Source organism: Erythrolamprus reginae, chromosome 1 (assembly GCF_031021105.1).
Source record: "Erythrolamprus reginae isolate rEryReg1 chromosome 1, rEryReg1.hap1, whole genome shotgun sequence".
Lineage (NCBI taxonomy): Eukaryota > Metazoa > Chordata > Lepidosauria > Squamata > Dipsadidae > Erythrolamprus > Erythrolamprus reginae.
The window spans coordinates 48,112,276-48,222,900 of NC_091950.1; the positions used below are offsets into that span (position 1 = coordinate 48,112,276).

At 40.8% G+C, this 110,625-nt stretch overlaps 1 protein-coding gene across 1 annotated transcript; it reads right to left on the bottom strand.

Annotated features, from left to right (window-relative positions):
* Positions 1 to 30,386: 30,386 nt before the first annotated feature.
* Positions 30,387 to 98,623, bottom strand: TRMT61A (tRNA methyltransferase 61A). The gene is made up of 4 exons (XM_070733360.1): positions 98,181 to 98,623; positions 92,357 to 92,722; positions 67,663 to 67,929; positions 30,387 to 31,083 (listed from the first exon to the last, which is right to left on the bottom strand). The coding sequence occupies exons 2-4, from the start codon at positions 92,685 to 92,687 to the stop codon at positions 30,755 to 30,757; spliced, it is 927 nt and encodes a 308-aa protein (XP_070589461.1). The 5' UTR covers positions 92,688 to 92,722; positions 98,181 to 98,623; the 3' UTR covers positions 30,387 to 30,754.
* Positions 98,624 to 110,625: the final 12,002 nt, after the last annotated feature.

The following is a 110,625-nucleotide window of genomic DNA, read 5'->3' on the forward strand; positions in this document are numbered from 1 at the left end:
ATGAAGGAGAAACACCAAACACATTTAAAAAAAAATAATATTCCAAAACCTCAGGCTGCCAGTACATTCTACTGTGCCACTTATACAAGGATTCTTTCATTAAAAGCCTTTTAAAAGCATGATAATAAATTTTGGTAAAAGAAAGAAAAATCAATCCCATCAATCACTTTCTTTTACTGGAGCTTTTTGTACTTTGCGGTTAATCAGTGCAGGATTTTTAAAAATCTAAATCTTTTCAAAAGGTTTGTGTTAGAAGTCCTTTAGCTCAGTGGTCCGCAACGTTTTTTCCACCAGGGACCAGTTTCAGCAAGACAATTTTTCTCTGGCCCGGTGGGGGCAGAAAGGGGTGTGGTTGGGGGCGGGATTAAGCATGGGGGTGCTGGTCCTCCCCGCCCCTCTTTCCCGCCATCGCCCTGTGGCCGGCAGAACCTGCCTCCCAAGCCCTCTTGCCCAGCGGGGGCTAAGCGCTGGAGACCGGGGGTCAGGCTGGCCCTCCTGCCTCCCCCCAGCCAAAAACGCAAAAGCGCCCCGCGGCAGAAGCCAAAAGAGGCTTGAGCCTCTCGGTCCTTCCCGCCCCTCTGTCCATCGTCCTGTGGCCGGCAGAACCTGCCTCCCGAGGCCTCTTGCCCGGTGGGAGGCGAAGCGCTGGAGGGAGGGGTGGCGGCATGAGGGCCGGCAGCTACTGACTCCACGGACCGGTGCAACATGCCCCGCGGCCCGGTACTGGTCCACGGCCCGGTGGTTGGGGACCCCTGCTTTAGCTGTTCAGTGGCCATAGCCATCGAGCATTCAAATATCTAGAAAGCCACCACTTTCAGGGATGAGCTCTATCAATTGGTAGCAATAGCAACAGCAATAGTAATAAATAGATAGAATTCTTTATTGGCCAAGAGTGATTGGACACACAAGAAATTTGTCATTGATGCATATACTCTTAGTATAGCAATAGTACTTATATACTGCTTCATAGTGCTTTTACAGTCCTCTCTAAGTGATTTACAAAGTGAGCATATTGATCCCAACAATCTAGGTGCACATTTTACCCACCTCGGAAGGATGGAAGGCTGAGTCAACCTTGAGCCTGGTGAGATTTGAACTGCCGAACTGCAATTAGCAGTCAGCTGAAAGTAGTCTGCAGTACTGCACTCTAACCTCTGCACCACCTCGGTACCTAGAGATTCTGTTGAAATTCTAGTCCCCATCATCTCTTCTCAGCAGCAGCTCAGCAAGAGAAGATGGGAACTGCAGGAACCTCTGGATTTATTTATTTATTTATTCATTCATTCATTCATTCATCCATCCATCCATTCATTCATTTATAATTATTAGAGTTAGAAGGGACCTTGCAGGTCATCAAGTCCATCCCATTGCTAAATTCTTTCTTATGAGGAGTATAGAAGTTTCCATTTTTAAAATAATTACTGATTCTTGTGAGATCCAGTTTTGGACAATTGTGATTTGCTTGCTGAAACACTGGTGTGGTCCAAGTTTGTACTCATTAATTAAAATGAAGAAAAGGGAAAAAAACTAGATTTCCCCCCTCCTACCAGGTAGATTGCCTTGGGAAATAGACTGAAGGACAGAGTTTATCTTCCATCTTTGGAGGGTGCAAGAGATGAAGTTCAGTGATAAACTCAAGGCTTACTATGAGTAATTCATGAAACAGGAAACACATAATTTCCCATTATTAAATTAGGCTGGAGTGGTATACTATTGCAATATATTGCATCAGTTCTCCTCCTCTTCTTATAGACATGGATAAAAGTATGAGAATCTAACCAACCATTGCTTGGTTATTCCCACACTCTCTTATCTTGCCTGCAACTCTCTTCTCTAGTCACTCTGTCCAGCTGGGGTTCCAGTTGCATATTTGCTGCGATGTAGACAAAAACAAGAGACCGCAAAGGAAAACACGGTCAGTTCTTCGTCCCTATAAATTAAGTTTATGTGATGTGTTCATATAAGCAAGATGATCTGTTTTGTTGTGATTTGTGCTCTGCAAATACCAACTTCCCAGAATATTCAGGAATTCAGAATTTGTGGTGCTGTGTGTGTGTGTGTGTGTGTGTGTATGAGAGAGAAAGAGAGAAAGAGAGAGAGAGAGAGAGAGAGAAAGAGAGAGAGAGAAAGAGAGAGAGAGAAAGAGAGAGAGAGAAAGAGAGAGAGAGAGATAGAGAGAGAGAGAGACACAAGCCATAAGTGGCAGTGGTAGGGAGGATGTATATCTGCTCTTGTATTCAAGAACCCATTATCATTGTATCCCTAGTAACGCAAATGTCCAACTGAAGGACTATGAGACAAGAATCTAGGACAGCTCCTAATCTGTATGCTAGATAGACCCTTGAGGCAAAGCAAGGCAGAGTTATATTGCCTACAGATTTCAGAACAATAACTCTTAACTGAGAGCTGCAGCACTTGCTAAATAGAACTAATCTCTGGGAATAATTTATGGAGAATGACACTAATAACATTTTCAATGTTGCCTTTGGTGATCTGTGTACCAAGAATTACTTGCAGATATGTTAGGGGAGGGATGTGATATTTTCTCCATGACAGGCCCTTGTGGACAGAAACAGGAACACATTTTGTGAAAGTAGGACAATCCCTATTGCTGACATTTCAGGAGAAAGCAATCCTTTTCTGAAGTTTAGGGCCTGTCCTCATGGCATAATTATTAGCAATAGCACTTATACTTGTTGTGGTTAGCTCTGCCCCAGCTCCTGCCCTAAGGACTGTGGATGTGGGGGAGACATCCACATGCCGCAGGCCTGTTTTGCCCCCGGTGGAATCTGCTGATGAAGGCTCCTCTGACCAAGAAGACATGAGTGACAGGGAGGAGGAGAGTGTGGCAGACAGCTCAGAAGGAGATCAATTATCTAGCTCCTCCTTGGATTTTGAACAAGAGTTAATGATACAGCCACGCATGCGAAGAGCGATGCATAGGCAACAACTGAGAGATTATTATCAAAGAAAATGAGGCCACCTGTGGTTGGGTGGGGCTGTGGTAATTAGTGAGGCTGCTATAAATAGCAGCCTGTGGGTTTGGCCATTGTGGAGGATTATCTGATCGTTCTGTTTCCTGACTGCTTTACTGACTTTGATCTTTTGTGTGCTGATTTTCCCCCGCTTTGAAACTAAAGCATAGCAAAGTGTGTTTCACACTTTGCCTCAAAGCTGCAAGCTAAGTATCACAGAACTGAAAAGGGACTTGTATAAATTACCAGTTTGTTTGGAGACAAGTGCTCTTTGCTATACCAAAGGAGGGCTTAGTTTAAGTGAATTTTCATTATAAAGAACATTGTTTTGAATTTTCAAACGTGTGTGTCTGAAATTTGTACCTGTGAATTTTTGGGAGAATTCTACCAGAGAGCCCGACAGAACAATACTTATATACTGCTTCACAGTGCTTTACAGCCCTCTCTAAGTGGTTTACAGAGTCAGCATATCACTCCCAACAATCTGGGTCCTCTTTTTAAACCACCTTGGAAGGACGGAAGGCTGAGTCAACCTTGAGCCTGGTGAGGTTTGAACTGGTGAACTACAGCCGGAAGTCAGCAGAAGCAGCTTGCAGTACTGCACTCTAACCACTGCACCATCAAGTCTCACTGGCAGCAATATTTTCTCCCCTTAGCCAGGACATTACTTTATTGAAGTTCCAGCCCCTGGATCAGACAGCTTTCAAATGTCATTAGCAGTATCAGTTTTAAAAAGTACCTTCTTTCTTAATTTGATGCCATTCAAACTAGCCTTCTAATAGCTATTATCTTTCGCCAGCCTTTTGCCTAGGATTGTGAAGTCAGGTAACCAATAACTGGTGTAATCACAGATGTACTTAGGGGGATTGGTAGACCCCCCCCCCACTGGTCACTAGGTCACTACTATAGCAATTTTCCAGGTTTCAGAACACAACAATGCAGATCTCAGCTCCCACTTCTAGAAGAACAGGAAATATGTTTTGCATTTATTCACTTTAACAGTTTTCTTAGTAACACCATCTATGCTGTTTCCCCATTTCTCATTACAGTGTCCTTCCCAAAATAATGAGGATGTTGAACTGAGATTTTATTACTCATATCCTATGTTTTCCCCTTATTTGTCAATTTTAATCACTTCTGCCTCCCTCACCATGAAGCAAATTAATATTTGTTGGTTGCTCATCATTTTCAGTTTTTTAACCAAGCTAATAGCTGTTCTGTCGGGCTCTCTGATAGAATCCTCCCGAAAATTCACAAGTACAAATTTCAGACACACACACGTTTGAAAATTCAAAACAATGTTCTTTATACTGAAAATCCAAATAAATTAAGCACTCTTTTTGTAATGCAAAGAGCACTCGTCTCCAAACAAACTGGTAATTTGTACAAGTCCCTTATCAGTTCTGAGATACTTAGCTTGCAGCTGTGAGGCAATTCACAGTCCTTCTTCTTTCACAAAGTGAAACATACTTTGCTCTGCTTTAGTTTCAAAGCAGAGCAAAGTACACAAAGATCAAAGTCAACAAGGCAGTCACGAAACACAACGATCAGATAATCCTCCACAATGGCCAAACCCACAGGCTGCTATTTATAGCAGCCTCACTAATTACCACAGCCCCACCCAACCACAGGTGGCCTCATTTTCTTTGATAATAATCTCTCAGTTGTTGCTGCCTATGCATCGCTCTCCACATGAGTGGCTGTATCATTAACTCTTGTTCCGAATCCAAGGAGGAGCTAGATAATTGATCTCCTTCTGAGCTGTCTGCCACACTCTCCTCCTCCCTGTCACTCATGTCTTCTTGGTCAGAGGAGCCTTCATCATCAGATTCCACTGGGAGTAAAACAGCCTGTGGCATGTGGATGTCTCCCCCACATCCACAGTCCTTAGGGCTGGAGCTGGGCCAGAGCTAACCACAACAATAGCTAGCTAATGGTCTGAATCCCTTTTCTCTGGGTCTTGTTTTGGGCTGGTTCCTTCCTATCCGTTTCTTTATTTCTTAGTATTTTAACTTGGAGGAGCAGGGACATATACATTATTGTGCAAGAAGCAGATAACCTTGGAATCAGAATCTCCCATTTCATTGCAGTACATGTTTTGGTGGATTTCTTTTCTGGCTGGGTGGTGACTTGAGAGAGATGGCAGCAGAGCCAGAGAAGAAGAATGAAATGTTTTAGGAAACATTAAAAAGGCAGAATATTATATTTCCCCTAAAAGAGAAAGAGAAATCTTAAGGGAGACAGAAATCCAGGGCCTCAGCTTCCTGACTCCAGCAGATATTAGGTACCCATTGAGAAGGACCAGGCCAGCCTATCTACCAAACAAAAGACCTTCAGATCCAGAGTGATGGGATTAAGACATGACCCTCTAGGACAGGGGTCCCCAAACTTTGCAACTTTAAGACTTGTGGACTTCAACTCCCAGGATTCTCCAGCCAGCATGACTGGCTGGAGAATTCTGGGAGTTGAAGTCCACAAGTCTTAAAGTTGCCATGTTTGAAGACCTCTGCTCTAGAACATGATAGGATTATTTAACAGCAGGGCTCACTGCTGTTGTGAGTGGTCCACGTCCAGCTCAACATATCATGGATTTCAAGGACCAGGAGACAGATGTGTATTGATATCCTAGGCTTGTTTTCTTGGCATGCGAGTTTGAGAGTGAGGAGGAATTAGAGACTGAGGACCCATCAGAGAGTGTAGCACCCCCAGTTATGGGATTGAGTGAGTCAGAGGACGATGGGGAATTAGAGGGAGAGGACCCCCTGTTAGATGCAAGGGTCAGGAGGACTAGGTATAGATATGAGTATGTGAAAAGAAGGGTTTCTTGGTGTTAGTAGATCCATATGACACTTGCCCACGCCTTGTCAGTATATAAGGGAGGTTCTGAGGGGAAGTGGGCATGGTGAACAATGTTTGGTTGGTGATTCGAAGCTGAGAGAACTTTCTTCTTCCGGAGACTTTTTATCCATGCCAGTTTCATTATTCTACAAAGCTTCACTGAAATTGCAAGTTTGGTCAAACTGCAAGAAACACTTCAAGGACTGAAATTTATGACTCTTTGGCTTGCAGCCCTGGTGTTCTTATCACCAGATCATTAGCAGGAACGCTGCCAGCATGGACTAAAATTTAACCTGTTTTAATAGCAATATAATATTATTCTGGAGTCTCTGAGTGTGTGTGCACTTTTTATTCCGATTGGACCCGGCCCAGACAGAACAACTGCATTACAAAATCACCTGAGGGACATTGTATCAGCCCAAGGTTCAACCAAACTTGATTCAGACAAACATGACTCCATGGGAGTCTGACTACAGCCAATAGAATACATGCTCTTGCTACAGGAACAGGAAGCTCAAGGGCAAGCCCCAAATGAGGGTATAAAAAACCCTAACTGTCAATTCCATGTGGACAGCTACTCAGAATTGCATGTGCTTGGTGCTTCTGCTTCACCATTAAAACCATCTTTCCAATCAGCCTCCATGTTTCCAGTGTCTTTCTTCCCCCTCGGAACTGTACCAGATGGATATTTCTTCCAACACAGCTAATAATGGTCACAAATCAGGACAATATGACTCAAAATGGTTGTTTTAATGTATTATTGATTGGATTCATATTATTGTTCTGTTTTTGTACATGCTGTGAGCTGCCCTGAGTCCTCAGAGAGGGGCAGCATACAAATCCAATTAAATAAATAAATGAACGAACGAACAAAAAAACAAATAAATATAAATAAATAAATAAGAGAGAGAGAGACAGCAGGGACTAATAATTTGCCATAGCAAATTTTGCACCAGCATGGTTTTGTGCTGAATGAAGGTCAGGCAAACAGTTAAAAATGGAGCTGAGAGAAATCTCCCATTCAAGACAATTGGGAAGTTATGCTGAGAGCCAGCAAAGCCGGTTATGTCAGCAACCAAAGTGTCTCCCAATCATAAGGCTGCGAAATGCAAAACAAAATGGAAAAGGCAGGGAAAAGAAATGCCAGATTTAATCTGCAAAGGTTTACAAGAAGGAAGTGCACTCTCATATTGATAGAAAGCCATCAAGTGTTTACAGAAGAGTGATACTGGTAAGCTGACCTGACATAAGCAATAAAAAAAAAAAATCTTATCTAACCTGTTATATGAGGTGTCTGAATTATTGCTGCTGGGCTCACATTGGGACCCCTAGAACTGGAGACATTAACTCTTTCTCTATCACAGTCCTGGCAGAACCATTGAGTCTTACCGTGAATCAGTGTCTGTCCCATGCTGCCATTCCCCACGATCAATTCCCCCCACCCATAAATCAATATTTAATCATTTATTTAAACTGTAAAATGATGGTGTCAGGTTGGCTTCGCCCAGAATTTAGAACTTCAAAGGTCATTTTTACTAAATCAGAAGTGAATGCATCAAAAGCAAAGCAAAGTCTGAGGGAAAAGGCACGATAGTTGCCTATTACAAAGAAACTCCAATGCCCCTCCCCCTTGGCAATTCACCCAATCCCCATTGTCCATCTTCGTCAGGTGGGCGCATCTTCATAGGCGTATACTGTCACGCTGTATATTGACAGCCCCTCAGAGACATTAGGTAATGAAAGAGTTAACTATGTGTGCCTTATTAGATCCTCTTATTATGATGTAATATCCTGCCAACTCACTTCCTTCTTCTTCACTCCTCACTCTCTTCTCTTCTAATCCTCCATCATATAAGACGTATATTTTATGCTGTCCCTTGAGACAATCTTTTATTTGTTTATTTCTGTTTTTAAAATAAATATATCTTGTTTGAACAAATGACTAAGGCTTTTATCCATCAATCTCCATGGGGTTAAGGTCCTAACAGACTTTAATCATCACACATACCGCGACATGGTAGCAGAGGATGGTTACTATCCATCGATCGCCGCGGGATTAAGGTCCTAACAGACTTTAATCACTACACAAACCGCGACACATCCTACTTTTGGAATGCACGCCACCAACCCACCCCCTCCCAGAAGAAATGAAACTTTCTTGGTCTTCTCCAGAAGAAACTAAACTTCCTTGGGCTCCTCCAGCACACTCCCCCCCTCCCAAATCCCATTACCTGCCCCCCACCCACTCCATTTCTCATGACAGCTGAAGCTCAGTTGAAGGATGAAACACAGCGAGGCTGACAGATGGAGTCTTTTAAGTCTACCTATATATTTCAGAAATAATTTTATATAAACCATTCAGTAAACAGGTTATTGCCTTATAATGATGCCATACAGTAGAATCAACTGGTGCTGTATACAAAACATAAATGATAAAACTTTTTACTGTCCTTATGAGAGTTGTTCATACGAATGTCACACTGATTTGCCTTTGCTGTACTACTTCAAGAAGAAATAAAACATTTTTTTTCTTAATGACGTCTCCTCTAAGGCAGTGTTTCCCAATCTTGGCAACTTGAAGATATTTGGACTTCAACTCCCAGAATTCCCCAGCCAGCAGGCTGGGGAATTCTGGGAGTTGAAGTCCAGATATCTTCAAGTTGCCAAGGTTGGGAAACACTGCTCTAAGGCAAGCAAGTCTTCAAATCTGAGCTGATTGGCCAGGAATTAGAATTACATCTCTGTTTTGTGGGTTTCTGTTTTGTGTTGATCTGAATAATTACGATAAATACATTTTCAAACCCGTACAGTATTTACTGAATTACTATGCTGATTTGGGGAAAGCTATTTTTTCAAGAAAAATTCTTCCAATTACTCAGTCATAAAATAATCTGAACAGCTCATTGAATCATCTGAATTCAATTTTAATAGAATATTTACAATATTGAGATTAGCAAATCTGAACTGTGAATCTGTTTAAGCTAATTACTCATGGTTTGTTTTCCACGGTGTGCTTAATGAAAGACAGATGTTTGAAAAGTGAAAGAAAGAAATATTTGCTTCTACTTTCAAAAGGCAAAGGGAATAAAAGGCCTAAAGCCAGATGGGATCTAAGGGGAAATAGGGAATGGATTTTTAAAAATCAGACGGAGCAACACACAGGAATGTTCTTATAGGAGCCCTGGTGTAGCTAATCTGTACACATATTCTTGATGATGCTTGTTATATGTACACACACAAAGATACACACATAATATATATTTATGTACATATACTGCTCAAAAAAATAAAGGGAACACTCAAAGAACACATCCTAGATCTGAATGAATGAAATATTCTCAATGAATACTTTGTTCTGTACAAAGTTGGATGTGCACAACAGCATGTGAAATTGATTGTCCATCAGTGTTGCTTCCTAAGTGGACAGTTTGATTTCACAGAAGTTTGTTTTTGCTGAATTTTTAAAATTAAGGGATCCCAGTAAGGGTATGGCTAGCTGATGGGGCCAGAACAAGGCTGAAATAGTGCTACCCTAGTCTCCCTTAATTTTAAAAATTCAGCAAAAACATGTGATACATGTGTGTGTGAGAGAGAGAGAGGGAGAGAGAGAGAGAGAGAGATCAGAACATGCCCGAAACATGTTTTGCAGTTCAGCCTATTTTCACAACTGGTTTTTGTTCTGTTGTGAAACAGCGCTTGTCCATTCATATTACAGCAGAGTTCATCCCTGTTTTGTCAGGAGGCAGCTTGAAATGTTGCTAGTTTTATTTAATCCTTTTTGGTGCGTGAGCTATCCTTCTCATTGGTGATACGTAACAGGCTGCACCCGAGGGAAGAGAGAACACAAGTTCCTACAGGTAACTGGGTAGACAGCTGTGATAATATGACATTCTGTGCAATATTCAAAACCTCTCAACTTCCTGGTTTATTTGCATGATGTGAGGAAGTATACATCTGACATTATAGAAGACCCAAAGTTGTTTTTTTAAGAGGCAACTCTTGAAAAAGCACCTTGAGTCAACCATGACCTGGTTGACTGAGAATACCCATAGACATTGATAGAAGACTTCTACTGGTCTTTGCTCCTATGTTTATAGGCTGAAAGGGAGAGTGGATTATGCACCAGGAGTGGGTTCCACTTACCTTCGCCACTGGTTCGCATCGTGATGTTTCACGTGTGTGACCCCCTCATGCAATTCTGCTTTTGCGCATGCCCAGTAGCTATAATCTGACGTGGCGCAGTGGGTAGAGTGCAATACTACAGGCCACTAAAGCTGACTGCTAGATCTGCAGGTCAGCTGTTCAAATCTCATCACCGGCTCAAGGTTGACTCAGCCTTCCATCCTTCCGAGGTGGGTAAAATGAGAACCCGGATTGTGGGGGCAATAGGCTGGCTCTGTTAAAAAGTGCTATTGCTAACATGCTGTAAGCTGCTCTGAGTCTAAGGAGAAGGGCGGCATTAAAAAAATTGAATAAATAAACAAACAATCAGCCTGAAACACAGCTGAGCAGTTGTGCCTCAGGCAAAGGAATAAAGGTAAGTATAAACCTAGGGGCCGGCGAGATGGGCCTTTTTCAAGCAGCAGCAGAGGAAAAGATTTCCAAACAGTAAAAAATTATGAAAAAAAAAATGGTGGCACACATAGACTGGCACTGACCAAACTGGATCCGTGATGCTATTGTGACATCATCAGTGGGTCACTACCGATTCAGGTGATCTGTCTGAACGTGCAGGAACCCACCCCTGGTATGCACACCAGCCCTGTCTACAAAATCCATCCTTGCATGGTGCTAAATTTGATGCAAACATTTAAAACAAGGCCTGTAATACATGATGTGTCCAGATGAACCTGTGATTGGTAGTTGATTTTATTTATTTATTTATTTGAATTTTTTAATTTGAATTTTTTTAGAACAGGTTTATTAAATTTGAAATATTAAAAAGGGATGGGAAAGGAGGGGACAATGGAGTCAAAAGGGCAATAAAACATAAGCATTACATGATAGTAAAACAAAGTTTATCCAATACAAGGATAGGATTTTTATGCTGCCCTTCTCGTTAGATTCCGGGGGGCTTACAACATGTTAGCAATAGCACTTTTTACCAGAGCCAGCATATTGCCCCCACAATCCGGGTCCTCATTTTACCCACCTCGGAAGGATGGAAGGCTGAGTCAACCTTGATCCGGTGATGAGATTTGAACTTGTGACCTACAGATCTACAGTCAGCTTCAGTGGACTGCAGTTCAGCACTCTACCTGCTGCGCCACCCCACAAAGCTGTTCAAAGGGAAGCAGCAGAATGTAGAAAGGCAAAACCAGAATCATCTTCGTCGGAAGCCCAAGACAAAGCAAGTTCCTTACCCTAGTGATTACCCAATTAATTTAATCTGCTCCTGATCATCTATAGTAAATATATTTCATTACTTCCTTTCACTGATGATGTTATCTAGTTTGGGTAATGAACCAAGCTCCCAGAGCATTAAGGACCTTTCACTAGGGGGTACAATAGTCTCCTCTATTGGTATATTTCAATTGTATAGCACCATTCTGATTTTCTATTGTCTGACTATTATGAAATGTGAGCAATATGCTGATCACAGACTAATAGTAATTTGGAACATGTTACATCATTGATCCATAATGTTTCATAATATGAGCATTAAAGCAGAAACATATATTAATGTGCATGTGATTCATAGGCCATTCCAGCCTAAGGCTCTATGGTTGACCTTATATTTAGGGCAACAAAATGGAAAAGGAAACAGCCACACCAATGCAGTAAAATTTCCTTAAATATGCCATTTAAAAACTCCACATTGTTACTGTCCAATTGCAGAAAATCCATATTTAACTTCTTGGCCATGTGTTAAGATAATAATAATAATTATTATTATTATTATTATTTATTGGATTTGTATGCCGCCCCTCTCCGTGGACTCAGGGCAGCTAACAACAGTGACAAAAAAGAGAATGTAAAAATCCAATACTAAAACAGCTAAAAACCCTTGTTATAAAACCAATCATACATACAAACATACCATGCATAAATTGTAGAAGCCTAGGGGGAAAGATTATCTTACTTCCCCCATGCCTGACGGCAGAGGTGGGTTTTGAGGAGCTTACGAAAGGCAAGAAGGGTGGGGGCTATTCTAATCTCTGGGGGGAGATGGTTCCAGAGGGCCGGAGCCGCTACAGAGAAGGCTCTTCCCCTGGGCCCCGCCAACCGACATTGTTTAGTTGACGGGACCCAGAGAAGGCCCACTCTGTGGGACCTAATTGGTCGCTGGGATTCGTGCGGCAGAAGGCGGTCCTTGAGATAATCTGGCCCAGTGCCATGAAGGGCTTTATAGGTTATAACCAACACTTTGAATTGTGACCGGAAACTGATCGGCAACCAATGCAGACTACGGAGTGTTGGTCTGACATGGGCATATTTAGGGAAGCCCATGATTGCTCTCGCAGCTGCATTCTGCACGATCTGAAGTTTCCGAACACTTGACCCCTGGCTGGAATATTATGAACTTTCTTTCTCTTCTACAATCATGGTGCTACTTCTATTGTTCTTCTAGAGAAGAGCCAGGAAGAAGAAATTGCTTGCAGCAATTTTCAGTTCTCTGGCCAGTGGCCAAATTAATCTCTATGTTCTTTCTGGAAGGAGAATGCAATCTCTACAATTCTTTTTTTAACTGATGACATAACAGAACTCTGTAGAATGCCACCTTGTCCTTTCTTTCACCTTTACAACTGCAATGTAACAATGACTAAGGTGAAAGGCCATATGAGTAGAACTGTCACCTACTGCTCTTGGAGCTATTTGGCCAGTATGACTGTAACTAGCTGCTAATGGAGTTGGATAACAGCTTGGCCAAGAAATACTTATAGCAAAGTTTTCTAGATTTGTCATCTAGAAATTATAATTAAATTGCCATTTTATTTTCTTCCAAAAGAAGGAAATATATTGCTCAAAAAAATAAAGGGAACTCTCAAATAACTCATCCTAGATCTGAATGAATGAAATATTCTCATTGAATACTTTGTTCTGTACAAAGTTGAAGTGCACAATAGCATGTGAAATTAATTGTCAATCAGTGTTGCTTCCTAAACGGACAGTTTGATTTCACAGAAGTTTGGTTTTCTTAGAGTTATATTGTGTTGTTTAAGTGTTCCCTTTATTTATTTATTTTGAGCAGTGTATAACAACTAATCTCACCTGTACTTCACAGGTTAATGTGACTCAATGTTAGCTAATGTATGGTTGCAGTTGTAGAGAATTACAAACCATATATTTGATTTTCTATTGTTGATGTCTTTACTGGTTTCAATGCAAACATTTTAAGCCAAGAATCACAATATATTTATTTATAATAAGATACAGGACTGAACAGAACTGGGGCAGACTTATTTAGATGACCAACCAAAGTGTTTGGTATGAATGTTCTGTTTGGCTTTTTAAATAATGATAGGGTTTTATATGTTTTTAATATTAGATATTGTTTTTATTACTGTTGTGAGCTGTCCCGAGTCTTCGGAGAGGGGCAGCATACAAATATAATAAATAAAAATAAAAAAAATAAAAAAAACCAATTAGTTATCTCAGAAATTCTGCTAATTTCCCCCCCCCCCCAAAAAAAATTATTTATCCTATTTTAAAATAGATGAAATGTGATTATTGGTCCTTAATTGTAAGCTATACAAAAAAACATCAGACTGGAATGTTGGCTATTCCTGCCAGCTTGCTGTCACCTGAAAATCTGATGAGCTTCCCTCTATCCCCTCATCCAAGTCATTGATAAAGATGTTGAAGAGTACTGGGCCTAAAACAGAGCCTTTTGGATACATTATTTGAAAACCCAGGTCTCTGGAGAGGTCCACGATGCAGAGAAAGAGAAAAAGAGGACTGTCAGCACCAAAATGTGAACTATTGGAAGGTCAGAAGAACCAAGTTGGGGACAGGTTGTCCTGGAGAAAATCCATCTATGTGGTCACTTAGAATTAACACTAATTTGATTATACATAATCATTCAAGCTAATCAAACTTTCTTGTAATGAAATATTTCTGTCTCCCCTTTGTACCCAGCTTACAAACACTATGCAAAGATCAAACAAAGCCATTATATTTTATGCAGATAAGGTATTTGCCAATCTGTCACCTGAATTAAAGTGAACTTTGCTTCTGAGCTACCCAGGTACATTTTATTATTTGTATATAACCCTTTGCACATCACAAAGCAAATGACCAACCTTCAGAGTTCTTTTAGCTTAGCCAAGCCAAAGCTAAGCAAATGTCTTGCTCTTATTGTTCTTGCCTTAGTCTACAGCTACTTTGATGCTATAACCTTCAAATATTATTGCTAAAGATTTTTTTCCTTGGTTACCTACCTCTTATGCTTTTATTAATAACCATTTCAAAAATACTGATTAATCAACTAGTAGGTCTTTCTCATGACACTATGCCTAGAATAATTTCAGTTTAAATCACCATAGTTTAAAGTTCTCAGCTAATTCTGGGTATTTTTGCACAAGACCTGCTGTCATAAAAATAATTTGTGGTGCCTTTAGAAAATTTGGAAATATTTAGAAAGCATTTACAAAAAAAGAATCCATTCATTCTTAATTCCTACCAAGCATCCCTTCCCTAAGTACCGTATCTTTATTAGTAGTACATAGAAGCTTTCCCTTTTGTCCTATATTTTTAAGATAGTTTCATACCATTTAGAATAAAAGAATAAGCATGTTTCAATATACTGTAGTTCATTACATGAGTTTGTCTGTTTTACTTGTTTGATACATGTTGTAATTCTGCCCAGCTCGCTCTTCTAAGTTATGTATTAAATTATTACATAAAATAAAACTAGTAGTAGTTTACCATCCAGGCCAAAGCAAGTTTCACTTCAGACAAACTGCAAAACATAGAAACATAGAAACATAGAAGACTGACGGCAGAAAAAGACCTCATGGTCCATCTAGTCTGCCCTTATACTATTTCCTGTATTTTATCTTAGGATGGATACATGTTTATCCCAGGCATGTTTAAATTCGGTTACTGTGGATTTACCAACCACGTCTGCTGGAAGTTTGTTCCAAGGATCTACTACTCTTTCAGTAAAATAATATTTTCTCATGTTGCCTTTGATCTTTCCCCCAACTAACTTCAGATTGTGACCCCTTGTTTTTGTGTTCACTTTCCTGTTAAAAACACTTCCCTCCTGAACCCTATTTAACCCTTTAACATATTTAAATGTTTCGATCATGTCCCCCCTTTTCCTTCTGTCTTCTGGTTGAACCGTTGAACCAGAGCAATAATTTTAATATTGTGAAACCCTGAATATGAATCTTTGTAATATAAAAACTGTCATTACTGTGTGATTTCATATACTTTCTAAAAAGCAGTTTTGAATGTGCAGAGTCCTGGCTGGAAAAGCTAGCAAGACATTGGAGAGCAATCTTATCTATTTAGCTACCAAGCCTCCAAATGTATGAATCAACGCAGTACAACTGGAGAACTAAGAGTGACCTTTACCATCACTATTTGTTCTGAGAGCTGATTCTGAGGTTACCAGCACTGCAAGGGGTGTCAAGAGTTAGTTTAGTTTAGTTTAGTTTATTTAGATTTGTATGCCGCCCCTCTCCGAAGACTCGGGGCGGCTAACAACAATAAAAAACAATGTAACAAATCTAATATTAAAAAGTAATCTAAAAAACCCCAATTTAAGAGACCAATCATACCAACAAACATACCATGTATAAATTCTATAAGCCTAGGGGGATGGGAGAAAAAATTTTCAATTCCCCCATGCCTGACAACAGAGGTGGGTTTTAAGCAGCTTGCGAAAGGCAAGGAGGGTGGGGGCAACTCTGATTTTTGGGGGGAGCTGGTTCCAGAGGGTTGGGGCCGCCACAGAGAAGGCTCTTCTCCTGGGTCCCGCCAAATGACATTGTTTAGTTGACGGGACCCGGAGAAGGCCAACTCTGTGGGACCTAACCGGTCGCTGGGATTCGTGCGGAAGGAGGCGGTCCCGGAGATATTCTGGTCCGGTGCCATGAAGGGCCTTATAGGTCATAACCAACACTTTGAATTGTGACCGGAAACTGATCGGCAACCAATGCAGACTGCGGAGTGTTGGAGTAACATGGGCATGCCTTGGGAAGCCCATGATTGCTCTCGCAGCTGCATTCTGCACGATCTGAAGTTTCCGAACATCTGAAGTTTCCGAACAAGAGAATCAGCATTTCTCATAACTGTCCTCGACTACCACTTTTCTTGTATCACTTTCCAAATCTAGAAATCTGGAGAGCAGCTGCTAAGTGGGAGTGGGAGCAATGGCTGGAGAAGGGGGGAAGAGATTACTCTTTGATCACTAGTTAAGCTAACTCACCCGTATGTTCTACACTACAGGATCAAGGATTCTCTAGCTCGATTTCAAAGAACTGGACTCTTTCATCGCCAAGAACAATACGAAGTTCTCAGAAACAATGTCCACTTACGGTAATAAGATTACCGTAGGACAGCTGACATATGCAAATATATCCATCCTCAAGTGGGCAATTATTGTATTGTCCTCCCAAGCATTCTGGCAAGGCACAGTTTAGCTACTGCTGTAGCTTAGTGTTAAATCATCTGCTTTTCATTAAAATGGCTATAGGTTCTATCAATGTCAAGCTTTAGTATTATAGGAAAGATATGTCTCTGATAGCCTGGGGAAATATTGTCCATTAAGAAAGAACAGTCTTGTGCCCTCCCTACAACAATCCCAGAATTGTCTGTGTTAGTACATGATACATACTGATATTTGGGATTGCCATGTCTGTTAAACTGCCTATTGTAGTTTATTACATTTACAGTTGTAATATCACTTTAAGTTTTTTGGCTGGTTAGCCATAAGAGGGCGCCAGTACTCCTTCCTGTTGATGATGCTGGATTGCTCATTCACCTTTTGCCTTTACCTTGGGGGGGAGGAGTGTATTTTGCTTAGTGCTTGCTATGTGCGGTTTGTTAATTATTTCTGCTTTATGTATACAGTATATGAAAATAATACTTATTCAGTCTGTGTCGTTACTGGCTGAATCACACATCCACACTCTTCCTTAATGTCTGCTCAGCGTATGTCGAAGGTTTTGTAGCCTAGCTGCACCGAGACATAGCCTCCTTTCTGGATGTGGAATTCTGGCTGGGGAATTCTGGGAGTTGAAGTCCAGATATCGTCAAGTTGCCAAGGTTGGGAAACACTGTTCTAGTCCAACTCCCTGCTTAGGCAGGCAATTCTACACTACTTCAGACAGATGGTTATCCAATATCTTCTTAAAAACTTCCAGTGTTGGAGCATTCACAACTTCTGGAGGCAAGCTATTCCACTGATTAATTGTTATAACTGTCAGGACTGTTTCTCCTTGTTTAGTTTCCACCCATTGCTTCTTTGTTCTATCCTCAGGCGCTTTGGAGAATAGTTTGACTCCTTCTTTGTGGCAATCCCTGAGATATTGTAACACTGCTATCATGCATAGTTCCCTCTAAGCTGAGCAGTGAGCAATCGCTCACTTAAAAATCATAATCAACTCAGAGTTTTCCAAACCTGTTCAGAAGCTGAGAGGGAAAGAGTGAGAGGGAAGGAGAGAGAGAGGAAGAGAGGAAGAGAGAGAAACAGATAGAAAAAAGAGAGGAAGGAAAAGAAAAAGAAAAAGAATGGGAGTAAGGAAGAGAGAAAGAAAATCAAAATCTAGTTTGAAACTAGCTCAACTATTTAAGTGGCATTTTGATATTGATAGAGTTGCCCTATTATGAGCTCACTGTTATAGACACACAGTACAGTATTTTATTTTGAAATTCTGTGAGGCAAAACAGGGTGGGTTTTTTATTTGTTTGTTTGTTTGTTTATTTATTTATTTATTATTTCTGTGCCGCCCAGTCCCAAAGGGACTGCCGCTCAGACACTATACTTTTCCGCCCACCCCCAAAAAAAATTAGAGGGAACACTGCTATCATGTATCCCCTGGTCCTTCTTTTCATTAAACTAGCCATGCCCAGTTCCTGCAACCATTTTGTAGAGTAACCTATCCAATTGTGCAAATAGAAGACATGATTTTCATTACAAACATGGAGATCTTCTATTCTTGGTGCCCCAGAAATGGTATTGAGTTTTAGGAGAATGGGAAGTTGATAATGCTGGAGCTGATTAAATATTTCCCTTTCACTATTTTCACCAACCATTCATCCTCTGCAATAGTCCTAAAAGAGCATTTATTTTAACATTGTTGTGGCCATAAATTCATTCCCCACTTTTGCTTTGCTCATTTTTAGGAAAGGGAATGCTGTATTTTGTATTCTTGACTTTGTTCTAGGCAGCAAGCAGAAAATTGAAATTATTCTCCCTAAATCCCAGTACTCATTGTCATTTAACTACTTAACTTGACTGCCAAGAAGCTCTGGAAAGATTAAAGAAAGTTATATAGCTAGGACAAGCAAGCAATAAATATTCTGAAAAACCAATTCACAAAATAACATAACTCACAGAGTTCTTTATCTCTAATATATTATTTCTGCATAGGCAGTCTTGTTTGGGAACGATTGCATAAGCCTAAACAGTATAATAACTTCTTATAGATCTCTTAAAAATTAGACTCTGTGGCGCTTCCAGCAAGTCTTTCCCCCTCGATTTATATCTGATTCTTTTAACTAGAGATCTTAAGGATTGAACACAAAGCATTTTGCATACAAACTATGTGCTTCATCACCAAGTTATGCTTTCTTTGACAAAAGAGTTTTTCATCTGCAAAACAGGAATGCTGGGTTTTGTTTTGGGATACACACTGGCAGTGTATGGGTAAATACATACTTAGTTTGCAGAGGACTCCATTTCCTTTCTCTTTCTTCTTTTCTCCTGATTAAAATATTAACAATTTTAAAAATGTTTCTGAAGGCACAAGTCTTCAAAAACCGCTTTAAAATCAATTTAAACTACATAGCATAATAATAATAATAGTAACAAACCCCCATCACCACCACCACCTTTCTAAAATTGAGACAGACAAGTTATATTTCTAAGGGAAAGAGTTTCAAAGGCCCTTTTTCAAATTTGACAACTTCAGCCTGTGCGGATTTTCACTTCTAGAATTTTCCAGCCAGCATAATCTAAAATGATGCCCAGTCTGCATCTCGGGCTGCATTTAGCATTCTAGGAGGAAATCGAGGGGAAATAAAAATAAGTTTAGCTGGACTTCACATATTCAGTTCTGAGCTAAAAGGCCATTTCTGATTATTAGCTACAGTTCTTCCGAAAGCTTTTCTCCTAGTAATTCTCAAGTTCAGGCAAGTCTAGTTTCAGCAGCCCTGTCATGTGCCTTTCGAACCAAGAAAAGGTTTGAAAGGCACATGACGTGGCAGACAGAGGTCATTGCCACCTTGGTTACATGCCAGGCACCTGCTTGGAGGCCGGAGAAATTCCTCGCAGCCAGGAAGGACAAAGGAAACAACTTTGCTCTAAAGGAGACTTGTTAAGACTTGTGTGAGGAATGGCGTTTTGCCATCCCCCTACCTCAGACCATATTAAAGAAAGAAGGCCACCCAGCCAAACAACGTGAACCCCAAATTGCTTTCCTGTGGAATTTAGTAATTGGGCTCTTACTTTTAATTCTTTCAAGGTCAAACATTTGGTACCCTCAATGTAGTAGAAAGAAAAGAATCAATGAAAGAATGGTCCTAGAAACAGTGTTTTTCAAACCTAGCAACTTTAAGATGTCTGCGGAATTCTGGGAACTGTCAGTGATGGGCTACGAGCCAGAACGCTAAATTGCGTTCACCGTCGCGGCTTGTAAATTCTTGCGGACCAGCGCGATTTTGCTGCTGCACCTGTGGAGGTAGCAAAATTGCATCCGTGTTTCGGCGAGGTTTTACCTGCAGCTCTATGCGCAATTTTTCTACCTCCACAGGTGCAGCAGCAAACCCGCGCTGGTCCCGCAAGAATTTATGAGCCGCGGCGGCGAGCGCAATTTAGCGTTCCGGCTGGTAGCCCACTGCTGATTGAAGTCCACACATCTTACAACTGATAAAGTTGATTTGAAAAACCGCTGCTCCTATCCACTGCTCCTTCCTCAGTCAATATATATTGCATCTGGGTAAGGACATTAGGAAGTTTAGACAAGCAATCCAATCGCAGATCACCTATAAATTATACACATGAGTTGACCTGCCCAGCTGAAACTTACCTGGGATTTTAAAGCTGATGTCATAACATAGCTGTTCTGTTGGGCTCTCTGGTAGACTCCTCCCGAAAATTCACAAGTACAAATTTCAGACACACACACGTTTGAAAATTCAAAACAATGTTCTTTATAATGAAAATTCACTTAAACTAAGACCTCTTTTTGTATAGCAAAGAGCACTTGTCTCCAAACAAACTGGTAATTTGTACAAGTCCCTTATCAGTTCTGTGATACTTAGCTTGCAGCTGTGAGGCAATTCGCAGTCCTTCTTCTTTCACAAAGTGAAACACACTTTGCTCTGGTTTAGTTTCAAAGCGGGGAAAAATCAGCACACAAAAGGTCAAAGTCAGTAAAGCAGTCACGAAATACAACGATCAGATAATCCTCCACAATGGCCAAACCCACAGGCTGCTATTTATAGCAGCCTCACTAATCACCACAGCCCCACCCAACCACAGGTGGTCTCATTTTCTTTGATAATAATCTCTCAGTTGTTGCTGCCTATGCATCGCTCTCCACATGCGTGGCTGTATCATTAACTCTTGTTCTGAGTCCAAGGAGGAGCTAGATAATTGATCTCCTTCTGAGCTGTCTGCCACACTCTCCTCCTCCCTGTCACTCATGTCTTCTTGGTCAGAGGAGCCTTCATCAGCAAAACAGTCCTGCAGCATGTGGATGTCTCCCCCACATCCACAGTCCTTGGGGCAGGAGCTGGGCCCGAGCTAACCACAACAATAGCCAACCACAATTTATAATCATCATCAGCTACTATTGAGTAGAGGATGCTGTTTTGTTGTTCTTCAGATTGAACTGGGACACTAGTTTGTCAGAGCAAAAAATGGAAACTTTTAGCAATTTCATTTTGCAAAAGCTTCCATTTTCAGGAAGATCGAATGTTCAGCAGAGCTGTGCAGCCTTTGGAAATGATTCAGAAGAGGCTACTTGGAGCATATAAAAGTGCAAATGACTCCTTTTTAAAAATGTTATTTCTTGTCAGGTTTTTATATGGTCTAAAAAATGATGTGGCTCAGTGGTGGTTTGCTCCCAGTTCGACTCAGTTCTGCAAACTGGTGGTGATAGGAGGCTCTGCCCACCCACGCAGAACACTTCTGCGCATGCACCAAAGTTTCTGCACATGAACAGAAGCATTGCATGTGAGAGCGCATGCAAACCTGTAGCAGCAGGTTTAGAACCCACTATTGATGTGGCTGCATTTAAAGAGACAGCTTCTTAAAGCAGCAATGTCCAGTGCTTCTAATTTTTTAAAGTGACTATTATTTACAGCCTGAAATAGTCTGAAAATTTGGGTGGCCTTTGAAAAAACAAGTTGCACTTCTGCTTCTATTTTGCTCTATCCAGATTCCAAATAAAGAGAGGATAAATGTCCCCATGTAAGAACAGAAGTTGTCAGCTTAACCACCCACACCAGGCAGAATCCTTTTGGCTTGGGAAACTGCTAGTCTAACATTTTGTTCTTTCAGAGTGACAAATTAGAAATTCAACAGCAGGGCAGTTGCTGGGCAGTTGCAACCTTGTGCTTAGTTTTCCAGAGTGACCCTTATTACTGCCATAGCTTGCATTAGCCTCAGGCATGTATTTCAGGGACATCTGCAACAGACAGCAAAGGAGGAGGAAAATTCTTCTTTCTTTCCTGAAGCAAGAGTGGCAGATTACCTTTTAGGCTTGGCTGACTGCTCTGGGCAGATTCCAGGAAGAAATTTGCTCCAGAAAGGTCTTATTATTTTGCAAACATGTGCTAGGTTCAAATGACCCTTTAGGGCATTTTCTCAAGAAATGAGAAGTTATTTGTTTTTTAAAAAAAATTGGAGTCTTTGACCGAAAATATTGGAGGAAGTTAATACCTGTAGTAAAACTATAAAATTGCTATAGGCATTATTGGTAATGCTGTAAAGCTAGAAAACCATACTTTTAGAATTGTTAAGCAGTATTGTAAATGATAGGTATTAGAATTAGACCAATGTGATTATGTGATATCCCAACTTGGAAGATATAAGCTTCTCCTGAGGAGATGCAAAGATTTGAAGAATTGGCTGACTAAAGACAATTCTTTTGGCTGTTGTTGTGACAATGACACAACCTTTTGCGCTAATCTATTAGAATTACTTCCACTTCTTTTTTGTTTTTATCCTGAGTGCCACACCATTTCTTACAATAATTATATTTCCTTCAAGATGTCATACTTCTTTAGTGTTGTGAAGTTCTTACTATTTACCTAGTGTTCTGTCTGGGTGCCCCCAGACTTCAACACCAACTGGAAAAAGCAGCCAGACACGCTGGTAAAAGCAAAGGCACTTTATAGTTTGAAAAATAAACACAGAGAAAAACCTGTTCTTCCCAACAGGCAGGCTATGAGACTTCACAGCAGAGTCCTGATGGCCAGACAATACAGCAGACTTCTTGCTGGCACACCCACCACTGTAAAGAATAAGACCCACACCTTTTCCCCCCAAGGTTTCAGTATTCAAAGTCACAAACCAGAATTCCAAGATGCCAAAGATCACAGCCAGGTCCCAGGACTCCCAAAGATAATACTCCACAAGCCAGGAAGGGTGGGTCTGCCTTTTCAGCCTTTCCAGAGAGCACCACACCCAAACCCAGCTGTTGCCTCTTTAGTGCTGAAAGTACCTGGCTAATTGTCCCCTTCGTTGTGTTGCTCTTCTCTGCCGGAGATCGATGATTGCTTGTGCATTTTCATCTAAGGAATCCAGGCTGCTTGCTGGGGAGAGCTCCCCCTCGGGGGACTCTGGCTGTCCTCCCTCTCCCTCAGCCTGAGTTTCCTCCTCCCCGTCTGCCTGAACCTCCTGTTCCTCATCCTCCCCCTCTGAGCAGGAAGCCGGCAGAGGATCAGCCGTTCCCTGAGGGGCCTCAGACGGAATCACAACACCTAGATGGGTATATCTCAAGTGCTAAACTTTATAAACAAATTCACTTAGATAAAATTCCTGTGTGTTACCATAACTAGTGCTGGAATTAGGTACCAATAACAATAGGAATTCTACAGCTGGTATTTATTTTTCTTATTTATTTGTTTTGTCAAGTACGTATTGGTGGTATATAAAGATATAACAATATCTTTGTTATATTATCTTTGTTATATTATATTAAGAGACCCATTACCTTATCTGATTTGTATCCAACAAGATTTTTAGTCTCTGTGGCTGGGTCTAATCTCTTTTTCTGATCAAGGAATTCCCTCCCATCCTCTCCTGTTCTCAGCTCATTTGGATACTGAAAGAGAATTTAACTGGTTAGTGTTACTTTATGTTTTTCCCCTTTTCTTACAAACTTCTTTTAGTATGTATGATACCTGTTATTACCCCATTTCCCCCAAAATAAGACATTCCCTGATAATTAGGCCAATTGGGCTTTGGAGTGCATGGCAATAAGGCCAAGCGCTTATTTCAGGGTTCCAAAAAATATAAGAGGTCTTATTTTAAGGGTCTTATTTTCAGGGAAACATGGTATTGCCTTGAGTGCTATTTGACTTACCATCACAACTGAGCCCAAAATTTCTGTTAAGTGAGACTGTTTGTTGTTAAGATAATTTTGCCCCATTTCTTGCCACAGTTGGAAAGACCCTTATGCGAATCTATTGTCTAGACCAGTGTTTCCCAACCTTGGCAACTTGAAGATATTTGGACTTCAACTCCCAGCATTCGCTGGCTGGGGAATTCTGGGAGTTGAAGTCCAGATATCTTTAATTTGCCAAGGTTGGGAAACACTGGTCTAGGGGTCCTTTCCAGAAACTTTAGCTTGAGAGACATTTTGAAAGATATTTCTTTGAAGGTAACTTAATTACAAATCCATGGCAAATAGATTCTTAAATACTGGAATCGACTGAATCAAAGGCACACTTTAGAAAACAGCTATGCCTTTTCCTTTCACAGGCAGGAAGTCCATAAGCAACCAACAATCTGACTGAAAAATCAGGATGTAGCCAAACTCCCCCACTCCCCTGAAGAATGTATAGAACATATCTTTTAGATGTTTCTTTAAAAAAGTGAATAGGTCTTCTTAAAATAACGTTTTAAAACTTATATTTGTGGTTGAAAAAAAGAAAAGAAAATGAATACTGGCTCCAATTGGCATATATATGTGTCAATTAACTGTAGTGCCCTGAATATGAGAGGTAAATAGGGTCACATGTTCAGTATAAGTCAGAATTTAGCTTATGCTTCTTGGCACTAAGTTCTTTTAATAGCCACATCTGTGTTACAATAAATTGACCCTGACTCCATTGCTCCTTCTTGCAACTTTTTAAGTTTCCTTTTACTAATTCGGTGATTGGGACTTCAATTCCTTGCATCTGACTCAAAACCATAAACTTGCTAAGGGGCCATTTAGGCCAATGAGCCCTGTCGTTGTTCAGTGCAAGAATTCAGCTTCAAACTTGCCTGTGACAGATGGCTTTTTAACCTCTATAAGAAAACATATACTAAAGGGAGCCTGTTCCTTCTCTGAATAATTGATTCCACAGTCCAATTGTTTTGCTAGGAAATTCCCTCCTGCCCTCCACGTTCAATGGAGCCTGCCTTCCTGTAAATTAAATCCACTGTAACATGTCCTACACTCTGAAATGTTAGAGATTAGGTCCTGACCTTGTTCTATGCGGACATCTTTTAGCTATCTGTCAGGGCTATCAGTTCCCCCCCTCAGTCTTTTCCTCTCAAGTTTAAACATGCCCAGTTTTTAAAAGCTCCCTTCATAGAATGTACTTTCCAGTCCCCTGATTGTCCCCATTGCCTTGTTCTGAATATATTCCACATTGTCGGAATTGTTATTAAAATGCGGTAGCTAGAACCGGATACAGTACTCAAGGGTATGATCATGCAAAGTAAAATTGAACAATTGCTTACTGTGATTTGGAAAATATATGTTCAATAGAAGACAACATATATGGAAATCTTTGTTTCTTAAGGCATTTATGTTATTCTTATATGCAAAGCAGTGTATGGGGTGCTTAGGGAGGGGTAGCACCTCTGGTGAAGGAGCATTTAGGGCAGCTTTTAGGGCAGCTCGTTCAGCTTTGGTTCCCACCTGTCACTTATCTCTCACCTGTGGCTCCTAGTAGCTGTAGCATGCGCAGCGGCCAACAGCTTTGACAGGCTGGTCAAACCAGGCTGAGAGTAGCCGATGGGCCATTGACCTTCGGCGATATAGGGACTTGTCTATCCTGAGCATGTGAAGACAGATTCTGGTGAACTGAGCAGATGAAACCTACTAGAATAGGTCAATGGTCATGAAGGCGGTCTCTGCAAGCGATGTGGTATGCTAAGAGCACGGCAAGACATGAAAGACGCCCTGGTCAACCACTAGGAAAAGGGAAACTTTGACTGTAAACCTCCACTGCCTTGTGGCTATATCCATCATTGGAAAAGGCTTGAGGCAAAATCCAGGGCCAGAGTCCCAGAAGCAGTTTGTGACTGTGTACCTTTGGATAACTCCTGTGATGCAGCTGGAAACAAACGTATTGGTCTTTGCCATTCCATTGGATTATTTCAGAGATGTGGAGAGAGGGGATCTGCTGCTTGGATAACAGTCTATCCTCCATACTAACCTACCCAGGCTTCATGCTCTGCAGAGTCCAGAGCATGATATCATGGTCTTTCGAGACTGAAAGATGCCAATATGAAAAGCAGGATATGTGTGACTCAGAGGTGGATTCCTGCTGGTTCGGACTGGTTCTCCGTTAGCGGGAATTTCCCCCCGCTTGCCGAAACTGGCAGTGATGGCCGGCTGGTCATGCCTCCAAACTGGCTCTGAACGGCGCCATAGGTGCCACCATCTTGTTTTTCATTTCTGCGCATGCAGAAGATTGGTTTTTAGCACTGTGCATGAATATGTGCCTGTGTGGGCCTGAGGAAGAAAACTGGCAACAACCCACTCTTGGTGTGACTAGATAATGCTGCACATTGGACAACTGTGTCATGTTGCCTAATTTATTGTGTTGAATTACCTCCTCCCCAATTTTTGTGTATGTGTTTAGAAATGGATGTTGCCTGTTTTGTTGTTTTGTTTTTGAGGCATACCTCTTTCTTCCTTGAAAAAAATTATTTTGCAGTTATTTATTTATTATTTATTTATTAGATTTGTATGCCGCCCCTCTCCGTAGACTCGTGCAACTTGGCAGAATTTAAGTTAACCTTGCCTGATTTTGGAAGCTATGAAGAGTTCCGTTGGTTAATACTTGGATATGGAACAACCTGAAATCCAAGTTTTTGCTAGACCAGGAAGTGAAAGAATCTCAGAACATAGCAAACAGAAAAAAAGTGTCTCGCTGCCAAAATGTAGTTCCTTGGAACTAAGATCAATTCAATGGAGACTTTTCTTAGTCATGTCAGTCAAGTTATCATGCTGCTCAGGAGACTGTCTCAAATTCTGAAATGGGCTTGAGAACTCAAATATGTGGCAAAATTTCCATGAATAGAAAGGTACTTTGACTTTAGAAAGTTAGCTGAAGAGTTCTAAACAAAAACAAAGCAGCCACGGCCACGGGAGCAAATCATGACTGTAACTTGTTGCTTGTATCCTTAAGATTTTTATTAATATTGTTTCCTCATTGCTTATTTGACCCCTATGACAACCATTAAGTGTTGTACCTCATTGTTCTTGACAAATGTATATTTTTCTTTTATCTACACTGAGAGCATATGCATCAAAGACAAATCCCTTGTGTGTACAATCACACTTGGCCAATAAAGAATTATACAGTATTCTTTTTCTATTCTATTCTATTCTTTCTGAAGTATGTTCCATTCAAACTTCCATTGTTCTATATGCCCTTAATGATCTCCCCCTCCAAATAAAATATTTAAAGTAAAAATAATATTGAGTGCTAAAAGATAATACATTCAGCATCCTTATACTTTACTAATACAATGGATGCCACCTCCGTGATCAGATTCCCCCCTCAGAAACAAGGCACTCCATGAAAAAACATGTAGCATTAGTCCAGGTTGAACAGTCTTCCTTCCACTTCTAATTCAGCTGGCTTAGCCATTAAACAAATGTGAGCCTTCCCTTCCTTTGCAGGGAAACCCTTGTGCTACCCCATTAATGATGCAACAGCTTTTGTTCTACTTTCCCATAAAAGTATTTAGTGTTAGAGCATGCCATAAAGAGGGGGAAAGCAGTTACATAAGGCCAATTATGTAACAGCCTCTTCTTAGACAATTTGCTTTCCTGATTTTTAATCTGCTCAGCCGTCCTTTAAGTCTTATCTTTGCTACCCACAGTGATTAAACTGTTACAGAGTAGCACCAGATCTGTCACTTTCCTGTTCCACGATTCATTACGTTTTTTTCTTCTCAAAAAAAAGGACAAAATCAATTTAATATTTCAGGCAGATATATTAAACAGCCTGTACCTGTAGCGGATATATCTCGTACAGTTCATTGTATTAACTATCTGTAGAGATAAAACTTCTCAATGCAAGAAGGCACCAAGAATAATTTAACCTTAAAACATTTGTGGTGATAAAGTTTAATCTTATGTGTAAGAATGATCAAACAAAGACAGCATTTGATGATGGAGAGTAAGAGATAAGACTATTGTAAACGTAGCCTTTTATTTATGACTGCACACAACTGTATTTGTGCTTACAATTTATTCATACAATGAGTAGAGGAAGAAGAGGTGCAATTGTTCCTGAATAATTGTTGCAGGAATTAAGTTGCAACCAAGTCCCACCGTGAAACCTTACACCTGTGCTTTCTAATGACAGAGAACCCTCTGACCACCTTGTCTGCAGCAAATGTGTGTAATTCCACTGATTCGATAAAACGTTATCTTATGGAAAGTATGTCTGAAGATAAGCCTTAGGTGACTTATTCCAAGACGTAGCCTCAATTATTTATATTGACTTGTTCCAGATTATAAACTGTGAGCATGACAACAGCACTCCAAAATTACCATGGGCATAAGCATGACTTTGGCGTGATCGTATTCCATACATACTCTGCATTCACAGAGCTATGATAAGCCCAGAACATAGCTTCTTGAATAAGTCACAATGGCTTGGATAGGCTCATGTATTGGGTTAAATCAAAAATAGACAAACCATGGATGGATTGAGCCACACTGTTGCCTCATTCTAAAAGGCTTCTCCATTCATTTCAGTGAAAAGACACAGATCTACAAATAATAAAGTGTGCCCAGTGATATCCACCCATTGAAGTAAACGAGGAAACAGTTTGTATTTAGCTGTGTATGCAAATGTAGGTGTTAACTCGGCATCTAGGAAATGTCCTCATTCATTGGAATTACATGTAATATCCGTTGTCTTATAAATTGTAACTTTAGCATATTTCTATTCAAAAAGGTTCTATTGCAGGTGTCCCCAAACTTGGCAGCTTTAAGACTTGTGGACTTCCCTCAACACTGTCAAACTTTTTACTAAGTCTGCACTTCTATTTCTACTAGTTTTTTCTCATCATTCCTCTCACCCTTTTCCTCCCACTTAGGACTGTATGACTGTATGTTTCTTCATTGCTTATTTGACCCCTATGACAATCATTAAGTGTTGTACCACATGATTCTTCACAAATCTGTCTTTTATGTACACTGAGAGCATATGCACCAAGACAATCCCTTGTTTGTCCAATCTCGCTTGGCCAATAAAGAATTCTATTCTATTCTATTCTACTCTACTCTTCAACTCCCAGAAATCTCCAGCCAGCTATTGAACCCACACTTTATTCAAAGCTCCTTTTTCTTTACTAGTGAGAGGCAAAACCAACACCCCCCCCCGAAGATCAGGATTGCCCCCACCCTCCTTGCCTTGCGCAAACTCCTTAAAACCCACCTCTGCCATCAGGCATGGGGGAACTGAGACATCTCCCCCAGGCTTATATAGTTTTATGTATGGTATACTTGTGTTGTATGTTTTTTAAAATAATGGGTTTTTAGGTATTTTTTAAATAGTAGATTTGTTCATTGTACACTGTTTTATTGTTGTTGTGAGCCGCCCAGAGTCTGCGGAGAGTGGCGGCATACAAATCTAATAAATAATAATAAGAATAATCAGGGCTGCACCACACTGTATTCAAAGATCAACAGGTACTTTGGAGTGCCAGGGGTGTGCCATGTTGTAGTCCCTTCAATTAACAGTTAACTGAAAGCAGTTTTGTCATATCACACAGTTGCACTCCAAATCAGAAGGCCGCTGTACGTTCCAAGAGAAAGATGCAATTTGGTTTAAGGAACTGCTGACAAGAGCTTGGTATACACGTCTCTTCACTTTGAAGCTCTTTTTGGTTATGAATAAAAAACATATTTACTCCTTATGATGTGGTATTTAATGGCCTTTAATTGAAAGCCACATTAGACATGTTTTGTATTTATTTTTTTAAAAAACAATGCAATATACACTGCTCAACACTTAAACAACACAATATAACTCCAAGTAAATCAAACTTCTGTGAAATCAAACTGTCCACTTAGGAAACAACACTGATTGACAATCAATTTCACATGCTGTTGTGCACATTCAACTTTGTACAGAACAAAGTACAGTGATACCTTGTCTTACCAACTTAATTGGTTCCGGGAGGAGGTTCGTAAGGTGAAAAGTTCATAAGATGAAACAATGTTTCCCATAGGAAACAATGGAAAACCGATTAATGTGTGCAAGCCCCCCCCAATCGCAAAAATGGGCGCTCCCCTGGGCGCCGCCGCCCAACTGTCACCTTCTGGCGCACCTTCGGGCGCTTCTCGGCGTTCTCCCGAACCCTAACCCGAAAAGTTTGGCAAAATTTCGGGTTTGGGTTTGGGAGAACGCCGAGAAGCGCCGCTGCCCGGCTGTCACCTTCTGAAACAGCCGGGGCGCTTCTCAGCGTTCTCCCAAATGCCAAACCTGGAAATTTGGCAAAAGTTCAGGTTCGGGAGAACGACGAGAAGCGCCGCCGCCCAGCTGTCACCTTCCCAGAAGAGCCATGGAGCTTTCGGCCAGTTGGGAGGCTCAAACGGAGGTGGGGAATCCCAATAGGGAATTCCAGGGGAGGAGCTTTGACATCACGGAGACATCCTTCCTGGAGAAGGTGACAGCCGGGCGGCAGCGCTTCTCGACATTCTCCCAAACCCCAACTTTTGCCGAACTTCTGGGTTCGGCGTTCGGAAGAACACCGAGAAGTGCCCCAGCTGTTTCAGAAGGAGACAGACGGGTGGTGGAGGCGGCGGATTCGGAATTTTTTTGCCTCTTCTTAGGAATTTTTTTCAAGGTGAAAAAAGTTCGCAAGAAGAGGCAAAAAAATTCCGAACCCCGGGTTTGTATCTCGAAAAGTTCATATGACGAGCGGTTCGTATCACGAGGTACTACTGTATTCAATGGGAATATTTCATTCATTCAGATCTAGGATGTGTTGAGTGTTCCTTTTATTTTTTTGAGCAGTGTATTTCTAAAGCAAATATTCAGGCATGAAAAAAATTTTTTTTATGGCAAACCCACTTTGGGGGAGGAAAAAGTCAAACATAGACACACACACACATCCCTGTGTGACTTTTACTCTGTAAATTCCAAACTGCACCTATTAACTATTCGTCCAACTTCTGTACCTGACAACTAGACAAGCACTGTTTATTACAACAGCACATTGTCAAGACCGATCCGGTTAGTGCTCCTGCATAGCTATTCAAACAAAGTATCATTCTGACTATATATGGAATTGCTCTGGAAGCAGAGAGCTGGGAAAGCTACATACAGAAGAAACAGGCTGGAGCCTGTATTTAAAATAGGTTTTTAGTAGCAAAGGTCAAATAACCAGTGTGACCCACCATTTCCTTATGGGGCACACCGCTCTTAAATTGTATAGTTTCCTGCTGGAGATTTGGACACAAAGCATCTTCATTTGATAGGCTGCCTCCATCAGCCCCACTGCTGGAATGACCATCTGCTGTTTTTCCGAGATCAGGGATTGGCAAACTAATTGTTCGAACGTTGTATACTCTGAGCAGGATCTCTGAAGTAGTGATTTCAGTAAAGCCGTGTTCCTCCAAAGCTAAGCAGGTCCTTTGAACTTGCTCGATGCACGGGGAAAAGGAACATATGCGTCCACCTACAACAGAAAAAGGAAGATTCTGAATGGAAAGCCAGCAATGTTAAGAATCTCATCTCAATCGGAGTTCCTATAATGCTATTTAAAGCCCATTTCTGTGAACCATTTATTTTCAAAGGAGATTCATTAAAGCCAGTGGGATCACTCTTTTGAAATAAATGAAATAATGGCTGTAATTTATTATTATTATTATTATTATTATTATTATTATTATTATTATTTATTATTAGTATTTATTGGATTTGTATGCCGTCCCTCTCTGTAGATTCGGAGCGGCTAACAACAGTGATAAAAAACAGCATGTAACAATCCAATATTAAAACAACTAAAAAAAACCTTATTACAAAACCAAACATACATACAAACATACCATGCATAAATTGTAAAGGCCTAGGGGGAAAGAGTATCTCAGTTCCCCCATGCCTGACAGCAAAGGTGGGTTTTAAGAAGCTTGTGAAAGGCGAGGAGGGTGGGGGCAATTCTAATCTTTGGGGGGAGTTGGTTCCAGGGGGTCGGGGCCACCACAGAGAAGGCTCTTCCCCTGGGTCCTGCCAAACGACATTGTTTAGTTGACGGGACCCAGAGAAGGCCCAGTGGTCGCTGGGATTCGTGCGGCAGAAGGCGATCCCGGACATAATCTGGTCCGGTGCCATGAAGGGCTTTATAGGTCATAACCAACACTTTGAATTGTGACCGGAAACTGATCGGCAACCAATGCAGACTGCGGAGTGTTGGTGTAACATGGACATATTTGGGAAAGCCCATGATTGCTCTTGCAGCTGCCTTTGCACGATCTGAAGTCTCCGAACGCTTTTTAAAGGTAGCCCCTATGCTGGTTTATGTAGAAGGAGAGGGAATCTTATGCATTGCAGATGGTTGCAGGAACAGTGATGTCAAATGTACAATGTTATGCATGGAAAAACATCAACAGAATCAGGAATATGCAGAAATAAAAATATTTATTTTAGATTGCAAGCCTACACCATTGTTTTGGTTAAAGGCTCCACAGAACTTAATGGTGCTTGCTGTTGGCTAGATACTGTATGTACAGTATTGAACCATCAATATATTTCTGCATCAACTCTATGTCTTGTGTACCTAACTGCCACAAAAGTGGAACAGTCTGTACCTTATTTTTATGCCTTGTCCTTGATTTCTGCTCCAATTCTTAATTTTTTCACACAGATGTTAGCAGCTCATTAGAGGCAGTAAGTTTTTCACAATGCCCTGCTGTGTTTTTCTGAGAAGCTCTTAATATCAGGTTTGAAAAAATAGTGACGATATATTTGAACATATACAACTATTCTGCTGGGTAAATTATTTGGAGCCAGAGGAAGATGTTAAATTTGGCTCTCTGTTCCCAGTGCTTATTGACAATAGCATCTCTTCAACTATCCTCTCCAACTAAACAAAATGTTCAAATAAATTTCCATCAATCTAATTCGGCTTTCTTTGTTTTTCCTTGGCAGGAAGAACATCACTGCATAACTTTCTTTGCCTTTGTGTAAATCTGACACTTTTATGGATTGTCCGAAGCTGCCCTCTTTTATTAACAATGTGTATATTTTGCATTAAATAAAAAATCTCCTTTAAGTCAAGGGTGACTCCTACTAACTTCACAGACTGGACCAGGTAGTTTTCTTGGCAACAATCCAGATGTTGTTTGCTACTGCCATTTGCAAGATGTTTCTTTGACTTCCCAGACCTGGAAGGTTTTTAGGGTGGTGGAAGATGACTCCCATCCAGTATCACTCTGTTCTAATTCTATACTTTCATGAAACTGGACGTTCAATCAATCATGTCAGCTTATAATCACGTCAGTAGAAAGCACATTTATATAAGGTATGTACAAGAATATTTTCTGGAACTAAAAAATGATTGAAAATTGACAAGAGTTTGCATGAGCATGGCTAGATTCAAGAAGTGATGCCTGTCTCTTAGAGGAGGAGTGTGTTGCCCCCACTTTCTTGAAAGAGGTAGTTGTGGACACTGTCTGGAATGGAATGGAGAGTAGAGTAGAGTAGAATATGGAATATAATAGAACAGAGAAGAGTAGAGCAGAATAAACAATAGAACAGAATAGAAACATAGAAGACTGACGGCAGAAAAAGACCTCATGGCCCATCTAGTCTGCCCTTATACTATTTCCTGTGTTTTATCTTAGGATGGATATATGTTTATCCCAGGCATGTTTAAATTCAGTTACTGTGGATTTACCAACCACGTCTGCTGGAAGTTTGTTCCAAGGATCTACTACTCTTTCAGTGAAATAATATTTTCTCATGTTGCCTTTGATCTTTCCCCCAACTAACTTCAGATTGTGTCCCCTTGTTCTTGTGTTCACTTTCCTATTAAAAACACTTCCCTCCTGGACCTTATTTAACCCTTTGACATATTTAAATGTTTCGATCATGTCCCCTCTTTTCCTTCTGTCCTCCAGACTATACAGATTGAGTTCATTAAATCTTTCCTGATACATTTTATGCTTAAGACCTTCCACCATTCTTGTAGCCCGTCTTTGGACCCGTTCAATTTTGTCAATAGAATGGAATGGAGAATAGAATAGAATAGAATAGGCTGGAAGGATCTTGGAGGTCTTCTAGTTCAGCCCCTTGTTCAAGCAGGAGAACATATTTCAGATAAGTGACTGTCCAGACTCTTCTTAAAACATCTAGTGATGAAGCACCCTCAATCTCTGGAGGCAAGCTGTTCCACTGGTTAATTATTCTCACTGTTTGGAAGTTTCTCCTTAATTCCAGGTTGCTTCTCTCTTTGGTTAGTTTCTTATCCTGCCCTCCAGTGCTTTGAAAAACCATCTATGTTAGATAACTTCTGTCCTGGAAACTGCTGAAGCTGCTAACCACGGAAGTGGATTATATGGATCCATTTTAATCAGGTTTCAGGCTTGGACACATGATTGAAATAATTAATTTTCTGTCTGGAAAGGGTGTGCGTCTCAGACGTGATCCTCCCCAATTCCCATGAAAATAAAAGGAAGGGGGGACGACATTCAAACTTGCAAGATACTGTTACTGTAGCTTTAGAATCAAAGTGGTATTAGCTTGCATGCCTTTGGTTATAAATCTGGTCTACCTTGCTGAGCTGATCTACTGGGAGAACATTTAGCTTCTGTGATTGTTTCAAGATTGAGTATTCCAGGGCTTGGTGTTTCCTTCAATATTAAGCAACTTCAGTATGAGACAACTGGGAAAGATTAACTGATGATACTCAAATGTAGATTGCCAACCCAGGCTCAGCTAGAAATCAGGTACGTGATTTGGGACTCATATCTCTTGGCTGAATGGCAGCAGAAGATAATGGTTGCTGGACCTCTGCTTAGTTTTGAATAGCACAATAGTTACAGACTTATTAGATCAGAATGCCTTGGCGATGGTCATTTATGCCCAGACCAGTGCAACATGGTCTATGGCTGACTGTCATTGGCAGACTGTTCAGCCAGACTGCAAGCAAGCTGAAATTGAATGTGTGGATGACCTTGGGGTAAGAAGGGAAGAAATGTGCTCCAGGAAACAACTGGGCAAGAGACACATGAATCCCTTAACAGAGAAAATTTAGGAATGAATCAATGAATCAAGCAATAAAAATGGGCTAGGGAAGCTTATATTTTCAGGCTTGCAAGATTCTGTTAAAGTAGCCTTGGAATAAAATAGAATCAGTTCATCTAGTCATATTTCCTTTTTGGTTTACTTGAGAGGACTGCCATCAATCTTGTACGTCTGAAACTACAAGCTTCTGTCTGTCACCTGCACCTCTATAACTGTCTGGTTTGGTTCTGCAACCCAGCAGGACCGACACAGAGTTCAGAGGATAATCAGAAATGCAGAAAAAACAATTGCTGCCAACCTGCCTTCCATTGAGGACCTGTATACTGCACGAGTCAAAAAGAGGGCGGGTAAAATATTTACTGACCCCTCACATAGAAACATAGAAACATAGAAGTCTGACGGCAGAAAAAGACCTCATGGTCCATCTAGTCTGCCCTTATACTATTTTCTGTATTTTATCTTAGGATGGATATAGGATGGACATCCTGGACATAAACTGTTTTAACTCCTATCCTCAAAATGTCACTATAGAGCACTGCACACCAAGACAACTAGACACAAGAACAGTTTTTTCCTGAATGCCATCACTCTGCGAAACAAACAATCCCCTCAACACTGTCAAACTATTTACTAAGTCTGCACTACTATTACTACTAGTTTTTCTCAACATTGCTATCACCCATTTCTTCCCACTATATGACTATAACTTTGTATTGTATCCTTAAGATTTCTATTAATATTGATTGTTTCCTGATTGCTTATTTGACCCCTATGACAATCATTAAGTGTTGTACCTCATGATTCTTGACAAATGTATATTGTCTTTTATGTACACTGAGAGCATATGCACCAAAGACAAATTCCTTGTGTGTCCAATCACACTTGGCCAATAAAGAATTCTATTATATTCTATTCCTGCCACCACTTTTAATACTTGGTCCATTAGGATGGAGCTTCCCAAGTTTCTCTCTCTGATTGTTAAGTCACTGGGGGTTCCTGCCTCTCTTGCCTGATAGTGTCCTAGGCAGCATCTATTCCCTTTATTCCTCAATTACAAAATCTGAGGCTGCAACGTGACATCTATCTCAACGTCTTTCAGTAGGCTTCTGAACCCAAGGGCTGATCTTACTCAGCATGATTCTTCTTGTCTTAACTAGACATGTTAAATGGATTTTCTCTAGATCCCTCTGCTATCAGAAGAGGTATGGGCTGGGATATAGGTTTTCTCTATGGTAGCATGTAATGAGGAATACTACTTTTATTTTTAGAATGACTGCTGTGCTGCTGCCTATATACTGTATGAATGATCTCCAAGATATACCTGCCCCCTTCTTCTGTAATTTTGGACGAACATTAAAACATGCTTTTTCAAGAGACTATTGACTCCTAATGATGAACAATGGGCAACTGTTCAGTTTTATTGACCAATATGATTAGTATTTTAAAGGAGGTGGGAATAGGGTTATTAGTCTATGTCAATCGCCTTTATTGATGACTTCATACAACACCCAGAGTTGGTTGACTAAAATAATAAAAAGGGGATAATAAGCAATATTATAAGCTCATTAATGTTAATTTCAATGCCAATGGCTTATGAAAGCAAGGCAAATAGTTTGTTATTAGTCTTCCTAGGTCTACTCATTCTTTTGGTAATTAATGAAAAAAAAAAGACAGGAGATACAAAAATGAATAGTTGATAAATAATAATAATTTAATAATAATTTATTAGATTTGTATGCCACCCCTCTCCAAGGACTCGGGGCGGCATACAGGTTTTGACAATAAGGTTTACATTATACAGTAGAACAGAATTAGAGAAACAGGAGAAGAAATGAAGAAAGTTCTTGTTTAAGAAACTGGTTTTGGAAGTGGGGGAAATATATTAAGTTTAATTTTGTTTACTTTCTTAGTTTTGCAAACTTAAGTTTATCTTGTTTATTTCTGCAACAATTTGAAAAAAGAACCTGCTTAAATTATATTTCTATTTCTTCTAAAAGGAACATGTACATTAGGGGTGAAATCCAGCAGGTTCTGGAGAATTGGTAGTGGAAATTTTGAGTAGTTCAGAGAGCGGCAGATACCACCTCTGACTGGCCCCAGAATGGGGTGGGAATGGAGATTTTGCAATATCCCTCCTCCAGGAATGGGGATTTTGCAGTATCCTTCCCCTGGAGTGCGGTGGGAATGCAGATTTTGCAATATCCTTCTTCCAGGAATGGGGATTTTGCAGTATCCTTCCCCTGGAGTGGGGTGGGAATGGAGATTTTGCAATATCCTTCTTCCAGGAATGGGGATTTTGCAGTATCCTTCCCCTGGAGTGGGAATGGAGATTTTGCAATATCTTTCTTCCAGGAATGGGGATTTTGCAGTATCCTTCCCCTGGAGTGGGGTGGGAATGCAGATTTTGCAATATCCTTCTTCCAGGAATGGGGATTTTGCAGTATCCTTCCCCTGGAGTGGGGTGGGAATGCAGATTTTGCAATATCCTTCTTCCAGGAATGGGGATTTTATTATTTTATTTATTTATTTATTTATTATTTGGATTTGTATGCCGCCCCTCTCCGAAGACTCGGGGCGGCTCACAACAAGTGAAACAATCATAAGTGGAGTGGAGTGGGGTGGGAATGGAGATTTTGCAATATCCCTCCTCCAGGAATGGGGATTTTGCAGTATCCTTCCCCTGGAGTGGGGTGGGAATGCAGATTTTGCAATATCCTTCTTCCAGGAATGGGGATTTTGCAGTATCCTTCCCCTGGAGTGGGGTGGGAATGGAGATTTTGCAATATCCTTCTTCCAGGAATGGGGATTTTGCAGTATCCTTCCCCTGGAGTGGGAATGGAGATTTTGCAATATCTTTCTTCCAGGAATGGGGATTTTGCAGTATCCTTCCCCTGGAGTGGGGTGGGAATGGAGATTTTGCAATATCCTTCTTCCAGGAATGGGGATTTTGCAGTATCCTTCCCCTGGAGTGGGAATGGAGATTTTGCAATATCTTTCTTCCAGGAATGGGGATTTTGCAGTATCCTTCCCCTGGAGTGGGGTGGGAATGCAGATTTTGCAATATCCCTCTTCCAGGAATGGGGATTTTATTATTTTATTTATTTATTTATTTATTTATTTATTTATTTATTTATTTATTTATTTATTTATTTATTTATTTATTTATTTATTTATTTATTTATTAATTAATTAATTATTTGGATTTGTATGCCGCCCCTCTCCGAAGACTCGGGGCGGCTCACAAGTGAAACAATCATAAGTGGAGTGGGGTGGGAATGGAGATTTTGCAATATCCCTCCTCCAGGAATGGGGATTTTGCAGTATTCTTCCCCTGGAGTGGGGTGGGAATGCAGATTTTGCAATATCCTTCTTCCAGGAATGGGGATTTTGCAGTATCCTTCCCCTGGAGTGGGGTGGGAATGGATCTTTTGCAATATCCTTCTTCCAGGAATGGGGATTTTGCAGTCTCCTTCCCCTGATACTCCCACCAAAGCCACACCCACCAAGCCAGGCCCACAGAACCGTTAGTTTAAAAAATTGAATTTCACCACTGATGTACATGTTATTTTAAATTTTAAAAGATGTCAGTTTTAAAGCTGACTAAACAGTACTGTCTAAATGCAAATTACATTCACATTAAAATGGTAACTTCCCATCTTTTGATGACAAGCTAGAATGCAACTGCATTCTGTCACTCTATTCTGTCACTCTAGAATGCAGTTAAGGGATCGTTTAATATAAATAATATAAAATACAATGTTTTAGATTTAGTTCATTTTCAAAGAGAAAACAGGCAGCCAGGACTGAACTGAACTATTATATTAATTTTATTTTCTTTGAGACAGCATAGCATTTAAAGATCTGCTCCTCCCAACTCCCAGGCTAAATCAGATTAGTCCAATTTAGTACTCCACGATTCTATAATTTTATGACTTGGCTGGAGACAGGATATTTCAAGTATGACAAGCAAAAGAGCAGAAAGGCCAAAGTACAAGAGAAGCAAATAAAGATAAGGTACATTATGGGAGAGGATATATTTCTAATGTTTAAGGAGCAACAACATACAATAGATATATTCTTGCTAATACAGTAATACCTCATCTTACGAACCTAATTGGTTCCAGAAGTAGGTTCGTAAGGCGAAACATTCGTAAGACGAAACATTGTTTCCCATAGGAAACAATGTAAAAGCGATTAATCCGTGCAAAAAGAAAAAAAATCACAAAATGGTGCTCCGCTGGGCGCCGCCGCCCGTCTGTCACCTTTTAAAACAGCCGGGGGGCTTCTCGCCATTCTCCCAAACCCGAACCCGGAAGTTTGGGTTCCGGAGGCCGCCGAGAAGCGCCCGGCTGTTTTAGAAGGTTACAGCCGGGTGGCGGCGCTCAGTGGAGCGCCATTTTTGCGATCAGCAGCGGCGTTTGCGGCCGATCTGGAGGCTAGAAAGAAGGTGGGGAATCCCAATAGGGAATTCCATAGGCAAAACTTTGACGTCACGAAGACGTCCAACCGTTTGTTTGTTTGTTTGTTTGTTTGTTTATTTATTAGATTTGTATGCCGCCCCTCTCCGTAGACTCGGGGCGGCTGCTTTCCTCTAAAAGAAGCAGAACATAAAATCTAATCAATAAGGAAAATAACATTGGCAACATCTAAGACTATTCTGACATAAGCTGTTGTGGACCACATTTTACATGTATCCTCACATTTTTCTGAACATATAAATTGACAAGAGACAGCAACTGAAAATCCCTCCCAAGGTAAACAGACTGAACGATAAAACAGAAGTTTAGCGAGAAAGATTGTAGAGCCACACCTATCTACAGAGATTTATTTATTTATTTATTTATTTATTTATTTGATTTGTATTCCGCCCCTCTCCGAAGACTCGGGGCGGCTCACAACAATAGTAAAAACAATATTCTAGCGAAAACAAATCTAATATTAAAAAAGCACATTAAAAATCCTATCATATTTAAAAAGCAAACAACACATACATACCCAAACATAAATATATTTTTAAAAAGCCTGGGGGAAAGGTGTCTCAACTCCCCCATGCCTGGCGGTATAGATGGGTCTTGAGTAATTTATGGAAGACAAGGAGGGTGGGGGCAGTTCTAATCTCCAGGGGAGTTGATTCCAAAGGGCCGGGGCCGCCACAGAGAAGGCTCATCCCCTGGGGCCCGCCAAACGACATTGTTTAGTCGACAGGACCCGGACAAGGCCAACTCTATGGGACCTTATCGGTCGCTGGGAGTTGTGCAGTAGCAGGCGGTTCCAGAGGTACTCTTTTATTTATTTTATTTATCATTGTAATGGTCAAGTTCTTTTAAGCAGAAGGAAGCTTGCTTGTGAATGAAATTCTACCGGAAATTCTCTCTCTGTTTGTCCCAATGTCACCTCTGCAGTACGGAATAGCATGCTGCAGATTTACTCAGAAAGGGCATTTGGTTAAATCACATGACGGAATTAAAGGAGATGCTGTCCTGCCAGAAAGGCAGGACGGCGTGATCATGGTTATGACCGCAGCATCTCTGAAATACTGGCCTTTTGACACAATAGGTTTTAATGAGGGTGGGGCCCCCGAAAGGAAAAGCAAAATAACAACGGGTGTGGTTTTGCTGTTCTTCCCGCAATTCCTTCCCAACTCTCTGCCTTGCTTCTGAAACCTCTAATGGAGCAAAATCCCTTACAAAAGACTGTTATGTAATCCAAGATAATAATACAACCTGCCTGCTAAAAATAAAGTATAATAGGGGCACTCTATTGGTTTATATCTAATGCCTTCTTTAAAACAGGAAAGGGAAAGATCAGCTCTGCATCTAAAAATGCCAAGGAAAAAAGCAGAATGATTCACAAGTTAGGCAGAATAAGGAAGCATATTTTGGTACCCACAATTTTGAATCCCCCCCCCCCTACAAAAAGGAGTACGTGACAAAATGAGAGTACAGGATGAAACAATTCTGACTAATAGTTTGGTTTTCTCTAATCCACTGCACTTCGGATATATTGGAATGAGTTTTAACTTGCAGAATTCCTTAGCAGTCCATTATATGCAGTTCTGCCAATGTGAGGAAGCCGGTTAAATAAAAGGCAGGGAAAATATGTGTAGGTGTAGCCCATGTTTGTGTGCTTATATGTATAGAAATATCTGCTTTTTTAAAACAAAAGGACATCCTTAATGCAGAAGCAACACATTACATTCATTTCTGCCTTCTGCCGCACGAATCCCAGCAGCCAATCAGGTCCCACAGAGTTGGCCTTCTCCGGGTCCCAGGGGAAGAGCCTTCTCTGTGGCGGCCCCGGCCCTCTGGAATCAACTCCCCCCAGAGATTCGAATTGCTCCCACTCTTCCCATCTTCCGCAAGATGTTGAAGACCTATCTATGTCACCAGTCGTGGGGGGGGGGACTATCTCTTCCCCCCCCCACCTTTTTTCTGATTGTAATACATGAGAATGGTGTGATTGTGCAGTAACGATTGTTTTTAATATTTATGGGTTTTAAATTTAGCTTTTTATCTAATATTGGATTTGTATTCTGGATATTGTATTGTTGTTGTTGTGAGCCGCCCCGAGTCTTCGGAGAGGGGCGGCATACAAATCTAATAAGTAATAATAATAATAATAATAATAATAATAATAATAATAATAATAATTTCTCTGTATCAGGACTAAAGTAACTCATTCTTCTGAGAATGTTAAAAAATGCTTTATTGAAAAGTGTGGATAAAACAGAACTTTATGTTGGTCCTCAAATCAAGGATTATACATATACAATTTCTGAGACTGCACTATTGTTAATGAATGAATAAATGTTAGCCCTTCCCTACTCTAAGAAACAGAGGATAGTGTTCTTTCTTTTCCAAGTGTTGTATTCACAACAATCTTTTGAAGTGCATTAAAATGAAGGCTGAGCCACTGGTCTAAGGTCATCTGATGAACTTCTTAGCTAAAGGGGGATTTGACTCCAGTGGTAGTATAGTATTCAAACGATGCATACATTTTAAAAATTGCTATTTACATTTTTATCTGAGATTAGATTTTATAAAATATTAGCAGAACAAATCAATCTTACCAACTGAGCTATAAGTCACAAAGATAGTTCTGACTTTTAAAAAAAAAAGATGTATACTTTTAATGAAACAGGAAGTGTAAACGCAAAAGTATCAGCTTCTACATTACATTTTTTTTATGGGGATGGCTCTGAGCCACCTAAATATTCCAATGAATTAACTAAGGAACAACCAAGAAATTCACTATGGTTCACTATGTGATTTAACTGTTTTTAATCTATCAGGCCTCCATTTTTAAAAACTACACCCAACAAAATGCCAAGTCCCCCCCCCCAAAAAAAATTGCCTAATTCAATGGCATAAGATTTAGCAGGTTATGTAATGTCTTGAATGTTTACTCAAAGATGCAATGAAGATGCACTTAAATCAAAAGAAAGGCATTCTCAGAAGACAAAGGCTTCTTGGTTTTACCAGGAAAAGGTACTAGAAAAGAGATTGTTAAATGGATATTATCGGTAAAAGTCTACGAAGTCTACAGAGAGGGGCGGCATACAAAACTAATAAATAGATAAATTAAATAAATAAATAAAAGACAATGGATGTATGAGAAACATTGTGGAATTCAGCCCTGTACAGAACTGTCACTGAATAAGTAATTCCATTACTGCTCACTTGGTTAAAAATGACACCACATATGCAATGCTTCAATCTATTTAAGAATTTAAATAGACAGTAACATGGAATGCTTACTTATCATTTATCAAGTATCTTTATATCCAGTGATGCCCCCCTTCTCCTTTAAATGCTAAATCTGTTTCCCAACTCCTTCATCATTTCCTCTAATTCACTGTAGAGGCCATTGGTTAAATTTTTATATCCAGAAAGTAAGATGCCTGTCACTGACTTGTTCATTAAAATCACCGAACATCTGGAACAGATATTTCTTGCCAACCCAAACAGTTTGTGCTTCTGTGATGCCCGGTGCATTTTTAAGCAGCACAGAAGGTCGGTGAGCTAATTAACAAATCACAGCTAACAAATAATATATTCGGGAGATTTGCCCGCAAACTGATGGTGGTTGAAGCTTTATTAAAGCAGAAACTGTAGAAAGCAAGGGGTGGGGAGAAGGAGATGCTCTAATTCTCAGCATTTATGGAAAGGGGGGGAGGAAGCATTGTGAAATGTCACCTCACAATAAAGGCATTGTGCTCAGAGAAAGCGCTGGGGAGACATGAGAGCAACTTACAATTGTTTCCATCAGGCGTTTAAAGCATTTTGTGTTCAATGGTTTATCCTAGAATGTGATGCACTGGTGAACATAAAATGGTGTCTGGTGATATATGCCACTTTATAGATAAGGAAAATATAGATATTTCCAATCTTTCAAAGCAAAGAAAAACATCAGTTGTTGAGATGCTCTTCCTAGGCTAGGCTGCATGAATCATCTGTATCATCATAGGGTTGTTTGTTTGTTTTTTTAAAAATGGTGAATCTACAAAAGCTTTTATGTCACTACAGCTAACAGATTTCCCAGCTGGGAACTGATTTGTTAACAATACTAAGCAATCTTTAAAAAAGAACTGTAGTTTTCATTTCCGAATCACATGCCACAAAGCTTTCAAGTAAAAAAAATTAGAGGAATTTTGTTTGCAAGTGTCTTGTTATTAAAATAGAATTAAATGGATATTTTAATATTGTCAAATATTGGCTGTCAGCATTATAAAGATGCTCCAGGCACAATTTGATGCAGCTTTACATTAAAATATAAAATATGCTTAAGGAGTTGTAAATTTAAATATTTAGCATTATGTATTGTTAATAATGACAACTATTTGTACTTCGATGATATTTCCCAATAATGCTCAACATTACATTACATAATTAATAAAATCATAAAAGGTTCTAAAAGAACAAAAAGAGAAAATGAAACATCCAGAATAACACCATTTCTTGTCAAAAATTCAAATATCTGACCTTTTATTTCAGTTCCAAATGGAAAAATCCACCCTCCTTCTAATTAATTAATTTAAACCCTGAACTGTTCTAATCAACAAGAAGTATCTCCTAAAGTTCTACTGATATTGATCTCCCTCTAAGTCTTAAAATTTAAGCTCTGGAACAGAAACAAAAGCAAATGTTTGATCTGTATTATGGGTAATCCCTTAAGTTATTTGACTAGGAGGGCTATAAGCACAATCAACAAAAAATATGGAGCATGAATCTACTTTTTGCTTAAGAGGGGAAAAAAATTCCACTAACATTTTCAGGACAGTCAAGGAAATTTTCTGCCCTTGAGAATGTTGGTGTACAGTTCCTGGAGGACTAATTTCCACATCAGAGATTCCCTAGGGAATCCTATCATGGGAATAAATGCCTTAATGAGAGCTATGTGTGCTGTGTGTATGCCAACCTACCTTTCCCTCAAGTGGCTCCTTTGAGTGGTTTTTCCTCCCTTCCCTAAAAGCTACCACCACACAATTTGTTTAATGAGATCCGTATGTCAGCCCAAGTCGATATAGTAATTATCCCAGATTAAATCTGCTCACATTGGAAGCTGTGTGAGCCTTTTGATCTGAGGAAGCTGCCTCTAAGAATAAATGCTCTATCTAGAACTATTTTGATGGAAAGACAGGAAAAACAATAAGACAGTCTCAAAAAATTATTCCCTCCCACATCCATTCAATGCAGGGGGCAAATTGTTTTGATGGAAATGACTAAACTGTCAAGCTTCCTATTCCTTAGGCTGGAGAAAGAGGTTAGGCGGCAGGCCAGCAGACATTTTAATTTTGAGTTCGTGCAGATCAAAGCAGAGAATCAAGAAGATGAAAAAAGAGGAAGCAGCACAAAAAAACCCCATTATCCATTTGGATAGTCGGCTATATATATAGTGTTCCCTCAATTTTCGCGGGGGATGCGTTCCAAGACTGCCCGTGAAAGTCAAATTTCCGCGAAGTAGAGATGCGGAAGTAAATACTTAACACTTTAAACCCCTAAACTGCAATTTCTCATACCCTTACCAACCATTTAGATTATTACTCACCATGTTTATTTATTAAAGTTTATTTAAAAAAATATTTATTAAAGGCGGACGAAAGGACCGTGGTATAGGGGGGGAAACCGCAAAGTATTTTTTAATTAATATTTTTGAAAAACCGTGGTATAGCCGTTTTGCGAAGTTCGAACCTGCGAAAATCGAGGGAACACTGTATAACAATAAACAATAAACACATATCTAGGATCACCATATTACCTTATACAAGGCCTAGGATTCTATTTCAAGAATATAAACCTTGTGGGCAATGCTCCAGAAGATCATCCCAACCTATTTTGGCCTTCAGCACCTCACATGTTTGTTTTGTGTGGTTGTCATCCATTGTCTAAACTCTAGACCAGTGATAGCAAACCTTTTTTGGTTTGTGTGCCAAAAGAGTATGAAGAAACACCACAATGGGCAAACTAGAAGTCTGTTTTTCTAAACTCTCAGGTTGCCCATTGGGCTGTTTTTCACACTGGGGTTTCAGGGAAGCTTCACTGAAGCCTCTGGAGGGCAAAACAGCCTTCCCCAAGGCCAAAAACCAGCTGGGTAGCGCACACATGTGCGCTGGAGCTGATGTAGGGCAATGCTTTGTGTGCCCTCCAACATGGCTCCATGTGCACCTGTGGCACGCATGCCATAGGTTCGCCGTCACTACTCTAGACCTTTGCTACCAAGGATTTATAATTGGTATATGGAACTCACAGAAAATCATCAGATTCAAGAGTTTGAAACCATGCAATGCTTTCATTCTCAAAGAGACCTAAGATCTTTTATTCAGGATTTAATGCTAAAAGAAGTATTGCCCACAAGATCACATGCTGCAACGTCCTTCCGGTCAACGACTATTTCAGCTTCAACTGCAACAACACAAGAGCACACAACAGATTTAAACTTAATATTAACCGCTCCAAACTTGACTGTAAAAAATATGACTTTAACAATCGAGTTGTCAAAGCATGGAACTCATTACCAGACTCAATAGTGTCAACTCCCAACCCCCAACATTTCTCCCTTAGACTCTCCACGATTGACCTCTCCAGGTTCCTAATTCGACGAGGTCTCACTCGTCATCTTCAGGCTGGTGTTTCTGTCCTTGTTCTCAGGCGAACACTGCGAGACCTGAGCTGCATTCCTTCTATAAATACTGGTGGCTGGGTGTGGTTTGATGGCTCAGCAATTGCCTGCTGTGTAGAAACTTCCTGGTGAGTCAGTGGGGTAACAATTGGGGTCGTTGATGTAGCTGAGGTATGCTGATTAGTTAATGGTTGTAGATTAGGCGTGATATCCTGAGTAGTTGGAACTTGCAGGCTACTTGATTGTTTTACAATGTGTGTTCTGAGTCTGGTTTCTATGGCTGGGATACGTTTGAGGGCTGGTTTCCAGATGTCTGGTAAGCGAGAGGTATCATCCCGCTTGTTCATATTTTGGCAATGTTTTTCTATCTCGATGGCTTCCATGATTATTCTTTTGCTGTAGTGTTCTGTTTTGGAAATTAATTTGGTACTGTCGAAATAAATTTCATGTCCTGTAGTTTTGAAGTTTGAAGTATTATATATATATCATATATATTCTCTCCCTATCTCTTATATCATATATATTCTCTCCCTCCCATCTACTTCTCTTCTTTTTTACTTTCTATCTTTATATATATTACTTAATGTCTATTCTCTTCCATATGTATTGTATATTGGACAAAGAATAAATAAATAAATAAATAAATAAATAAATAAAATAAAACAAGACTATCTCAATAGATACAACTGGATATTGCCTTCAGTGGACAAATACATTCTCTCGTTCCAAGACAATTTCCTAGAAGAGCTACATGAGGTAACTTCTAAACTTTAATCCCTGTTATTTCTGAGTTGCACTGGGAAACATCCACTCTGGGAAACCTATTTTTATTGATATGGAGCCAGTTAAAAGATTTGACATTTTCCAAATGGGATGAACTTCATTTCCCATCAGGTCGATCTAGCAAAGTAAGAAACTATGGAAGCTGTGATGCAAAACACGTGGAAAGTTGCCTGTCCTTTGTGAGTAGGCAAAACTGAGTTACAAGTCAGCTAGAATACATATGATGCGGCATATGGCAATTTCTTGTGGGTTTTTTTTTTTATATTTTACTTTCATACTAATTTCCCCAAATATTAAGAGTGGGCAACCCTCTGGATTTTCTTTCAGGGAATTCAGCATGCTTCAAAATGTCATTGCAACATCACAACCACAACAGTAAATTACTAGGATCTCAAGGTGGGGGTGGGAAGCCCTGATGGTTTGTGGGAGTGAGGCAGCAGTATCCGACAACATCCTATTCTGCACTTGCTCAATGTTTAGAGCACACTAAAAATACTGCCTTGGCAAAGAGGGGACAGAATGTCCTTTAAGTGAGAAAGTATGTGGGCAAACTGACATTTTGCTCACAATGAAAACTGCAGGATTTAGCTCCCAGAGGAAACTATGTGTTGTGTGTGTGTGCATTCACATGCAGGTGACTGTCCTCCTGCTCTTGATTCATTACAACGTGCATTCATTATCAACAAGATTTTTATGATTAATATTTCCCATATTAAATGCAACGTATAGGGTTAGCTTTTCTGGGGGAAACAAACAGTACAGTGTTCCCTTGATTTTCGTGGGTTCAAACTTCGCGAATAGCCTATACCACGGTTTTTCAAAAAATATTAATTAAAAAATACTTCGCGGTTTTTCCCCCTATACCACGGTTTTTCCCACCCGATGACGTCATATGTCATCGCCAAACTAATAATTTTTGCAAATAAATAACAAAAAAAATAATTATTGTTAATAAATAATTATGTTTATAAATATCAGGATCATTGTGTCTTATTCAATGGTGACTACCAGTGATAATGGTGAGTAAATGGTTGTTAAGGGAATGGGAAATGGTAATTTAGGGGTTTAAAGCAGGGGTCGACAAAGTTGTTCAGAATCTAGGAGCCAGCCAAAAAATTTAGGAGCCAGAATTTTTTTTAAGCAAACTTGGTTTTTAATTTAACAAAAAAAATCGGGCCGGCAGGGAACAGAATGGAGCCTTCCGCGGCGGGGCTGGTAAGGGGGGGAGCCGAGGGGGGAGCCGAGCCCAGCCCCGTGGCATTCGCTTTCCTCCCGCCCGCAGCCGACTGACCGTGGGCTCCTTCCCGAGCTCCCTTCCTGAGCCTCCCGTTTTCTCTCCCCCCCCCTCGCCCCTTCGCCTCCCTGTGTTCCTAGGAGAAGTGCTGGGGATTAGAAGATAGATAGATAGGTAGATATATGATAGATAGATAGATAGATAGATAGATAGATAGATAGATAGATAGATAGGTATAAATAGACAGTCAGTGATAGTCAAAGAGAGATAGACAGAGAGACAGATGATGAATGGATTGGGCAGCATAGAAGATAAATAGATAGATAGATAGGTAGATATATGATAGATAGATAGATAAATAGATAGGTAGGTAGATATATGATAGATAGGTAGGTAGATAGGTAGGGTGGGTATATGATAGATAGATAGACAGACAGACAGACAGACGTAGGTAGGTAGATATAAATAGACAGTCAGGCAGATAGTCAAAGACAGATAGACAGAAAGACAGAAGATGGATGGATTTATAGATGATAGATAAATAGACAGATAGATAAATAAATGTTAGATGATGAATGGATTGGGCGGCATAGAAGATAGATAGATAGATGGATGGATGGATGGATGGATGGATGGATAGATAGATAGATGAGGGAGGATAAAATGTTATTAAAAGGGGAGGAAGAAGAGAAGTGTGTGTTGGGAGGGGGGAACCACTCCTGATTATAGATTCGAACACGTGGATTGTGGAAGTGAGAAGGAAAGAATTACGCCGGGATAGGATGGTATCAATGAAGTGGAATCCAAGCTTCACCCAAGAGGTTAATGGAAAGCGCACAGGGAGAAAAGCGAAGGGTGGCCAACAACGTGATTCTGCCCGGGTTTTGCCCGCCTCGGGGTCTGGAGAGGCTCGTAAAAGCTGAAGAAAAGATTGCACGGGGTTTTGCAGCTTCCGACCGGACGGAACGGGAGAGTAAAGACCCGTCCCGGTTGCAAAAAAAGTTTCTTAGGGCCATGAAAGGGCGATGGGCAACCTCCCGGGGTTATGCGAGGATGCTTCCCTAGAGGAGTCCAAAGAGAAGCCATCCCCCGGGGGAAGAGGGCAACTCCCGGGGCTTCCCTATGAAAGGACGGAGCCTGGCTCCTCCCGCCCCGTCACCCGCTCCGCCTCCCCCCGGCCGAGCTGCCGGCCTCGCGCGGCTCCCTCACCATCAGCACTTTGGCCGCGCTCTCCAGCTGGGCGATCACCTCGGAGGCTCCCCCCGCCGCCGCCGCGGCCGCCGCCATCATGGTCTCTCTTCAATGACGCGCCATGCAAGGCATTCTGGGACGGGGAGGACGCCCAGCCAATCCGCGACTCCCGGGGAGGCTACAAGGGCCCCGGGGTGTGAGAGAGCCCCGATTGGGGAGGTCGTGGACGGCCCCCGCAGAGCCGCTCTCCCCCGACGGCTGAGGGAGCGGCGGGGCGTCCTCTTGAAATGGCTTCGGGGAGGTGGAGGGGGGTAGAATGGAGAGAGAGCAGCTCCGTCAGGTCCGGGAGGAGAAGGGCGGGATGTGGCCATGTGGTCCGACCCTTTCTCAACTCCCCAAGCACCAGGCAACATTTTCTAGGCGCCAGACAACATTTTCTAGGCGCCACTGGCGACCAGGCGCCTGGGTTTGTCGACCCCTGGTTTAAAGTGTTAAGGGATGGCTTGTGATACTGTCCATAGCCAAAAATGGTGTATTTACTTCCGCATCTCTACTTCGCGGAAATTCGACTTTCGCGGGCAGTCTCGGAACGCATCCCCCGCGGAAATCGAGGGAACACTGTATATCACCCTTCCTTTTGCTCAAGCAATGGGATGCAAGATAGCACTGTCTTAAGTTAATGGTGAATGGTATCGCATTGCTTTTATAATCATTCATCCTTTAACAAAATACAATGACCTTCTGCTATTCATTGTTGTACAAATATGGGTAGTATTTCCATAGGTGTACATCCATTACATTGAGAAGGTGCTAATAATTTTTTAAAAAAATATTTTTTAAAACTATTTTAAAATATAGTTTTAAAAACAACATTAGATACAAACCACACATTCAAAAATAACATAACATAAATATAAGATGAACATGAACGCAAACATAACACCATATACTGTACCATCAAAAATTCATTTTACAGCGTACCGTGTCAGTCTACGTACTATGTTTTTATATCTCTTTAACTTATATTTATTAATATATTTCCTATGTCTTACATATAATTTCGTCTTAATATATAACATTTCATCTAACTATATCCATCTATCACCTTGGTTTCATGCATCTATATACATAAATACAAATATCCATACCTGTTTTGATTTATTTATTGTCATATTTGATCTATTAATTTTAATAAATCATACTTGATCTATTAATTTTACTTTTATGCTCCAGCCAATTATGCCATTTGTTCCATATTTTATAAAATTCCATTTCTTGTCTGTCATGTATTTTCATAGTTAATTTATTCATTTCAGCACATTCTAATATCTTTTTAATTACCATTGTGCTTGAAGGGGCTGTTTCTGATTTCCAATGTTGGGCGTAAATAATTCTAGCTGCTATTTATTTATTTATTGGATTTGTATGCCGCCTGTCTCCGTGGACTCGGGGCGGCTAACAACAGTGATAAAAACAATATGTAGCAATCCAATAATAAAACAACTAAAACACCCTTATTATAAAAACCAGACATACATATAGACATACCATGCATAAACTGTAGAGGCCCAGGGGGAAAGAATATCTCAGTTCCCCCATGCCTGACGGCAGCGGTGGGTTTTAAGGAGCTTACGAAAGGCGAGGAGGGTGGGGACAATTCTGATCTCTGGGGGGAGTTGGTTCCAGAGGGCCGGGGCCATAATTCCCTCTAAGCTGAGCAGTGAGCAATCGCTCACTTAAAAATCATCATCAACTCAGAGTTTTCCAAACCTGCCCAGAAGCCGAGAGGGAAAGAGTGAGAGGGAAGGAGAGAGAGAGGAAGAGAGGAAGAGAGAGAGAAAAAGAGAGGAAGGAAAAGAGAAAGAAAAAGAATGGGAGTAAGGAAGAGAGAAAGAAAATCAAAATCTAGTTTGAAACTAGCTCAACTATTTAAGTGGCATTTTGATATTGATAGAGTTGCCCTATTATGAGCTCACTGTTATAGACACACAGTACAGTATTTTATTTTGAAATTCTCTGAGGCAAAACAGGGTGGGTTTTTTATTTGTTTGTTTGTTTGTTTATTTATTTATTATTTCTGTGCCGCCCAGTCCCGAAGGGACTGCCGCTCAGACACTATACTTTTCCGCCCACCCCCCAAAAAAATTAGAGGGAACACTGGCCGGGGCCACCACAGAGAAGGCTCTTCCCCTGGTCCCGCCAAACGACATTGTTTAGTTGACGGGACCCGGAGAAGGCCCACTCTATGGGACCTAATCGGTTGCTGGGATTCGTGCGGCAGAAGGCGGTCCTTATATGCTGTCCTTATATGCAGTATAAGATATTATTTTTTATTTATCTTTCCTTTTACAATCCATAACAAAACCAATTCTGATTTTAGTTCTACTTTTTGTTCTATAATCTCCTCTATCCACTTTTGAATCTTTCTCCAATATTTTTTTTTGCCTCTGGGCACATCCACCACATGTGTTAGTACGTTCCCTGATCGTGTTTACATTTCCAACATTTAGCTGTTATATTTATTTATTTATTCGACTTCTATGCCGCCCAATCACGAAGGACTCAAGGCGGCTTATTTGAAGACATCTTCGCCAATCTTGTCTAGAAGGTGCTAATAATTCTTAAAATTCTGCTTCTTTGTGAAAAAGCAGTGTTCTACGCACATTTTGGGAGATAGTTAGAGTTAGGGTTACTTTTGTTGCCAGCAGTTTAAAACATCAATGACTGTGTGTTGCATTATTTTGAGGGGACAGCACATTTACACTATTATACAAGCTGTATACTCACTACTTTACATTGTAGCCAAGTGTCATTTCTTCAGTGTTGACACATAAAAAGATATACTTAAATATTTACAAAGTGTGAGGGGGTGTGCTCGCTTCTATGACATACTGTATATCCATCTGATCGGAGATACACATTCTCACATTTGTATAATTCACTTTCTAATGTGGTTCCTTCCTGTTTGCCTCTTCTTCTGCTCTGTCCTCTGCCTTTTTTTCTCAATGTAAAACAATAACTGTTAAGTATTCAAGACTTTTAATGCCAAATTGTGCAGATTAAAATGTGCATAGCTTATTCTAACACAACACCTAGTACAGAAGAAACCTGACCTGGCACCAGTTGCGGCCCTATCTGGACCGGGAGTCACTGCTCACAGTCACTCATGCCCTCATTACCTCGAGGCTCGACAACTGCAATGCTCTCTACATGGGGCTACCTTTGAAAAGTGTTTGGAAACTTCAGATCGTGCAGAATGCAGCTGCGAGAGCAGTCATGGGCTTCCCCAAATATGTCCATGTTACATCAACACTCCGCAGTCTGCATTGGTTGCCAATCAGTTTCCGGTCACAATTCAAAGTGTTGGTTATGACCTATAAAGCCCTTCATGGCACCGGACCAGATTATCTCAGGTACCACCTTCTGCTGCACAAATCCCAGCGACCAGTCAGGTCCCACAGAGTTGGCCTTCTCCGGGTTCCGTCAACTAAACAATGTCGTTTGGCGGAACCCAGGGGAAGAGCCTTCTCTGTGGCAGCCCCGGCCCTCTGGAACCAACTCCCCCCAGATTCAAATTGCCCCTACTCTCCTTGCCTTTCGTAAACTTCTTAAAACCCACCTCTGCCGTCAGGCATGGGGGAACTGACATATTCTTTCCCCCTAGGTCTTTACAATTTACGCATGGTATGTCTGTATGTATGTTTGGTTTTTATAATAACGGGGTTTTTTTTAGTTATTTTAGTATTGGATTGGATTGTTACATGCTGTTTTTATCATTGTTGTTAGCCGCCCCGAGTCTACAGAGAGGGACGGCATACAAATCCAATCAATCAATCAATCAATCAATCAATCAATCAATTTATTTATTTATCAAAAAAACCTCCCAATTGCTTCCCATTTGTTAGAGAGGCTTATTATGAGAGAGAGAAAGAGGGTACATGTGTCCTCAAATATAGAAATTATCAATCTACCAACTGTGAGAGACATATGTACATGCATATGTATGTGTGTAAAATGCTACATGTGAACATCTAACATTTCTCCTCATTACATTTCTCATTACGTTGTCCTATGAAAGCCATATCTGGCATGCTCTTTAACAGTGCTTTCCAAACCTGGCAATGTTAAGATGTGTACACTTCAACTCCAGAGTTCCTGAGCCAGCATGTTAAAGATGCCAAACTTGAAAAGCACTGCTATAGAACAAGGCATCCTAGATGCTTAGCTCAACGTTCCCTCTAGGAACGTGATGCATTGAGAGTTAAAAGGTAGCAGGATTTTATGACATGTTCCAGAGCAAGTTGCAATGTCCCAATTGTGTGATCTTTAAGTCTTCCATTTTGTTAAGTCACCCAACTGAACTCAATGGAAGGGGAAAGAGCATATGGAAGATGAGGTCCAACATTTTGGAAGGCACCAAGTGTAGAAGGTCAGCATGCAGGATGTTCACCACAGAAAGCCAATTATCTTGAATGCTATAGAGAAGTGGTTCTCAACCTGGGGATCAGGACCCCTTTGATGGTCAAACGAAGGAAAAGACAAATTTCCCATGGTGTTAGGAATTAAAGCTTCTATTCTGGTGCCTTGGAACATATTTTTACAATCCAACCAATCAGGCCTTTACAGTGGGGGTGTCCCTCTAACATTCCTGCCAATCAGCTTAAAGCTCTGTTGGGAAAATTGGTGCTAGACCTATGGTTGGGGGTTACCACAACATGAGGAACTGTATTAAGGGATCGTGGCATTAGAAAGGTCGAAAACCACTAGAGATAATCGTGATGAGCAATGGTTCACTCTGGCTGCCATTGTGATTTTTTTTTACAAGCTAAAGGACTTGTCCTGGGTGTTTTACTGCTTTACTGAGAAACCAAGTGCAAGATATAGCTAAGGAAGGCAACTACTGAAGCTGTCTCTCTGAGCTTCTCAGGAATTGTTTTTTTTTTTGTTTCCAAAAGACACAAATTGTTTCCAACATATATTTGTTCCTGTTCTCTCCCTAAACATCTGCTAGAAATGACTGAGGGTGGATAGACTTATTCAGAAAAAACACATACTCCTCTTCTTCAGTCTACAGCTGAGAGGATTGATCTTTCAATCTTTTTGTGTCATTCTACAAAAGCAAGTTAGAGCCTGGCTAATATAGAATTCTGACAGGTGAGAGCTATAGGATACTGTCGTGGATCAAATAAAACCAGTGGTACATCCAGCTTATTCTACAGGTAGTCATCAACTTACAACCATTATTTTCCATTCAATAACTATGATAATGTTGTAAAAAAAAGGACTCAGGTCTGGTCCTTGCACTTTTTTAAAAAATGGGATTTAAATGTCGCCCTCTCCTAGGACTCCAGGCACTTTACAACATATTAAAAAAGATGAGATCTAATTGTCCCAAGCCTGGAAGCATAAATGAGTCTTAAGAGTCTTGTGAAAGGAGAGGAGGTATGGGGCAGTGCAAATCTTGGGGGGGGGGCTGATTCCAGAGGGCCGGGGCCCCACAGAGAAGGCTCTTCCCCTAGGCCCTGCCAAGCAACATTGTCTGGTTGACAGGACCTGGAGAAGGTGAATTCTGTGGGACCTCACCGGTTGCTGGGACTCATACAGCAGAAGGCGGTCCCGTAAGTAATTTAGCACTTACGAATGGCACAGCATACCTGCAGTCACACAATCAAAATTCAGGAGCTTAGGAACCAACATGATCATGATTTCTCAGGAGTCTCCTGACAACGTGGGAAGTCAAATTTGCCTAACAACTATGACATAAAACTGGGTGCAATTCTCTTAATGACCAAATCGCTTAGCAATGGAACTTCCAGTTCCAATAAGTCCAGGACTACCTGTATCAGCTGACAGATCATTGAGTATCAAAATCTATCTCTGTACTAGAAATGTTTGGAGTTATTTAATACATATGGAGTTAGGCAAAACTCATAATCTATCACTGAAGTGCAATTTTTCCTGCTCTATTATAGCAGTATGTTTCTAAGACAGTAACAATAATGGTTTACTCTACAAAGTTCTGATAAATCCTCTTATGATAAGTAGATAGTATGAAATCTTATCAATTAAAAAAAATCACTAATTATTATTATTAAACTGGTATAACCCTAGACACATGCATCCCTCTCCCCATTTAGAGCAATCCTGTATTTAATGAAAATTCAGAATCAGACTCATAAAGTCCACCTACCAGATACAACAAAACTCACTATTGTTTTTTCCAAACAAAACGGCCCTTGATCTCACTTGGGATAAGCCATGATCATGGACTTCAGTTTAACATCTCGTCCATTTGTTAGAAACATGAATGAAATCAGGAACATGAATGACATCAGATCTAGGGTCGTCATTGATGAAACACAAAGCAACAAATCTCCATGACAATTCAGTCAAACATTGTGTTTATATCTTCTACATACAGTTTGCAGCTTTTGCTATTTCCAGGCCAGCCCTGTGGGCCCGACCTAAACACCCCCGCGGGCTGGATCTTGCCCATGGGACTTAAGATTCACACACCTGCTTTACTGTATAGTGGTGTCTCTACATACGAACTTAATTTTTTCCGTGACCAGGTTCTTAAGTAGAAAGGTTTGTAAGAAGAAGCAATTTTTCCCATAGGAATGCGATTGGGGAAACCACAGAGAGAGTGAAGGCCCTGTTTCCTCCCAGGAGATTCCTAGACAGGCCCCGCGGGGGCTTCTCCCTGCCTTTTCCAGTTACAGTTTTCGAGGCTCGGGTTTGTAAGTGGAAAATGGTTCTTGAGAAAAGGCAAAAAAAGTAGAAAGGTTTGTAAGAAGAAGCAATTTTTCCCATAGGAATGCGATTGGGGAAACCACAGAGAGAGTGAAGGCCCTGTTTCCTCCCAGGAGATTCCTAGACAGGCCCCGCGGGGGCTTCTCCCTGCCTTTTCCAGTTACAGTTTTGGAGGCTCGGGTTTGTAAGTGGAAAATGGTTCTTGAGAAGAGGCAAAAAAATCTTGAACACCCAGTTCTTATCTAGAAAAGTTCGTAAATAGAGGCATTTGTAGATAGAGGTACCTCTGTATATTGATACCTTAAAAAGTTTTTTTAACATTGAGTTGAAACCAAAATCAAGATACTGTAATGAATGTAATGGGAAAAAAAATTTATCAGCAAAAAGGGATGAAGAAAGACTATGTAAATTCAGCAAGGAAGCAAAATCTGCAGTGCCATATCGTTGGGATCCTCCAAAATTCGAAAACTGAGGAGCACCATTGACAGAAAATAAGGACCTGCAAAAGGCCGGGCAAGCCCTTATTTCTAATTCTTCCAGCTCTTTGCAATATAATAGATTGAGAGGGAGGTCAAAGCATTCTGAGGCCAGGAATAGAAGCAAAAGATGTAAGCTTAACAGACCATTAACTCTCAGCCTATTAAAATAATGAGCAAAGCTTTTCAGAGATCAGGACTGAATCACAGCAGTCGAGGAAAATGCACTCTTCCTCCTTTGTTAGGGATTTGTGGAATGTGTAAAATAAAAATTAACACCCTCTGTCAAATAGAATGGTGTATGTATAGATCACAGTTAACATTTAGCTTAGAGTAGCATTCTCCAATGTGTTCCTCTCTAGATTAATGGTGGATGGATAAGAGCATGACTTGGTATTTACTTTCTAAAAGCAAATACAGTAATACAGATTTGTCCTAAGAATTCAGATGAATAAATACAAAATACTCCCTGGCCTTTTTGTCCCTGAGAACTAATAAAAAGCATCTAATTTTGGAAATCGTTGGCAAGATTTGCTGAGGTATTCAGCCTATAATACTTCAACACAGTACAATTTGCTCAAGGATTAGCATGAAACATTAAGATATAGGATTTTATTTTGATGATCTAGTCCAGTGATGGCGAAGTCCAGGTTGCAATCTGAGTATTGTATTGGCAGTTCTGTGTTAGCAAAAACTTCAGAAGAGAAGGATTTAGGGGTAGTGATTTCTGACAGTCTCAAAATGGGTGAAAAGTGCAGTCAGGCGGTAGGGAAAGCAAGTAGGATGCTTGGCTGCATAGCTAGAGATATAACAAGCAGGAAGAGGGAGATTATGATCCCGCTATATAGAGCGTTGGTGAGACCACATTTGGAATACTGTGTTCAGTTCTGGAGACATCACCTACAAAAAGATATTGACAAAATTGAACGGGTCCAAAGACGGGTTACAAGAATGGTGGAAGGTCTTAAGCTTAAAATGTATCAGAAAAGACTTAATGAACTCAATCTGTGTAATCTGGAGGACAGAAGGAAAAGGGGGGACATGATTGAAACATTTAAATATGTTAAAGGGTTAAATAAGGTCCAGGAGAGAAGTGTTTTTAATAGGAAAGTGAACAAAAGAACAAGGGGACACAATCTGAAGTTAGTTGGGGGAAAGATCAAAAGCAACATGAGAAAATATTATTTTACTGAAAGAGTAGTAGATGCTTGGAACAAACTTCCAGCAGACGTGGTTGGTAAATCCACAGTAACTGAATTTAAACATGCCTGGGATAAACATATATCCATTGTAAGATAAAATACAGGAAATAGTATAAGGGCAGACTAGATGGATCATGAGGTTTTTTTCTGCTGTCAGTCTTCTATCTTTCTATGTTTCTATGCACGCAGAGCCATATTTGTGGGCATGGGAGCAGTTGCCCTAGCTCAGCTCCTGCGTGCAAGTGTGTGCCAGCCAGATGATTTTTGGCTCATACAGAGGCTCTGGGTGGGTGTTTTTGGCTTCCAAAGAGCCTCCGGGGGATGGGGGAGGGCGTTTTACCTTCCCCCAGCTCCAGGGAAGCCTTTGAAGCTTGGGGAGGATGAAACACAAGCCAACTGGGCCCACCAGAAGTTGGGAAACAGTCAGTTTCTGGCCTCCAGAGGGCCTCTGAGGGATGGGGGGACCTGTTTTTGCCCTCCCCAAGCATTGAATTATGGGTATGGGCAATGCTCTTTTGGCATCGAAGGAAATTCGCCATCACTGATCTAGTCAACTATTATTAGTTATTTAATTAATTATTTCTGCAGAGGGAGGAGCCGGAGCACTTAGGCCCGCCGCCTTGTGGGCTTTGTAGAGAAGGGGCTTGAAAAGTGCTGGGGGAAATAGGCCCGAAGAAGGTGGCTGCTCAGGGAGGAAGTCTTCATCATTTGATAGGGCCAGGACATCCTGTTCAGTCTCCCCTAAAACGAAATTCTGGCTTTCGGTATCAGACATGTCTGAATAGTGGTCAGAGCTATAGTGCCTGGCACTGGGACCAGTTTGCTCACCTTGATAAGGGTCATAAGAACATAAGAACATAAGAAGCACCATACTGAATCAGGCCAAAGCCCACCGAGTCCAGCATTCTGTGTCACACAGTGGCCCACCAATTGTCCATGGGGATCTTGAGCAGAAAGAGAAGGCAAAACCCTCCCTTTCCCTTGACCCTCAACAAATGGTACCCAAGGAAATCCTGCCTGCCTCAACCAACATAGAGGCGGCACATGGACATCCGTTTCAATAACCATCTATATGCTTGGCATCCATGAATCTGTCTAATTCTGCCTTGAAGCTATGCAGGCTGACAGCTGCCACAACTTCTTCTGGAAGTGAATTCCATAAACCAATGACCCTCTGGGTGAAGAAATATTTCCCTTTATTTGTCCTCACTTTCTTACCTATGAGCTTTAGGGAGTGCCCCCTTGTCCTAGTATTGTGCGATAGAGAAAATAATTTTTCTCCATCCACCTTTTCTATCCCATGCATGATTTTATACACTTTGATCAAGTCACCCCTTAAACGCCATCTTTCAAGGCTGAAGAGACCAAGGCGGTGCAACCTGGTTTCATAAGGAAGGTGCTCCCCATTTCCTTGATCATACTTGTTGCCCTTTTTTGCACCTTTTCCAGTTCCATTATATCCTTTTTGAGGTGAGGTGACCAGAACTGTACACAGTACTCCAAGTGTGGTCTGACCATCGATGTGTACAGAGGCAATACAACACTTACTGACTTATTTTCGATTCCCTTCCTAATCGTGCTCAGTGATAGGATGACCTGTAAGGTAGAAAGACCTGCTGCAGGTCTGAGAATTGGCTGGCATAGCTTGTTGGACCGCAGCTGCAATTAGGGCTGGTAAGGTAATTGTTGTTGTAAGCCGCCTTGAGTCCCAATGGGATTGGGCGGCATAGAAGTCTGTCTGTCTGTCTGTCTGTCTGAACAAACAAACAAACAAACAACTATTGTGATATGTCACGAGATGGCAATGTGACGCAGCAAGTTTAACATCCTTGGACTAGAGCCTCTCCCATATACACTGTAAAATTGAACTGAAAGGGAAAAAACCTTACAATACAGTGAACCCTCGAGTTTCGCGTCCTTGAGCATCGCGAAAGGGCTATTTCGCGAGTTTTCAACCCGGAAGTAAACTCCACCATCTGCGCATGCGTGCCTTTTTTCTATGGCCACGCATGCGTAGATGGTGGAGTTCCCCAGCTGGGAAGCTGGGCGGCTTCCCTGGGTCTTCCCCCTCTTGCCCCGGTAAGACCCCAGCGGCAGCGCGAGCAACGGCGTGGGCGGGCGGGCGGCACGCGCGGGGACACCCCAGCTCCGCTCCCCAGCTGGGAAGCGGCCCCAGCAACAGCGTGGGCGGGCGGGCGGTGCGCGCGCGCTTGGGGAAACCCCAGCTCCGCTCCCCAGCTGGGAAGCCGCCCCAGCAACGCGCGCGCGCTTGGGGAAACCCCAGCTCCGCTCCCCAGCTGGGAAGCGGCCCCAGCAACAGCGTGGGCGGGCGGTGCGCGCGCGCTTGGGGACACCCCAGCTCCGCTCCCCAGCTGGGAAGCGGCCCCAGCAACGCGCGCGCGCTTGGGGAAACCCCAGCTCCGCTCCCCAGCTGGGAAGCGGCCCCAGCAACAGCGTGGGTGGGCGGGCGGTGCGCGCGCACTTAGGGACACCCCAGCTCCGCTCCCCAGCTGGGAAGTGGCCCCAGCAACGCGCGCGCGCTTGGGGAAACCCCAGCTCCGCTCCCCAGCTGGGAAGCGGCCCCAGCAACAGCGTGGACGGGCGGGCGGTGCGCGCGCGCTTGGGGACACCCCAGCTCTGCTCCCCAGCTGGGAAGCGGCCCCAGCAACAGCGTGGGCGGGCGGGCGGTGCGCGCGCGCTTGGGTACACCCCAGCTCCGCTCCCCAGCTGGGAAGCGGCCCCAGCAACGCGCGCGCGCTTGGGGAAACCCCAGCTCCGCTCCCCAGCTGGGAAGCGGCCCCAGCAACAGCGTGGGCGGGCGGGCGGTGCGCGCGCGCTTGGGGACACCCCAGCTCCGCTCCCCAGCTGGGAAGTGGCCCCAGCAACGCGCGCGCGCTTGGGGAAACCCCAGCTCCGCTCCCCAGCTGGGAAGCGGCCCCAGCAACAGCGTGGGTGGGCGGGCGGTGCGCGCACGCTTGGGGACACCCCAGCTCCGCTCCCCAGCTGGGAAGCGGCCCCAGCAACAGCGTGGGCGGGCGGGCGGCACGCGCGCGGGGAAACCCCAGGCGCGAGCAACGGGGTGGGCGGGCGAAGGGCGGGCGGCGGTGGAAGTAAAAACACCATCTGCGCATGCGCAGATGGTGTTTTTACTTCCGCACCGCTACTTCGCGAAAAATCGATCATCGCTTGGGGTCCTGGAACGGAACCCTCGCGATGATCGAGGGACCACTGTATTACCATTTAACATAAGTCTCCTACCATTACAAAATCTGCCTGGATTTACATTACTTCAACAGGGGGCAATCAATCAATCAAAGTTTGTTTGTTTGTTTGTTACTTTGTGATGTTTATATGGTGCCCAACTCCAGCAGGACTCTGGGCGTCTCACAACAATCACAACAACTAAAAAGCAATATAAAATGTAACAACAATAAAAACAGCAGATAGCATAAAATACATAAATAACCCTTAAAAGCCATGCATACACTCAATCATTCCTAGTCCCAGGCCTGCCGGAAAAGTCAGGTCTTAATGGCTTTCCTGAAGACCAGTAGAGTGGGGATAGTACGGATCTCTGGAGGCAGTTGATTCCAAAGGGTCAGTGCCACCACAGAGAAGGCCCTTCCCCATGGCCCCGCCAGTCAACACTGTTTGATGGTCGGGACCTGGAGAAGGCCCTTATTGGCCATTGAGAGGTTCTATCCAGAGAATAGGACATGCAATGTTGTGGATGAGGAAACAACATCATTATGTCCAAATCACAAATCCAGTATAAGTGGAAGCTCTCAAGTATCCTCATCAGGCCCAAAGCAACAAAGTGATTCAATTCATCTAGATCTGAGAAATTAATTAATTACAGTAGCAAGCTATGAACATTTTATTCAAGCTTAACTGATAGCATAGGCATTTTGTTTGAAATTAAGCGTGGATGACCTTTAACAGATCCAATGTTCTAGCCGTCATGGGATGATAGGAGCATCCTTTTATAGCTCCAAAATCTTGTTACATTAGTCTCCGCTCAAATTATTCCAAATAAAGGAATCAACACAATTTAAGTGAAGTAAAGGAAATCAGGTAGTTTCTAGAAGCAAAAAAGAGCTAATGTAGGCATTCCAAGACATCCGAGATTTAAAATATATTAGCAGTATTTATTCTGCACAGAGGGATTTATACCCAGGTATAAGATTATAGAATTCCCCAAAAGTCAGTTATCCTTGACTGGTTATATAAATACGCTTTGAATTCGTTCTCATTGTTCCTATACCCTATCTACTCCCATTTATGACTGTATGACTTACAATTTATATTAATATTGATTGTTCCTGATTGCTTATTTGTACCCTATGACAATCATTAATTGTTGCGCCGCATGATTCTTGACAAATGTGTCTTCTCTTTTATGTATATTGAGACCATATGCACCAAAGACAAATTCCTTACGGGTCTAATCACATTTGGCCAATAAAGAATTCTATTCTATTCTATTCTACCAGGAGAACTGGATAGAAGACAATAAAAAATCTTTAGTCTCCATTTGGCACGAGCCATCAGTTAGTTTCTCTTGTATTTAAGGTAAGCTAAATGTGGGAACAGTAACAGAAAGGAAACATTCTGCCATTTATGTAAAGCAGTGTTTCCCAACCTTGGCAACTTGAAGATATCTTGACTTCAACTCCCAGAATTCCCCAGCCACCGTTCGCTGGCTGGGGAATTCTGGGAGTTGAAGTCCAAATATCTTCAAGTTGCCAAGGTTGGGAAACACTGATGTAAAGGATGACGTCCATTCCACAAGGTAGCTATTTGATAATTGTGCTAAAGATAATGGCATTGCAAAATCTTTTGTATAATCTACTGTGCAATTTAATCAGAAAACCAACAGAAATTATTATAGAATTTATATTCTAAAGCAGTAATGGCGAACTTTTTGGACAGAGTGCCCAAACTGCCATAGGTTCAATATCACTGGGCTAAGAGATGTCTTTCAGGGAGGTTCAGACCAAGGTTTGGGACTGAGTTTATTTATTTATTTATTTATTTATTAAATTTGTATGCCGCCCCTCTCCGTAGACTCGGGGTGGCTCACAACAATAATAGAAAAACCAATGTAGAATACAAATCTAATAATTAAAACTAAAAACCCATAATTTAAAAAAACATGTACACAACATACCATACATAAACAATATAGGCCTGGGGAAGTTATATCAGTTCCCCTTTGCCTGACGACAGAGGTGGGTTTTAAGGAGTTTACGAAAGGCAAGGAGGGTGGGGGCAGTTCTAGTCTCAGGGGGGAGCTGGTTCCAGAGGGTCGGGGCCGCCACAGAGAAGGCTCTTCCCCTGGGACCTGCCAAACGACATTGTTTAGTCAACGGGACTCGGAGAAGGCCAACTCTGTGGGACCTAATCGGTCGCTGGGATTCGTGCGGCAGAAGGCGGTCCCGAAGATATTCTGGTCCGATGCCATGAAGGGCTTTATAGGTCATAACCAACACTTTGAATTGTGAACGCAAATTGATTGGCAATCAATGCAGACTGCGGAGTTGGCATAGCTCACTCTCTTGGATGACCTCTGGCAAGAGTGGGGAAACCGATAGTGGATACATCCTGGCTCTTCTTGACTTTTCACTGGTGTTCGATATCATCGATCACAATATCCTTCTGAGCAGGCTCAGATCACTAGGGATAGGCAGCAGTGTAATGTGGTAGTTCCCCTTTCTCTGGGGTCAGTTCCAGTCAATGTGGATAAAGGGAGAGATATCCATGGATCTTACTTTTATATGACACCGCTGGGTCCACTGGTGATCCATTGGTTTGGAATGAGATATAATAAATATATGACAGTCAGCTTTTATATCTAGCTTAGGCCCCTTAAGTCCTGTGTCTGGAGACTACTGAGGACTGGATGAAGTAAAATGGGCTCTGACTCAACTTTAGCAAGCTGTGGGTATTTGGACACCCCAGAGCAGGGGTCTCCAACCTTGGCAACTTTAAGACTTGTGGACTTCAACTCCCAGAATTCCTCAGCTGAGGAAGCCGTGGCTAGGAGGGCCCTTGCACACTTTCAGAGAATGCACCAATTGTGCCCAGACTGTGATCAGGAGACCCTGTTCACCCCCTTGTGACTACTAGGTTAGACTACATATAGTCTATGCAGGAGACTGCCCTTTAGAAAGCTCAACTGATGCAGAATGCAGCTGTGCAGGTAGTAAGCGGTGCCAGGTATGCAGCTCATCTAACACTATTTTTGTGTGAGCTGTGCTGGCTGCTGATGTGTTAAAGCCCTACATCACTTTGGATTGGGATAGCTGAGGGTTTGTCTTTTTCTAACACTCTCTATCTGTCCAACCAGATCGAGCACACTGCAAATGTTGGCTGGCAGTAACCAAAAATCAAGCCATTTTCCTCAGAATATCCTCCCTTTAGAAGTTAGAATGGCTTCGACCCTGTTAGACTTTCATAAATCCCTAAAAATCCGGCTATGTTCCTGTGTGACTGTGGGTTGAATGTGTTACGGATCCCGTTTCCTGGTTGCATTACTAACTGGCCAAGAATCTTACTCCCATGTCCCATGTCCGGACACAATTCAAAGTGTTGGTTATGACCTATAAAGCCCTACATGGCATAGGACCAGATTATCTCCGAGACTGCCTTCTGCCGCACAAATCCCAGCGACTGGTGAGGTCCCACAGAGTTGGTCTCCTTAGGGTCCCGTCGACCAAACAATGTCGGCTGGCGGGACCTAGGGGAAGAGCCTTCTCTGTGGGGGCTCTCTGGAATCAGCTCCCCCCCAGAGATTCGTACTGCCCTCACCCTCCTTGCCTTCCGAAAAGTTTAAAAACTCATCTTTGCCGCCAGGCCTGGGGTTCCTTAGACCTTCCCCCCTGACCGATGAATGCTTAGTTTAACTGCTGAATGAATGATATTGATAGTTTTTAATTAGAATTTTAAGATTGTTTTTTAAGGTATAATTGGATTGTTATTATTGTTTCCTGTTTTTCTGTACATGCTGTGAGCCGCCCCGAGTCCTCGGAGAGGGGTGGCATATAAATCCAATTAAATAAATAAAATAAGTATTTAAAGTGGACATTTTTTAATTTACTCAGGTTTTTTTCAAATATTTTTGGTATTTTTAATTGTAATGAATTTTCTGAATTGTAAGCTGCTCAGAGCTATTGACAGAGATGGGCAGCTTCAGAAATTGAATAAATAATGTATAGTGACCTGGACTAAAACTAAAGGTTTATAAGAAATAGAAACAAAAGTGCCATTGAATCTCTGAATTATTAGCACAAAGGAATTGTGTGTGTGTGTGTGTGTGTGTGTAAGTCACACGTATGAATGCTATTAACAAAATGCCAGAGAACATTTACGTTCAGCAAATTATGCTACTATGTCTTCCCACACACTTGTAGTTCAGCTAGAATACGCTTGACAGAAGTTCAAGAGCGTTTTCTATTATTCATAAGCCAGCTACAATTGGTAATCAAAGATAAAACAGTGGGAGAAACTTGTTGTCTTTCTCTTGTTGCTTGTTGAAAAGCCCAAAGCATTTTTATTATGGTTATTTAAATTAATTAACAGTCTCTGAAAATAAGGCATCCAATTTGTGAAATTAATTGATCTCCCAGAGACAGGTGCCAATCATTCTTACACAAAAAGCTGATGGTTTTCTGGTTTCCCTGTCTCCGATGGCATAATCCTATGACTGTCTGGCCAGATATATTTTCTGTAGTTCATAAGACTTAGTTATACATGCCACTGCAGTCTTATCATTTAAAAAAATCATTAGCATTCATAGTTGACTCGAGAAATGCTGGAGAAAGCAGGTTTGAGAAACTTTTTCTACTCTCTATATTCACTTCAATACTATCTATTGAAAATTGGCAACTGATCCCGCTATATAGAATGCTGGTGATACCACATTTGGAATACTGTGTTCAGTTCTGGAGACCTCACCTACAAAAAGATATTGACAAAATTGAACGGGTCCAAAGACGGGCTACAAGAATGGTGGAAGGTCTTAAGCATAAAACGTATCAGGAAAGACTTAATGAACTCAATCTGTATAGTCTGGAGGACAGAAGGAAAAGGGGGGACATGATCGAAACATTTAAATATGTTAAAGGGTTAAATAAGGTCCAGGAGGGAAGTGTTTTTAATAGGGAAGTGAACACAAGAACAAGGGGACACAATCTGAAGTTAGTTGGGGGAATGATCAAAAGCAACATGAGAAAATATTATTTTACTGAAAGAGTATTAGATCCTTGGAACAAACTTCCAGCAGACGTGGTAGATAAATCCACAGTAACTGAATTTAAACATGCCTGGGATAAACATATGTCCATCCTAAGATAAAATACAGAAAATAGTATAAGGGCAGACTAGATGGACCATGAGGTCTTTTTCTGCCGTCAGACTTCTATGTAACAGCACATTTGATGAGACTTTACTATGTGTGACCAATGACCACCATAATATAAATTTTAAAAGATCTTACTCCAGTGTACAAAAATATTAGCAAAATAAGAGTAAGAAAAATGCACTCTGGATTTTATAAGGCTAAGGGTACATTTATCTTCTCTGAAAAAAATTCAGATCAGGAAAAGAAGCCAGAAACATAAATCATCCTTTGATCTTTCATTTGCTGGATTCAGATCTTATTTGCAGCTTGAAAAAAAAATGCTTCCTTTCCATTACTGTCAGCAAGTAAGTTGTAAATTAATACTGTGACAGCTTTATCTGATCTGTAACAAAGAAATGCATGGCTCAAATGACTATAAATTGGAGGGATCACATCTAAAATGCAAGACTACAAGCTGCCTTTCACATCAGGGAGCATGTACTTGTTTATTTACCTACCCAAATAAGCATTCGTGCTCACAGGTGCCCAAAACCGCACACAATATGGAGGTCCAGTTTTCTTTTCTAAAGTAATATGTTGACCTAAAAAAAATTCTTTCTCTCTTCCTCGTTTTGTCTACAAAATTTCAGTCAATTGAGGCTGCTGGAGGAAGGGTCAGGACAGTGGTTCCCAACCTTTTTTGGCCATGCCCCACCTCTCTAAAGTCCTGACACATAATGCCCCCCACCATGTGACATATAATTCTTACTATTCAAAAAGTGAACTCCTTATCACAAGGAGAAAGTCTAAAAGGCCATTAACTTGGTTTAAAGTAAACCCTATTTGGACTGGGAGTCACTGCTCACAGTCACTGATGCCCTTATCACCTTGAGGCTTGATTACTGTAACGCTCTCTACATGGGGCTACCTTTGAAAAGTGTTCGGAAACTTCAGATGGTGCAGAATGCAGCTGCGAGAGCAATCATGGGCTTTCCCAAATATACCCATGTTACACCAACACTCCGCAGTCTGCATTGGTTGCCGATCAGTTTCCGGTCACAATTCAAAGTGTTGGTTATGACCTATAAAGCCCTTCATGGCACCGGACCAGATTATCTCCGGCACCACCTTCTGCTGCACAAAGCCCAGCAACCAGTTAGGTCCCACAGAGTGGGTCTTCTCCGGGTCCCATCAACTAAACAATGTCGCTTGGCAGGACCCAGGGGAAGAGCCTTCTCTGTGGAGGCCCCGGCTCTCTGGAACCAACTCCCCCCAGAGATTAGAATTGCCCCCACCCTCCTTGCCTTTCGTAAGCTGCTTAAAACCCACCTCTGCCGCCAGGCATGGGGGAATTGAGATACTCTTTCTCCCTAGGCCTTTACAATTTTATGCATGGTATGTCTGTATGTATGTTTCGTTTTTATAATACTGTAATGGGTTTTTAACCGTTTTTAGTATTGGATTATTATTATATGTTGTTTTATTATTGCTGTTAGCTGCCCCGAGTCTCCGGAGAGGGGCGGCATACAAATCCAATCAATCAATCAATCAATAAATAAATAAATAAACAAACAAACAAGGTTTTAATTACCCTCATTAAAAATCAAATTGCCCCCTTGGGAACCACTGGGGTAGGAAGAATATCTTCTGACTGAAGGCTAAACAAGTTTGGGAAATTCTAAATTTACCTAGGCTTCAAATCTGGCAAAATGTGTATCAAATTATAGTTATACCCTTCCTAGACTCTCTTTCTCCAATCTATTTTCTTCCAAACGTATTGGAATACAATTCCCATCATATTTTTCCTCCAAGATAGCCATGCTCATTTGCATGATATAAATTATAATCCAACACATCTGGAAAATAACAGGTTGGAATAAACTACCCAGCAAATAGTTTTGAAAAAGACACATACCTTCATGTTTTAATGCTTGTTTGGCATGGCCTACAGCTTCCCATGGGGACGGAATGTCCAGAAACACCGCATCTGCAATGTTGGTGACACCAAAGCCATTTTTGCAGACATCCTGGGTCTTGACTGTCACCAAATGCCCCACTTTGTGTTCTTCAAACTCCTCTATGGCTTTTTCAGCTCTCTGTTGGTGGAACTCCACTGTATAGAGATGCCCTGTTGGGGCAATTGTCCTGATGATGGCATGAGAGAGAGAAGCACTTCCAGTTCCTGGAGAGACAAAAACAAACAAACCCCAAACGAATTAATTAATTAAAACAAAAGCAAAAATAGGCAACCATTGAGTCAAAGGCAGAGATGCATAGATGCAATTTGGAGAAAATTAACTTAGTTACTGTTAATTGGTAGGTAGGTAGGTAGGTAGGTAAGTAAGTAAGTAAATAAGTAAGTAAGTAAACAAATAAATAAATAAATAAATAGTTAAGATGGAAAGAAAAGGATTCTAGATGTTGTTTGTGTCATACAATTAGCGAGAGGCCACATTTTGCTAAAGAATTATTAGCTAACCAAGCTTTCAGTTGCAACAACCGCTTGTCACATATGAATCGGGTATAAGAGGAAACGTCTGCAGCCAGATACTGAATTAGGCAGGCAACCACATAATCACAAACGTTTAGTCCCCAAACATATGGAAGGTGTTCACTTGGGAATTCATAATTATGCCCAAACCAAAAATAATTGGGGAATAATTAATCTCTATTTGCATCTTGACAGAGGTTGTAATGATTATCAAATACAGGGTTCCCTTGACTTTCGCGGGTCCGACATTCGTGAAAATACTACAGGTTTTTAAAAAATATTATTAAAAAATTACTCTGCGGTTTTTTTGCACACCAAGGGTTTTCTGGGGCCACCCGATGTACAATACTGTGTGTTTTAACTCTCCTCCTCCCCGCCCCAACTCCAGCTGTCCTGCTTCTTTAAATAAAAACTCCGCTTCCGCCCCAGCCTCCCGATCCCTCCCCTTTAATTCTCGGAGCGCTGGTACGCTCCACCTGAAGCCGAGCCTTACTGCCACCTGCCGCCGCCGCAGTGAGTGCAGCAAAGTCCCCAACTTGCCGCCCCGTTGCCCCTGCGGGTTCTGGGGATAAGTAAAACGAGGAATGGAGGAGGGAGGTGGAGGAAGGAAGGAAGGGAGCGTCTCTACTTCGCGGAAATTTGACTTTCATGGGCGATCTTGGAACGTATCTCCCGCAAAAGTCAAGGGACCACTGTAACAGAGTATCAGATATAGAATTGGTCGTTCGGTTAAAAAAAATCCTCAAAGCATTCTCTCTCTTTTTCCCTCCAAGGTTCAAATTCTTATGTGGAAAATAAAATTACCTCAGTAACTGAGCTTTGTAACTACTCACATTGTCCAAAAGTAGGATAGCCTTCGAAAGGTTAAGAAATCTCATTCCTCTCCCTCCGAATTATGCCTCCCCCTTCATCCTGAATTACTAGCCATGTTGGCTGTAGCTGATGCAAGTTGCCATCCAAAGAACTGAGAAAATTACAAATGGCAAAAAGCTGGGTTACCACCACCTTCTGAAGTTCTTCTCCACAATCAGCTGCCATAAAATCTTACTAACCTTTCTATCAAACTTTCCTCTATTTTCTTCTTTCATACGCAAAAGAGTGAACCAAGTCTTGATCTTCAAGATGGCAAATATCCAATCAAGTTTCTAACATACTGAAATAAAAACATGCTTGATTGTCCATACTGGCAGTGCCGAAAAATTTCTAAAAAGGAGTAAAATTCCTACAAAAGCAATCAAATATTTGAAACAAAAGATTCAGTGCTCTGGTTTACACATGCTATGTTTCCTAGCATAGAAAACAAGACGTGCAGCATTATAAGGATGGATCTCACCTTTGATATACAGGTTTATTCAAAAAGAATGGACCAATTTCATGACGCAATATTTTATTAAGGAAAAGTAATACCAAGCTCCAGCCAAATCACAAGTATTCTCCTCACAAGCAACTTTTATTTCCTGTCGTACAAGAGTTCAATGTAGCCTTCACAACTTAAATAACTCCTTTCAAATGGTCACTGAGAGCTGAAGCAATGTGTCGTGAAATCGGTTCATTCTTTTTGAATAACACTGTATTTTAGAATAGCGTATTGTCTATCTTTGTGTTTTCAAACTTGGCAATGTTAAGATCACATGTAAGAGAATACTGGCTGAGAAATTCTAGGAGTTGAACTCCACGCATCTTAAATTGGCCCAGTTTGAAACATACCAGCCTATCCACTGTCAAAGACCTTGCCCAAATCTTCCGATCCAGCAACCTTTTGCAACATCTCAAAGCATCGTGTCATACCTAAAACTCAACCTCTTGCCTTCAGCACATTTGCTGTAGCAGTGTGTCCACAGGTTCTTTGTCATTTTACCATAGATCAGTGATGACGAACCTATGGCACGCATGCCACAAGTGGCACATGGAGCAATATCTGAGGGCACATGAGGCATCCTATGTCATCTCCAAAGCACATATGCACACTGGCCAGCTGATTTTTGGGCTTCTTTTGGCCTCCTGAACCCTGGGCTGAGTGAAAAATAGCCCAACGGGTCTATCGGAAGTCCAGAGGCTTCAATGAGGCCTGAGCGCATACACAGGGGCAGTTCAGGGTTGTGTGCATGCACAGGGAGAGGGCCTTGAATTATAGGTATGGGTACGCACTTGCACGCCATAAGAGCCTCGGTGGTGCAATGGTTAGAGTGCAGCACTGCAGGCTACTTCAGCTAAGTGCTAGCTGTGTTTCAGTAGTTCAGATCTCACCACTGGTTCAAGGTTGACTTAACCTTCCATCCTTCCGAGATGGGTAAACTGAGGACCCAGATTGTTGGGGGCAATATGCTGATTCTGTAAACTGCTTAGAGAGGGCTGTAAAAGCACTATGAAGCATTATACAGTGGTACCTCTAACTAAGAACGCCTCTACTTATGCACTTTTCTAGATAAGAACCGGGTGTTCAAATTTTTTTTTTGCCTCTTCTCAAGAACCATTTTCCACTTACAAAGCTGAGCCTCCAAAACTGTAACCAGAAAAGGCAGGGAGAAGCCTCCATGGGGCCTCTCTAGAAATCTCCTGGGAGGAAACAGGGCCGAAAAAGGCGGGGAGAAGCCTTCGTGGGGCCTCTCTAGGAATCTCCTGAGCGGAAACAGGGCCGAAAAAGGCGGGGAGAAGCCTTCGTGGGGCCTCTCTAGGAATCTTCTCGGACGAAACAGGGCCTCCACCCTCCCTGTGGTTTCCCCAATCGCACACATTATTTGCTTTTGCATTGATTCCTATGGGAAAAAATTGCTTCTTCTTACAAACTTAGAATCTGTTCACGGGATGAATTAAGTTCCTAAGTAGAGGTATAAGTCTTATTGCTATCCCACACACCGTTTTGGCACCCAAGCAAAAAAAGGTTCGCCGTCACTGCCATAGATCCTACTCTTACTTTTGCAGATAAAAAATACTGCATCAGGAGCTCATAAGGCCAACACGCTTTGTTGAGTCTCTTCCCGGAGGGCACAACTGTACTGGGAGGGAGCTGTGCATCACACTGATGTAATGATTCCCCCGCCCCCACCTCAAGTTACCTTTGCCCTCGCTTTGGATCTCTTTGCATTCATCCCCAGAAGTAGCAGCAGGGATAGAAAGCCGAGAGAGCAGCTTGTTTTGGTTTTACTGGTCTGTTTTCCACACTGCAGTCTTTTACATTTTTAATCAACTGCCTTTTACGATCAGCTGCTGAGCTATAGAAGATACTGTCCTCGTTCTCTTTCTAGGCCCCACCGTAAAACTGGCTGGTTGCCTGGCTCTTGAGATTAATCAAACCTCCGGTTTTATGCCAAATCCGGAATCCAATGGTACTTTCTGGTTGATTTTATTTTATTTTTGCCAAGCACTTGTGGTTCTTGCCAACAGAACAATCCCCTGTGGTAGCAGGAAGCAATCTGCTAAATTATCATTAAAAATCTGCCCTTGGAATTGCATAACAGTGCAGGGGGCTGGGGGGGGGGGCGGGGGCTCGGTGAAGAAGTTACTGTAGCTTAGACCCTAAGAATGAACCATCCTTTCTCCCCCCAAAAAAACCAAAATTCTGTAAAGTCCAAGGTTATTCATGGTTGCCATAGAGAGCCCTTTTATTTGTCCCATGCATCAGCTTTCACAGATATGTTTATCTCTACAGGTAATTCTTGACTTACAACAATTCATTCAAAGTACAAAGGCACTGAAAGAAGGGGCATGTGACAATTTTCCACACCAACAACCGTTGCAGCATCCCCAGGGTCACATGATCAAAATCCACATGCTTGGCAACCAATTCATATTTATGCAGTGTCCCAGAGTCATGTGATTGCTTTTTGCAACTTTCCGGCAAGCAAAATCAATTTGGGAGGCAGATTCACTTAACAAGCATATTAGTCACTCAACCATACACCATTTGACTTAACATCTGTGGCAAGAAAGGTTTCAAAATGGTACAAAATCCACTTAACAACTGCCTCACTTAGCAAGAGACACCTTGGACTCCATTTTGGTCATAAATCAAGGACCCTATCCGTCAAACTGTGTAAGTGGGAGGGACGAAGGATTCACTTGAACAATCCTCCTTTCTGAAGGCAGGTGGTTCAGCCAAATCTGGCACATCTTGCCAGATCAAATTCCTTTTTAAAAAATTTTATTTATTTATTTTATTGTTTGTGTTGGAAGGCACCCTGTGGGTCTTCTAGTACAACCTCTTGCTGGTGCAGGAGACCCTATACCAGTGTTGGCAAACCTATGGCACAGATGCCACAGGTGGCACACGGAGCCACATCTGCTGGCACGCAAGCCGTTGCCCTAGCTCAGTTCCAACGTTCATGTGTGTGTTGGCCAGCTGAGTTTTGGTGTTTTTGGCTTCCAGAGAGCCTCTGGGGGGGATGGGGAAGGCGTTTTTACCTTCCCCCGGCTCGAGGGAAGCCTTTGGAGCCTGGGGAGTGCAAAACACGAGCCTACTGGGCCCATTAAAAGCTGGGAAACAGGCTGTTCCCAGCCTCCAGAGGGCCTACGGAGGGCAGGGGAAGCTGTTTTCATCCTGCCCAGACATTGAATTATGGGTATGAGCACTCGCGCATGCATGATAGCACATACCCATGCTCTTTCAGCACCTGAGGAAAAAAAGCTTCACCATTACTACTGTCCTATGCCATCCCCCTGGTGTCTTGGAAAACACCGTCCTCTACGTGGCAACCCCCTCAAGCGCCTGCGAAGTGCTATCATGTTCTCCCCGGCTTTCCTCTTCACTAGACTATCCATGCCCAGTTCTTGCTACCTTTCCTCAGATGTTTTGGTTTTCAGTCCTTTTATCATTCTGGTTGCTCTCTTCTGTATTTTTTCCAGAGTATCAATGTCTTTTTTGTAGTGTGGATGCCCAAAATTGAATACAGATGTGGTCTGACTAGGGCATCATCATCATCATCATCATCATCATCATCATTATTATTATTATTTATTAGATTTGTATGCCGCCCCTCTCGGTAGACTCGAGACGGCTCACAACAACAATAAAACAATTCATGACAAATCTAATAATTTTAAAACATTAAAACCCAATTATTAAAGCAGACATACATGGTATTATTACTTCCTTGGTCCTAGATTGTATCCCTCTATTGATGCAGCTCAAGGTTGTGTATTTCTTTTTGGCTCATGTTTAGTTAGTTGTCTACCAAGACTCCCTAGATCTCTCTCATAGTCACTTGTGTTGAGTGTGGTTTCACCCAGTTTGTATGTATGTTTTGGGTATGTTTTCTTACCTAGGATTTTACTTTTCTCTGTGTTAAATTTCATTTGGTTGGTTTGGGCCCACTGTTTAAGTCTGAGACAAGAGAGACAAAAAAATCCAGCGTTTCTCAATTTGGCAACGTTAAAATGTGTGGACTTCAACTCCCAGAATTCTCAATCCCTCTTTAACGTTGCCAAGCCTGAGAAACCCTGCTTGAATGAATGCCAGTTAATGAACACATTTGCTGAAAGGTAATGGTCCTGCCAATTTTTAAAACCTTTCCAGAAACCTCACCCAAGCAAAACAAAAACCCACAAAAAACCCCCTGAGGTAAATCTAAGCAACCATGCTGGATGGAGATCTCTCTTGAGACAGACTCTGCAAATGTTCTAGCTTCCATTTGCTAAAACGCCCCTCTGCCTTAATTGCTCCCTATCCACCACATTGTAGATACAATGACCACATTTTCTTGGAAAAATAAAACAGAAGCCTGAAAAGAGGGCAACTCTGAAACAGGTTCATAAGGATTTTTTTTTAAAAAAAGTATGTTTATTACTTTTTCTTCACAAAGGAAAAGTCAAGAGCAAAATTATCAAAAAAATAATAATTAAACTGAATAAATCTAAAGAGCAGATTACTGAAATAAAGGTCTGACCCTTATAATAAAGGGCATATGGTCACTGTATTTATAGAATACGAATAAGCATTCCAGTTTATCAAAGCACTATTAAAACCTCTTTTGGCATACTAAATGTAGAGATTAAATAGAAGTGAAGCAAAGCATCATATTGAATGCTAGGGAATATAGCACAATGTTTTTTGGGAATCATTCCTTGATTACAGTAATACAGTGGTTCTCAACCTGGGGGTCGGGACTCGGGACCCCTTTGGGGGTCGAATGACTGTTTCACAGGGTTTGCCTAAGACCATGGGAAAAGACAAATTTCCCATGGTGTCAGGATCTAAAGCTTCTATTCTGGCGCCTTGCAACGTATTTTTACAATCCGACCAATCAGGCGTTTATAGTGGGGGTGTCCCTCTGACCTTCCTGCCAATCAGATTAAAGCTCCGTTGAGAGAATTGGCACTAGACTTATGGTTGGGAGTCATCACAATATGAGGAATTGTATTTAGAAAGGTTGAGAACCACTGCGGTAGTAGATAATATGGCTGGCAGACAGATAGCTAATAAGAGAGCCCATCATTGCGCACACATCAATTTGACAGTAGCATCAAACAGGATGCAAAAGAACAGAGAATGAATTTTAAAGGAAAAACAAGACTCATGCATACTACTCATTCTTGATTTCCCAAGGCTTAGAGCAGGGGTCCCCAAACTTTTTACACAGGGGGCCAGTTCACTGTCCCTCAGACTGTTGTAGGGCCGGACTATAAAAAACCCCCTGCGGTTTTCTTAATGCCGCCGCCTTGAGGGAGGAGGAGGTGAAGTGGAGCAAGTCCCCAACTCCTTGCCAAGTTTTCTCTTTCTTGCTCTCTCTTTTCCTTCCTCTCCTTTCTCTCTCTCTCTCTCTCTCATTTTCCCTCACTAGCATTTGCGGCGCGTGAGCGCAGCTCTTTCTTTCACCCACCGCCGTCGCCTCCAGCCAAGCCGGCAGCAGTCGCTGCAAGTTCCTCGGGCGGGTTCTGCCACTTTCTAATAATCTCTGCACTTTCTACGGCCGCCTGGCTGGGCTGTTCAGAGGGAGTGGCAGCTCCCACCCAAGGAACCTGCAGCGATGGCTGCCGGCGGGAGAAGGAAAGGGAGCTGCGGCCGCCCCCGCCTGCCGCGGATGGGCGGGTGCCGAGCCTCTCGGTTGTGGCCTCTCAGTCCCCATCCCCCTGCCAGCCCACAAGGGGTTGGGGTTTGGAATAAGAAATACCTTCGCCATTCAAAAAAAGAAAAACTTTAGCTGGCCTCGCACATTCGTCGCTCCCCGCCCCCAACTCCAATGCCCGGCTCCATGTAAAATCTCGTGTGCTGCTGCGGGCCAGATAAATTGCCTCAGCGGGCCGTAGTTTGGGGACCGCTGGCTTAGAGCAATAACAACCAGGGTTATCCACAGAGTATAGTCAAAACACAAAAGTAAGGTTTTATACCCTTGGCAAGAAAAACCAAGTGTGGAGGTATAGACTCGAACTATGTGAAACTTGGCTTAACCGCAATGACTGTGAGAAGGATATTGGAGTCCTACTAGATAATCACTTAAATATGAGCCAACTGTGTGCAGCAGCAACCAAAATAGCCAACACAATCCTAGTGTGCATTAATAGAGGGATAGAATCAAGATCACATGAGGTCCTAGTACCACTTTACAAATCTATACAGTCCCTTACCTGAAATGGTATAGATTCTCCTGCTTGAATAATAATAATAATAATAATAATAATAATAATAATAATAATAATGTATTAGATTTGTATGCCGCTCCTCTCTGCAAACTCGAGGTGGCTCACAACAATAATAATAACAATGTGCAATGCAACAAATCTAATATTTAAAAGAAAAGTATTAAAAAACCCGTCATTTAAAAACCATACATCACAAACATACCAAACATAAAACTATATAAGCCTGGGGGAGATGTTTCAATTCCCCCATGCCTGGCGATATAGGTGGGTCTTAAGCAATTTACGAAAAACAAGGAGGGTGGGGGTAATTCTGACAAAACATTGTTTTGTCGACGGGACCCGGAGAAGGCCAACTCTGTGGGACCTTATCGGCCGCTGGGATTTGTGCGGCAGAAGATGGTCCCGGAGGTATTCTGGTCTGATGCCAAGAGCAGGAGGATGGACTAGAACAGTGTTTCCCAACCTTGGCAACTTGAAGATATCTGGACTTCAACTCCCAGAATTCCCCAGCCAGCGAATGCTGGCTGGGGAATTCTGGGAGTTGAAGTCCAGATATCTTCAAGTTGCCAAGGTTGGGAAACACTGGACTAGAAGACCTCCAAGGTCCCTTCCAACTCATCCTATTCTATTTTAAGACCAAACTTGGAATACTGCATCCAGTTCTAGTCACAATATAAAAAGGTGTTGAGACTCTGGAAAGAGTGCAGAGAAGAGCAACAAGAATGATCGGGGGTCGAAGGCTAAAACAGGTGAAGAACGGTTTCAAGAATCTAGTCTCAAGGACTAAGGGAGACGTGTTAGCAATGTTCCAGCAACCCCCCTTACAAAGACAAGGTCAAACTATTTCCCAAAGCGCAAAAAGGCAAGAGAAAAACAATAGACAGGACTAATCAAGGAGAGAAGCAACCTAGATCTAAGGACAAATTTCCTAACAGAGGTGGCTGCATCACTGGAGGTTTTCAAAAACAGAATGGACAATTGTTTTTCTAAAATTGTAGGGGTTCCTGTTCGAGCAGAGCGTTGGACTAGATGACCTCCAAGGTCCCTTCCAACTTTGTTATTCTATGTTCTAAAAAAGTCAAGATGGTGACATGACATTAAAGACAAAGAGCTTCCTGTTTTTTCAAAAATCTGTGACATACCTGATAAAAACTCTGCAAAATAAAAGCAATTCAAACTAAGTTCTTTCAGTGTGCTGGCTGGGGAAATCTAAAAGTTGAAGTCCATATATATTCAATTTGCAAAATCTGTGAGCTATTATAATGTATAGACTTTTATTTTGGGCAGATACCTTCAAATAGCTCACAGGTTCTGGGATTATTTTTGCTAGTGTGCCAGTTGTTGTGAGAACAAAATACCTGAGGTCTGTATGCCAAATTTTAGAAATCACTATTCTCTGAACAACATCTGACATAATGAAACTTAGAAGTGCTACAGAGTGCCAGATGGGTTGCTGTTGCGCATCACCAATTAGCTTTATGTTGTCCCTTTTCTCCGCAGTTAAAATAGCTCCAGACTCCAATTTATTTATGCACAGATGCCATACGAGCTTTGAAAATGTAAACACTCTGACCAATCCATCTTCCATCCTGGTCTCTGCAGGATTCAGTGGATTCAGACTTCTTTATTCAAATCATAACTGTAGGCCCTCCTGTGAAAGAGGGAGAATTGTGCAACTCCAAAATAAATGTATAATGTTTACTGGAAGTTGAGTCATGGCAACATATATAAGTAAGCAGAGTCGTTGGATATAAACATTTCAACTCCTAAATCCTTTATCCCACAGAAGTCTCCCTGGTGAACCTATGAAGTGCTCTCAATCTTTCTAGGAACTGATGAAAGAGCAGCATATGTAGTTTTTATGCATGATATGACTGTATGTATGTTTTTTATATTGGGGTTCCTTGCTTTTTAGACTTTTTAAATGTACTATTGTTTTTTTAGATTCTAATTATTAGATTTGTCATTATGTTTTGTTTTTATCACTGTTGTGAGCCGCCCCGAGTCTGCGGAGAGGGGCGGCATACAAATCTAATAAATAATAATAATAATAATAATAATAGTAAAAATAGTAATAATAATAATAACAATTATTATTATTATTATTATTATTATTATTATTATTATTATTATTATTATTATTTTAATTGAGGGAAGGATTTTCCATTGTGGGCATAAATATATTCCTCCACTCTTCCCTCAACCAATCAAATCAATAGATTAGGTGTGAAACAAAACTCCTCTGAAGAATAAACATGGGGTCCCACTAACCAATTTGTTCAGGTGGAATGAGACTCTTCAAAGAAGGATTCCAGCGGCTTAAGCAGAAGCTCTCACCGGAGAAACCGGGAGTCAGCTGTGGAATAACTCACAGAAATAAGCCCAGATTATCCTGTTTGCTGTAAAGGAATCCAGGAATACTCCATCAAAAAACAGAGGGATTGCTGACATGTCTGTCCTAGCTGAAGGACTGAGTCAAAAGCTGGGACTGTTAGCAACGGAGGTGTGTCCTCACAGCTCTGACAGACTCAGTCTAATCAGCTAGCAGATGAGGTCAACCCCATTCCTGGATGCTATCTCCACCAAAATGGAGAATAAGTCCAGTTGTCATTGCTCAAATTCCAGATAACTCTACCTGGATGTCTGATAACTTTCACTGACAATGACATATTTATATATTTTATACACAGGTAGATCTATTTCACAACTACAAGTGGGATTAGCAACTCCAACTATGCTTAGCAGAACTATCATTTCCTCCGATCTCAACTTTATACCTCTGCTGATGAAGCCCAAGATTGCAATACCCCATTTGGCAATCACATTACACTTAATCTGTGATATGTGTGCTTAATCTGTGATCTTCCATACTGCCAGGTCATTCAAACAAGAGGTATTGCCAAGCCAGGAACCACTTACTTACCTTAAACTTTTGTATCTGGTTTATCCTGCTTCAATGTAAACCCTTATATTTCTTATGATCAAACAGAAATTTTGGTAGGGATGAATATTCAATTTTATCAAAATCTTTTGAGTCTTGAGCCTGTAACCACCACCCCTCTTCTATTGCCTTATCTAAGTCTCACACATCTGGAAGAAAGCAAATCAAGAGCAAAACAAAGAGAATCTGCGGAGAGGGGCGGCATACAAATCCAATAAATAATAAATAAAAATAAATAAATAAATAGACAAATCATCCAGGAAGAGCATTTGTTGCCTCCAACAAGTTAGAGATTGGTCAAGAATCTCTGCCTTGCTTCTCAGCAAATGGTGATTCTAGGTGGATCCCACTACTGCTATACATAACTAATAATCTACTTTCCAACAAACAATTGGGTTTCAGAAAACAATTATCCTGCAATCTGCAACTCTTACACTGCAAAAACATATTGACTACTGAACTTGATCTGGGTAAATCGATAGATGCAATCTACATAGACTTTTGTAAAGCTTTTGATTCAGTAGTTCATGACAAACTTCTTCTGAAACTAAAATCCTATGGTATCTCTGGACCACTGCATGATTGGATAACAGCGTTCCTGTCTAACAGAGAACAAGTGGTCAAAATAGATACTGCCATATCTAATCCTGTTCCTGTCAACTGTGGTGTCCCTCAAGGCAGTGTTTTAGGACTTACTCTCTTTATACTCTACATAAACAATCTCTGTGACAATATTGCAAGCAACTGTGTTCCCTTGCTGATGATGTTAAACTATTTAATACCACTGATAACGCTGCTACTCTTCAAAAAGACCTTGATCATGTAGCTGAATGGTCTAACAACTAGCAACTTCAAATCTCAACCAATAAATGCTCTGTCTTACACATTAGTAAAAAGAATCAGAATACATACTTGGAAGAACTGAACTCGTAGATGACCCTCACTCAGTCAAAGGAGTACTCAGTACTTGGAGTACTCATATCCAATTACCTGGGTGCTAGAGCCCACTGTAACAGCATTGCCAGAAAAAGTATTAAGAGTTGTAAATCTAATCTTACATACTGTAGTTTCTTCTGTAGAAACACTGAACTGCTAACCAGAGCATACAAAACATTCGTCAGACCAATTCTTGAATACAGCTTACCTGTATGGAACCCACATTGCATAACAGACATTAATACAATTGAAAGAGTCCAGAAATACTTCACAAGAAGAGTCCTTCACTCCTCCTCTCGAAATAAATTACCTTACTCCTCCAAACTTCAAATACTACGTTTACAGCTACATCGCCTCCAAATTGATTTAACTGTTGTTCATAAAATCATACACCATAACGTCCTCCCTGTTAGTGACTACTTCACCTTTAACAACAACACAAGAGCATGTAATAGATACAAACTAAATGTAAATCGCTCCAAACTAGACTGCAGAAAATCCGATTTCAGCAAGAGTGGTCAATGCCTGGAATCCACTACCTGACTCTTCCCCTAACCCCAAAATTTTCAACCTTACATTATCTACAGTCGACTTGTCCCCTTTTCTAAGAGGTCTGTAAGGGGCATGCATAAGCGCACCATTGTGCCTACCATCCCTGTCCTACTGACTTTTTATCCTTTCTACCACTACTTTCTACTTATGTTATGTTAATACAAACTATACTGCTCAAAAAAAATAAAGGGAACACTCAAATAACACATGCTAGATCTGAATAAATGAAATATTCTCATTGAATACTTTGTTCTGTACAAAGTTGAATGTGCACAACAGCATGTGAAATTGATTGTCAATCAGTGTTGCTTCCTAAGTGGACAGTTTGATTTCACAGAAGTTTGATTTACTTGGAGTTATATTGTGTTGTTTAAGTGTTCCCTTTATTTTTTTGAGCAGTGTATAATTCTATACTTGTTTGCATGAATGAATGAATGAATGAATGAATGAATGAATGAATGAATGAATGAATGAATGAATGAATGAATGAATGAATGAATCTCTTCCTCAGCTATTCGGACAGGAGACAAAATGCAAACTATTCGGGATTGTAACTCACTGTAGAAAGGAATATGCAAATTCCCTGGGCTGAAGGCTGCCCAGGGCTTTGAATCTGTCAAAAATTCAGAAGAATACAGAAAGAATAGGCCCATATAAAATGGCTCTGAAATTGTGGATAGTGAAAATTAAATCCAACCAGAATTTACTCTGAGAAAGTTTAATTATATTAATTAATGCTACATTCTATCTGCAAATAGAGTGATCCCCATTCCCTCATATTCTAGATTATAAATCTCTTGATTTACAATTAAGAGCAATGTGCACCAAAAAAATGCTTCATTTTCTTTTTGTGTAAGTCTAATTGTAATGATGTATTTATCAAAACAAAACTCAAAACAAAACTAATGTTCTGTTTTACAAATATACTTATGACCTTCCCAAGCACAGAGGTTGTGGGCTTCATTAATATACTTGGGAGGAGACAATTGGAGTTCCTTGACAGGCTACATGTACCTATTATGCTGCAGGTTAGGTCTCTGTGCTGCAAGACTGCTTTGCAGGCATCAGCTTTGCCCACAGACTACGTGCTTCACATGCAGAAGGCTCTTGTTGCAGTTCCTGGCACTTCCTTTAAAACAACACCAGCAAAATCCAGCAATATGAAAAGTACCGTATTTTTCAGAGTATAAGACGTACCTTATTCCTCCCTAAAAGAGGCTGATAATTTGGGTGTGCCTTATATTCTGAATGTAGCTTTTTTTTTTTTAGCCCTAACTAGCTGCTTCCCAGCTCCCAGCTCTTACCTTGCAGGCTCTTTCATTGTTTCTCTTTGCAAAGAATGTTTTTAAACCCCTAAGTCTTTGTAGGTTTTTTCCCCCTCTCTACTTGCTCCAAATGTTTCTTTCCAGCCCTAAACCGATGCTAACAATGTTTCCAGCTCTTACCGGCTTGCAAGTTCTTTCATTGTTTGTCTCTGCAAAGAATGTTTTCCAAGTCCTAAGTCTTTTCAGGGTTTTTTTTTTCCATTGCTCTACTTGCTCCAAATGTTTCTTTCCCAGCGCTTACTGGCTTGCATGCTCTTTCATTGTTACTCTCTCCGAATAAGGTTTTTTTTAAAGCCCTAATCAGGGGATAAAATAATGTGCTGGAGCTGACCAGACTAAGGACGTTAGGCAGATGAATATCTGTTAAGCAGATTCTTTTCCCTATTTCCCTCCCCCAAAACTAAGGTGCATCTTATACTCTGAAAAATATGGTACCTCCTGAACCGTGCAGGTTTTTAAAAGACCACTAGTAATTGGACTAGCTGAACCTAAAGCAAGATTTGGAACAGGACAGCTTCCTGTTGATTTTGGTGGAAAGCAATCTTTTTTTCACAGCAGGAAATATTCCAATATAGCTACTTTTGTTCCTTAAGCATCTTGCTACTATATCTCTTTGCAGAGCTGATCTGAGAATTTTTTTTTTAATTTCTAAGCAATTGCATGCCTTAATCAATATTTTTGGGGGAGGGGGGGAAACCTAGGAACGAGCCACCACGAGTCCTGCTGGATCGCAGGACCGAGCGAATTCTGGGGAAGGGGCGGATCCAGCAGGCTTTTTAAAGACTAGGCTCGGTCTTCAACGGATTGGACAGCGAGAAACCCCCACGTGACTGCTGGACCCACTCTCTCAGTACGGAGAAGAACTTTAATCAGATTTTGTAGTCCCCAAATTTCCCTTGATGCACCTGGTCCCTTACTATTCAAACATGCCAGTGTAACTGTCAACGTCCAAAACAGAAGGTGTGCCATACAGAGTAGATGGCAATGATTCAGCGCGAGCAAAGTGCAAATCCTAACACTGATTCTCTTAGTCTTAGTGTCACTGTGCCAGATGCACTTCCTAAAATGGCAAGGAAATCCCGCCCTTTGCTAAGTTGCCCTGATTACAATCTCTTTAAAAGGTACAGCTGTCCATTCTTTAGCTTAACCAGAACACACTAATCATGGATGTGACTGGGGTACAAATGGGAGCAAAATTCTAGGTTGCTTCACACTGTTGTCCTTAAGGATTGTCCTCAGCTGCCTCCTTCCTATTTCAGGAGTCCGCACTGCATACAAATGCCATCTGCAGACCACACACACACTTTAGATCCATCCATATCCATAAGCCGCTCTGCTACAGCACAGCAGATTAAATATTTAATAATCTTATAATGTGGCGCTCATGGAAATTAAATTGCTGTGTCTTAGATTCATGATTCATCGTCCAGCAGGGCGGGAGGAATTCTACCTGCACTACATGAAGTGCTTTGTGCCTCTTGCGGCATAGGCCTATGTCCAAAGCGGAGGCTTGACTGCATTTTCCAGGAACTATGAAGAATGATTCATCATCCCACACAGGAATAACAATTTCCTACTCAGAAATGTCTCCAACCAACTCCTTCTGGGTTTCCCCCCACCTCCCTTTTGTCTTCCTTTATAAACATAATTTGTTTTGTATCCATATTCCTTGTTTTTCTGTTGAACAATCTTGGATTAGTCAATTGGTTTCCACCTGCCTTTCTTGCATTTTTAAAAAATGGATATTGGCTGTTCAGTTTTTATACCTTTTCTCCACTTTCTATTTATGACGACCTTTCCCCCTTTCTGTTCACTCCTTTCCTATGTGCACCTTACACACTAGTTTGATGCAGGAGTTAAGATACTGAACTAGAAACCAGAGGACTGTAATGCTGTAGTCCTGCCTTAGGCCAGTCCTTCTCTCTCTTAGCCCCTCTCCGTGGACTTGGGGCGGCTCACAGCAATATCTGGGCATTTTACAATTGGATAACATCAAGCAGGCTCAAGCTAAAAATGTGATTACCAAAGAATGCATCCAAAGAGTGCAAAAAGTGCTAAAGATAAAATTGAATCGTCATATCTGTGAAACAATACATAATTTGAATTATTAGAAACATAGAAACATAGAAGTCTGACGGCAGAAAAAGACCTCATGGTCCATCTAGTCTGCCCTTATACTATTTTCTGTATTTTATCTTAAGATGGATATATGTTTATCCCAGGCATGTTTAAATTCAGTTACTGTGGATTTATCTACCACGTCTGCTGGAAGTTTGTTCCAAGGATCTACTACTCTTTCAGTAAAATAATATTTTCTCATGTTGCTTTTTGATCTTTCCCTCAACTAACTTCAGATTGGGTCCCCTTGTTCTTGTGTTCACTTTCGTATTAAAAACACTTCCCTCCTGGACCTTATTTAACCCTTTAACATATTTAAATGTTTCGATCATGTCCCCCCCTTTTCCTTCCGTCTTCCAGACTATACAGATTGAATTTATTCAGTCTTTCCTGATACGTTTTATGCTTAAGACCTTCCACCATTCTTGTAGCCCGTCTTTGGACCCGTTCAATTTTGTCAATATCTTTTTGTAGGTGAGGTCTCCAGAACTGAACACAGTATTCCAAATGTGGTCTCACCAGCACTCTATATAGCGGGATCATAATCTCCCTCTTCCTGCTTGTTATACCTCTAGCTATGCAGCCAAGCATCCTACTTGCTTTCCCTACCGCCTGACTGCACTGTTCACCCATTTTGAGACTGTCAGATGTCTTATTAACTAGACAAAAGCTCAACTGGACAATTTGGACTGAAAAACAGGAGAACTAATGACTATTCTTGATGTATTACATTTATGTAATGATACTGATAGATTATACTTGCCCTGCAGAAATGGAGACAGAAGTTTACTTCCAGTCAAACTGACTGTCAAAGAAGAAAATCATTCATTGGCTGGTTATGTAAAACACAACCACGAACAAGCATCAATGTAAATTAAAAATTTGAACTTAATCAACGTACAGGAAGAAACCATGAATATTGAAATAATAAAATCAAAACCTGTACAGAATATTGGTAAGGAAAAGCGGTACATGGCTACTGTCTACAGACGATCAAGCAGAAAGTGGATAAAAATAAAACCTGACAATCTTTTATATGAAAACTTTCAAAAAAAGAAATTGAAAACTGGATGTTGACTTCTCAAGAACAAGCTGAATTGATTCAAATTGCAGAATGAACAAAGAAGAAGAAAAAAAACAGATCACATACTTAGCTCTTGCAAGAAGGTTGCACAAACTTATTATAAACAATGACATAACACTGTTGCCAAAATGATTCACTGGAACATCTTTAAAATTATCACGTACCAGTAATGAAAAATTGGGGAGAAGAGTTGAATAGTCAAAAATGAGCAGGTTAAAATATTGCAGGATTTCCTAATACAAGTCTTGATTTATAACACAGCAGATTTAACTGCGGTTGAAAAGAAAAAGTTTGGATAATTCATACGGCAATAGAAGGAAATAGTGGAATGGAAGCCAGAGAACTGGAGAATAATAATAACAATAATAATAATTTATTGGACTTGTATGCCGCCCCTCTCCGAAGACTCGGGGCGGCTCACAACAATAATAAAACAATATAGCAGTAAAACAAATCCAATATTAAAAAACATATATAAAACCCCAGCAATTAAAACCATACAGCACATACATACCAAACATAAAATATAAAAGCCTGGGGAAGGATGTCTTAGTTCCCCCATGCCTGGCGATATAGGTGGGTCTTAAGTAATTTGCGAAAGACAAGGAGGGTGGGGGCCGTTCTAATCTCTGGGGAGAGTTGATTCCACAGGGCCGGGGCCGCCACAGAGAAGGCTCTTCCCCTGGGGCCCACCAAATGACATTGTTTGGTCGACGGGACCCGGAGAAGGCCAACTCTGTGGGACCTTATCAGCCGCTGGGATTCGTGCGGTAGAAGGCGGTTCCGGAGGTTCCGGAGAATACCACAATGTAACAAAATTTTCATTTTTCAATTACAAAGGCCACATTGCTAGGACCGCACATACAGTATACTATGCTGATATATTACAATACCCTAGGACAGTGAGGGCGAACCTATGGCACGGGTGCTACAGGTGGCACGTGGAGCCATATCAGTTAGGGCATGCGAGACATTGCCCTAGCTCAGCTCCAACGTGCATGCGTGTTCCAGACAACTGATTTTGACTCCACAGAGACTCTAGGGGGGTGTTTTTGGCTTCCAGAGAGCCTCCGGGGGGATGGGGGAGGGTGTTTTTACCCTCCCCCAGCTTCAGGGAAGCCTTTGGAGCCTGGGGAGGGCAAAACATGAGCCTACTGGGCCCACCAGAAGTTAGGAAAGAGGCCATTTCTGGCCTACAGAGGGCCTTCGGGGGGCAAGGGAAACTGTTTTCACCCTCCCCAGGCATTGACTTATAGGGGGGGGGCACCCGTGCATGCGCAATAGTGTGCACCCATACTCTTTTGGCAACCGAGGAAAAAAAGGTTCGCCATCACTGCTCTAGGTTCTTGGAAAGAGAAGATAAAAAGGCCAGCACCAGCTAAAGAAATGGCAGCTGTGATTTCACATTGGTGTGTATATAACAACAACTATGATTTACTATTACAAGTCAATTTCAACAAGAGATACCTGGGGGGAGGGGAGGAATGCACTCGTTCTGAAAAGAACAATACCCAGAACCAGAAATTCTGAACCCAGAATACAGACTAGCAGATCAACATCAACTTATAATATGAAATAAAAAGCATTCAGGGAAGAAGAATTGGAAGAACTGCAAATGCCTACCCAGTGCAAAGAAACTGAAACCTTGCCACAAGTAGCTCAGACAGTAGGGACAAACCAGAGACGGGGGGAAAATATTGTTTTATCAATACAACTTTTAACTCATCCTCTCTTTCCGTTTTCAATAAAAGTTTGTACTTAGTACAAATATGACCATCATTTGTATACAATTCCACATCATGTGACAAAAGAAAGCAACTATGCCTTTGATATTATTAACAAGATTATTTAATAAATAATAAATAAAGATCTGTCTATTCCTGGGTCCTTAAGAAGTCAAAAATGCCAAATCCAGTCTAAACATCTGGTTGTCCGCAACCACAACAATATGGAATAAAAATCTGTAATCATTGTGGGATTGTCTTCTTAGAATGTATGCATGAGATTATAGTTGTTCTCTTGTGTCAAATAGGGTGAAAGGTAAAATCCTACATGTTCAATCCGGAAATGTTCACCCACATGTAAACTATCTGCTACAAGATTCCTCACAAGAAAGCTAGAGGTGCTTCTATTTGCACAAGACGTTGCACAATCTTTTACATAAAGCCTTAAGACGCATGCTAGCACAGGCTCTCAAGAGTATTTCCCACTAATGGATCACAGAACAGCATTGTTATTAAAGTATCTTGGGAATTAGCCCATGACTTTCATCTCAAGATGTGACATTTTTAAGATTGAAAATTCACCAATAACAAAATAGAATACCCAATGGCAGAACTTTCATCTGTAGATTATCATCTACCATCATACAAAGCTTTAATATTACATCCTACTGAAATAATGTAAATGAGTTACTCCTCACTTCCCAAACATGGATGTATTTTATCAAGCAAATTGTCTGACTCCCTTCGACAGGCAACACGGTTGAGTGTTTAAAATCGGAAAAACATCCAACATCCAACCAGCTGGAACACCACATTTTCTCATCTGCTCATAATCTGTTCAAAAACAAACAAAATCCGCAGGCCTTAATAACATATGATTATAAATCCTGCTAATCAAGTTGTCAATTAAGCTCAGTAGTTTCAAGTCACAATCAATGTCCCAGGTTCTTAGTGGGGAAAAAATAGAAATGCATACTTGCAATAGTGATTTATTCCAAATGGAACTACATCAAGCATCTCTTTAAAAAAATAAAAAATAAGGCTCAGCAAGGGATAAAGTACAAAAAGGCAAGAAAGGGGGAGAGAGGTTAAGGAAAACAAAAAACAAAACCAAGGGTGCAAAAGGAGAGGAAAAAGGGCGGAAAGAAAAATAACTTGCAACCTTTTTTTTGTATTTTATAAAATACTTTAACCTCTTACTCTAAAACCAGCAAGAACATCTAGCTAAGATTCTGTGCAGTTGGCAGAACCCCCAAATCCCACTCCTGGCTGGTCCCACCTACCCTGCCCCTCCTCCCAGGAGTCCCCACCGGGTCAATTTTGCCAGTATAAGATTTTATATTTTTCTCCCCCACAAAGTAAAACAATATATAGTTATAAACACAACAACAATGCTTGAAATCAATCATATATAAACTTTTCTTTTCTTATTACTCCCTCAGTGGAGGCTCTTATCTCTCCTCGTCTAAAATTTTCTATTAATTTTATACAGCATTATCAATTCTTAAAAATCTAAATAAAAATTTTCCCTCACCGTCTTACTACAAAAAGTTACATTACATCAATGCAAGGAATAATAAAATCTCTTTTATCTAAATTTTAATATTGTATCATATAGCTAATTAAATATTCTGTTTATCTTTAATAAAAGAACTAGTCATAATATATCACCTACTTCATAAAATGAAGTTCCATATGTTTAAAATCTAAACAATAAGTAAATTTTGTGTTATATCATTACATAATGCTACCACCATTTCTCATCTTTGCCATCTGGCTTGCAAAGTTTAAATCAAAGTCTCATGTTTGAATTTTTCCAAAATTAACCAATTACTAATACATACGTATTTCTTACGTTTTCTATCCAATCATAAAACTTCCTCCAAATTTTATAATAATCTGAGTCCTGTTTATATATTTTGGATGCAGGTAAGTGTGGAGGCTCAGGGAGGGCTAAAAAACAGGCCTACCAGAAAGGGCCCGTTTTCGGCCTCCAGAGCCTGTGAAAATTCAAGAAAAGCAAAAACGCCCCCCCCCCCCCCCCCGAATGGTACAGGAAGCTGAGTAGGCCATGCCCACCCAGCAACCAGGCAGAGAACCCCTTGCTAAAATTTCTGAAGCCCACCCCTGCAGATAAGCCTCATGATGTTTGGTCTCTTCAGCCTTGAAAGACGGCGTTTAAGGGGTGACTTGATCGAGGTGTATAAAATCATGCATGGGATACAAAAGGTGGATAGAGAAAAAATATTTTCTCTATCACACAATACTAGGACAAGGGGGCACTCCCTAAAGCTCATAGGTAAGAAAGCGAGGACAAATAAAGGGAAATATTTCTTCACCCAGAGGGTCGTTGGCTTATGGAATTCACTTCCAGAAGAGGTCGTGACAGCTATCAGCCTTAATAGCTTCAAGGCAGGATTAGACAGATTCATGGATGCCAAGCGTATCGGTGGTTATTAAAACGGATGTCCATGTGCCGCCTCTATGTTGGTTGAGGCAGGCAACATTCCCTTGGGTACCATTTGTTGGGGGTCAGGGAAAAGGGAGGGTCTTGCCTTCTCTTTCTGCTCAAGATCCCCATGGACAATTGGTGGGCCACTGTGTGATACAGAATGCTGGACTCGATGGGCTTTGGCCTGATTCAGCATGGCTCCTCTTATGTTCTTATGAAAATGTTTGGATATATCCTTGCTCCAGTAGTGAGTTCCTACCAGTGTTGCAATTTTTGACAATTTTTTCCCCGGCATCTCCTGTGAAGAAGTTTCTCAGTTGTGCTTCGGATGAAGAACAAAAGTCAGCATTAAGACAAGGGTGGGCGGGAGAGCTTCTTCCAATAGGGAAGGGGGGGGGAAATCGCTGAAAATTGCATCATCAGTGGGTTCCTACCAGTGTGGTGCTCTGGACCGCAACAGTAGGAATCCACCACTGCCTTGCTCCAAACATTATTCTCCCCTTATGCTGCTCTTAGTCTTAGCATACACCTCACCAGTTAAACAAGATCTCAATTCCAAATGGGCAAGGATCCACTCACTCAACAGGATGCTGGAATGGAACCATTTAAAGGAAATTCCAAATACTTTTAGTCCGTAATTTAGTAATAATTTGATTGGTCAAAAAATAAATAAATAACTTTTTTGGCTAACAAATCCTAATCCATGCATCCAAATAAATCTGTAAAATGTATGGAGCATATTAAAATAAAGCACTAGCTTATGCATATAAACATATAGAGAAACTTATTTGGTCTGTGGCAGATTCTTTGAATAAGTAAAGCACCTCCCTAGATTCTCAGGATAAACCAGCCATTTCAAGGCTGAGTGCATCTACGTATTTCAAGGGAAGCTGAGATTTTATCAGGTTTCATAGGCATGCTTGCAAATCCTTCCACCAGGACAATTATCTTGATAGAAAGACATTCATACTTATGAAGAAAGGGGAAGAAGCTGAGGCTGTTTTTTGCTACAGAGACAGAGAAGTGCTTTACTTAGGAAGGTACACCCCTAATACTTGTAGTAAGTTCTTGTGACATATGGGAAAAAAAGAAACAATTCCCCTTTCCACCCACAGATGCTTCCTGTTTGCTTCTCTAAATGGAATGTTTTACTTATTCAACTTTTAATAAAGTAGCTACTACAAGACATGAGATTAAATCTGCCATCTTGAATTTCTCAACCTAACCTCAGGGAGGGAAACTAATGAAACGAGCATGGCAAAGTTTCATCGGGTTTCCTAGTTTCAAAGTTAGCATATTGGGGGTATTCAATCCAGAAACTGTTTACCAGTCATAACGTTTCCCCTGGAGAGGGGGAGAGAAAGAGAGACATCCTGCCAAATAAGGAAGCACAGCTACAGATGGCACTAGCACAGTCCAAGAAAGATACCATCATATCAGAAGCCTGCCAAAATTATGCAATCGCGTTACTTTCAACCAAAATTCATATGTGTCCTTCTATTAACGCTCCAGTAAAAACTTGACTAGGGTAGGCCCTAGTATTACAACACACAGCAAAATAATAGAAAGGAGGTTTCTTGGGAATTTGATTTGAATTATGCAGGCCAGAATTATCTTAGCACTGCAGGGCTATATGCATTATTCCTTTTTTTTCAATTTTTTAAATGATTTCAAACTTTTAAAAAATGCATTCATATACAGTATTTTCTCATATATACTGTTTTATTTAATTATTGCTGAGGCTTCTAAACCAGTTTGGTCTTACAAATCTAAACTCTTTACACAAACTAATAGAACAAAATAGAACAGAATTTGTATTGGCCAAGTGTGATTGGACACACAAGGAATTTGTCTTGGTGCATATGCTCTCAGTGTACATAAAAGAAAAGATACGTTCGTCAAGAATCATAAGGTACAACATTTGATGATAGTCTGGGTACAAATAAGCAATCAAACCATATTAGGAATAAGTTAATATAAATCGTAAGGATACAAGAAATAAAGTTACAGTCATTACTGGGAGGAGATGGATGATCGGGACGATGAGAAGATTAATGGGAGTGCAGACTTAGGAAATAGCTTGAAAGTGTGGATGGAATTATTTGTTTAGCAGAGATATGGCATTCGGGGGGAAACTGTTCTTGTATCTAGTTGTTCGGGTGTGCAGTGCTCAGTAGCATCATTTTGTGAGTAGGAGTTAAAACAGTTTGTGTCCAGGATGTGAGAGTAAGTATATGTATGTATGTAAGTAAGTAATATATATGTGTGTATACGTGTGTGTCATTTATTTAAATATTAACTCCTTCAATCCCCAAAAGATCTGCAACAAAGCAATGTTTTAACTATTTTTTACTTCTTAAAAAACTTTAAAGGTCTGTGGCCATTTTATGTAGCAAGCTGATCCAAAGAATCCTACCAAAGAATGTTCATTTCTGGGTCCCTTCTATTGTATCTATACCAGGAAATGGAAATGGAGCACTGTTATAGTCCCCTACCATGTGACCATTTCCAAGGAAGTTGCTTCATTATGTACCAGTTTTTAAATAGTCTTCAAGACAGCTTAATTAGAGGTACTTATTATAGTCTCGACAGGAGTTGACAACAGTATACAGCTACCAAAATTTGGGAGTGTTTATAGCTGCTGCTGCAGCCAATGCTGAGTCAAACTTCTCAAGGTCATGGTTCCCATTTATTATTCTAGGAAGAACCCAGATTCTGAACTTGCTTTTTCAAGAGGTGCACAGCTCAATCTGGAATTATCCTGGGGTCAGTCGGCTTCGAAGTAGCTATTTTCTATTTCAAGGATTAAGCATAACCTTATTTTCTCAACCTAGACTTCAATATCTTTAGAGGACCAGATCAATATTTCTACTACATCTCCTGCACCTCCCCTGGGTACAAAAATACAATTAGATATCATGAACTTAGTGATATTGCAACCCACACTGGTTGATGATCTTTTTCAGAGTTTCAGGGAAAGGTTAAAATAGAGAGGATCAGGCTCTGGATCACCACACAGTGGAATCATCCAGTGGGTCCAAAGACGGGCTACAAGAATGGTGGAAGGTACTTATTTTTGTATTTTGTTCCCCTCTACTTTGTTGTAGTTTTTAAAATATTTTTCTTTATTTGGGGGGACAACCCCCCCCCCCCCCCAGTTATTTGGAGTTGAATATCATCCAAATTGAATTAATGAAAATAAATAATTGCCATTTGTACCAGAAACCGCTAATACAGAGATCTTCAAACTTAGCAACTTTAAGACTTGTGGACTTCAACTCCCAGAAGCTGGCTGGAGAATTCTGGGAGTTGAAGTCCACAAGTCTTAAAGTTGCCAAGTTTGGAAACCCCTGTTCTAATAGAAAAGAACAAAGAGAAACAACAACTTTGCAGCGAGTCATGCCCCATTACCTGATTCACACACTATACTTCCTGGTTTCAGCTCAAGCATCATGGTGATTAAAGAGATATCCGTTGAATACAGGATTTGAGTTCTGTGGCGTAAGTTCAGAGTCCATAACTCTGGGGTTGGATAAAGGATGTATACCCAGCCTCCTTTGCTGCAGGTCACCTTGGAACCATACTTCTTTCCAATGAGGTCAGTTGAGTGTCTAATAACACCATATTTAGTCTGAGATTTACCACCATGTTGTACCTTCACTGGAAACATCGAATCATGTCCCAAGAAAACAATTGCTGTGTCCCCTTCTTTTATTGTATCTCCATATTCAATAAAACTCATCACGACAATGTTATCACTGGCAGGTTATCTGCAGCCTAAGGAAAAAGGAAACAAACACACTTCAGAATCTCTCCTTGTTTCTCCTTATGTTAGCCTGTTGTTGTTGTTGTTGTTGTTGTTGTTGTTGTTATTATTATTATTATTATTATTATTATTATTATTTATTAGATTTGTATGCCGCCCCTCTCCGTAGACTCGGGGCGGCTCACAACAATAATGAAACAATATACAACAAATCTAATATTTAAAAGTAACTAAAATCCCTTATTAAAAGCAAGACATACCCGCACAAACATACCATATACCATAAACTGTATAGGCCTGGGGGAGATATCTCAATTCCCCCACGCCTGACAGCAGAGGTGGGTTTTAAGGAGTTTAAGAAAGGCAAGGAGGGTGGGGGTAATTCTAATCTGCGAGGGGAGCTGGTTCCAGAGGGTCAGGGCTGCCACAGAGAAGGCTCTTCCCCTGGGTCCCGCCAAACGACATTGTTTAGTCGACGGGACCCGGAGAAGGCCAACTCTGTGGGACCTAACTGGTTGTTGGGATTCGTGCGGCAGGAGGCAGTCCCAGAGATATTCTGATGCCATGAAGGGCTTTATAGGTCATAACCAACACTTTGAATTGTGACCGGAAACTGATTGGCAACCAATGCAAACTGAGGAGTGTTGGTGCAACATGGGCATACTTAGGGAAGCCCATGATTGCTCTCGCAGCTGCATTTTGCACGATAATCTGGTCCTATGCCATGTAGGGCTTTATAGGTCATAGCCAACACTTTGATTGCTCTCGCAGCTGCATTTTGCACGATCTGAAGTTCCCGAACACTTTTCAAAGGTAGCCCCATGTAGAAAGTATTACAGTAGTCGAGCCTCGAGGTGATGAGGGCATGAGTGACTGTGAGCAGTGACTCCCGGTCCAGATAGGGCCGCAACTGGTGCACCAGGTGAACCTAGGCAAACGCCTCCCTCGCCACAGCTGAAAGATGTTTCTCTAATGTGAGCTGTGGATCGAGGAGGACGCCCAAGTTGCGGACCTTCTCTAAGGGGGTCAATAATTCCCCCCCCAGGGTAATTGTTTCGTATTCACAACTACTCTTTCTCATTTATGTTCTCCATCTCCAACTCAAAGAAAACATAATTCCATAAGTTCCAAGTCATGATCTAAAGGCAACCTACAACCCTACAATAGCCTCTTTGACACAAGCAACTCATAAGAGAAATCAGTAATCTAATAGCTGGGGTTGTTCAAGTTTAGTTAGCATTAAGAAATCCAAAATTCAATCTTTTCTACTGTAAGAACTAGGCACAGGGTACAGCATTCTACAGCAAACTATCTAATATTGAGAGCAAATGGGATCGTATCAAACATAATGGGGCAGAATCAATTCATAGCAAAGTAAATTCATACTTTGCTGGGGAACCTTTTCTTGTCTTTTTTCACTGAAGCATATTTCCCAGCTCCAATTCGTTAGAATAAAACCCATTTTCAATAACTCCACATGGAAGTGGCTGCAAATATTGTCAAAAAATGGTTAAGAAAGTCACATAAGTGGGGTGCGGAGGGGGGAACAGTATCTCAAGTTACCTACTCTGATTAGAACTTAAGGAAAAGATGCTGCTTCAGATACATATGAAAATTGGAGAAGAGTACATTCTGAATTTTAAAAAGCTTTTTAAAAAGTTTACTATGGAATAGAACAAAAAATTATTTGTGTTTATTTATTCATTTACATTTACATTGTTAAATATCTCAGGATACATGACACTGTTATACAATTTTAATAGACGGAGAAGGAGGAAGATTAATAATGCAAGAGGGTTATGCCTGACTGGACATTGTACTTTGCATTATCACCATGTCTATTCCAAAGGGTTTGGAGCATTTCAATTACTTCACAAAAAGTCCTTTGAGCTCTTGTGCCAACATCATCATTCAATCTTTTATTTCAGCAAGTAACTGCTGACCACCAAAATAAAGTCATAATTTCACAAGACTCCTATGCTTAATCTAGTAATCATTAAATTACACTCATCATACATTTGATCTTTGTAGATAATGCAAGACTATGAATCTGCATTTTGACTTTATTAACTTATGTTCTGATTTTACATGCTAATGGAAATTTTTTAAAAATGAAAAAAAGTAAACAACAGGACAAGATTAATTGTTAGATAACATGAAAGCATTCTTTGAATGAGAAGGTTCTGCTAGAGTATTAAAGGATTGCCAATTTTAAAAAAAGCTTTGTTGTTATACTACTGAGAACGTCTTGACCACAGCTATAAAGCTTTTATTGGCATTGAAACAAGTGGGAGGAAAAGAAGTAATTTGCCAGCTACTAAACAACAGGAACAAGGAATTTTTTTCAAAAGGAAAAGAGAAAATGGCAACATTAGGATATAATATACTTTGCAGTACCTTAAAGAACAATATCACTAAAAATTTAACAGTGATTCCTGGATTATTTCCTCTTGCTAAAGATTGTATACAGTGCCAGGAAAGAAAAAACTATCAAAAATAGAATCCCATTAGTCTAATTAAATTAAACAATATTTTTAAAAATTTAAGACATTAAAGTCTTTTACATTTCTCGTGGTGCAGACCCTTGGAATTATAGGCCATTTTATCAAGAGAGAAAATTAGAAGCTTAGAATGATGCAAAATGCAGAAACCAACCAACCAAAGTAACCAACAAACCAAACCAACTTTTCCCTTGATCACTGTAGGAGTCAACCTCTTAAAAATTAAGAACACTTGCTAAATATATATATAAAGGGAAGCTGGATTGGAAAAAGATGGATTTGGTTTTGAAATTGGAGGAAGAAACATCAATAGTCTATGTTATGCTGATGGGACCAAGATTACATATAAAAGGCCAACATAATGAAAGCAGGCCTTAGATTTGACAGTGAAGATATTGAAGTGGTACACAGCTTCTGCCTTTTAGGATCAATCTTCTACACCATGGATATCAAACTTGATCAGGTCACGAGCCGAGCCAGATCATGATGTATCGTGATGTTTTATGTCTTTGTGGTGGCTTACAACATATGCTAAAGGAGCAAGCATTAAAGAAATGCACTGCAGACCAGTACTTGTTAGAGTAGTTCTTGAAGACCTTGGAAGATATATTTAAATGCCATGATGTGTCTCTATGTACAAGGATCAGAATTGCGCAAGCAATGGTATGACACATTATAGAAGGAAAAGTTGGACTTGGAAGAAACAAGATAGAAAGCACTTATGATCTTTCATAGTGGAGAAAACCCCCAAGAATAAGATCATGAAAACCAACAATGGATCATAAAAACAAATCACAGTTCTCACTTGAAGCTCAAATGACCAGATTCAAATTATCTTACTTTAGAAATATTATGTAAAGACCTAGCTATGTGGACATTAATAATGCTAGAAAAGATAGAAGGAAAGAAGACAAGACATATTGAAGAAGGTGGACAGAATCAGTTACACTGCTGAAAGACTTGAAGAACCAGGTTAGGAATAGATTGTCATGGAGAAAATCTATTTATGTTGTCCCTAAGAGTCAACACCAACTTATTGGAACATAATTAACCTTGCTCAATAACAAGGTTATTGCTATTAACCTTGCTCAATAGTCTTTTTCTCCTTTTTGTTCTCTAAGAGAGAACATACCATTTATAGCAGATGAAATAGCTAGACTCATCTTTATAGCATTAGCAGTGGCTAAGCCATGCATAAAATTGTCTGACATTTGTCTTCTTCTGCTGTTTCCATATATAATATTCCTATTTCAGCACTATCCTCTGTGAACCAAATGGCAGTGCACAATGATTGTGCAGTAATAATTCCTGAAGTGATCAAAACTTTTTTCCTCCATCGTTAAGAATTGTTTCAACGTTTCTAAGACAACTGAAAAATTTTTGCTAAATTTTCAGACTTAATTCTGAGGAGTTATTTGTTTGAAACCAATTGCTATATTGGAATACGATTTGTTTTGGAGTATCAATAAATTGGGCCTTTTAAAGAGTAACTGTTAGACCCACAACCAACGGACTACATGCAACTCCGAACAGTTAGTAATGCAACCCCACAAGATAAATTAAAAGAACTAAAAAGGAATGTTATTTATATACATTAATTATATTATATGCAGCCCAAGACAATTCCTCTTCACTCAGTATGGTCCAGGCAAGCCAAAAGGTTGCACAATCAGGTGTTAGATAGAAGCAGCTGGAATGTATGTTGTTAAAAACAAGACATTTGTACCATATGATTCTCAACAAATGTATCTTTTTCTTTTATGTACACTGAGAGCATAGGCACCAAGACAAATTCATTGTGTTTCCAATCACACTTGGCCAATAAAAGAATTCTATTCTATTCTATTCTGGAGGGGGAGAGGGGACATAGTCACGGGGTATTACTTCTGTGTGGGGCTTGGGGGAATTGAGATATCTCCCCCGGGCTTATATAGTTTATGTATGGTATGTTTGTGTTGTATGATTTTTTAAATGAGGGTTTTAGACAATTCTTAATATTAGATTTGTTACATTGTATACAGTTATTATTATTGTTGTGAGCCGCCCCGAGTCTTCGGAGAGGGGCGGCATACAAATCTAAAATATTATTATTATTATTATTATTATTATTATTATTATTATTATTATTATTATTAGCGAGGGCTAGGCAAAATTGGCTCTTCTATGACTTGTGGACTTCAACTCCCAGAATTCCTGAACCAATCATGCTAGTTCAGAAATTCCGGGAGTTGAAGTCCACATGTCATAGAAGAACCAACTTTGCCTACCCCTAGATTAGACCATCGTTTGCACTCACGATTTTATTACCCCTGCTGACATCCCGTTCTTTAAAAATTAATAAAATCGCAGGCCCCCTTGCTTTTCTTTGGGAGACTTTTGGAGCGCGTAAGCTTTCCCCTTTGTAAAGTTTAAAACATGTCTAACTCGAAAAAAGGTTCCAGGGTGACGAATTTATTTATATATTTTTATTTATTTATTTTGTCCAATACACAATGAGGGTTTTAGTGGGTATATATCTATATACACATAGTAAAATACATGATGAAGGTTATAGAGGAGATACTCATAGTAAAATATATTTAAGAGATAATAGAAAAGAAGATATAGTAATAGAACATATCAATGAAAAAATAGAAGAGATATAGGAATAGAAGAAAGGAATAGGAGATATAGGAGAGCAATAGGACAGGGGACGGAAGGCACTATAGTGCACTTGTACTCGCCCCTTACTGATCTCTTAGGAATCTGGATAGGTCAACCGTGGATAATCCAAGGGTAAAGTGTTGGGGGTTTGGGGATGACACTATGGAGTCCGGTAATGAGTTCCACGCTTCGACGACTCGGTTACTGAAATCGTATTTTTTACAGTCAAGTTTGGAGCGGTTAATATTGGAGCGGCCTCTCTCGCAAAAGACGTTTGCCAAGTTCTTAAAAGCAGCCCTTTGCTTTCCTCTCGATTCACGCTTACCTTTTGCGCGCTCCCTACTTGCAATTCAGGCAAGCAGCATCGGATCAAGACCACAGAGCACAAGCCTTGGCCGGGGCAGACACGTGTTTCCAGTACTTCCTCTCTCCGGCGCGTCGCAACCTGTGACGTAATTAGTTCTCCCCTCCCTCGCCTTGGCACAGCGGGCCATGAGTGGGAGGAAGCTCTTCCCTGTTTCCAAGGCTTGATCGGCGCGCTTTTGCTTCCTTTCGGCGGCGGCGCAATGCGCGTCCTGTCTTCTCTTGTCCCTGGCTTCCCATCAGTTGCGCGGTGCAATCGGTCGCAGCGCTGAGTGGCGTTTGTTGTTACCGCTTTAAATAATCAGACTCGCCAATTCACTCTTGACACGAGCGTCTCCTTGTCGGGTTTAGGGCTGCAGCTCCATCCTTGCTTATCCACATGGAGACTAAACTTCACTTAAAACTTCCGAGTAGAGCGTAGCATTGCGCTAATAAAACCGGTTCCTTTCGGGAATACACCGCAACCCACGGTGTTATTATTTTTTGCAGGATCAGCTCTGTCAAGGAAAGCTTGCAATGATTAAAGCTGGCACTTCATTTCTCCTTTTACCTTCACTGTAATGCGATTTGCAGTACAGTATTAATGCCTGACATATGTTCCCGGTTTTGAGATTGCGTAGATTCCTATACCTGCTTAATCTCCTGCGCCATACTTAACAAGGCTGTTGGTTATTGTTTCACATTTTCACAAATGTATATCAACCCTGGAAATATTTGTAAAGGAAGGAGATTTTTTATTTATTTATTTATGTTGTCCAAAACACAATAATACACAATGAAGGTTATAGAGGATAAATTCGAAGTAAAATATATCAAAGAAATAATAGAAGAGAAAATATAGAAGAGAAGAGAAAATGCGGCCGTGAGAGCTATTGTGGGGTTACCTAGATTTGTCCACATCTCTTCAACACTCTGTTGCTGGCATTGGCTGCCAATTAGTTTCTGGTCACAATTCAAAGTGTTGGTAATGACCTATAAAGCCCTACATGGCATTGGACCCAAGTACCTTCGGAACGGTCTTCTGCAGCATGAATCCCAGCGGCCAATAAGGTCCCACAGAGTTGGCCTTCTCCGGGTCCCGTCGACTAAACAATGTCGTCTGGCGGGGCCCAGGGGAAGAGCCTTCTCTGTGGTGGCCCTGACCTTCTGGAATCAACTCTCCCCAGAGATCAGAACTGTCCCCACTCTCCTTGTCTTTTGCAAATTGCTTAAGACCCACCTGTATCGCCAGGCATGGGGGAATTGAGATATTTCCCCCAGGCTTATATAGTTTTATGTATGTATGCTTTTGCTGTATGATTTTAAATGATGGGGTTTTTAGATGTTTTTTAAATATTAGATTTGTTACATTTTCATATTGTTATTATTGTTGTGAGCCACCCCGAGACTGCGGAGAGGAGTGGCATACAAATCTAATAAATAATAATAATAATAATTATTATTATTATTATTATAGGAATAAAATATATCAATGAGAGAATAGAAGAAAAGATATAGGGATAGAAGAGAAAATATACAAGATATAGGAGAGGCAATAGGACAGGAGACCGAAGGCACACTAGTGCTTTAAAGAAATAAATATTGAGGAGTGATGGAGAGAAAATGCTGTGGGCCTTCCTTAAGTGTAAATTTCCATCAGTTCAAATAACATGTTTTACAGAATGCAGAAGATCCACCCATCACTCTTCTTATTATGTGCCCATTGCCTACCCAATATTTATATACTTATATTTTAAATCAGATACGTTTCCTTGAAAATATAGCAAGGCTTACTTTCTTCAATGGAATGTGCTGTCTGATATTATTCTAAGTTTGGAATTTACGATAATATCAGTGGCTTACTGCAACAATATCGCCAAAAAAGCTTCTAGAGCTGTTAACCTGATCCTACGCAGCTTCTGCTCAGGCAATCTCACACTACTCACAAGAGTTTACAAAACTTTTGCCAGACCCATCCTAGACTACTGCTCATCTGTCAGGAACCCATACCACATCTCAGACATCAACACCCTTGAAAATGTCCAAAGATATTTCACCAGAAGAGCCCTTCACTCATCCACTCGAAACAGAATATCCTACGAAAATAGACTAACAATCCTGGACCTAGAAAGCCTAGAACTACGGCGCCTAAAACATTATTTGAGTATTGCCCACAAGATCATATGCTGCAACATCCTACCGGTCAATGACTACTTCAGCTTCAACCGCAATAACACAAGAGCACGCAACAGATTCAAACTTAATACGAACCGCTCCAAACTTGACTGTAAAAAATATGATTTCAACAATCGAGTTATCGAAGCGTGGAACTCATTACCGGACTCAATTGTGTCAACCCCTAACCCTCAACACTTCTCCCTTAGACTCTCCACGATTGACCTCTCCAGGTTCCTAAGAGGCCAGTAAGGGGCGTACATAAGTGCACTGGTGTGCCTTTCGTCCCCTGTCCAATTGTCTTTCCTTTCTTTCACCTATCTTATATATTCTCTCCCTTTCATATATCCTCTCCTCTAAGTTCACTTTAACCCTCATTTATATTACCACATGTCTATTTTTCTTCCTATGTATTTGTGTATTGGACAAATGAATAAATAAATAAATAAAATTAAAAAAATGCTTAGATATAATTCTCACAGCGCCCTGTAAGATCTATGATCACCTCAATATTGCCCTCTGTGTTGCTGAGGCAAGGACTGAAATTAAGAGAAAGTGGATTTTTGTAAGCGAAGAATCACATAATTTCATGAGGATGTTATGCCACATTAGTATGTACAGTGTAGAATTTCAATTTGACTTTCTCTACTACACCGGTTCCCTAGCAATCAATGTGTGTAGGACTGCAGCCTTGAGTCATGATTGAGGAACAAGCTAAACAAGCTCCAGAAAGAAGAAAGGGGAGGGCATGACTGATGTATACTTTATATGGTAGTGAATTCTTCTTTGTTAGTGTATGGAGTTTGCCAAGAAATAGCTCCAAAGCAATGTAAAATCCTCTTCGCAGAGCAAGTTTATACACAGGGTAAACAAAATTAACATGACAAACATAATGTCGATGCAAATTATGACTTTGTTCCTCTAATGTTGCTCTATGTTTTTTCAGCCTCTTGAAGAAAGCTCTGAGCTGACTCCTGGCATAAGGGTTGGGAAATATTTTGAAGAATAACTCTTAGTTCACCCAGCAATTCAGTGCAAAGATTCTGCACATATTTTGTTTTCTAAAAAAGGGATTTTGTTATTGGGAAGGAAGCCATATAAAAAAAGCCTTTACCCTTCTAAAACTGATTCCTGTCATCTGATTTATGCAGAATATGTGGGTTGAACCTTGCTCTATCTTCTGATTGCCACAGATCCCATTATCTGTGTGAAAAATAACTCCTTTTATTTTCAAAGCCATTGCATTTTATTGATTAAATAACAGAGTCCGAGAAGCTTTGACAGTGAACCCCCGTTAAAAAAACAACTCCAAACATTCAACATATTTTTCTTACAAGAGCTTTAATATGCTCATAATAAAAGAAAGTATCCTAACAAAAAAAACTCATAATAAGTTATATATCTTCTGATATTACATTCATTCTTACATAATTGCAGCATATTCCGCTTTCATCGGCTTTAGGCAGACGTTAGTTTACAAATAAATAAGAGGGTGGCAGCCTGGGAACTAAATCTTATCTATTTAATTTAGGGATGTGCTGTATTGTTATATTGCCATATTTCCCAAGGACTCTCAGTGTATAGTTTCAATGCTCATTAAAATAACCGAAGAAAATCCATCTAATAAACCATATAAAATAATATACATGAATTGTGTATAATTTATTGGTCATGTGTTTTCTTAGTGATTTGGAAATGATGGTTGATAATTGGAGATGATGATTGATAATTTCTTCATTTCCCAGGTTCAATTTAACACCTCATAACCAGAAATTTTATAGAAGGGAATTGCCATGATTTAAAAAAATGTATTTTTGCTATTGTATTGTGGCCCATTACTCTTAAGGAGCAGAGAACCTTAAGAGACAAGAATTTAACATACTATTCAAGAGTAAAAGATACCACATATGTAGGATACTGATGTAATTGTAGCCTGTGTAATTGTAGCACTGTGGTAGCCCTTCATTGCCCTGCATTTTTATATGATTATGACTTTTTTTTTGCATATCACACCTATAAGAGTTAGTGGAAAAGTTAACAATGTAGTATTTTTAAATTAGATCTATGTCTGTGATTTTACAACCATCCTGACATGTAGGTATGAATCAGATGCCTTGCTTGTTGCTTTTCCCTTTCTTCCAGACATGCTGCACTTGCTAAAATAACTTCAAAAAGTTCCACCTACTACATACACTTACTAAATAACAAATGCATGGAGAAAGTCGATAAGAAGTTGACCTAAGCTTTGTTAATAATTCTTCTTTAAGAATTATCATTGGCCCTTTGACAAGTACAGTGGTACCTCTATTTAAGAACTTAATTCGGTCCTAGACCAGGTTCTTAAGTAGAAAAGTTTGTAAGTAGAAGCAATTTTTCCCATAGGAATAAATGTAAAAGCAAACAATGTGTGAAAACCCATTAAGAAAGAAAGAAAAGCTCGGAATTTGGGTGGGAGGAGGAGGAGGAAGAAGAGGTAGAGGGCAGTCGCTGCCCAGAGTGAAGGGAGCATTTCTTTTCTTTGGGCGCTGGTAGAGGTTTAGTCCCTCTACAAGCGTCCAGAGAAAGGAAAATGCATTGTTCGCTCTGAACTAACAAAGCCTCCTTAAGCGCCACCGAAAGACTCCTCTGACAGCCCAGAAAAGCCCGAGATGGCAGGGATTAAAGGGGCAATGGCAGGAAACTGACCCAGCCTCCGGGCTCTGGTTCTTAAGTAGAAAATGGTTCTTAAGAAGAGGCAAAAAAATCTTGGAACACCTGGTTCTTATCTAGAAAGGTTCTTAAGTAGAGGCATTCTTAAGTAGAGGTACCACTGTATAAGGAAAATGCTGAAATGTAAATCATTTCGCTATTTTTTGTACCCAGACCATCATATATAACTTCAGCATGATTGCATAACATCTGCAGCTCTGCCGGTGTAACTGGACCGTAGCTCCTAACAATTCCACCCAGCATGGCTAATGATGAGGGATGCTGGAAAGTTTGTCAACATCTGAGGACAAATTGTGCATTCATGTGACACAATTAAATGTGTTAAGTTCATGTCCCTGAAGCTGTGACATTCTTTCTGTGCAAAGACATGTCCTAAATCCATTAACATTGAGGGGCAATATTGGATAGACTGTTAGATTCTCTCGCAAACATTTCAAAAATGTAAGCTTTTCCCCTAACACTTTGTAGCATTTATAATTAAGCCACTGGGGAAGCTCCTAGCATGGCCCTAGAGTAAATTTTCTTCTGCTTTCCTGATCTACATCCTGGAAATCTTTGCAGCAATTACTTAGGAAGCCTTGGTATTTGCCTTTTGCTTTAATGTTTGGGCTACGTAATGCCACAAGGTGTTTAAAAACATAGCCATGGTGGTATGTAATGTTTACCTTTTCCTCCAGAGCTGTTGCTTACAAATTTCAGATATGGTGAAAGTGTCATTTTTAAGCAAACTCCCCAAATATAGTGATCTGGATCACATTGTGCTTGAAGCAAAGAACAACAGTGGTAATTAATCCACAGAGGGGATGGGATGATGTAAGAGAAAATAGGCAGATCCTTATATCTGTTCATGATCTGTTCAGTTTGCATTCACAAGGGTGCCATTAGAACATTACTCTGGGTACTCCGAGAGTCCCCATTTGGCAAATACTGTAGGAGCAACACAGCCTCCTCAATAAACTTACCACTATCTGCTGTATCTAAAAAGTGCCAGGATCAAATTATTCAAGCAGACTCTTAACATTACATAACTGCACACTAAAGCATTAGTATACGGTATTTAAAATGCTGGCATGCGCGCGCATGCAGTGTCAAAAATTTAGATCTAAGGGGTGCTATATTTGATAGCTGTAAGGCAGACTTTAAATGAGACATCACTTTTATTCGCTGACAATTGACTGCCGAAATTCTGACTGTTGGAAGCTTGGCCTTTTCTTTTTAAAGGTTTTTTTCTCCAGTCATCCTATTTTGTTCCTTGTGTTTTATGGAGCAGAATAAAAGACTTGAATTTAAACAACTGCTCTAGATTTCTTCGCATAATAGTTTACATCTGAAGATGCTTTTAAAGTTTCCCAGCCATTTATATCCAAAATGAACAGGAAGATTATATATTTTCCTCTCTTGCAATTTGGATTTTAAAAAAAGAGTTGGTAACTCTGCTATTAGAGAAAGAGGTTTTAGGAGAATATGTTTGACTCTGTGATTAACACAGCCATCAAGTCCATCAATTTTAAGTTAACCATGACTAAACATGTTATGCAAACACAGCTACTGCCTACTTTCTTTGAAGCCGCATTCGGATATCTGTTTAAAGAAGAAAATAATTTTGGGGGGATGTGAGAGAGAGGTAGCCAGGGTCTAGTTCCTCATTTCTATTAAAATTCTCATTCCACACTAAATTTGAGTGTAGTTAGTTTGCTTTGAACTTGCCTTTTGTGTCTCCAATTAACTGCAGATAATAAATCATGGTTGAGCCAATACTGTCTTAGCAAGATGTGTCATACAATAAAACCTTGTATGCATTTGTCATTTTTATTGTGGCTACATGGTGAAGAAAATATAATCTAAGGTTATACTTATGAGGCATATTGTGAATTTATTTTGATGGTGATGACTATTAAGGAAGTTTGGCTTGAAATCCCAGGAATGTGTTTTGGGTGGACCTAAGGCCTGTAACCATCATTTCTTGGACACCAGAAAAGGTACGTTCAACTATTGTAAATACAAAATTACTGCTACTTAGAACCATTAATAATTTATATCCTCCACATAACAGGCCTTGAATGTTTAAAAATAATTTCACAGCCAGAAATTAAGCTGCTGGAGAATTATTTGCATGGAATAAAGATTTATTTATTACAAGTTCAGGACACAGGATTTGCATGGAGTAGAATTTATTTATTACAAATTAAGGACACATTGCAATTGAGCCAAAACTTTATAGTAAGAAATTTGTTGATTTTATGACTTTTTTGCCACATTTGCTAAGTGAGTCATTGAATCTGTTAAATTAGTAACACGGTTGTTAAATGTATCTAGTTTTGCCATTGATTTTGCTTGTTAGAAAGTTGCAAAAGACGATCATATCATTACGGGACTACGGGACAATGCAACCATCATAAATGTGAGTCAGCTGTCAAACATCTGATTGTAAATCACATGTCCATGGGGATGCTACAATTGTCATAAGTGTGAAGAGCAGTTTCAAGTTACTTTTCCAGTGAAGTTGTAACTTTGAACAGTCACTAAATGAACTGTTGTAAGTTGAGGACTACCTATACAGTGGTCCCCCAATTATCACGAGGGTTCCGTTCCAGGACCCCTCGCGATGATCGGTTTTTCGCGAAGTAGCGGTGCGGAAGTAAAAACACCATCTGCGCATGCGCAGATGGTGTTTTTACTTCCGCTGCAACAGCGAGGAGCCGAAGATTGGGGTTTCCCCACCGCCCACGCAAACTCCTCGCTGCTGCCGCGCCCGCCGCTTGTCCGCCCGCTGCTTGTCCGCCCGCCGCCTGCCTGCCCGCTCGCCCGCCCTTCGCCCGCCCACGCCGTTCGCTCGCGCCGCTTCCCAGCTGAGTCCTGAAGCCAGACGGCAAAGGCGAACTTCCGCGTTTGGCTTCGGGACTCAGCTGGGAAGCGGCGCTGGGGTCTTACCGGCCGCCCATGCAAAGGGGAAACCCCGGCTCCTCGCTGATGCCCGCCGCTCGCCCTCCCGCCAGCAAGAGGGGGAAGACCCAGGGAAGCCGCCCAGCAGCTGATCTGCCAGGGGGAACGCAAACTCCACCATCTACGCATGCGTGGCCATAGAAAAAAGAGGCGCGCATGCGCAGATGGTGTTTTTACTTCCGGGTGGAAAAATCGCGATATAGCCTTTCGCAATGATCGGGATCGCGAAAGTCGGGGGATCACTGTACTTTCAAAATCACTAGTAAAAGAGAAGAAATGTTTTGAGTTGCATTAGAGAGCAAACTGAGTTGTAACTGGTCAAAAGCATCAAGAAGGTATGGTAAAGCAAATATAGAAAAGGAAAGATCCAGGAACACAATGCTTTATTTTAGTATAATGTAATTTAAGATAAAACTAGGCCTTTAAGGCTGGAATTAAAAGAAATTATCATGGCGGGAGCTACACTAATGAGATAGGGTCTATTTGGGTTCTTTGATGAAATAAAAGTTGTGGGAAAATTCTTCAGCTTGGTCTGTATTTGTTAGGACCTCAACATTCTTAAAGTGAAGAGTTAACAGAAGAGTGGCTATTACTAGACACACACACACCACTTAATGGAGGACAGTCTGTATGGTAGTTTAGTTGCTTTATCTCTATCATGAGCTGAAAAACAATGTATAAACTTTTTTTTCTTGCCTGAGAATGCATTAATGGATGATGTTTCACCTCTGGCATTTCTGTCTGCTACTTGAATAAGAAAAAAGCTACTTTAATTCAACACATCTTAACATTAAAATATTCATTCTGCCCCTTTTCTCCCATACAGGCTTCTATTAATGACAGATAGAAACCTCTTGAGTACTTAGTTGGTATCTCACATGTTATGTCCCCATGATACTTTTACCCATACTTAAAGTCACAGTTTAATCAAGTAAACCTTATTTTCTGGAGTCGACTATAGTGTGGCTATGTATGGCTGTGACCCCAGTAGGTCTTTTGCATGTTGTACAAATCCAGATTAATTAGGCAATGATTAGAGAAAGTACCCCAAGGTCACTTAGAGATCTCTTTAGCTAAAGCTTTTGTCCCTGATTCTGCAGAAGACTTTGCAGTGAATATAGCTGTAATCTCATCAGCCAGCTTGCATTTTAGGGTAAAGTTTGCTGCAACACACATGAAATGATTCATTAGAGCTGTTGACAATAGAATGCCATATCATGGTCTGATCTTGGACAAAGAACTAGTTTTACAAAGTTATTAATTTATTGCCCTATTTAAATTAATTATGCTGCATAAGGTAAGCTTTTCCTTGAGTGTCATCAAGCCATTTAGGGAGCTACAGGAATGAAGGGTTCAAAGCTTCTCCTTTCTTTTTTCCTTCTGTAGCCTCTTGCTATTTCAGGTCAAATTCTAGCCTCTTAACTAAGGGTAGTGCAGATTAGCCATAATCCAGTTTTTACCTGCTCTAAGGAGCAATGACAAGAAAAAAACGGAATTGATTGAATTTCTCCAATGTTTAAAGAAACAGAACTCTGCCATAACTTAAAAATTGCAAACTTATATATCCATTCCATAGTACCTTGAATAAGTTCCAGGGATATTGTTATGAGACTTAATTTATTTTGGATAAAAGTGCCTTAAAGACTGATGATGTTTTTCCAAAAAATATTTACAATTATTCAAGCAGAGTGTAATACCAAAAAAACAAACCTGAAACCATAGAGGTTCCATGATCCAATGGAAGCAACCTGTAAACTGACATGACAGAATGAAAGTCATGGACCTTTAAAATCCTTTAAATCCTGCATACACTCTAAGCATAGTCTAAGATTGGCCATTGCACTGGTTAGCTTTTCCTTGGAAATCAATGGCTTTTTTGCTACTATCTTCTGCCAGCATCAATGAAGACTTTAATATTTGAGTAGAAGTGGAATTTCAGCATCTGTTCTGTTCAAGTTACAGACACATTGTTCCTTTTTAAATCTATATCTCTAAGACTCAAGAACAACATAAATATTTTGGATTAAGTCCTGATCTATTATCCACTGATTAAAATAAATTTACAGTATCATTGCATGCATGTAACTACTAAGCAATATTTTGCAAAATACTGTGATCCATATTTTGTTCAGTATGGTTTTCTTTTGCTCATACAGTACAAAAGGAAACTTTAGTTGCATGCTCAAGAACCAAAATAACCTGTTATGTTGTATAATTTGAGATTGGTTTCTAAGATTGCTTGGAAAGCTGAAAACACAGTTGTCAGAGTACATTGATATTATGACTGTGATTGGTTACACAGCCAGATGTGTAGGTTGGATGTGGCATTTTTATCCACCTATTAAGTCCTTCCCAAAGACTTTGATATTTGATGGTGTTCAAGGTATTGCTTTTAAAATGTGTTAAAACTTTATCCATAAAAATAAGAGTACTTCATAATTATTGGCTCATTTTCTTTCCCTGCCCCTGCTAAAAAAATCATAAGTAGAACAGGTAAGAATTTGGATAGGAGACCCCTAGGTAATATCTAGGACATAGCTACACTGAGAAAATTTTAAACAATCCAGAAGACAAATTATTTCTATATTATTAAAAAAAAACACCCACAAGGTTATGCCTATATTGTTCCAAGGAATATGTCTGAATCTCAAGGAGCCTGTATATCAATTTTTAATTTTAATTAACTTTTCCTTCACATGGGTGAGTCTCACATTCCACTTGCCCTTTATCTGCGGCCTTCCTCCTACTTTTTGTTTTCATGACTTGATTGCAAAAGTCAGAAGCAAAAACTCAAGCTGGCAGCCACAACTACAACTGAAGCACACACACACACAAAGGAGGCAGTGTTGTATGATTTCAGCCACCATCTTGACTTGACATGCCATGGATTCCCGTCATATCAAATATCACTCAGTACAGGATGCAGATACTTATATGCAGTAATGGGCAGCCAACATTTTTACTGCCACACTGTTGGTTCTGGCTTATTTTGTGGGTGTGGCTTAATGGTCATGTGACCAGGTAGGAGTAGTCTGAACGATCATCATCATTCAAGTGAATTGTTAAGTCCTCGACTTACAACTTTATCAATGTCGCTCCCTGGGGTGACAATTTGCTTCGCTTTTCCTGCGCTCTCCTTCCTGGATGGTCCCATCTCAGGCTGGGTAGCTAGGCAAGCAGGTGCTGCCAGAACCATAAATGCTGCCAGTGCCGCTTCCACCCACGCCTTCTACTTGCACCTCAAGAGGGAGGTGGCCCTGTGAGGCTGGAGGGGAGCCAGGCAGGAGAGAGGGAAGCTTGTCCGAGGCCAGGAAGGGGGAAAGAGGAAAAAAGAAAAGAGCGCAGACGCAGCACCAGCAGCAGCAGGGGGAAAAAGGAGAGCCGAGCCCAGTAATCCAGGAAGTGACAGCCGCCGATCAGATGGAGCTGCGCAGGGATCTTCATCTCCACCGGGGGAACTGCGTTCCATCCCGTCCTGCCTGCTACCCACGCCTGCTTATATGCTGGAAAGAACGTCTATGAAATATCTAAAGAGATTATTTCTGTCTATCTATCTATCTATCTATCTATCTATCTATCTATCTATCTATCTATCTATCTATCTATTTATTAGATTTGTATGCCGCCCCTCTCCGCAGCCTCGGGGCGGCTCACAACAACAATAAAACAGTGTACAATGAACAAATGTAATATTTAAAAAATATCTAAAAACCCATTATTTTAAAAACATACAACACACGCATACCATACATAAAACTATATAAGCCTGGAGGAGATGTTTCAATTCCCCCATGCCTGACGGCACAGGTGGATTTTAAGAAGTTTTTGAAAGGCAAGGAGGGTGGGGGCAATCCTAATCTCCGGGGAGGAGCTGGTTCCAGAGGGTCAGGGCCGCCACAGAGAAGGCTCTTCCCCTGGGTCCCGCCAGACGACATTGTTTAGTCAACAGGACCCGGAGAAGGCCAACTCTGTGGGACCTAACCGGTCGCTGGGATTCGTGCGGCAGAAGGCAGTCTCAGAGATATTCTATTAAAGACATTACATACAATAAAGTACTATCCAAAATTCTAATCTTTGTGGAATACAGGCTCTTTTTTCTCTTTTTCCTTTTGTGTAAAAAAACAAAAAAAGAGACCCAAAACCACCCAAGGACTTGATGAGGCTCTTCCAGTCTTCAAAACAAGTTTGTATCCTCCCTCCACAAATAGCCCCTGTAGCTTTGCTTTAACAGTGGTATTATGTCTTGAAATTAGGAGGTGAAGTTGCTTGCATCATGAAGAGAAAGACTCCTGTGTGTGCTCATTCCTGCCTTTTGTAACTATTGTCGCCCTGGTCCCAAGAGTCCCAACTTACCTGCGCTACCGGTGGTGATGTGCACGCAACTCTGGATGCATGGTGTGCATGTGCACATCAGAGTGAGATTTGGCTTTTGCGCATGTGCAGGAAGTAAATCTCATGAGAAGAGCACGATTTGGTTTCTGTGCATGTGTGGAAGCAAAAAATAGCTGAAAATCGTAGAAATCTCACATGCGCGCGCATCCTCTCCCAAAATTTTGCTTCTTCCGCATGCGCAAAGTCAAAGTTTGCTCTGATACACTTGT

Excerpts from the sequence above, each read along its gene's own strand:
- TRMT61A (XM_070733360.1), bottom strand. The coding sequence starts at position 92,687 with ATGAGTTTTATTGAATATGGAGATACAATAAAAGAAGGGGACACAGCA. Across the intron at positions 67,930-92,356 it reads AAGTATAGTGTGTGAATCAG|GAACTGGAAGTGCTTCTCTC; the intron begins GTAATGGGGCAT and ends TTGTCTCTCCAG. Across the intron at positions 31,084-67,662 it reads ACAAGCATTAAAACATGAAG|GTGGACGCATATGTTCCTTT; the intron begins GTATGTGTCTTT and ends TTTCTGTTGTAG.